Source organism: Eriocheir sinensis, unplaced genomic scaffold (genome assembly GCF_024679095.1).
Source record: "Eriocheir sinensis breed Jianghai 21 unplaced genomic scaffold, ASM2467909v1 Scaffold189, whole genome shotgun sequence".
Classification (NCBI taxonomy): Eukaryota; Metazoa; Arthropoda; class Malacostraca; order Decapoda; family Varunidae; genus Eriocheir; species Eriocheir sinensis.
In genome coordinates this window covers 314,645-458,823 of record NW_026111283.1, presented here as the reverse complement: position 1 = coordinate 458,823, position 144,179 = coordinate 314,645, and positions in this window count along the sequence as shown.

Genomic DNA, 144,179 nt, shown 5'->3' with positions numbered 1-144,179 from the left:
GAATAATGTAAAATCGTATCAAAATAAATACACAGAATATTAATAAAACAATGTAAATTTGTATGAAAATAAAGATGCAAAATACCCATTAAATAACGCATTTTTTTAAAAAATATATATACCAAAATACACATGAAAAAATTAATTTGTATCAAAATAAATATACAAAATACACATACAATAAGGTAAATCTGTATTGAAATAGATATGCAAAATACATATAAAACAATGTAAATTTGTTTCAGAATATATATACGAATACACATAAAATAACGTAGATTTGTATAAAATATATATATACAAAATACACATAAAATGAAGTAAATACGTATAAGAAAATGTATACAAAATACACATAAAATAATGTAAATTCTTATCAAAATAAATAAACAAAATACCAATAAAAGAATGTGTATTTGTATAAATATAAATATACAAAATACACATAAAATAACGTAAATTTGTATAAAACTATACAAAAATACACAGAAGTAATTAAACTCGTATGAAAATAGATATACAAAATACAGATAAAATAAGCTAAATTTGAATTGAAATGTATATACAAAATACAATATTTTATGTGTATATTTGTATTTGTATTTAGGTTATTTTATGTGTATTTTGTATATATATTTTCATCCAAAATTACATTATTTTATTGGTATTTTCTTAATTTAATTCGATACGAATTTAGATTATTTCATAGGTATTTTCTATACATATTTTTATACTCATTTACATTATCTAATGTGTGTTTTGTATATATATTTTTATGCAAATTTATTTTATGTTCATTTTTGTACATATATTTTTATAGAAATTTGCGTTATTTTATGTATATAGTTTTATATAAATTTAAGTTATTTTATGTGCATTTTGTATATTTATATTTATACAAATACACATTCTTTTATTGGTATATTGTTTATTTACATTTATACGAATTTACATTATTTTATGTATTTTGTATACATTTTTTATACGTATTTACTTAATTTTATGTGTATTTTTTATATGTATTTTTATAGAAATCTACGTTATTTTATGTGTATTCGTATATATATTTTGAAACAAATTTACATTATTTTATATGTATTTTGCATATCTATTTCAAAACAAATTTACCTCATTGTTTGAGCATTTTGTATATTTATTTTAATACAAATTGAAATATTTTATGTGTATTTTGGTATCAATAATTTTATAAAAAAACGTAAATTTGAATAATAAAATGTACAAAACACAAATAGAATAATGTAAAATCGTATCAAAAAAAATACACAGAATATTAATAAAATAATGTAAATTTGTATGAAAATAAAGAAGCAAAATACCCGTAAAATAACGCTTTTTTTTTATTTATAAAAATATATATACCAAAATACACATCAAAAAATTAAATTTGTATTAAAATAAATATACAAAAAACACATACAATAAGGTAAATTTGTATTGAAATAGATATGCAAAATACATATAAAACAATGTAAATTTGTTTCAAAATATATATACGAATACACATAAAATAACGTAGATTTCTATAAAAATATATATACAAAATACACATAAAATGAAGTAAATACGTATCAAAATAAATAAACAAATTACCAATAAAAGAATGTGTATTTGTATAAATATAAATATATAAAATTCACATAAAATAACGTAAATTTATATAAAACTATATACAAAAATACACAGAAGTAATTAAATTTGTATGAAAATATATACAAAATACACACAAAATAAGCTAAATTTGAATTGAAATATATATACAAAATACACATATTTTGCATATCTATTTTCAAACAAATTTAAATTATTTTTATGCATTTTTGTATATATTTATTCTTGTTATACATAGAATAATGTAAAATCGTATCAAAATAAGTACACAGAATATCAATCAAACAATTTAAATTTGTATGAAAATAAAGATGCAAAATACTCCTAAGCTAAAGCATTTTTTTTTCTAAATACATATACAAAAATACTCATAGAATAATTAAATTTGTATTAAAATTAATATACAAAATGCACACATACAATAAGGTAAATTTGTATTGAAAAAAAACGCAAAATACAAATAAAACAGTGTAAATTTGTTTCAAAATATATATACGAATACACATAAAATAAAGTAGATTTCTATAGAAATATATATACAAAATACACATGAAATTATGTAAATACGTATAAAAATATATATACAAAATACATATTAAGTAATGTAAATTCGTGTCAAAATATATAAACAAAATATCATGAAAAGAATGTGTATTTGTATGAAAATAAATAATAGATAATAAATTTGTATGAAATATATATGCAAGATACACATTAAATAATGTAAATATGTATAAAAATATATATATACAAAAAACAAATAGAATAATGTAAAATCGTATCAAAATAAATACACCGAATATTAATAAAATAATGTAAATTTGTATGAAAATAGAGATGCAAAATTCCCATCAAATAGCGCATTTCTTATAAAAATATATATACCAAAATACACATAAAATATTTAAATTTGTATTGAAATAAATATACAAAATGCACATACAATAAGGATATATACAAAATACACATGAAATGATGTAAATACGTTTAAAAATATATATATACAAAATACACATTAAATACTGTAAACTCGCGTCAAAATAAATAAACATAATATCAATAAAAGAATGTGAATTTGTATGAAAATAGATATACAAAATACACATAAAATAACCTAGCTTTGTATCAAACTATATACAAAAATACACAAAAATATTTTAAATTTGTATGAAAATAAATATACAAAATACACATCAAATTAGGTAAATTTGTATTGAAATACATATACAAAATACACATAAAATAATGTAAATTTGAATTAAAAGACATAAACAAATACACTTAAAATAATGTAAATTTGTATAAAAAAATATATACAAAACACAAATAGAATAATGTAAAATCGTATCAAAATAAATACACAGAATATTAATAAAATAATGTAAATTTGTATGAAAATAAAGAGGCAAAATACCCATAAAATAACGCTTTTTTTTATAAAAATATATATACCAAAATACACATAAAAAAATTAAATCTGTATTAAAATAAATATATAAAAAACACATACAATAAGGTAAATTTGTATTGAAATAGATATGCAAAATACATATAAAACAATGTAAAGTTGTATCAAAATATATATACGAATACACATAAAATAACGTAGATTTCTTTAAAAATATATATACAAAATACACATAAAATGAAGTAAATACGTATAAAAAAATGTATACAAAATACACATAAAATAATGTAAATTCGTATCAAAAAAAAAAATACCAATAAAAGAATGTGTATTTGTATAAATATAAATATACAAAATACACATAAAATAACGTAAATTTATATAAAACTATATACAAAAATACACAGAAGTATTTTAATTTGTATGAAAATAGATATACAAAATAAGGTAAATTCGTTTCAAAATCAATAAACAAAATTCAGATAAAAGAACGTATATTTGTAGAAAAAATAAAATACAAAATACACATAAAATAACGAAAATTTGTATGAAAATATATAAAAAAATAAACAAAAATAATTTCAATTTGTATGAAAATATATATTCAAAATACACATGTATTTTGTATATCTATTTTCACACAAATTTAATTACTTTTGTGTATTTTTGCATACGAATATAGATTATTTCATAGGTATTTTGTATACATATTTTTATACTCATTTACATTATCTAATGTGTGTTTTGTATATATATTTTTATGCAAATTTATCTAATGTTCATTTTTGTACATATATTTTTATAGAAATTTGCGTTATTTTATGTATATAGTTTTATATAAATTTACGTTATTTTATTTGCATTTTGTATATTTATATTTATACAATTCACATTCTTTTATTAGTATTTTGTTTATTTATTTTGATACGAGTTTACATTATTTTATGTGTATTTTGTATACCTTTTTTTATACGTATTTACTCCATTTTATGTGTATTTTGTATATTTATTTTCATAGAAATCTATACTATTTTATGTGTATTCGTATATATATTTTGAAAAAAATTTACATGGTTTTATATGTATTTTGCATATCTATTTCAATACAAATTTACCTTATTGTATGTGCATTTTGTATATTTATTTTAATACAAATTCAAATATTTTATGTGTGTCTTGGTATACATATTTTTATAAAAAATGCGTTATTTTATGGGTATTTTGCATCTTAATTTTCATACAAACTTACATTATTTAATTAATATTCTGTGTATTTACTTTGATACGATTTTATATTGTTCTATTTGTGTTTTGTATATATATTTTTATACATATTTACATTATTTAATGTGTATTTTTTATATATATTTTGTATAAATTTACGTTATTTTAATTGTATTTGTTTATATATTTTCATTCAAATTTACATTATTTTATGTGTATTTTGTAAATGTATTTCAATACAAATTTACCTAATTTTAAGTGTATTTTGTATATTTATTTTCATACAAATTAAAATTATTTTTGTGTATTTTTGTATATAGTTTTATACAAATTTAGGTGATTTTATGTATATATTGTATATCTATTTTCATACAAATACACATTCTTTTATTGATATTTTGTTTATTTATTTTCACGCGAATTTACATTATTTAATGTGTATTTTATATATATTTTTTTATACGTGTTTACATCATTTGATGTGTATTTTGTATATATATTTCTATAGAAATCTACGTTGATTTATGAGTAGTCGTATATAGATTTTGAAATAAATTTACACTGTTTTATGTGTATTTTGCATATTTTTTCAATACAAATTTACCTTATTGTATATGCATTTTGTATATTAATTTTCATACAAATTTAATTATGCTATGTGTATTTTTGTATATGTATTTTAAAAAAATATGCTTTATATGATGGGTATTTTGCATTTTTATTTTCATACAAATTTACATTATTTTATTTATATTCTGTTTATTTTTTTTGAAACAATTTTACATTATTCTATGTGTAATTTGTATATCTATTTTTATACGTATTTACTTAATTTTATGTGTATTTTGTATATATATTTTTATAGAAATCTACGTTATTTTATGTGTATTCGTATATATATATTGAAACAAATTTACATTGTTTTATATGTATTTTTGCATATCTCTTTCAATACAAGTTTACCTTATTGTATGTGCATTTTGTATATTTATTTCAATACAAATTTAAATATTTTATGTGTATTTTGTTATATATATATTTTTATAAGAAATGCGCTATTTGATGGGAATTTTGCATCTTTATTTTCATACAAATTTACACTATTTTATTAAAATTCGGTGTATTTATTTTGTTACGATTTCACATTATTCTAATTGTTTTTTGTATATATATTTTTTTATACATATTTACATTATTTAATGTGTATCTTGCATATATATTTTATACAAATTTATTATCTATTATTTATTTTCATGCAAATACACATTCTTTTCATGATATTTTGTTTATTTATTTTGACACGAATTTACCTAGATATATATTTTGTATATATATTTTTATACGTATTTACATAATTTCATGTGTATTTTGTATATATATTTCTATAGAAATTTACGTTATTTTATGTGTATTCGTATATATATTTTGAAACAAATTAACTTTGTTTTATATGTATTTTTGAATATCTCTTTCAATACATATTTACCTTTCTGTATATGCATTTTGTATATTTATTTCAATACAAATTTAAATATTTTATGTTTATTTTGGTATATATATTTTTATAAATAAAAAAATGCGTTATTTTATGGGTATTTTGCCTCTTTATTTTCATACAAATTTACATTATTTTATTAATATTCTGTGTATTTATTTTGATACGATTTTACATTATTCTATTTGTGTTTTGTATATATTTTTTTTTACAAATTTACGTTATTTTAAGTGTATTTGTTTATGTATTTTTATTCAAATTTACATTATTTTATGTGTATTTTGTATATGTCTTTCCATACAAATTTACCTAATTTTATGAGTATTTTGTATATTTATTTTCATACAAATTTAAAATATTTTTGTGTATTTTTGTATATAGTTTGATACAAATTTAGGTTATTTTATGTGTATTTTGTACATCTATTTTCATACAAATACTCATTCTTTTATTGATATTTTGTATATTTATTTTGACGCGAATTTTATGTGAATTTGTTTTCATTTCATACAAATTGACATTATTTTATGTGTATTTTGTACATGTATTTAAATACAAATTTATCTAATTATATGTGTATTTTGTATATCTATTTTCATACAAATTGAAACTTATTTTTTTGTTTTTTTGTATATATTTTTATTCAAATTTTCGTAATCTTATAAAAATATATATACCAAAATACACATAAAATATTTAAATTTGCATTGAAATAAATATACAAAATGCACATACAATAAGTTAAATTTGTATTGAAAGAGATATGCAAAAATACACATAAAACAATGTAAATTTGTTTCAAAATATATATACGAATACAAATAAAAAAACGTAGATTTCTATAAAAATATATATACAAAATACACATAAAATTAAGTAAATACGTATAAAAAAATGTATACAAAATACACATAAAATAATGTAAATTCGAATTAAAATAAATAAACAAAATACCAATAAAAGAATGTGCATTTGGATAAATATAAATATACAAAATACACATACAAAATATACATAAAATAAGGTAGATTTGTAAAAAAATATATGTACAAAATACACATAAAATAATGTAAATTTATATAAAAATATATATACAAATACACATAAAATACCATGAATTTGTATAAAAATATATATTCAAAATAAATATTAAATAATGTAAGAGCGTATAAAAATATATATACAAAGTACATATAAAATAATGTAAATTCGTATCAATATAAATCAACAAAACACCAATAAAATAATATATATTTGAATGAAAATAAATTTACAAAATACACATAACATAACTAAAATTTGTATTAAAATATATACAAAAATACATAGAAATAATTTGAGTTTGTATGAAAATAGATATACAAAATACACATAAAACTAGGTAAATTTCTTTTGAAATGTATATAGAAAATAACAATAATTTTACAGCTAAGGAGACAGCTCAAGGGCGCAAAGAAAAAAAAAGAAAAAAAGGCCCGCTACTCACTGCTCCTGAACAGAGGTTAAAGGAGTGTCCAAAATCAGAGGTTAATTTCGGGAGGAGAGGTGTCCTGATACCCTCCTCTTGAAAGAGTTCAAGTCGTAGGCAGGAGGAAATACAGATGAAGGAAGATTGTTCCAGAGTTTACCAGCGTGAGGGATGAAAGAGTGAAGATGCTGGTTAACTCTTGCATAAGGGGTTTGGACAGTATAGGGATGAGCATGAGTAGAAAGTCGAGTGCAGCGGGGCCGCGGGAGGGGGGGAGGCATGCAGTCAGCAAGTTCAGAAGAGCAGTCAGCGTGGAAATATCGATAGAATATAGAAAGAGAGGCAACATTGCGGCGGAATTTAAGAGGTAGAAGACTATCAGTATGAGGAGGAGAGCTGATGAGACGAAGAGCCTTAGCCTCCACTCTGTCCAGAAGAGCTGTATGAGTGGAGCCCCCCCACACATGAGATGCATACTCCATACGAGGGCGGACAAGGCCCCTGTATATGGACAGCAACTGTGCAGGGGAGAAGAACTGGCGGAGACGGTACAGAACGCCCAGCCTCGAGGAAGCTGATTTAGTAAGAGATGAGATATGAAGTTTCCAGTTGAGATTTTGAGTTAAGGATAGACCGAGGATGTTTAGTGTTGAGGAAGGTGATAGCTGGGTGTTGTCAAAGAATAGGGGATAGTTGTTTGGAGGTCTGAGGCTAAGCGTTCTGCAGCCTCCAGCCTTGAGTCGTTAAGTTCCTGAAGGGTGGGTCTTCTATTAAAAGAAGTTGAATAATGCAGAGTGGAATCATCGGCGTAGGAATGGATAGGACAGTTTGTTTTGGAAAGAAGATCATCAATGAACAACAGAAAAAGAGTGGGAGATAGGACAGAACCCTGTGGGACACTACTGTTAATAGATTTAGTGGAAGAACAGTGACCGTCTACCACGGCAGAAATAGAACGGTCAGAAAGGAAACTGGAGATAAAGGTACAGAAAGAAGGATAGAAACCGTAGGAGGGTAGTTTAGAAAGCAAAGATTTGTGCCAGACCCTATCAAAAGCTTTTGATATGTCCAGCGCAATAGCAAAAGTTTCACCGAAACGGCTAAGAGAGGATGACCAAGAGTCAGTTAAGAAGGCTAGGAGATTACCAGTAGAACGCCCCTTGCGGAACCCATACTGGCGATCAGATAGAAGGTCAGAAGTGGAAAGGTGCTTTTGAATCTTCCGGTTAAGGATTGATTCAAAAGCTTTAGATAGACAAGAAAGTAAAGCAATAGGACGGTAGTTTGAGGGATTGGAGCGGTCACCCTTCTTAGGTACAGGCTGTATGAAGGCATACTTCCAGCAAGAAGGAAAGGTAGATGTTGACAGGCAGAGGCGAAAGAGTTTGACCAGGCAGGGTGACAGCACGGATGCACACTTTTTAAGGACACTAGGAGGCACTCCATCAGTTCCATAAGCCTTCTGAGGATTGAGGCCAGAGAGGGCATATAAAACATCATTTGAAGAATCTTTATAACAGGCATAAAGGAGTCAGAGGGGGATGAGTGGGAATATTCACAGAATCGTCCAGAGTGGAGCTTTTAGAAAAATTTTGAGAGAAGAGTTCAGCCTTAGAGATAGATGAGACGGCAGTGTTGCCGTCAGGACTGAGGAGTGGAGGGAAAGATGAAGAAGTGAAGTTGGAGGAGATGTTTTTGTCTAGATGCCAGAAGTCACGGGAAGAGTTAGAGAAAGCAAGGTTTTGACATTTTCTATTAATGAAAGAATTTTGGGTTAGTCGGAGAATAGATTTGGCACGGTTTCGGGCAGAAATGTAAAGTTCATAATTAGCATTAGTTTGAAGGCTCAGGTACCTTTTGTGAGCTACCTCTCTATCATTGACAGCACGAGAACAAGCATGATTAAACCAAGGCTTTTTAGCGTGAGGAGTAGAGAAAGAACGAGGAATGTATGCCTCCATTCCAGAGACAATCACCTCTGTGATGCGCTGAGCACACACAGAGGGGTCTCTATCCTGGAAGCAATAATCATTCCACGGGAAATCGGAAAAGTACATCCTCAGGTCGTCCCACCGAGCTGAAGCAAAATGCCAGAAGCATCGCCTCTTCGGTGGGTCAGAGGTGTACAGGAGCGATAGGACAGGATGCAGAAATAAGATTGTGATCGGAGGAGCCCAACGGAGAACAGTTTGACAGAATAAGCAGAAGGGTTTGAGGTAAGGAAGAGGTCTAGAATGTTGGGCCGATCTCCAAGACGGTCGGGAATACGTGTAGGGTGCTGGACCAACTGCTCTAGGTCGTTGAGGATAGCAAAGTTGTAGGCTTGTTCACCAGGATGGTCAGTGAAAGAGGATGAAAGCCAAAGCTGGTGGTGAACATTGAAATCTCCTAGGATGGAGATTTCAGCGAAGGGAGAGTGGGTCAAGATGTGCTACACTTTAGAATTCAAATAGTCAAAGAATTTTACATAGTTGGTAGAGTTAGGTGAGAGATAAACAGCACAGATGTATTTAGTAATAGAATGACAGTGAAGTCTTAACCAGATGGTGGAAAATTCAGAAGAGTCAAGGTTGTGGGCACGAGAGCAAGTGATGTCGTTGCGCACGTAGGCGCAACATCCAGCTTTGGATTGAAATTTAGGATAGAGATAGTAGGAGGGAACATAGTAGAGATTGCTGTCAGTAGCCTCAGAAACCTGTGTTTCGGTAAGGAGGAGAAGGTGAGGTTTAGAGGAGGAGAGATGATGTTCCACAGAATGAAAATTAGAGCGAAGACCGCGAATGTTGCAGAAATTGAGAAGAAAGAGGTTCGAGGAGTTATCAAGACACCTCTCGGGTCGGCAGCCAGAAATATATACAAAATACACATAGAATAATGTCAATTCGTATCAAAATGAATGAGCAGAATATCAATAAAATAATGTAAATTTGTATGAAAATAAAGATGCAAAATACTAAAAAATAAAGCATATGTTTATAAAAAAACAGATACAAAAATACACATCGAATAATTAAATTTGTATTAAAATTAATATACAAAATGCGTATATAATAAGGTAAATTTGTATTGAAAAAATATGCAACATACACGTTTACTCATACAAATTTATATTATTTTATTGGTATTTTGTTTATTTATTTTGATACGAATTACATGATTATATGTGTATTTTGTACATATTTTTTTATACGTATTTACATTATTTAATGTGTATTTTGTTTAGATATTTTCTTACAAATTTACGTTATTATATGTGTATTTCTATAAATATTTTGATACAGATTTTCTTTATTTCATGTATTTTGTATATATATTTCAATTTAAATTTAGCTTATTTTGTGTGTATTTTGTATATATTTTCATACAAATTTAATTACTTCTGTGTATTTTTGTATATAGTTTTATATAAATCTACGTTATTTTATGTGTATTTTGTATATTTATATTTATACAAATACACATTCTTTTATTGGTATTTTGTTTATTTATTTTGATACGAATTTACATTATTTTATGAGTATTTTATATACATTTTTTTATACGTATTTACTTCATTTTATGTGTATTTTGTATATATATTTTTATAGAAATCTACGTTATTTTATGTAAATTTGTATGAAAATATATAAACAAATACATATAAAATAACGTAAATTTGGATAAAATATATATACAAAATATACATTAAATATTTTAAATATGTATAAAAATATATTATATTATATATTTTTTTATTGATATTTGCGTTATTTATGTGTATTTTGTATATGTTTTCTCATAGAAATTTACATTATTTTATTGGTATTTTGTCTATTTATTTTTATACGAATTACATGATTATTTGTGTATTTTGTACCTTTTTTTTATACGTATTTACATTATTTAATGTGTATTTCGTTTATATATTTTTATACAAATTTACGTTATTATATGTGTATTTCTATAAGTATTTTGATACAAATTTACATTATTTTATGTATTTTGTATATATATCTCAATTCAAATTTAGCTTATTTTATGTGTATTTTGTATATCTATTTATTTTAATTCAAAATCAAATATTTTATGTTATTTCGTATATATATTTTTTATAAAAAATGCGTTATTTTATGGGTATTTTGCATCTTAATTTTCATACAAATTTACATTATTTTATTAATATTTTCTGTATTTATTTTGATACGATTTTACATTATTTTATTTGTGTTTTGTATATATTTTTTTATACATATTTACATTATTTAATGTGTTTTTTGTATATATATTTGATACAAATTTACGTTATTTTAAGTATATATGTTTATATATTTTCATTCAAATTTACATTATTTTATGTGTATTTTGTATATGTATTTCAATACAAATTTACCTAATCTTATATGTTTTTTGTATATTTATTTTCATACAAGTTTAAATTATTTTTGTGTATTTTTGTTTATAGTTTTATACAAATTTAGGTTATTTTATGTGTATTTTGTATATCTATTTTCATACAAATAAACATTCTATTCATGATATTTTGTTTATTTATTTTGACACGAATTAACATTATTTAATGTGTATTTTGTATATCTATTTTTATACGTATTTACATTATTTCAAGTGTATTTTGTATATATATTTCTATAGAAATCTGCGTTATTTTATGTGTATTCGTATATATATTATGAAAAAAATTTACATTGTTTTATGTGTATTTTGCATATTTTTTAAATACAAATTTACCTTATTGTATGTGCATTTTGTATATTAATTTTAATACAAATTTGATTAATCTATGTGTATTTTTGTATATGTATTTTTATAAAAATATGCTTTATTTTATGGGTATTTTCCATCTTTATTTTCATACAAATTTACATTATTTTATTGATATTCTGTGTATTTATTTTGATATGATTTTACATTATTATATTTGTATTTTGTATATATATTTTATATAAAATGTATTTGTTTTCATTTCATACAAATCTACATTATTTTATGTGTTTTTTGTACATGTATTTAAATACAAATTTAACGAGTTATATGTGTATTTTGTATATCTATTTTGTATGTATATTTTCATAGAAATTTACTCTATTTTATGAGTATTCGTATATATATTTTGATACAAATTTACATTATTAATGTTTATTTTGCATATCTATTTCAATACAAATTTACTTTATTGTACGTGCATTTTGTATATTTATTTTAATACAAATTTAATTATTTTATATGTATTTTTGTATATATATTTTTATGCAAATATGCGTTATTATATGGATATTTAGCATCTTTATTTTCATACAAATTTACATTATTTTATTGATATTCACTTTATTTATTTTGATACGATTTCACATTATTCTATGTGTTTTTTGTATATATTTTTTTATATATATACTTACATTATTTAATGTTCATTTTGTATATATATTTTATCCAAATTTACATTATTGTATGTGTATTTGTTTATATATTTACATACATATATACATTATTTTATGTGTTTTTTGTATATATATTTTTCTACGTATTTAAATTATTTTATGTGTATTTTGTATATACATTTTCATAAAAAAATTACGTTATTTTATTGTGTGTATAAGTATATATTTTGATACAAATTTTATACAAATTCATGTTATTTAATGTGTATTTGTATATACTATATTTTCATACAAATTTATATTATTTTATGTGTATTTTTTCATATATTTCATTACAAATTTACCTTATTTTATGTTTATTTTGTATATTTATTTCATTGAATTTTAAATTATTTTATGTGTATATTTGTATTTGTATTTAGGTTATTTTATGTGTATTTTGTATATATATTTTCATCCAAAATTACATTATTTTATTGGTATTTCTTAATTTAATTCGATACGAATATAGATTATTTCATAGGTATTTTGTATACATATTTTTATACTCATTTACATTATCTAATGTGTGTTTTGTATATATATTTTTATGCAAATTTATCTAATGTTCATTTTTGTACATATATTTTTATAGAAATTTGCGTTATTTTATGTATATAGTTTTATATAAATTTACGTTATTTTATGTGCATTTTGTATATTTATATTTATACAAATACACATTCTTTTATTGGTATATTGTTTATTTACATTTATACGAATTTACATTATTTTATGTGTATTTTGTATACATTTTTTTATACGTATTTACTTAATTTTATGTGTATTTTGTATATGTATTTTTATAGAAATCTACGTTATTTTATGTGTATTCGTATATATATTTTGAAACAAATTTACATTATTTTATATGTATTTTGCATATATATTTCAATACAAATTTACCTTATTGTATGTGCATTTTGTATATTTATATTAATACAAGATCAAATATTTTATGTGTATTTTGGTATCAATAAGTTTTTAAAAAATGCGTTATTTTATAGGTATTTTGCATCTTAATTTTCATTTTATATGTACTTTGTATATATATTTTTATACGCTCTTACATTATTTAATATTTATTTTGAATATATATTTTTATACAAATTCATGATATTTTATGTGTATTTGTATATATATTTTCATATAAATTTACATTATTGTATGTGTATTTTGTACATATATTTTATTACAAATCTACCTTATTTATGTTTATTTTGTATGTGTATTTTGTATATTTATATTTATCCAAATGCACATTCTTTTTTTGGTATTTTGTTTATTTATTTTAATTCGAGTTTACATTATTTTATGTGTATTTTGTATACATTTTTTTATACGTATTTACTTAATTTTATGTGTATTTTGTATATATATTTTTATAGAAATCTACGTTTTTTTATTTGTATTCGCATATATATTTTGAAACAAATTTACATTGTTTTATATATATTTTTGCATATCTCTTTCAATACAAATTTACCTTATTGTATGTACATTTTATATATTTATTTCAATGCAAATTTAAATATCTTATGTGTATTTTGGTATATATATTTTTATAAGAAATGCGCTATTTTATGGGAATTTTGCATCTTTATTTTCATACAAATTTACATTATTTTATTAATATTCGGTGTATTTATTTTGATACGATGTTACATTATTCTATTTGTTTTTTGTATATACTTTTTTATACATATTTACATTATTTAATGTGTATCTTGCATATATATTTTATACAAATTTATTATCTATTATCTATTTTCATACAAATGCACATTCTTTTCATGATATTTTGCTTATTTATTTTGACACGAATTTACATTATTTGATATGTATTTTGTATATATATTTTTATACGTATTTACATAATTTCATATGTATTTTGTATATATATTTCTATAGAAATCTACTTTATTTTATGTGTATTCGTATATTATTTTGAAACAAATTTACATTGTTTTATATGTATTTTTGAATATCTCTTTCAATACAAATTTACCTTACTGTATATGCATTTTGTATATTTATTTTATTACAAATTTAAATATTTTATGTGTATATTGGTAAATATATTTTTATAAAAAATGCGATAATTTTTGGGAATTTTGCATCTTTATTTTCATGCAAATTTACATTATTTTATTGATATTCTGTGTATTTATTTTGATACGATTTTACATTATTCTATTTGTTTTTTGTATATATATTTTTTATACACATTTACATTATTTAATGTGTATCTTGCATATATATTTTATACAAATTTACGTTATTTTAAGTGTATTTGCTTATATATTTTCATTCAAATTTACATTATTTGATATGTATTTTATATATGTATTTCAATACAAATTTACCTAATTTTATGTGTATTTTGTATATTTCTTTTCAAACAAATTCAAATTATTTTTGTATATTTTTTTATATAGTTTTATACAAATTAAGGTTATTTTATGTACGCATTTACATTATTTAGTGTGTGTTTTGTATATATATATTTTTGCAAATTTACTTTATTTTATGTGCATTTTTGTACATATATTTTTATAGAAATTTGCGTTATTTGTATATGTTTTCTCATACAAATTTACATTATTTTATTGCTATTTTGTTTATTTATTTTGATACGAATTACATGATTATATGTGTATTTTGTACATATTTTTTATACGTATTTACATTACTTAATGTGTATTTTGTTTATATATTTTTAAACAAATCTACGTTATTATATGTATTTGTATAAATATTTTGAAACAGATTTACATTATTTTATGTATTTTGTATGCACATTTCAATTCAAATTTAGCTTATTTTAGCTGTATTTTGTATATATATTTTCATACAAATTTAATTACTTCTGTGTATTTTTGTATATTGTTTTATACAAATTTAAGATATTTTATGTGTATTTTGTATATATATATTTATACAAATACACATTCTTTTACTGGTATTTTGTTTATTTATTTTGATACGATTTTATATATATTTTGTATTCATTTTTTTATACGTATTTACTTCATTTTATGTGTATTTTGAATATTAATAAAAAAATGTAAATTTGTATGAAAATAAAGAGGCAAAATACCCATAAAATAACGCATTTTTTTTTTTTTTTATAAAAATATATATACCAAAATACACATAAAAAAATTAAATTTGAATTAAAATAAATATATAAAAAACACATACAATAAGGTAAATTTGTATTGAAATAGATATGCAAAATACATATAAAACAATGTAAATTTGTTTCAAAATATATATACGAATACACATAAAATAACGTAGATTTCTATAAAAATATATATACAAAATACACATAAAATGAAGTAAATACGTATAAGAAAATGTATACAAAATGGCCATAAAATAATGTAAATTCGTATCAAAATAAATATACAAAATACCAATAAAAGAATGTGTATTTGTATAAATATAAATATACAAAATACACATAAAATAACGTAAATTTATATAAAACTATATACAAAAATATACAGAAGTATTTTAATTTGTATGAAAATAGATATACAAAATAAGGTAAATTCGTTTCAAATTCAATAAACAAAATTCAGATAAAAGAACGTATATTTGTAGAAAAAATAAATATACAAAATACACATAAAATAACGAAAATTTGTATGAAAATATATAAAAAAATAAACAAAAATAATTTCAATTTGTATGAAAATAAATATACAAAATACACATGTATTTTGTATATCTTTTTTCACACAAATTTAATTACTTTTGTGTATTTTTGCATATAGTTTTATATAAGTTTACGTTATTTTATTTGTATTTTGTATATTTATATTTATACAATACACATTCTTTTATTAGTATTTTGTTTATTTATTTTGATACGAGTTTACATTATTTTATGTGTATTTTGTATACCTTTTTTTACACGTATTTACTTCATTTTATGTGTATTTTGTATATTTATTTTCATAGAAATCTACGTTATTTTATGTGTATTCGCATATATTTTTAAAAAAATGTACATGGTTTTTTATGTATTTTGCATATCTATTTCAATACAAATTTACCTTATTGTATGTGCATTTTGTATATTTATTTTAATACAAATTCAAATATTTTATGTGTGTCTTGGTATAAATATTTTTTTTTAAAAATGCGTTATTTTATGGGTATTTTGCATCTTAATTTTCATACAAATTTACATTATTTTATTAATATTCTGTGTATTTATTTTGATACGATTTTATATTATTCTATTTGTGTTTTGTATATATTTTTTTATACATATTTACATTATTTAATGTGTATTTTTTATATATATTTTATACAAATTTACGTTATTTTAAGTGTATTTGTTTATATATTTTCATTCAAATTTACATTATTTTATGTGTATTATGTAAATGTATTTCAATACAAATTTACCTAATTTTATGTGTATTTTGTATATTTATTTTCATACAATTTAAAGTTATTTTTGTGTATTTTTGTATATAGTTTTATACAAATTTAGATGATTTTATGTGTATATTGTATATCTATTTTCAAACAAACACACATTCTTTTATTGATATTTTGTTTATTTATTTTGACGCGAATTTACATTATTTAATGTGTATTTTATATATATATATATATATATATATATATATATATATATATATATATATATATATATATTTTATACGTGTTTACATCATTTGATGTGTATTTTGTATATATATTTCTATAGAAATCTACGTTGATTTATGAGTATTCGAATATAGATTTTGAAATAAATTTACACTGTTTTATGTGTATTTTGCATATTTTTTCAATACAAATTTACCTTATTGTATATGCATTTTGTATATTAATTTTAATACAAATTTAATTATGCTATGTGTATTTTTGTATATGTATTTTTATAAAAATATGCTTTATTTTATGGGTATTTTCCATTTTTATTTTCATACAAATTTACATTATTTTATTTATATTCTGTTTATTTTTTTTTAAACAATTTTACATTATTCTATGTGTATTTTGTATATCTATTTTTATACGTATTTACTTAATTTTATGTGTATTTTGTATATATATTTTTATAGAAATCTACGTTATTTTATGTGTATTCGTATATATATTTTGAAACAAATTTACATTGTTTTATATGTATTTTAGCATATCTCTTTCAATACAAGTTTACCTTATTGTATGTGCATTTTGTATATTTATTTCAATACAAATTTAAATATTTTATGTGTATTTTGGTATATATATTTTTATAAGAAATGCGCTATTTGATGGGAATTTTGCAACTTTATTTTCATACAAATTTACATTATTTTATTAATATTCGGTATATTTATTTTGATACGATTTCACATTATTCTATTTGTTTTTTGTATATATTTTTTTATACATATTTACATTATTTAATGTGTATCTTGCATATATATTTCATACAAATTTATTATCTTTTATTTATTTTCATACAAATACACATTCTTCTCATGATATTTTGTTTAAATATTTTGACACGAATTTACCTAGATATGTATTTTGTATATATATATTTTTATACGTATTTACATAATTTCATGTGTATTTTGTATATATATTTCTATAGAAATCTACGTTATTTTATGTGTATTCGTATATACATTTTGAAACAAATTTACTTTGTTTTATATGTATTTTTTAATATCTCTTTCAATACATATTTACCTTACTGTATATGCATTTTGTATATTTATTTCAATACAAATTTAAATATTTTATGTGTATTTTGGTATATATATTTTTATAAAAAATGCGCTATTTTATGGGAATTTTGCATCTTTCTTTTCTTACAAATTTACATTATTTTATTGATATTCTGTGTATTTATATTGATAGAATTTTACATTATTCTATTTCTTTTTTGTATATATTTTTTTATACACATTTAAATTATTTAATGTCTATCTTGCATATATATTTTTTACAAATTTACGTTATTTTAAGTGTATTTGTTTATATATTTTCATTCAAATTTACATTATTCTATGTGTATTTTGTATATGTATTTCATTACAAATTTACCTAATTTTATGTGTATTTTGTATATTTCTTTTCATACAAATTTTAAATATTTTTGTGTATTTTTGTATATAGTTTAATACAAGTTTAGGTTATTTTATGTACGCATTTACATTATTTAATGTGTGTTTTGTATATATATTTTTATGCAAATTTACTTTATTTTATGTGCATTTTTGGACATATATTTTTTTTGAAATTTGCGTTAATTTATGTGTATTTGTATATGTTTTCTCATACAAATTTTGATAGGAATGAAAATAGATATACAAAATATACATAAAATAAACTAAATTTGTATTGAAATATATATACAAAATACATAAAATAATGTAAATTTGTATCAAAATATCTTAACAGATGCGCATAAAATAACGTAAATTTGTTTTAAAATATACAAAATACACATTAAATAATGTAAATATGTATAAAAAAATATATACAAAACACAAATAGAATAATGTAAAATCGTATCAAAATAAATACACAGAATATTAATAAAACAAAGTAAATTTGTATGAAAATAAAGATGCAAAATACCCATTAAATAACGCATTTTTAAAAAAAAATATATATACCAAAATACACATGAAAAAATTAACTTGTATTAAAATAAATATACAAAATACACATACAATAAGGTAAATCTGTATTGAAATATATATGCAAAATACATATAAAACAATGTAAATTTGTTTCAAAATATATATACGAATACACATAAATAAAATAGATTTATAAAATATATATACAAAATACACATAAAATGAAGTAAATACGTATAAGAAAATGTATACAAAATACACATAAAATAATGTAGATTCGTATCAAAATAAATAAACAAAATACCAATAAAAGAATGTGTATTTGTATAAATATAAATATACAAAATACACATAAAATAACGTAAATTTGTATAAAACTAAAAAAAAATACACAGAAGTAATTAAATTCGTATGAAAATAGATATACAAAATACAGATAAAATTAACTAAATTTGAATTGAAATGTATATACAAAAATACTTAATAATAGTTTGAGTTTGTATGAAAATAGATATTCAAAATACACATAAAACTAGGTAAATTTCTTTTGAAATATATATACAAAATACTCATAAAATATTGTAAATATGTGTCAAAATATAAAAACAAATACACATAAAATAACTTAAAATAACGTAAATATGTATCAAATATATATACAAAAAACACATTAAATAATGTAATTATGTATAAAAAAATATATACAAAACACAAATAAAATAATGTAAAATCGTATCAAAATAAATACAGAAAATATTAATAAAATAATGTAAATTTGTATGAAAATTAAGATTCAAAATACCCATAAAATAACGCATTTTTTATAAAAATATATATACGAAAAAACATAAAATATTTGATTTTGTATTAAAATAAATAGATATACAAAATACTCATAAAATAAGCTAAATTTGAATTGATATATATATACAAAATACATAAAATAATGTAAATTTGTATCAAAATACTTATACACTTATACAAATACACATATAATAAGGTAAATTTGTATAAAAATATATAAACAAAATACACATTAAATAATGTAAATACGTATAAAAAAAATGTACAAAATACAGAAATAATCATGTAATTCGTATCAAAATAAATAGACAAAATACCAATAAAATAATGTAAATTTCTATGAGAAAACATATACAAAATACACATAATTAACGCAAATATCAATAAAAATATATATAATATAATATATTTTTATACATATTTAAATATTTAATGTATATTTTGTATATATTTTGATCCAAATTTACGTTATTTTATGTATTTGTTTATATATTTTCATACAAATTTACATTATTTTATGTGAGTTTTGTATATGTATTTCAATACAAATTTGCCTAACTTTATGTGTATTTTGCATATCTATTTTCAAACAAATTTAAATAATTTTTGTGTATTTTTGTATATATTTTTATACAAATTTTAGTTATTTTATTTGTTTTTGTATATATATTTTCTTACAAATATACATTCTTTTATTGGAATTTTGTGTATTTAATTTTTTACGAATTTACATTATTTTATGTGTATTTTGTATATATATTTTTCTACGTATTTAAATTATTTTATGTGTATTTTATATATACATTTTCATAAAAATTTACGTTATTTTATTGTGTGTATTCGTATATATTTTGAAACAAATTTTATACAAATTTATGTTATTTTATGTGTATTTGTATATATATTTTCATACAAATTTATATTATTTCATGTGTATTCTTACATATATTTTATTACAAATTTACCTTATTTTATGTTTATTTTGTATATTTATTTCATTCAATTTTAAATTATTTAATGTGTATATTTGTATTTGTATTTAGGTTATTTTATGTGTGTTTTCTATATATATTTTCATCCAAAATTACATTATTTTATTGTTATTTTCTTAATTTAACTCGATACGAATTTAGATTATTTCATAGGTATTTTGTATACATATTTTTATACTCATTTACATTATCTAATGTGTGTTTTGTATATATTTTTTTATGCAAACTAATTTTATGTGCATTTTTGTACATATATTTTTATAGAAACTTAAAACGTTATTTTATGTGTATTCTGTATATGTTTTCTCATACAAATTTACATTATTTATTTAGATTTTTGTATATTTATTTTGATACGAATGACTTGATTATTTGTGTATTTTGTAAATATTTTTTTTATACGTATTTACATTACTTAATGTGTATTTTGTTTATATATTTTTTTTACAAATTTACGTTATTATATGTGTATTTGTTAAAAATATTTTGAAACGAATTTACTTTATTTTATGTATTTTGTATATATATTTCAATTCAAATTTAGCTTATTTTGTGTGTATTTTGTATATCTATTTTCATACAAATTTAATTACTTCTGTGTATTTTTGTATATAGTTTTATACAAATTTACGTTATTTTATGTGCATTTTGTATATTTATATTTATACAAATACACATTCTCTTATTGGTATTTTGTTTATTTATATTTATACGAATTTACATTATTTTATGTGTATTTTGTATACATTTTTGATTCGTATTTACTTAATTTTATTTGTATTTTGTATATATATATATATATATATATATATATATATATATATATATATATATATATATATATATATATATATATATATATATTTATAGAAATCTACGTTATTTTATGTGTATTCGTATATATATTTTGAAACAAATTTACATTGTTTTATATGTATTTTGCATATCTATTTCAATACAAATTTACCTTATTGTATGTGCATTTTGTATATTTATTTTAATACAAATTCAAATATTTTATGTGTATTTTGGTATATATAATTTTATAAAAAATGCGTTATTTTATAGGTATTTTGCATCTTAGTTTTCATACAAATGTACATTATTTTATTAATATTCTGTGTATATATTTTGATACGATTTTATATTATACTATTTGTGTTTTGTATATATTTTTTATACATATTTTCATTATTTAATGTGTATTTTTTATATATATTTTATACAAATTAACGTTATTTTAAGTGTATTTGTTTATATAATTTCATTCAAATTTACATTATTTTAAGTGTATTTTGTATATGTATTTAAATACAAATTTACCTAATTTTATGTGTATTTTGTATATTTATTTTCATACAAATTTAAATTATTTTTTTTTTTTTTGGAATATACATATAGAGTAAATTTCTATTAAAATATATATTCAAAATACATATAAAATTATGTAAATAAGTATAAAAATATATATATCAAATACACCTAAAAAAATGAAAATTCGTATCAAAATAAATAAACAAAATTCCGATAAAAGAACGTATATTTGTAGGAAAATAAATATACAAAATACACATAAAATTACGAAAATTTGAAAAAAATATATACATAAAAAATATTAAATTATATTTCTATTTGTATGAAAATAGATATACAAAATACACATATAATTAGTTAAATTTGTATTTAAATACATGTACAAAATACACATAAAATAATGTAAATTTTTACGTTCTTTTATCGGAATTTTGTTTATTGATTTTGATACGAATTTTCATTATTTTAGGTGTATTTGATATATATATATATATATATATATATATATATATATATATATATATATATATATATATATATATATATATATATATATATATATATATATATATATATATATATATATATATATATATATATATATATATATATATATATATATATATATATATATATATTATATATATAATTATTTATATATTTTTTATATATATTTATATACATATATATTATATATATTTTTTTGATACAAATTTACATTATTTATATGTATTTTGTGTATTTCATATCTATTTCAATATAAGTTTTCTTTATTGTATATGCCTTTTGTATATTTATTTTGATACAAATTTAATTATTTTATGTGTATTTTTGTATATATATTTTTAAACAAATATGCGTTATTATATGGGTATTTTGCATCTTTATTTTCATACAAATTTACATTATTTTATTGATAGTCTGTTTATTTATTTTGATACGATTTTACGTTATTCTGTGTATTTTGTATACATATTTTTAGACATATTTACATTATTTAATGTATATTTTGTACATATATTTTATGGAAATTTACGTTATCTTATGTGTATTTGTTTATATAGTTTCATACAAATTTACATTATTTTATGTGTATTTTGTATATGTATTTCAATAAAAAATTGCCTAATTTCATGTGTATTTTGCATATCTATTTTCAAACAAATTTAAATTATTTTTGTGTATTTTTGTATATATTTTTATACAAATTTTTGTTATTTTATTTGTATTTTGTATATATATTTTCCTACAAATATACATTCTTTTAGAGGAAATTTTGTTTATTTATTTTGATACGAATTTACATTATTTTATGTATTTTGTATATATATTTTTCTATGTATTTACATTATTTAATGTGTATTTTGTATATATATTTTCATATATGTACATATAAAATAATACAAATTTAATTATTCTATGTGTATTTTTGTATATGTATTTTCATAAAAAAATGCTTTATTTTATGAGTATTTTGCATCTTTATTTTCATACAAATTTACATTATTTTATTGATATTGTGTATTTATTTTGATACGATTTTACATTATTCTATGTATATTTTGTATATATATTTCATACAAATGAACGTTATTTTATGTGAATTTGTTTTCATTTCATACAAATTTACATTATTTTATGTGTATTTTGTACATGTATTTAAATGCAAATTTAACTAATTATATGTGTATTAAATATATCTATTTTCATACAAATCGAAATTAATTTTGTGTATTTTAGTATATATTTTTATTCAAATTTTCGTAATTTTATGTGTATTTTGTATATTTATTTTCCTACAAATATACGTTCTTTTATCGGAATTTTGTTTATTTATTTTGATACGAATTTTCATTATTTTAGGTGTATTTGATATATATATTTTTATACTTATTTACATAATTTTATATGTATTTTGAATATATATTTTCAAAGAAATTTACTCTATATGTATATACAAAAAAACACAAAAATAATTTAAATTTGTATGAAAATAAATATACAAAATACACATAAAATTAGGTAAATTTGTAATAAAATACATATACAAAATACACTTAAAATAATGTAAATTTGAATGAAATTATATAAACAAATACACTTAAAATAACGTTAATTTGTATAAAATATATATATATAAAAATACACATTAAATAATGAAAATATGTATAAAAATATATATACAAAACACAAATAGTATAATATAAAATCGTATCAAAATATATACACAGAATATTAATAAAATAATGTACATTTGTATGAAAACTAAGATGCAAAATACCTATAAAATAACGCATTTTTATAAAATTATATATACCAAAATACACATAAAATATTTGAATTTGTATTAAAATAAATATACAAAATGCACATACAATAAGGTAAATTTGTATTGAAATAGATATATATATATATATATAATATATAATATATAATATATATATATATATATATATATATATATATATATATATATATATATATATATATATATATATATATATATATATATATATATATATATATATATATATATCGAAAATACAAAAAAAATTAAGTAAATACGAATCCAAAATGTATACAAAATACACATAAAATAATGTAAATTCGTATAAATTTATCTATACAAAATACCAATAAGAATGTATTTGTATAAATATAAATATACAAAATGCACATAAAATAACGTAAATTTGTATAAAACTATATAAAAAATACACAGAAGTATTTAAATTTGTATGAAAATAGATATACAAAATACACACAAAATAAGCTAAATTTGAATTGAAATATATATACAAAATACATAAAATAAAGTAAATTCGTTTCAAAATATTTTTAACAAATATACATATAATAACGTAAATTTGTAAAAAATATATAAACAAAATACACATTAAGTAATGTAAATACGTATAAAAAATATTTACAAAATACACAAATAATCAAGTCATTCGTATCAAAATAAATAAACAAAAAACTAATTAAATAATGTAAATTTGTATGAGAAAACATATACAAAATACACATAAAATAACGTTTTAAGTTTCTATAAAAATATATGTACAAAAATGCACATAAAAATTTACATTATTTTATATGTATTTTGTACATGTATTTAAAGACAAATTTAACTAATTATATGTGTATTTTGTATATCTATTTTCAAACAAATTGAAATTATTTTTGTTTTTTTTGTATAAATTTTTATACAAATTTTCGTTATTTTATGTATATTTTGTATATTTATTTTCCTACAATTATACGTTCTTTCATCGGAATTTTGTTTATTTATTTTGATACGAATTTACTTTATTTTAGGTGTATTTGGTATATATATTTTTTACTATTTACATAAGTTTATGTGTATTTTGTATGTATATTTTCATAGAAATTTACTCTATTTTATGTGTATTCGTATATATATTTTGATACAAATTTACATTATTGATGTGTATTTTACATATCTATTTCAATACAAATTTACTTTATTTTATATTTATTTCAATATAAATTTAATTATTTCATGTGTATTTTTGTATATATATTTTTATGCAAATATGCGTTATTATATGGGTATTTTGCATCTTTATTTTCATACAAATTTACATTATTTAATTGATATTCTCTTTATTTATTTTGATACGATTTAACATTATTCTATGTGTATTTTGTATATATATTTTTATACATATTTACATTATTTAATGTATATTTTGTATATATATTTTATTCAAATTTACGTTATTTTATGTGTATTTGTTTATATATTTTCATACAAATTTACATAGTTTTATACAAATTTACGTTATTTTATGTGTATTTTGTATATGTATTTTCATACAAATACACATTCTTTTATTGATATTTTGTTTATTTATTTTGACACGAATTTACATTATTTAATGTCTATTTTGTATATATATTTTTATACGTATTTACAGCATCTCAAGTGCATTTTGTATATATATTTCTATAGAAATCTACGTTATTTTATGTGTATTCGTATATATATTTTGAAACAAATTTACATTGTCTTATGTGTATTTTGCATATTTAAAAAAAATAATTACCTTATTGTATGTGCATTTTGTATATTACTTTTAATACAAATTTAATTATTGAATGTGTATTTTTGTATATATATTTTTATAAAAATATGCTTAATTTTATGGGTATTTTGCACCTTTATTTTCATACAAATTTACGTTATTTTATTGATATTCTGTGTATTTATTTTGATACGATTTTACATTATTCTATGTGTATTTTTTATATATATTTTATACAAATGTACGTTATTTTATGTGTATTTGTTTTAATTTCTTACAAATTTACATTATTTTATGTGTATTTTGTACATGTATTTAAAGACAAATTTAACTAATTATATGTGTATTTTGAATATCTATTTTCATACAAATTGAAATTATTTTTGTTTATTTTTGTATATATTTTCATACAAATTCTCGTTATTTTATGTGTATTTTGTATATTTATTTTTCTACAAATATACGTTCTTTTATCTGAATTTTGTTTATTGAGTTTGATACGAGTTTACCTTATTTTGTATATCTATTTTCATACAAATTTAATTACTTCTGTGTATTTTTGTATATAGTTTTATATAAATTTACGTTATTTTATGTGTATTTTGTATATTTATATTTATACAAATACACATTCTTTTATTGGTATTTTTTTTATTTTTTTATACGAATTTACATTATTTTATGTGTATTTTGTATACATTTTTTTATACGTATTTACTTCATTTTATGTGTATTTTGTATATATATTTTTATAGAAATCTACGTTATTTTATGTGTATTCGTATACATATTTTAAAACAAATTTACATTGTTTTATATGTATTTTGCATATCTATTTCAATACAAATTTACCTTATTGTATGTGTTTTTTATATATTTATTTTAATACAAATTTAATTTTTTTATGTGTATTTTGGTATACATATTTTTATAAATAAAAAAAATGCGTTATTTTATGGGTATTTTGCCTCTTTATTTTCATACAAATTTACATTATTTTATTAATATTCTGTGTATTTATTTTGATACGATTTTACATTATTCTATTTGTGTTTTGTATATATTTTTTTACACAAATTTACGTTATTTTAAGTGTATTTATTTATGTATTTTCATTCAAATTTACATTATTTTATGTGTATTTTGTATATGTATTTCAATACAAATTTACCTAATTTTATGTGTATTTTGTATATTTATTTTCATACAAATTTAAAATATTTTTGTGTATTTTTGTATATAGTTTGATACAAATTTAGGTTATTTTATGTGTATTTTGAATATCTATTTTCATACAAATACACATTCTTTTATTGATATTTTGATTATTTATTTTGACGCGAATTTATATTATTTAATGTGTATTTTGTATATATATTTTTATACGTATTTACATCATTTCATGTGTATTTTGTATATATATTCCTATAGAAATCAACGTTATTTTATGTGTATTCGTATATATATTTTGAAACAAATTTACACTGTTTTATGTGTATTTTGCGTATTTTTTCAATACAAATTTACCTTATTGTATGTGCATTTTGTATATTAATTTTAATACAAATTTAATTATTCTATGTGTATTTTTGTATATGTATTTTTTTTTTTAAATATGCTTTATTTTATGGGTATTTTGCATCTTTGTTTTCATACAAATTTAAATTATTTTATTGATATTCTGTGTACTTATTTTGATACGGTTTTACATTATTCTATGTGTATTTTGTATATATATTTTATACAAATGTACGTTATTTTATGTGTATTTGTTTTCATTTCATACAAATTTACATAATTTTATGTGTATTTTGTACATGTATTAAAATACAAATTTAACTAATTATATGTGTATTACAAATACACATTCTTTTATTGGTATTTTGTTTATTTATTTTGATACGAATTTATATTATTTTATGTGTATTTTGTATGCATTTTTTATACGTATTTACTTCATTTTATGTGTATTTTGTATATATATTTTTATAGAAATCTACGTTATTTTATGTGTATTCGTATATATATTTTGAAACAAATTTACATTGTTTTATATGTATTTTGCATATCTATTTCAATACAAATTTACCTTATTGTATGGGTTTTTTATATATTTATTTTAATACAAATTTAATTTTTTTATGTGTATTTTGGTATATATATTTTTATAAATAAAAAAATGCGTTATTTTATCGGTATTTTGCCTCTTTATTTTCATACAAATTTACATTATTTTATTAATATTCTGTGTATTTATTTTGATACGATTTTACATTATTCTATTTGTGTTTTGTATATATTTTTTATACAAATTTACGTTATTTTAAGTGTATTTGTTTATGTATTTTCATTCAAATTTACATTATTTTATGTGTATTTTGTATATGTATTTCAATACAAATTTACCTAATTTTATGTGTATTTTGTATATTTATTTTCATACAAATTTAAAATATTTTTGTGTATTTTTGTATATAGTTTGATGCAAATTTAGGTTATTTTATGTGTATTTTGTATATCTATTTTCATACAAATACACTTTCTTTTATTGATATTTTGTTTATTTATTTTGACGCGAATTTACATTATTTAATGTGTATTTTGTATATATATTTTATACGTATTTACATCATCTCATGTGTATTTTGTATATATATTCCTATAGAAATCAACGTTATTTTATGTGTATTCGTATATATTTTCTGAAACAAATTTACACTGTTTTATGTGTATTTTGCGTATTTTTTCAATACAAATTAACCTTATTGTATATGCATTTTGTATATTAATTTTAATACAAATTTAATTATTCTATGTGTATTTTTGTATATGTATTTAAAAAAAAATGCTTTATTTTATGGGTATTTTGCATCTTTATTTTCATACAAATTTAAATTATTTTATTGATATTCTGTGTACTTATTTTGATACGATTTTACATTATTCTATGTGTATTTAGTATATATATTTTATACAAATGTACGTTATTTTATGTGTATTTGTTTTCATTTCATACAAATTTACATAATTTTACGTGTATTTTGTACATGTATTTAAATACAAATTTAACTAATTATATGTGTATTTTGTATATCTATTTTCATACAAATTGATATTATTTTTTTTTGTATATATTTTTATACAAATTTTCGTTATTTTATGTGTATTTTCGGTATTTATTTTCCTACAAATATACGTTTTTTATCGGAATTTTGTTTATTTATTTTGATACAAATTTTGATACAAATACACATTAAATAACATGAATTTGTATAAAATTTGTATCAAAATATATACTTATACACACAATAAAATAACGTAATTTTTTTATGAAAATGTATATACAAAATACACATAAAATAATTTAAATACGTAGAAAAATATATATACAAAAAACACATAAAATAGTGTAAATTTGTATGAAAATATATAAACAAATACACATAAAATAATGTAAATTTGGATAAAATATATATACAAAATGAACATTAAATATTGTAAATATGTATAAAAAAAATATATACAAAATACACATAGAATAATGTTAAATCGTATCAAAATAAATAAAGAGAATATCAATAAAATAATGTAAATTTGTATGAAAATAAAGATGAAAAATATCCATATAATAACGCATATTTGCATAAAAATATATATACAAAAATACATATAAAATAATTAAATTTGTATTAAAATAAATATACAAAATGCACATACAATAAAGTAAATTTGTATTGAAATAGATATGCAAAATACACATCAATAATGTAAATTTGTATCAAAATATATATACGAATACTCATAAAATAGAGTAAATTTCTATTAAAATATACATACAAAATAGATATACAAAATACACATATAACTAGTTAAATTTGTATTTAAATACATGTACAAAAAACACATAAAATAATGTTATTTTGTATGAAATGAAAACAAATACATTTTATATAAAATATATATACAAAATAAACATAGAATAATGTAAAATCATATCAAAATAAATACACAGAATATCAAAAAAATAATGTAAATTTGTATGAAAATAAAGATGCAAAATACCCATAAAATAAAGCATATTTTTATAAAAATACATATACAAAAATACATATAGATTAATCAAATTTATATTAAAATTAATATACAAAATGCACATACAATATGGTAAATTTGTATTGAAAAAATATGCAAAATTCACATAAAACAATGTAAATTTGTTTTGTACATATTTTTTTATACGTATTTACATTATTTAATGTGTATTTTGTTTATATATTTTCATAAAAATTTACGTTATTATATGTGTATTTGTATAAATATTTTGATACAAATTTACTTTATTTCATGTATTTTGTATATATATTTCAATTCAAATTTAGCTTATTTTGTGTGTATTTTGTATATATTTTCATACAAATTTAATTATTTCTGTGTATTTTTGTATATAGTTTTATATAAATTTACGTTATTTTATGTGTATTTTGTATATTTATATTTATACAAATACACATTCTTTTATTGGTATTTTGTTTATTTATTTTGATACGAATTTACATTATTTTATGTGTATTTTGTATACATTTTTTTATACGTATTTACTTCATTTTGTGTGTATTTTGTATATATATTTTTATAGAAATCTACGTTATTTTATGTGTATTAGTATATATATTTTGAAACAAATTTACATTGTTTTATATGTATTTTGCATATCTATTTCAATACAAATTTACTTTATTGTATGTGTTTTTTGTATATTTATTTTAATACAAATTTAATTTTTTGATGTGTATTTTGGTAAATATATTTTTATAAACAAAAAAATGCGTTATTTTATGGGTATTTTGCTTCTTTATTTTCATACAAATTTACATTATTTTATTAATATTCTGTGTATTTATTTTGATACGATTTTATATTATTCTATTTGTGTTTTATACATATTTTTTTTATACAAATTTACGTTATTTTAAGTGTATTTACTTATGTATTTTCATTCAAATTTACATTATTTTATGTGTATTTTGTGTATGTATTTCAATACAAATTTACCTAATTTTATGTGTATTTTGTATATTTATTTTCATACAAATTTAAAATATTTTTGTGTATTTTTGTATATAGTTTGATACAAATTTAGGTTATTTTATGTGTATTTTGTATATCTATTTTCATACAAATACACATTCTTTTATTGATATTTTGTTTATTTATTTTGACGCGAATTTACATTATTTAATGTGTATTTTGTATATATATTTTTATACGTATTTACATCATTTCATGTGTATTTTGTATAGTTTTAAACAAATTTATATTATTTAATGTGTATTTTGTATATAAATATTTATACAAATACACATTCTTTTATTGGTATTTTGTTTATTTATTTTGATACTAATTTACATTATTTTATGTGTGTTTTGTATACATTTTTTATACGTATTTACTTAATTTTATGTGTGTTTTGTATATATATTTTTATAGCAATCTACCTTATTTCATGTGTATTCGTATATCTATTTTGAAACAAATTTACATTGTTTATATGTATAATTAAATTTGTATTAAAATTAATATACAAAATGCGTATATAATTAGGTAAATTTGTATTGAAAAAATATGCAACATACACGTTTACTCATACAAATTTATATTATTTTATTGGTATTTTGTTTATTTATTTTGATACGAATTTCATGATTATATGTGTATTTTGTACATATTTTTTTATACGTATTTACATTATTTAATGTGTATTTTGTTTATATATTTTCATACAAATTTATGTTATTATATGTGTATTTGTATAAATATTTTGATACAAATTTACTTTATTTCATGTATTTTTTATATATATTTCAATTCAAATTTAGCTTATTTTTTGTGTATTTTGTATATATTTTCATACAAATTTAATTACTTCTGTGTATTTTTGTATATAGTTTTATATAAATTTACGTTATTTTATGTGTATTTTGTATATATATATTTAAACAAATACACATTCTTTTATTGGTATTTTGTAGATTTATTTTGATACGAATTTACATTATTTTATGTGTATTTTGTATACATTTTTTTTATACGTATTTACTTCATTTTATTTGTATTTTGTATATATATTTTTATACAAAATACAGCTAAAATAAGCTAAATTTGAATTGAAATGTACATACAAAATACATAAAATAATGTAAATCTGTATCAAAATATTTATACAAATACATATAATAACGTAGATTTGTTTAAAAATATATAAACAAAATACACATTAAGTAATGTAAATACGTATAAAAAATATGTACAAAATACACATATAATCATGTAATTCGTATCAAAATAAATAAACAAAATAGCAATAAAATAATATAAAATTTGTATGAGAAAACATATTTCTATAAAAATATATGTACAAAAATGCACATAAAATAAAGTAAATTTGCAAAAAAATATATATACAAAACACACACTAAATAATGTAAATGCGTACATAAAATAACCTAAATTTGTATAAAACTATATACAAAAATACACAAAAATAATTTAAATTTGTTTGAAAAGAAATATACAAAATACACATAAAATTAGGTAAATTTGTATTGAAATACATACCATACAAAATACACATCAAATAATGTAAATTTGAAAGAAAATATATAAACAAATACACTTAAAATAACGTAAATTTTTTTAAAATATATATGCAAGATACACATTAAATAATGTAAATGTGTATAAACAATATATATACAAAAAACAAATAGAATAATGTAAAATCGTATCAAAATAAATACACAGAATATCAATAAAATAATGTAAATTTGTATAAAAATAAAGATGCAAAATTCCCAAAAATTATCGCATTTTTTATAAAAATATATTTACCAAAATACACATAAAATATTTAAATTTGTATTAAAATAAATATACAAAATGCATATACAGAAAGGTAAATTTGTATTGAAAGAGATATTCAAAAATACATATAAAACAATGTAAATTTGTTTCAAAATATATATACGAATACACATAAAATAAAGTAGATTTCTATAGAAATATATATACAAAATACATATGAAATAATGTAAATACGTATAAAAATATATATACAAAACACATATCAAATAATATAAATTCGTGTCAAAATAAATAAACAATATATCATGAAAATAATGTGTATTTGTATGAAAATAGATAATAGATAATAAATTTGTATAAAATATATATGCAAGATACACATTAAATAATGTACATATGTATAAAAAAAGTATATACAAAAAACAAATAGAATAATGTAACATCGTATCAAAATAAATACACCAAATATTAATAAAATAATGTAAATTTGTATGAAAATAAAGATGCAAAATTCCCATAAAATAGCGCATTTCTTATAAAAATATATATACCAAAATACACATAAAATATTTAAATTTGCATTGAAATAAATATACAAAATGCACATACAATAAGGTAAATTTTTATTAAAATATATACAAAAATACATAGAAATAATTTGAGTTTGTTTGAAAATAGATATACAAAATACACACAAAACTAGGTAAATTTCTTTTGAAATGTATATACAAAATTCCCATAAAATATTGTAAATTTATGGCAAAATATATAAACAAATACACATAAAATAACGTAAATTTGTATGAAAAATACATACAAAATACACATAGAATAATGTCAATTCGTATCAAAATGAATGAGCAGAATATCAATAAAATAATGTAAATTTGTATGAAAATAAAGATGCAAAATGCCCATAAAATAAAGCATATTTTTATAAAAATACATATAGAAAACTACACATAGAATAATTAAATTTGTATTAAAATTAATATACAAAATGCATATACAATAAATTTAAATTTGATTATATTAAATGAAATAAATATACAAAATAAACATAAAATAAGGTAAATTTGTAATAAAATATATGTAAGAATACACATAAAATAATATAAATTTGTATGAAAATATATATACAAATTCACATAAAATAACATGAATTTGTATAAAATTTGTTTTAAAATATATACGAATACACACAATAAAATAACGTAAATTTTTATGAAAATGTATATATAAAATAAACATAAAATAATTTAAATACGTAGAAAAATATATATACAAAATACACATAAAATAATGTAAATTCGTAAAAAATTAAATACACAAAATTTAAATAAAAAAATGTATATTTGTAGGAAAATATATATACAAAACACAAATAAAATAACTAAAATTTGTATAAAAATATATACAAAAATACACAAAAATAATTTAAATTTGTTTGAAAATAGATATGCAAAATACACATAAAGCTAGGCAAATTTGTATTGAAATACATATACAAAACTCACATAAAATAATGTAAATTTGTATGAAAATATATAAACAAATACATATAAAATAACGTAAATTTGGATAAAATATATATACAAAATATACATTAAATATTTTAAATATGTAAAAAATATATTATATTATATATATTTTTATTGATATTTGCGTTATTTATGTGTATTTTGTATATGTTTTCTCATAGAAATTTACATTATTTTATTGGTATTTTGTCTATTTATTTTGATACGAATTACATGATTATTTGTATATTTTGTACATTTTTTTTTACGTTTTTACATTATTTAATGTGTATTTTGTTTATATATTTTTATACAAATTTACGTTATTATATGTGTATTTGTATAAGTATTTTGATACAAATTTACATTATTTTATGTATTTTGTATATATATTTCAATTCAAATTTTGCTTATTTTATGTGTATTTTGTATATCTATTTATTTTAATACAAAATGAAATATTTTATGTTTTTTCGTATATATTTTTTTATAAAAAATGCGTTATTTTATGGGTATTTTGCATCTTAATTTTCATACAAATTTACATTATTTTATTAATATTTTCTGTATTTATTTTGATACGATTTTACATTATTTTATTTGTGTTTTGTATATATTTTTTTATACATATTTGTATTATTTAATGTGTTTTTTGTATATATATTTCATACAAATTTACGTTATTTTAAGTCTATATGTTTATATATTTTCATTCAAATTTACATTATTTTATGTGTATTTTGTATATGTATTTCAATACAAATTTACCTAATTTTATATGTTTTTTGTATATTTATTTTCATACCAGTTTAAATTATTTTTGTGTATTTTTGTATATAGTTTTATACAAATTTAGGTTATTTTATGTGTATTTTGTATATCTATTTTCATACAAATACACATTCTTTTCATGATATTTTGTTTATTTATTTTGACACGAATTAACATTATTTAATGTGTATTTTGTATATATATTTTTATACGTATTTACATTATTTCAAGTGTATTTTGTATATATATTTCTATAGAAATCTGCGTTATTTTATGTGTATTCGTATATATATTTTGAAACAAATTTACATTGTTTAATGTGTATTTTGCATATTTTTTTAATACAAATTTACCTTATTGTATGTGCATTTTGTATATTAATTTTAATACAAATTTGATTAATCTATGTGTATTTTTGTATATGTATTTTTATAAAAATATGCTTTATTTTATGGGTATTTTGCATCTTTATTTTCATACAAATTTACATTATTTTATTGATATTCTGTGTATTTATTTTGATATGATTTTACATTATTCTATGTGTATTTTGTATACATAGTTTATATAAAATGTATTTGTTTTCATTTCATACAAATCTACATTATTTTATGTGTTTTTTGTACATGTATTTAAATACAAATTTAACTAGTTATATGTGTATTTTGTATATCTATTTTGTATGTATATTTTCATAGAAATTTACTCTATTTTATGAGTATTCGTATATATATTTTGATACAAATTTACATTATTAATGTGTATTTTGCATATATATTTCAATACAAATTCACTTTATTGTACGTGCATTTTGTATATTTATTTTAATACAAATTTAATTTATTTTATATGTATTTTTGTATATATATTTTTATGCAAATATGCGTTATTATATGGATATTTTGCATCTTTATTTTCATACAAATTTACATTATTTTATTGATATTCTCTTTATTTATTTTGATACGATTTAACATTATTCTATGAGTTTTTTGTATATATTTTTTTATATATATATTTACATTATATAATGTTCATTTTGTATATATATTTTATCCAAATTTATATTATTTTATGTGTATTTGTTTATATATTTTCATACATATTTACATTATTTTATGTTTTTTTTGTATATATATTTTTCTACGTATTTAAATTATTTTATGTGTATTTTGTATATACATTTTCATAAAAAAATTACGTTATTTTATTGTGTGTATAAGTATATATTTTGATACAAATTTTATACAAATTCATGTTATTTAATGTGTATTTGTATATATATTTTCATACAAATTTATATTATTTTATGTGTATTTTTTCATATATTTCATTACAAATTTACCTTATTTTATGTTTATTTTGTATATTTATTTAATTCAGTTTTAAATTATTTTATGTGTATATTTGTATTTGTATTTAGGTTATTTTATGTGTATTTTGTATATATATTTTCATCCAGAATTACATTATTTTATTGGTATATCATAATTTAATTCGATACGAATTTAGATTATTTCATAGGTATTTTGTATACATATTTTTATACTCATTTACATTATCTAATGTGTGTTTTGTATATATATTTTTATGCAAATTTATCTAATGTTCATTTTTCTACATATATTTTTATAGAAATTTGCGTTATTTTATGTATATAGTTTTATATAAATTTACGTTATTTTATGTGCATTTTGTTTATTTATATTTATACAAATACACATTCTTTTATTGGTATATTGTGTATTTACATTTATACGAATTTACATTATTTTATGTGTATTTTGTATACATTTTTTTATACGTATTTACTTAATTTTATGTGTATTTTGTTTATGTATTTTTATAGAAATCTACGTTATTTTAGGTGTATTCGTATATATATTTTGAAACAAATTTACATTATTTTATATGTATTTTGCATATCTATTTCAATACAAATTTACCTTATTGAATGTGCATTTTATATATTTATTTTAAGACAAGTTCAAATATTTTATGTGTATTTTGGTATCAATAATTAAAAAAAAATGCCTTATTTTATAGGTATTTTGCATCTTAATTTTCATTTTATATGTACTTTGTATATATATTATTATACGCTCTTACATTATTTATATTTATTTTGAATATATATTTTTATACAAATTCATGGTATTTTACATTATTCTATTTGTTTTTTGTATATATTTTTTATACACATTTACATTATTTAATGTGTATCTTGCATATATATTTTATACAAATTTACGTTATTTTAAGTGTATTTGTTTATATATTTTCATTCAAATTTACATTATTTGATGTGTATTTTGTATATGTATTTCAATACAAATTTACCTAATTTTATGTGTATTTTGTATATTTATTTTCATACAAATTTAAATTATTTTTGTGTATTTTTGTATATAGTTTTATACAAACTTAGGTTATTTTATGAGTATTTTGTATATCTATTTTCATACAAATACACATTCTTTTATTGATATTTTGTTTATTTATTTTGACGAGAATTTAAATTATTTAATGTGTATTTTGTATATATATATATATATTTTTATACGTATTTACATCATTTCATGTGTATTTTGTATATATATTTCAATAGAAATCTACGTCATTTTATGTGTATTCGTATATAGATTTTTAAACAAATTTACACTTTTATGTGCATTTTGTATATTTTTTCAATACAAATTTACCTTATTGTACGTGCATTTTGTATATTAATTTTAATACAAATTTAATTATTCTATGTGTATTTTTGTATATGTATTTTTTTAAAAATATGTTTTATTTTATGAGTATTTTGTATCTTTATATTCATACAAAATTACATTATTTTATTGATATTCTGTTTGTTTATTTGGATACGATTTTACATTATTCTGTGTATATTTTGTATATCTATTTTATACAAATGTACGTTATTTTATGTGAATTTGTTTTCATTTCATACAAATTTACATTATTTTATGTGTATTTTGTACATATATTTAAATACAAATTTAACTAATTATATGTGTATTTTGTATATCTATTTTCACACAAATTGAAATTTTTTTTTTGTTTTTTTGTATATATTTTTTCAAATTTTCGTAATTTTATGTGTATTTTGTATATTTATTTTCCTACAAATATACGTTGTTTTATCGGTATTTTGTTTATTTATTTTGATACGAATTTTCATTTTTTTAGGTGTATTTGATATATATATTTTTATACTTATTTTCATAATTTTATATGTATTTTGAATATATATTTTCATAGAAATTTACTCTATATGTTTATACAAAAAAACACAAAAATAATTTAAATTTGTATGAAAATAAATATACAAAATACACATAAAATTAGGTAAATTTGTATTGAAATACATATACAAAATACACTTAAAATAATGTAAATTTGAATGAAATTATATAAACAAATACACTTAAAATAACGTTAATTTGTATAAAATATATATATAAAATACACATTAAATAATGAAAATATGTATAAAAAAATATATACAAAACACAAATAGTATAATATATATATATATATATATATATATATATATATATATATATATATATATATATATATATATATATATATATATATATATATATATATATTATATATATACAAAAAATACATAAAATGAAGTAAATACGTATAAAAAAATGTATACAAAATACACATAAAATAATGTAAATTCGTATCAAAATAAATAAACAAAATACCAATAAAAGAATGTGTATTTGTATAAATATAAATATACAAAATATACATAAAATAACGTAAATTTATATAAAACTATATACAAAAATACACAGAAGTAATTAAATTTGTATGAAAATATATACAAAATACACACTAAATAAGCTAAATTTGAATTGAAATATATATACAAAATATATGAAATAAAGTAAATTTGTATCAAAATATTTATACAAATACACATATAATAACGTAAATTTGTATGAAAATATATAAACAAAATACACATTAAATAATGTAAATACGATTAAAAAAATATGTACAAAATACACATTTAATCATGTAATTCGTATCAAAAAAAATAAACAAAATACCAATAAAATAATATAAATTTGTATGAGTAAACGTGTATGTTGCATATTTTTTCAATACAAATTTACCTTATTATATACGCATTTTGTATATTAATTTTAATAAAAATTTAATTATTCGATGTGTATTTTTGTATCTGTATTTTTATAAACATATCCTTTATTTTTTGGGTATTTTGCATCTTTTTCATACAAATTTACATTATTTTATTGATATTCTGCTCATTCATTTTGATACGAATTGACATTATTCTATGTGTATTTTGTATATATTTTTCATACAAATTTACGTTATTTTATGTGTATTTGTTTAGATATTTTGACACAAATTTACAATATTTTAAGGGTATTTTGTAAATACATTTCAAAATAAATTTACCTAGTTTTATATGTATTTTGTATATCTATTTTCATACAAAATCAAATTATTTCTATGTATTTTTGTATATATTTTAATACATATTTTAGTTATGTTATGTGTATTTTGTAAATTTATTTTCATTCAAATATATATTATTTTATTGGTGTTTTGTTGATTTATATTGATACGAATTTACATTATTTTATATGTACTTTGTATATATATTTTTATACGCTTTTACATTATTTAATATTTATTTTGAATATATATTTTTATACAAATTCATGGTATTTTATGTGTATTTGTATATATATTTTCATATAAATTTACATTATTTTATGTGTATTTTGTACATATATTTTATTACAAATCTACCTTATTTTATGTTTATTTTGAATGTGTATTTTGTATATTTATATTTATCCAAATACACATTCTTTTATTGGTATTTTGTTTATTTATTTTAATTCGAATTTTCATTATTTTATGTGTATTTTGTATACATTTTTTTTATACGTATTTACTAAATTTTATGTGCATTTTGTATATATATTTTTATAGAAATCTACGTTTTTTTATTTGTATTCGTATATATATTTTGAAACAAATTTACATTGTTTTATATGTATTTTTGCATATCTTGTTCAATACAAATTTACCTTATTGTATGTGCATTTTGTATATTTATTTCAATGCAAATTTAAATTTTTTATGTGTATTTTGGTATATATATTTTTATAAGATTACGAAAATTTGAATAAATATATATACAAAAAAACAAAAAAATAAATTTCATTAATAGATATACAAAATACACATATAATTAGTTAAATTTGTATTTAAATACATGTGCAAAATACACATAAAATAATGTAAGTTTGTATGAAATGAAAACAAATTCACATAAAATAACGTACATTTGTATAAAATAGATATACAAAATAATTTTATGTGTATTTTGTATATTTATTTTCATACAAATTTAAATTATTTTTGTGTATTTTTGTATATAGTTTTATACAAACTTAGGTTATTTTATGAATATTTTGTATATCTATTTTCATACAAATACACATTCTTTTATTGATATTTTGTTTATTTATTTTGACGAGAATTTAAATTATTTAATGTGTATTTTGTATATATATTTTTATACGTATTTACATCATTTCATGTGTATTTTGTATATATATTTCTATAGAAATCTACGTTATATTATGTGTATTCGTATATAGATTTTTAAACAAATTTACACTTTAATGTGTATTTTGCATATTTTTTCAATACAAATATACCTTATTGTATATGCATTTTGTATATTAATTTTAATACAAATTTAATTATTCTATGTGTATTTTTGTACATGTATTTTTTTAAAAATATGCTTTATTATATGGGTATTTTGCATCTTTATTTTCATACAAATTTACGTTGTTTTATTGATATTCTGCTCATTAATTTTGATACGATTTGACATTATTCTATGTGTATTTTGTATATATTTTTCATAGAAGTTTACGTTATTTTTTGTGTATTTGTTTATATATTTTGACACAAATTTACAATATTTTATGGGTATTTTGTATATATATCTCAAAAGAAATTTACCTAGTTTTATGTGTATTTTGAATATCTATTTTCATACAAACTCAAATTATTTCTATGTATTTTTGTATATATTTCAATACAAATTTTATTTATGTTATGTGTATTTTGTAAATCTATTTTCATTCAAATATATATTATTTTATTGGTATTTTGTTGATTTATATTGATACGAATTTACATTATTTTATATGTATTTTTTATATATATTTTTATACGCATTTACATTATTTAATATTTATTTTGAATATATAATTTTATACAAATTCATGGTATTTTATGTGTATTTGTATATATATTTTCATATAAATTTACATTATTTTATGTGTATTTTGTACATATGTTTCATTACAAATTTACCTTATTTTATGTGTATTTTGTATGTGTATTTTGTACATTTATATTTATACAAATACACATTCTTTTATTGTTTTTTTGTTTATTTATTTTGTTTCGAATTTATATTATTTTATGTGTATTTTGTTTACATTTTTTTATACGTATTTACCTAATTTTATGTGTATTTTGTATATATATTTTTATAGAAATCTACGTTATTTTATGTGTATTTGTATATATATTTTGAAACAAATTTACATTGTTTTTTATGTATTTTTGCATATCTCTTTCAAAAGAAGTTTACCTTATTGTATGTGCATTTTGTATATTTATTTCAATACAAATTTAAATATTTTATGTGTATTTTGGTATATATATTTTTATAAGAAATGCGCTATTTGATGGGAATTTTGCATCTTTATTTTCATACAAATTTACATTATTTTCTTAATATTCGGTGTATTTATTTTGATACGATTTTACATTATTCTATTTGTTTTTTGTATAAATTTTTTTTATACATATTTACATTATTTAATGTGTATCATGCATATATATTTCATACAAATTTATTATCTATTATTTATTTTCATACAAATACACATTTTTTTCATGATATTTTGTTTATTTATTTTGACACGAATTTACATTACTTAATATGTATTTTATATATATATTTTTATACGTATTTACATAATTTCATGTATATTTTGTATATATATTTCTATAGAAATCTACGTTATTTTATGTGTATTCGTATATATATTTTGAAACAAATTTACAGTTTTATTTGTATTTTGCGTTTTTTTTCAATACAAATTTACCTTATTATATGTGTGCATTTTGTATATTAATTTTAATACAAATTTAATTATTCTATGTGTATTTTTGTATATGTATTTTTAGAAAAAAAAATGCTTTATCTTATGGGTATTTTGCATCTTTATATCCATACAAATTTAAATTATTTTATTGATATTCTGTGTACTTATTTTGATACGATTTTACATTATTCTATGTATAACAAAAATAAATACAGAATACACAAAAGTAGATATGCAAAATACATATAAGCAATGTAAATTTGTTTCAAAATATATATACGAATACACATGAAATAAGGTAGATTTCTATAAAAATATATATACAAAATACACATAAAATTAAGTAAATACGTATGAAAAATGTATTCAAAATACACATAAAATAATGTAAATTAGTATCAAAATAAATAAACAAAATACCAATAAAAGAATGTGTATTTGTATAAATATATATACAAAATACACATTAAATGATATAAGATTGTTTAAAACTATACAAAATACACATGAAATGATGTAAATACGTATAAAAATATATATACAAAATACACATTAAATAATGTAAATTCGCGTCAAAATAAATATACAAAATATAAATAAAAGAATGTGTATTTGTATGAAAATAGATATACAAAATACACATAAAATAACCTAAATTTGTATCAAACTATATACAAAAATACACAAAAATATTTTAAATTTGTATGAAAATAAATATACAAAATTCACATAAAATTAGGTAGATTTTTATTGAAATACATACACAAAATACACATAAAATAATGTAAATTTGAATGAAAATACATAAACCAATACACTTAAAATAACGTAAATTTGTATAAAAAAAATATGTACAAAACACAAATAGAATAATGTAAAATCGTATCAAAATAAATACTCAGAATATTAATAAAATAATGTAAATTTGTATGAAAATAAAGAAGCAAAATACCCATAAAATAACGCATTTTTTATTTTATTTATAAAAATATATATACCAAAATACACATCAAAAAATTAAATTTGTGTTAAAATAAATATACAAAAAACACATACAATAAGGTAAATTTGTATTGAAATAGATATGCAAAATACATATAAAACAATGTAAATTTGTTTCAAAATATATATACGAATAAACATAAAATAACGTAGATTTCTATAAAAATATATAGACAAAATACACATAAAATGAGGTAAATACGTATAAAAAAATGTATACAAAATACACATAAAATAATGTAAATTCGTATCAAAATAAATAAACAAAATACCAATAAAAGAATGTGTATTTGTATAAATATAAATATACAAAATACACATAAAATAACGTAAATTTATATAAAACTATATACAAAAATACACAGAAGTAGTTAAATTTGTATGAAAATATATACAAAATACACACAAAAATAGCTAAATTTGAATTGAAATATATATACAAAATATATGAAATAAAGTAAATTTGTATCAAAATATTTATACAAATACACATATAATAACGTAAATTTGTATGAAAATATATAAACAAAATACACATTAAATAATGTAAATACGTATAAAAAAATATGTACTAAATACACATATAATCATGTAATTCGTATCAAAATAAATAAACAAAATACCAATGAAATAATATAAATTTGTATGAGTAAACGTGTATGTTCCATATTTTTTCAATACAAATTTACCTTATTATATACGCATTTTGTATATTAATTTTAATACAAATTTAATTATTCGATGTGTATTTTTGTATCTGTATTTTTATAAACATATGCTTTATTTTTTGTTCATTTTGCATCTTTATTTTCATACAAATTTACATTATTTTATAGATATTTTGCTCATTCATTTTGATACGAATTGACATTATTCTATGTGTATTTTGTATATATTTTTCATACAAATTTACGTTATTTTATGTGTATTTGTTTATATATTTTGACACAAATTTAGAATATTTTATGGGTATTTTGTATATACATTTCAAAAGAAATTTACCTAGTTTTATGTGTATTTTGTATATCTATTTTCATACAAACTCAAATTATTTCTATGTATTTTTGTTTGTGTTTTAATGCAAATTTTAGTAATGTTATGTATATTTTGTAAATTTATTTTCATTCAAATATATATTATTTTATTGGTGTTTTGTTGATTTATATTGATACGAATTTACATTATTTTATATGTACTTTGTATATATATCTTTATACGCTTTTACATTATTTAATATTTATTTTGAATATATATTTTTATACAAATTCATGGTATTTTATGTGTATTTGTATATATATTTTCATGTAAATTGACATTATTTTATGTGTATTTTGTACATATATTTTATTACAAATCTACCTTATTTTATGTCTATTTTGTATGTGTATTTTGTATATTTATATTTATCCAAATACACATTCTTTTATTGGTATTTTGTTTATTTATTTTAACTCGAATTCACATTATTTCATGTGTATTTTGTATACATTTTTTTATACGTATTTACTTAATTTTATGTATTTTGTATATATTTTTTTAAACACATTTACATTATTTAATGTGTATCTTGCATATATATTTTATACAAATTGACGTTATTTTAAGTGTATTTGTTTATATATTTTCGTTCAAATTTACATTATTTGATGTGTATTTTGTATATGTATTTTAATACAAATTTACCTAATTTTATGTGTATTTTGTATATTTCTTTTCATACAAATTTAAATTATTTTTGTGTATTTTTGTATATAGTTTTATACAAATTTTGGTTATTTTATATGCGCATTTACATTATTTAATGTGTGTTTTGTATATATATTTTTATGCAAATTTATTTTATTTTATGTGCATTTTAGTACATATTTTTTTTTTTAAATTTGCGTTATTTGTATATGTTTTCTCATACAAATTTACATTATTTTATTGCTATTTTGTTTATTTATTTTGATACGAGCTACATGATTATATGTATTTTTTGTACATATCTTTTATACGTATTTACATTACTTAATGTGTATTTTGTTTATATATTTTTAAGCAAATCTACGTTATTATATGTATTTGTATAAATATTTTGATACAAATTTACATTATTTTATGTATTTTGTATATACATTTCAATTCAAATTTAGCTTATTTTAGCAGAATAATGTATAAATATTTTTATAAAAATATAATTAATTATGTGTATATTTGTATATAGATTTATACAAAATTACGATATTTTTTGTGTATTTTGTATATTTATATTTATACAAATACACATTCTTTTACTGGTATTTTGTTTATTTATTTTTAAACGATTTTTATGTGTATTTTGTATTCATTTTTTTATACGTATTTACTTCATTTTATGTGTATTTTGTATATATTTTTATAGAAATCTACGTTATTTTTTGTGTATTCGTATATATATTTTGAAACAAATTTACATTGTTTTATATGTATTTTTGAATATCTCTTTCAATACAAATTTACCTTACCATGTATAACAAAATACACATAAAAAAATTTAATTTGTATTAAAATAAATATATAAAAAACACATACAATAAGGTAAATTTGTATTGAAATAGATATGCAAAATACATATAAAACAATGTAAATTTGTTTCAAAATATATATACGAATACACATTAAATAACGTAGATTTCTATAAAAATATATATACAAAATACACATAAAATGAAGTAAATACGTATAAAAAATGTGTACAAAATACACATAAAATAATGTAAATTCGCATCATAATAAATATACAAAATACCAATAAAAGAATGTGTATTTGTATAAATATAAATATACAAAATACACATAAAATAACGTATATTTATATAAAACTATATACAAAAATACACAGAAGTATTTTAATTTGTTGGAAAATAGATATACAAAATAAGGTAAATTCGTTTCAAATTCAGTGAACAAAATTCAGCTAAAAGAACGTATATTTGTAGAAAAAATAAATATACAAAATACACATAAAATAACGAAAATTTGTATGAAAATATATAAAAAAATAAACAAAAATAATTTCAATTTGTATGAAAATAAATAAAACTCGGTTAATTTGTATTGAAATACATATACAAAATACACATAAAATAATGTAAATTTGAAAGAAAATATATAAACAAATACACATATAATAACGTAAATTTGTATGAAATATATATACAAAATACACATTAAATAATGTAAATATGTATAAAAAAAATATATACAAAACACAAATAGAATAATATAAAATCGTATCAAAATATATACACAGAATATTAATAAAATAATACAAATTTGTATGAAAATTAAGATGCAAAATACCTATGAAATAATGCATTTTTTATAAAATTATTGATACCAAAATACACATAAAATATTTCAATTTGTATTAAAATAAATATACAAAATGCACATACAATAAGGTAAATTTGTATTGAAATAGATATGCAAAATACATATCAAATAATGTAAATTTGTTTCATAATATATATACGAATACACATAAAATAACGTAGATTTCTATAAAAATACATATGCAAAATACACATAAAATTAAGTAAATACGTATAAAAAAATGTATACAAGATACACATAAAATAATGTAAATTCGTATAAATGTAAATAAACAATATACCAATAAAAGAATGTGTATTTGTATAAATATAAATATACAAAATGCACATAAAATAACGTAAATTTATAGAAAACTATATACATAAAATAACGCAAATTTCTATAAAAATATATGCACAAAAATGAACATAAAATAAATTTGCATAAAAATATATATACAAAACACACATTAGATAATGTAAATGAGTATAAAAATATGTATAGAAAATACCTATGAAATAATCTAAATTCGTATCGAATTAAATTAAGAAAATACCAATAAAATAATGTAATTTTGGATGAAAATATATATTCAAAATACAAATAAAATAACCTAAATACAAATACAAATATACACAAAAAATATTGTATTTTGTATATACATTTTAATTCAAATTTAGCTTATTTTATCTGTATTTTGTATATCTATTTTCATACGAATTTAATTACTTCTGTGTATTTTTGTATTAGTTTTATACAAATTTACGTTATTTTATGTGTATTTTGTATATTTATATTTATACAAATACACATTCTTTTATTGGTATTTTGTTTATTTATTTTGATACGAATTTACATTATATTATGTGTATTTTGTATACATTTTCTTATACGTATTTCCTTCATTTTATGTGTATTTTGTATATATATTTTTTTACAAATCTACGTTATTTTATGTGTATTCGTATATATATTTTGAAACAAATTTACATTGTTTTATATGTATTTTGCATATCTATTTCACTACAGATTTACCTTATAGTATGTGTATTTTGTATATTTATTTTAATACAAATTCATTTTTTCATGTGTATTTTGGTATATATATTTTTATAAAAAATGCGTTATTTAATGGGTATTTTGCATCTTCATTTTCATACAAATTTATATTGTTTTATTAATATTCTGTGTATTTATTTTGATACGATTTTACATTATTCTATCTGTTTTTGTATATATTTATACATATTTACATTATTTAATGTGTATTTTCTATATTTTAAAACAAATTTACGTTATTTTATGCGCATCTGTTAAAATATTTTGATACAAATTTACATTATTTTATGTACTTTGTATATATATTTCTATACAAATTTAGTTTATTTTATGTATATTTTGTATATCTATTTTCATTCGTATCAAAATAAATAAGCAAAATAGCAATAAAATAATGTAAATTTGTATAAGAAAACATACAAATACACATTAAATAACGCAAATTTCTAAAAAAATATATGTACAAAAATGCACATAAAATAAAGTAAATTTGCATAAAAATACATATACAAAACACACATTAAATAATGTAAATGCGTACATAAAATAAGCTAAATTTGTATAAAACTATATACAAAAATACACAAAAATAATTAAAATTTGTATGAAAAGAAATATACAAAATACACATAAAATTAGGTAAATTTGTATTGAAATACATATACAAAATACACATAAAATAATGTAAATTTGAATGAAAATATATAAACAAATACACTTAAAATAACGTAAATTTGTATAAAATATATATGCATGATACACATTAAATAATGTAAATGTGTATAAAAAATATATATACGGAAATAAGATAGAATAATGTAAAATCCTATCAATATAAATACACAGAATATCAATAAAATAATGTAAATTTGTATGAAAAGAAAGATGCAAAATTCCCATAAAATAGCGCATTTTTTATGAAAATATATATAACAAAATACACATAAAATATTTAAATTTTTATTGAAATAAATATGCAAAATGCATATCCAGTAAGGTAAATATGTATTGAAAGAGATACTCAAAAATACATATCAAACAAAGTAAATTTGTTTCAAAATATATATACGAATACACATAAAATAACGTAGATTTCTATAGAAATATATATACAAAATACACATGAAATTATGTAAATACGTATAAAAATATATATACAAAATACATATCTTGGTGAATTCGTGTCAAAATAAATAAACAAAATATCATGAAAAGAATGTGTATTTGTATGAAAATAAATAATTGATAATAAATTTGTATAAAATATATATGCAAGATACACATTAAATAATGTAAATATGTATCAAAAAATTTTTTAGAAAAAACAAATAGAATAATGTGAAATCGTATGAAAATAAATACACCGAATATTAATAAAATAATGTAAATTTGTATGAAAATAAAGATGCAAAATTCGCATCAAATAGCGCATTTCTTATAAAAATATATATACCAAAATACACATGAAATATTTAAATTTGTATTGAAATAAATATACACAAAAAATATCGTAAATTTGTATAAAACTATATACAAAAATACACAGAAGTAATTAAATTTGTATGAAAATATATATACAAAATACAGCTAAAAAAAGCTAAATTTGAATTGAAATGTACATACAAAATACATAAAATAATGTAAATCTGTATCAAAATATTTATACAAATACATATAATAACTTAGATTTGTTTAAAAATATATAAACAAAATACACATTAAGTAATGTAAATACGTATAAAAAATATGTACAAAATACACATATAATCATGTAATTCGTATCACAATAAATAAACAAAATAGCAATAAAATAATGTAAATTTGTATGAGAAAACATATACAAATAACGCAAATTTCTATAAAAATATATGTACAAAAATGCACATAAAATAAAGTAAATTTGCATAAAAATACATATACAAAACAAACATTAAATAATGTAAATGCGTTCAGAAAATAACCTAAATTTGTATAAAACTATATACAAAAATACACAAAAATATTTAAAATTTGTATGAAAAAAAAATATACAAAATACACATAAAATTAGGTAAATTTGTATTGAAATACATATACAAAATACACATAAAATAATGTAAATTTGAATGAAAATATATAAACAAATACACTTAAAATAACGTAAATTTGTATAAAATATATATGCATGATACACATTAAATAATGTAAATGTGTATAAAAAATATATATACAAAAAAGAGATAGAATAATGTAAAATCCTATCAATATAAATACACAGAATATCAATAAAATAATGTAAATTTGTATGAAAAGAAAGATGCAAAATTCCCATAAAATAGCGCATTTTTTATAAAAATATATATAACAAAATACACATAAAATATTTAAATTTTTATTGAAATAAATATACAAAATGCATATACAGTAAGGTAAATATGTATTGAAAGAGATATTCAAAAATACATATCAAACAAAGTAAATTTGTTTCAAAATATATATACGAATACACATAAAATAACGTAGATTTCTATAGAAATATATATACAAAATACACATGAAATTATGTAAATACGTATAAAAATATATATACAAAATACGTATCTTGGTAAATTTGTGTCAAAATAAATAAACAAAATATCATGAAAAGAATGTGTATTTGTATGAAAATAAATAATAGATAATAAATTTGTATGAAATATATATGCAAGATACACATTAAATAATGTAAATATGTATAAAAAAAATATATAGAAAAACAAATAGAATAATGTGAAATCGTATCAAAATAAATACACCGAATATTAATAAAATAATGTAAATTTGTATGAAAATAAAGATGCAAAATTCGCATCAAATAGCGCATTTCTTATAAAAATATATATACCAAAATACACATAAAATATTTAAATTTGTATTGAAATAAATATACAAAATGCACATACAATAAGGTAAACTTGTATTGAAAGAGATATGCAAAAATACATATAAAACAATGTAAATTTGTTTCAAAATACGAATCCACATAAAATAACGTAGATTTCTATATAAATATATATACAAAATACACATAAAATTAGGTAAATACGTATAAAAATATATATACAAAATACACATAGAATAATGTAAAATTGTTTAAAAAAATAAACAGAATATAAATAAAATAATGTAGATTTGTATGAAAATAAAAATGCAAAATACCCATAAAATAAAGTATATTTTTATAAAAATACATATACACAAATACACTTAGCATAATTAAATTTGTATTAAAATTAATATACAGAATGCATATACAATAAGGTAAATATGTATTAAAAAAATATGCAAAATACACATAAAACAGTGTAAATTTATTTCAAAATCTATATACGAATACTCATAAATCAACGTAGATTTCTATAGAAATATATATACAAAATACACATCAAATGATATAAACACGTATAAAAAAATATATATAAAATACACATTAAATAATGTAAATTCGCGTCAAAATAAATAAACAAAATATCAATAAAAGAATGTGTATTTGTATGAAAATAGATATACAATATACACATAAAATCACCTAAATTTGTATAAAACTATATACAAAAATACACAAAAATAATTTTAATTTGTATGAAAATAAATATACAAAATACACATAAAATTAGGTAAATTTGTATTGAAATACATTTACAAAATACACATAAAATAATGTAAATTTCAATGAAAATATATAAACAAATACACTTAAAAAAAACGTAAATTTGTATAAAATATATATAAAAAATACACATTAAATAATGTAAATATGTATAAAAATATATATATACAAAACACAAATAAAATAATATAACATCGTATCAAAATAAATACACAGAATATTAATAAAATAATGTAAATTTCTATGAAAATTAAGATGCAAAATACCCATAAAATAACGCATTTTTTTATAAAAATATATATACCAAGACATACATAAAATATTTGAATTTGTATCAAAATAAATATACAAAATGCACATACAATAAGTTAAATTTGTATTGAAATAGATATGCAAAATACATATACAACCATGTAAATTTTTTTCAAAATATATATACGAATACATATAAAATAACGTAGATTTCTATAAAAATATATACAAAATACACATAAAATGAAGTAAATACGTATAAAAATATGAATACAAAATACACATAAAAATCGTATCAAAATAAATAAACAAAATACCAGTAAAAGAATGTGTATTTGTATAATTATAAATATACAAAATACACAAAAAATATCGTAAATTTGTATAAAACTATATACAAAAATACACAGAAGTAATTAAATTTGTATGAAAATATATATACAAAATACAGCTAAAATAAGCTAAATTTGAATTGAAATGTACATACAAAATACATAAAATAATGTAAATCTGTATCAAAATATTGATACAAATACATATAATAACGTAGATTTGTTTAAAAATATATAAACAAAATACACATTAAGTAATGTAAATAAGTATAAAAAATATGTACAAAATACACATATAATCATGTAATTCGTATCAAAATAAATAAACAAAATAGCAATAAAATAATGTAAATTTGTATGAGAAAACATATACAAATAACGCAAATTTCTATAAAAATATATGTACAAAAATGCACATAAAATAAAGTAAATTTGCAGAAAAATATATATACAAAACACACACTAAATAATGTAAATCCGTACATAAAACAACCATAATTTGTATAAAACTATATACAAAAATACACAAAAATAATTTAAATTTGTTTGAAAAGAAATATACAAAATACACATAAAATTAGGTAAATTTGTAATGAAATACATATACAAAATACACATCAAATAATGTAAATTTGATTTAAAATATATAAACAAATGCACTTAAAATAACGTAAATTTGTATAAAATATATATGCAAGATACACTTTAAATTATGTAAATGTGTATAAAAAAATATATACAAAAAACAAATAGAATAATGTAAAATCGTATCAAAATATAACATAACTAAAATTTGTATTAAAATATATAAAAAAATACATTGAAATAATTTGAGTTTGTATGAAAATAGATATATAAAATACACATAAAACTAGGTAAATTTCTTTTGAAATATATATACAAAATAGCCATAAAATATTGTAAATTTGTGTCAAAATATATAAACAAATACACATAAAATAAGGTAAATTTGTATGAAAAATATATACAAAATACACATAGAATAATGTCAATTCGTATCAATATGAATGAGCAGAATATCAATAAAATAATGTAAATTTGTATGAAAATAAAGATGCAAAATACCCAAAAAATAAAGCATATGTTTATAAAAATACAGATACAAAAATACACATCGAATAATTAAATTTGTATTAAAATTAATATACAAAATGCGTATATAATAATGTAAATTTGTATTGAAAAAATATACAACATACACGTTTACTCATACAAATTTATTTTATTTTATTGGTATTTTGTTTATTTATTTTGATACGAATTACATGATTATATGTGTATTTTGTACATATTTTTTATACGTATTTACATTATTTAATGTGTATTTTGTTTATATATTTTTATACGAATTTACGTTATTATATGTGTATTTGTATAAATATTTTGATACAAATTTACTTTATTTCATGTATTTTGTATATATATTTCAATTCAAATTTAGCTTATTTTGTGTGTATTTTGTATATATTTTCATACAAATTTAATTACTTCTGTGTATTTTTGTATATAGTTTAATATAAATTTACGTTATTTTATGTGTATTTTGTATATTTATATTTATACAAATACACATTCTTTTATTGGTATTTTGTTTATTTATTTTGATACGAATTTACATTATTTTATGTTTATTTCATATACTTTTTTTATACGTATTTACTTCATTTTATGTGTATTTTGTATATATATATTATACTATTTGTGCTTTGTATATATTTTTTTATACATATTTTCATTATTTGATGTGTATTTTTTATATATATTTTATACAAATTAACGTTATTTTAAGTGTATTTGTTTATATATTTTCATTCAAATTTACATTATTTTAAGTGCATTTTGTATATGTATTTCAATACAAATTTACCTAATTTTATGTGTATTTTGTATATTTATTTTTTTATACAAATTTAAATTATTTTTGTGTTTTTTGGTATAAACATATAGAGTAATTTCTATGAAAATATATATTCAAAATACATATGAAATTATGTAAATAAGTATAAAAATATATATATCAAATACACCTAGAAAAATGAAAATTCGTATCAAAATAAATAAAAAAAATTCCGATAAAAGAACGTATATTTGTAGGAAAATAAATATACAAAATACACATAAAATTACGAAAATTTGAATAAAAATATATACAAAAAAACAAAAAAATAAGTTTCAATTTGTATGAAAATAGATATACAAAATACACATATAATTAGTTAAATTTGCATTTAAATACATGTACAAAATACACATAAAATAATGTAAATTTGTATGAAATGAAAACAAATTCACATAAAATAACGTACATTTGTATAAAATAGATATACAAAATATACATAGAATAATGTAAAATCGTATCAAAATAAATACACAGAATATCAATAAAATAAAATAAAGCATATTTTTATAAAAATACATATACAAAAATACACATAGAATAACTAAATTTGTATTAAAATTAATATACAAAATGCACGTACAATAAGGTAAATTTGTATTGAAAAAATATACAAAATGCACATAAAAGTGTAAATTTGTTTAAAAATCTATATACGAATACACATAAAATAACGTAGATTTCTATAGAAATATATATACAAAATACACATGAAATGATGTAAATACGTATAAAAATATATATATACAAAATACACATTAAATAATTTAAATTCTCGTCAAAATAAATAAACAAATTATCAATAAAAGAATGTGTATTTGTATGAAAATAGATATACAAAATACTCATAAAATAACCTAAGTTTGTATAAAACTATATACAAAAATACACAAAAATAATTTAAATTTGTATGAAAATAAATATACAAAATACACATAAAATTACGTAAATTTGTATTGAAATATATATACAAAATACACATTAAATAATGGAAATTTGAATGAAAATATATAAACATATACACTTAAAATAACGTAAATTTGTATCAAATATATATACAAAATACACATTAAATAATGTAAATATGTATAAAAAAATATATACAAAACACAAATAGAATAATGTAAAATCGTATCAAAATAAATACACAGAATATTAATAAAATAATGTAAATTTGTATGAAAATAAAGATGCAAAATAGCCATTAAAAAACGCATTTTTTATAAAAATATATATACCAAAATACACATAAAATATTAAAATTTGTATTAAAATAAATATAAAAAATGCACATACTATAAGGTAAATTTATATTGAAATAGATATGCAAAATACATATAAAACAATGTAAATTTGTTTCAAAATATATATACGAATACACATAAAATAACGTAGATTTCTATAAAAATATATACAAAATACACATAAAATGAAGTAAAAACGTATTAAAAAATGAATACAAAATACACATAAAAATCGTATCAAAATAAATAAACAAAATACCAGTAAAAGAATGTGTATTTGTATAAATATAAATATACAAAATACACATAAAATATCGTAAATTAGTATAAAACTATATAGAAAAACAAAAAGAAGTAATTAAATTTGTATGAAAATATATATTCAAAATACAGCTAAAATAAGCTAACTTTGAATTGAAATGTACCTACAAAATACATAAAATAATGTAAATCTGTATCAAAATATTTATACAAATACATATAATAACGTAGATTTGTTTAAAAATATATAAACAAAATACACATTAAGTAATGTAAATACGTATAAAAAATATGTTCAAAATACACATATAATCATGTAATTCGTATCAAAATAAATAAACAAAATAGCAATAAAATAATGTAAATTTGTATGAGAAAACATATACAAATAACGCAAATTTCTATAAAAAATATATGTACAAAAATGCACATAAAATTAAGTAAATTTGCATAAAAAATATATATACAAAACACACACTAAATAATGTAAATGCGTACATAAAATAACCTAAATTTGTATAAAACTATATACAAAAATATACAAAAAATAGTTTGAAATTGTTTAAAAAGAAATATACAAAATACACATAAAATTAGGTAAATTTGTATTGAAATACATATACAAAATACCCATTAATAATGTAAATTTGAGTGAAAATATATAAACAAATACACTTAAAATAACGTAAATTTGTATAAAATATATATGCAAGATCCACATTAAATAATGTAAATGTGTATAAAAAAATATATACAAAAAACAAATAGAATAATGTAAAATCGTATCAAAATAAATACACAGAATATCAATAAAATAATGTAAATTTGTATGAAAATAAAGATGCAAAATTCCCAGAAATTTTCGCATTTTTTATAAAAATATATATACCAAAATACACATAAAATATTTAAATTTGTATTGAAATAAATATACAAAATGCATATACAGTAAGGTAAATTTGTATTGAAAGAGATATTCAAAAATACATATAAAACAATGTAAATTTGTTTCAAATTATATATACGAATATACATAAAATAAAGTAGATTTCTATAGAAATAAATATACAAAATACATATGAAATTATATAAATACGTATAAAAATATATATACAAAATACATATCAAATAATGTAAATTCGTGTCAAAATAAATAAACAAAATATCATGAAAAGAATGTGTATTTGTATGAAAATAGATAATACATAATAAATTTGTATAAATACATATGCAAGTTTACACATTAAATAATGTAAATATGTATAAAAAAGTATATACAAAAAACAAATAGAATAATGTAAAATCGTATCAAAATAAATACGCCGAATATTAATAAAATAATGTAAATTTGTATAAAAATAAAGATGCAAAATACTTATAAAATAGCGCATTTCTTATAAAAATATATATACCAAAATACACATTAAATATTTAAATTTGTATTGAGATACATATACAAAATGCACATACAATAAGGTAAATTTGTATTGAAAGAGATATGCAAAGATATATATAAAACAATGTAAATTTGTTTCAAAATATATATACAAATACTAATGAAAAACGTAGATTTCTATAAAAATATATATACAAAATACACATAAAATTAAGTAAATACGTATAAAAAAATGTATACAAAATACACATAAAATAATATAAATTCGAATTAAAATAAATAAACAAAATACCAATAAAAGAATGTGTATTTGGATAAATATAAATATACAAAATACACATACAAAATAAACATAAAATAAGGTAGATTTATAAAAAAATATATGTACAAAATACACATAAAATAATGTAAATTCATATGAAAATATATATACAAATACACATAATACCATGAATTTGTATAGAAATATATATTCAAACTAAATATTAAATAATGTAAAAGCGTATAAATATAAAATAAAATAAATTCGTATCAATATAAATCAACAAAACACCAATAAAATAATATATATTTGAATGAAAATAAATTTACAAAATACACATAACATAACTAAAATTTGTATTAAAATATATACAAAAATACATAGAAATAATTTGAGTTTGTATGAAAATAGATATACAAAATACACATAAAACTAGGTAAATTTCTTTTGAAATGTATATACAAAATACCCATAAAATATTGTAAATTTGTGTCAAAATATATAAACAAATACACATAAAATAACGTAAATTTGTATGAAAAATATATACAAAATACACATAGAATAATGTCAATTCGTATCAAAATGAATGAGCAGAATATCAATAAAATAATGTAAATTTGTATGAAAATAAAGATGCAAAATACCCAAAAAATAAAGCATATGCTTATAAAAATACAGATACAAAAATACACATCGAATAATTAAATTTGTATTAAAATTAATATACAAAATGCGTATATAATAAGGTAAATTTGTATTGAAAAAATATGCAACATACACGTTTTCTCATACAAATTTATATTATTTTATTGGTATTTTGTTTATTTATTTTGATACGAATTACATGATTATATATGTATTTTGTACATATTTTTTTATACGTATTTACATTATTTAATGTGTATTTTGTTTATATATTTTCATACAAATTTACGTTATTATATGTGTATTTGTATAAATATTTTGATATAAATTTACTTTATTTGATGTATTTTGTATATATATTTCAATCCAAATTTAGCTTATTTTGTGTGTATTTTGTATATATTTTCATACAAATTTAATTACTTCTGTGTATTTTTGTATATAGTTTTATATAAATTTACGTTATTTTATGTGTATTTTGTATATTTATATTTATACAAATACACATTCTTTTATTGGTATTTTGTATGAAAATAAAGATGCAAAATACCCATAAAATAAAGCATATTTTTTTTAAAAATACATATACAAAAATACACATAGAATAATTAAATTTGTATTAAAATTAATATACAAAATGCACATACAATAAGGTAAATTTGTATTGAAAAATACACATAAAACAGTGTAAATTTGTTTCAAAATATATATACGAATACACATAAAATAACGTTGATTTCTATAGGAATATATATACAAAATACACATGAAATGATGTAAATACGTATAAAAATATATATACAAAATACACATTAAATACTGTAAATTCGCGTCAAAATAAATAAACAAAATATCTATAAAAGAATGTGTATTTGTATGAAAATAGATATACAAAATACACATAAAATAACCTAAATTTGTATCAAACTATATACAAAAATACACAAAAATATTTTAAATTTGTATGAAAATAAATATACAAAATACACATAAAATTAGGTAAATTTGTATTGAAATACATATACAAAATACACATAAAATAATGTAAATTTGAATGAAAAGACATAAACAAATACACTTAAAATAACGTAAATTTGTATAAAAAAATATATACAAAACACAAATAGAATAATGTAAAATCGTATCAAAATAAATACACAGAATATTAACAAAATAATGTAAATTTGTATGAAAATAAAGAGGCAAAATACCCATAAAATAACGCATTTTTTTTTATTTATAAAAATATATATACCAAAATACACTTAAATAAATTAAATTTGAATTAAAATAAATATATAAAAAACACATACAATAAAGTAAATTTGTATTGAAATAGATATGCAAAATACATATAAAACAATGTAAATTTGTTTCAAAATATATATACGAATACACATAAAATAACGTAGATTTCTATAAAAATATATATACAAAATACACATAAAATGAAGTAAATACGTATAAAAAATGTATACAAAATATTAATAAAATAATGTAAACTCGTATCAAAATAAATATACAAAATACCAATAAAAGAATGTGTATTTGTATAAATATAAATATACAAAATACACATAAAATAACGTAAATTTATATAAAACTATATACAAAAATACACAGAAGTATTTTAATTTGTATGTAAATAGATATACAAAATAAGGTAAATTCGTTTCAAATTCAATAAACAAAATTCAGATAAAAGGACGTATATTTGTAGAAAAAATAAATATACAAAATACACATAAAATAACGAAAATTTGTATGAAAATATATAAAAAAATAAACAAAAATAATTTCAATTTGTATGAAAATAAATATACAAAATACACATGTATTTTGTATATCTATTTTCACACAAATTTAATTACTTTTGTGTATTTTTGCAAATAGTTTTATATAAATTTACGTTATTGTATTTTGTATATTTATATTTATACAATACACATTCTTTTATTAGTATTTTGTTTATTTATTTTGATACGAGTTTACATTATTTTATGTGTATTTTGTATACCTTTTTTTTATACGTATTTACTTCATTTTATGTGTATTTTGTATATCTATTTTCATAGAAATCTACGTTATTTTATGTGTATTCGTATATATATTTTGAAAAAAATTTACATGGTTTTATATATATTTTGCATATCTATTTCAATACAAATTTACCTTATTGTATGGACATTTTGTATATTTATTTTAATACAAATTCAAATATTTTATGTGTGTCTTGGTATAAATATTTTTATAAAAATGCTTTTATGGATATTTTGCATCTTAATTTTCATACAAATTTACATTATTTTATTAATATTCTCTGTATATATTTTGATACGATTTTACATATAATCATGTAATTCGTATCAAACTAAATAAACAAAATATTAATAAAATAAAGTAAATTTGTATGAGAAAACATATACAAATACATATAAAATAACGCTAATTTCTATAAAAATATATGTCCAAAAATGAACGTAAAATAAAGTAACTTTGGATAAAAAATATATATACAAAACGCACATTAAATAATGTAAATGCGTACATAAAATAACCTAAATTTGTATAAAACTATATTCAAAAATACAGAAAAATAATTTAAATTTGTATGAAAAGAAATATACAAAATACACATAAAATTATGTTAATTTGTATGGAAATACATATACAAAATACACATAAAATAATGTAAATTTGAAAGAAAATATATAAACAAATACACATATAATAACGTAAATTTGTATGAAATATTTATTCAAAATACACATTAAATAATGTAAATATGTATAAAAAAATATATACAAAACACAAATAGAATAATGTAAAATCGTATCAAAATATATACACAGAATATTAATAAAATAATGTAAATTTGTATGAAAATTAAGATGCAAAATACCTATAAAATAACGCATTTTTTTTTAATTATTGATACCAAAATACACATAAAATATTTCAATTTGTATTAAAATAAATATACAAAATGCACATACAATAAGGTAAATTTGTATTAAAATAGATATGCAAAATACATATAAAATAATGTAAATTTGTTTCAAAATATATATACGAATACACATAAAAAACGTAGATTTCTATAAAAATACATATACAAAATACACATAATATTAAGTAAATACGAATAAAAAAATGTATACAAAATACACGTAAAATAATGTAAATTCGTATAAATGTAAATAAACAATATACCATTAAAAGAATGTGTATTTGTATAAATATAAATATACAAAATGCACATAAAATAACGTAAATTTATATAAAACTATATACATAAAATAACGCAAATTTCTATAAAAATATATGTACAAAAATGAACATAAAATAAATTTGCATAAAAATATATATACAAAACACACTTTAGATGATATAAATGAGTATAAAAATATGTATACAAAATACCTATGAAATAATCTAAATTCGTATCGAATTAAATTAAGAAAATACCAATAAAATAATGTAATTTTGGATGAAAATATATATACAAAATACACATAAAATAACCTAAATACAAATACAATTATACACATAAAATAATTTAAAATTGAATTAAATAAATATACAAAATAAACATAAAATAAGGTAACCTAAAGATAACCTAAAATAACCTAAATACAAATACAAAAATACACATTAAATAATTTAAAATTGAATGAAATAAATATACAAAATAAACATAAAATAAGGTAAATTTGTAATAAAATATATGTAAGAATACACATAAAATAATATAAATTTGTATGAAAATATATATACAAATACACATAAAATAACATGAATTTGTATAAAATTTGTTTCAAAATATATACGAATACACACAATAAAATAACGTAAATTTTTATGAAAATATATATATATAAAATACACATAAAATAATTTAAATACGTAGAAAAATATATATACAAAATACACATAAAATAATGTAAATTCGTAAAAAATTAAAAACACAAAATTCCAATAAAAGAATGTATATTTGTAGGAAAATATATATACAAAAAACAAATAAAATAACTAAAATTTGTATAAAAATATATACAAAAATACACAAAAATAATTTAAATTTGTTTGAAAATAGATATGCAAAATACACATAAATTTAGGCAAATTTATTTTGAAATACATATACAAAACTCACATAAAATAATGTAAATTTGTATGAAAATATATAAACAAATACATATAAAATAACGTAAATTTGGATAATATATATATACAAAATATACATTAAATATTTTAAATATGTATAAAAATATATTATATTATATATATTTTTATTGATATTTGCGTTATTTATGTGTATTTTGTATATGTTTTCTCATATAAATTTACATTATTTTATTGGTATTTTGTCTATTTATTTTGATACGAATTACATGATTATTTGTGTATTTTGTACTTTTATTTTATACGTATTTACTTTATTTAATGTGTATTTTGTTTATATATTTTTATACAAATTTACGTTATTATATGTGTATTTGTATAAGTATTTTGATACAAATTTACATTATTTTATGTATTTTGTATATATATTTCAATTCAAATTTAGCTTATTTTATGTGTATTTTGTATATCTATTTATTTTAATACAAAATCAAATATTTTATGTTTTTTCGTATATATATTTTTATAAAAAATGCGTTATTTTATGGGTATTTTGCATCTTAATTTTCATACAAATTTACATTATTTTATTAATATTTTCTGTGTTTATTTTGATACGATTTTACATTATTTTATTTGTGTTTTGTATATATTTTTTTATACATATTTACATTATTAAATGTATTTTTTGTATATATATATGATACATATTTACGTTATTTTAAGTTATTTTATGTGTATTTGTTTATATATTTTGACACAAATTTACAATATTTTATGGGTATTTTGTATATTTATTTCAAAAGAAATTTACCTAGTTTTATGTGTATTTTGAATATCTATTTTCATACAAACTCAAATTATTTATATGTATTTTTGTATATATTTCAATACAAATTTTAGTTATGTTATGTGTATTTTGTAAATCTATTTTCGTTCAAATATATATTTTATTGGTATTTTGTTGATTTATATTGATACGAATTTACATTATTTTATATGTACTTTTTATATATATTTTTATACGCATTTACATTTGTATTATTTAATATTTATTTTGAATATTTAATTTTATACAAATTCATGGTATTTTATGTGTATTTGTATATATATTTTCATATAAATTTACATTATTTTATGTGTATTTTGTACATATATTTCAATATAAATTTACCTTATTTTATGTTTATTTTGTATGTGTATTTTGTACATTTATATTTATACAAATACACATTCTTTTATTGGTATTTTGTTTATTTATTTTGTTTCGAATTTACATTATTTTATGTGTATTTTGTTTACATTTTTTAATACGTATTTACTTAATTTTATGTGTATTTTGTATATATATTTTTATAGAAATCTACGTTATTTTATGTGTATTCGTATATATATTTTGAAACAAATTTACATTGTTTTATATGTATTTTTGCATATCTCTTAAATAGAAGTTTACCTTATTGTATGTGCATTTTGTATATTTATTTCAATACAAATTTAAATATTTTATGTGTATTTTGGTATATATATTTTTATAAGAAATGCGCTATTTGATGGGAATTTTGCATCTTTATTTTCATACAAATTTACATTATTTTATTAATATTCGGTGTATTTATTTTGATACGATTTTACATTATTCTATTTGTTTTTTGTATATATTTTTTTTATACATGTTTACATTATTTAATGTGTATCTTGCATATATATTTCATACAAATTTATTATCTATTATTTATTTTCATTCATTCATTACATGATATTTTGTTTATTAATTTTGACACGAATTTACATTACTTAATATGTATTTTATATATATATTTTTATACGTATTTACATCATTTCATGTGTATTTTACATATATATTTCTATAGAAATCTACGTTATTTTATGTGTATTCGTATATATATTTTGAAACAAATTTACACTGTTTTATTTGTATTTTGCGTTTTTTTTAATACAAATTTACCTTATTGTATGTGTGCATTTTGTATATTAATTTTAATACAAATTTAATTATTCTATGTGTATTTTTGTATATGTATTTTTAAAAAAAAAAAATGCTTTATCTTATTTTCAATACATTTGCATCATTTTTTTCATACAAATTTAAATTATTTTATTGATATTCTGTGTACTTATTTTGATACGATTTTACATTATTCTATGTATAACAAAAATAAATACGGAATACACAAAAATAGATATGCAAAATACATATAAACAATGTAAATTTGTTTGAAAATATATATACGATTACACATGAAATAAGGTAGATTTATATAAAAATATATATACAAAATACACATAAAATGAAGTAAATACGTATAAAAAATGTATACAAAATACACATAAAATAATGTAAATTAGTATCAAAATAAATAAACAAAATACATATATATATATATATATATATATATATATATATATATATATATATATATATATATATATATATATATATATATATATATATATATATAAACAAAATACACATTAAATAATTTAATTTTGTTTAAACTATACAAAATACACATGAAATGATGTAAATACGTATAAAATATATATACAAAATACACATTAAATAATGTAATTTCGCGTCAAAATAAATAAACAAAATGTCAATAAAAGAATGTATTTTATGAAAATAGATACACAAAATACACATAAAATAACCTAAATTTGTATCAAACTATATACAAAATACACAAAATATTTTAAATTTGTATGAAAATAAATATACAAAATACACATAAAATTAGGTAAATTTGTATGAAATACAGACACAAATACACATAAAATAATGTAAATTTGAATGAGAATACATAAAATAAACTTAAAATAACGTAAATTTGTATAAAAAATATGTACAAAACACAAATAGAATAATGTAAAATCGTATAAAAAAAAAAACAGAATATTAATAAAATAAAGTAAATTTGTATGAAAATAAAGAAGCAAAATACCCATAAAATAACGCATTTTTTATATAAAAATATATTTACCAAAATACACATCAAAAAATTAAATTTGTATTAAAATAAATATACAAAATACAAATACGATAAGGTAAATTTGTATTGAAATAGATATGCAAAATACATATAAAAAAAATTGTAAATTTCTTTCAAAATATATATAGTACACATAAAATAACGTAGATTTCTATAAAATATATACAAAATACACATAAAATGAAGTAAATACGTATAAAAATGTATACAAAAAACATAAAATAATGTAAATTCGTATCAAAATAAATAAACAAAATACCAATAAAAGAATGTGTATTTGAATAAATATAAATATACAAAATACACATAAAATAACGTAAATTTATATAAAACTATATACAAAAATACACAGAAGTAATTAAATTTGTATGAAAATATATACAAAATACACACAAAATAAGCTAAATTTGAATTGAAATATATATACAAAATACATGAAATAAAGTAAATTTCTATCAAAATATTTATACAAATACACATATAATAACGTAAATTTGTATGAAAATATATAAACAAAATACACATTAAATAATGTAAATACGTATAAAAAAATTTGTACAAAATACACATATAATCATGTAATTCGTATCAAAATAAATAAACAAAATACCAATAAAATAATATAAATTTGTATGAGTAAACGTTTATGTTGCATATTTTTTCAATACAAATTTACCTTATTATATACGCATTTTGTATATTAATTTTTATACAAATTTAATTATTCGATGTGTATTTTTGTATCTATTTTTTTAACATATGCTTTATTTTTTGGGCATTTTGCATCTTTATTTTCATACAAATATACATTATTTTATTGATATTCTGCTCATTAATTTTGATAGAAATTGACATTATTCTATGTGTATTTTGTATATATTTTTCATACAAATTTACGTTATTTTATGTGTATTTGTTTATATATTTTGACACAAATTTACAATATTTTATGGGTATTTTGTATATACATTTCAAAAGAAATTTACCTAGTTTTATGTGTATTTTGTATATCTATTTTCATACAAACTCAAATTATTTTTATGTATTTTTGTATATATTTTAATACAAATTTTAGTTATGTTATGTGTATTTTGTAAATTTATTTTCATTCAAATATATATTATTTTATTGGTGTTTTGTTGATTTATATTGATACGAATTTACATTATTTTATATATATATATATATATATATATATATATATATATATATATATATATATATATATATATATATATATATATATATATATATATATATATATATATATATATATATATATTTTTTTTTTTAAACGCTTTTACATTATTTAATATTTATTTTGAATATATATTTTTATACAAATTCATGGTATTTTATGTGTATTTGTATATATATTTTCATATAAATTTACATTATTTTATGTGTATTTTGTACATATATTTTATTACAAATCTACCTTATTTTATGTTTATTTTGTATGTGTATTTTGTATATTTATATTTATCCAAATACACATTCTTTTATTGGTATTTTGTTTATTTATTTTAATTCGAATTTACATTATTTTATGTGTATTTTGTATACATTTTTTTATACGTATTTACTTAATTTTATGTGTATTTTGTATATATATTTTTAAAGAAAACTACGTTTTTTTATTTGTATTCGTATATATATTTTGAAACAAATTTACATTGTTTTATATGTATTTTTGTATATCTCTTTCAATACAAATTTACCTTATTGTATGTGCGTTTTGTATATTTATTTCAATGCAAATTTAAATATTTTATGTGTATTTTTGTATATATATTTTTATAAGAAATGCGCTATTTTATGGGAATTTTGCATATTTATTTTCATACAAATTTACATTATTTTATTAATATTCGGTGTATTTATATTGATACGATGTTACATTATTCTATTTGTTTTTTGTATATACTTTTTTATACATATTTACATTATTTAATGTGTATCTTGCATATATATTTTATACAAATTTATTATCTATTATCTATTTTCATACAAATACACATTTTTTTCATGATATTTTGTTTATTTATTTTGGCACGAATTTCCATTATTTGATATGTATTTTGCATATATATTTTTATACGTATTTACATAATTTCATATGTATTTTGTATATATATTTCTATAGAAATCTACTTTATTTTATGTGTATTCGTATAAATATTTTGAAACAAATTTACATTGTTTTATATGTATTTTTGAATATCTCTTTCAATACAAATTTACCTTACTGTATATGCATTTTGTATATTTATTTCAATACAAATTTAAATATTTTATGTGTATTTTGTAAATATATTTTTATAAAAAATGCGATAATTTTTGGGAATTTTGCATCTTTATTTTCATACAAATTTACATTATTTTATTGATATTCTGTGTATTTATTTTGATACGATTTTACATTATTTTATTTGTTTTTTGTATATATTTTTTTATACACATTTACATTATTTAATGTGTATCTTGCATATATATTTGATACAAATTTACGTTATTTTAAGTGTATTTGTTTATATATTTTCATTAAAATTTACATTATTTGATATGTATTTTGTATATGTATTTCAATACAAATTTACCTAATTTTGTGTATTTTGTATATTTTTCAAACAAATTTAAATTATTTTTTTGTATTTTTGTATATAGTTTTATACAAATTTAGGTTATTTTATGTACGGATTTACATTATTTTGTGTGTGTTTTGTAAATATATTTTTATGCAAATTTACTTTATTTTATGTGCATTTTTGTACATATATTTTTATAGAAATTTGCGTTATTTGTATATGTTTTCTCATACAAATTTACATTATTTTATTGCTATTTTGTTTATTTATTTTGATACGAATTACATTATTATATATGTATTTTGTACATATTTTTTATACGTATTTACATTACTTAATGTGTATTTTGTTTATATATTTTTAAACAAATCTACGTTATTATATGTATTTGTATAAATATTTTGATACAGATTTACATTATTTTATGTATTTTGTATGTACATTTCAATTCAAATTTAGCTTATTTTAGCTGTATTTTGTATATATATTTTCATACAAATTTAATTACTTCTGTGTATTTTTTTATATAGTTTTATACAAATTTACGATATTTTTTGTGTATTTTGTATATTTATAATTATACAAATTCACATTCTTTTACTGGTATTTTGTTTATTTATTTTGATACGATTTTCATGTGTATTTTGTATTCATTTTTTTATACGTATTTACTTCATTTTATATGTATTTTGTATATATTTTTACAGAAATCTACGTTATTTTATGTGTATTCGTATATATATTTTGAAACAAATTTACATTGTTTTATATGTATTTTTGAATATCTCTTTCAATACAAATTTACCTTACCATATATACCAAAATACACATAAAAAAATTAAATTTGTATTAAAATAAATATATATAAAACGCATACAATAAGGTAAATTTGTATTGAAATAGATATGCAAAATACATATAAAACAATGTAAATTTGTTTCAAAATATATATACGAATACACATAAAATAACGTAGATTTCTATAAAAATATATATACAAAATACACATAAAATGAAGTAAACACGTATAAAAAAATGTATACAAAATACACATAAAATAATGTAAATTCGTATCAAAATAAAAAAACAAAATACCAATAAAAGAATATATATCTGTATAAATATAAATATACAAAATACACATAAAATAACGTAAATTTATATAAAACTATATACAAAAATACACAGAAGTAATTAAATTCGTATGAAAATAGATATACAAAATACAGATAAAATAAGCTAAATCTGAATTGAAATATAGATACAAAACACATGAAAAAAAGTAAATTTGTATCAAAATATTTATAGAAATACACATATAATAACGTAAATTTGTATGAAAATATATAAACAAAATACACATTAAATAATGTAAATACGTATAAGAAAATATGTACAAAATACACATATAATCATGTAGTTCGTATCAAAATAAATAAACAAAATACGAATAAAATAATATAAATTTGTATGAGTAAACGTGTATGTTGCATATTTTTTCAATACAAATTTACCTTATTATATACGCATTTTGTATATTAATTTTAATACAAATTTAATTATTCGATGTGTATTTTTGTATCTGTATTTTTATAAGCATATGCTTTATTTTTTTAGCATTTTGCATCTTTATTTTCATACAAATTTACATTATTTTATTGATATTCTGCTCATTCATTTTGATACGAATTGACATTATTCTATGTGTATTTTGTATATATTTTTCATACAAATTAACGTTATTTTATGTGTATTTGTTTATATATTTTGACACAAATTTACAATATTTTATGGGTATTTTGTATATACATTTAAAAAGAAATTTACCTAGTTTTATGTGTATTTTGTATATCTATTTTCATACAAACTCAAATTATTTCTATGTATTTTTGTATATATTTTAATACAAATTTTAGTTATGTTATGTGTATTTTGTAAATTTATTTTCATTCAAATATATATTATTTTATTGGTGTTTTGTTGACTTATATATATATATATATATATATATATATATATATATATATATATATATATATATATATATATATATATATATATATATATATATATATATATATATATATATATATATATATATATATATATATATATATATACTATTAAAGATTATTTTATATGTACTTTGTATATATATTTTTATACGCTTTTACATTATTTAATATTTATTTTGAATATATATTTTTATACAAATTCATGGTATTTTATGTGTATTTGTATATATATTTTCATATAAATTTACATTATTTTATGTGTATTTTGAACATATATTTCATTACAAATCTACCTTATTTTATGTTTATTTTGTATGTGTATTTTGTATATTTATATTTATCCAAATTCACATTCTTTTATTGGTATTTTGTTTATTTATTTTAACTCGATTTTACATTATTTTATGTGTATTTTGTATACTTTTTTTTATACGTATTTACTTAATTTTATGTGTATTTTGTATATATATTTTTATAGAAATCTACGTTTTTTTATTTGTATTCGTATATATATTTTGAAACAAATTTACATTGTTTTATATGTATTTTTTCATATCTCTTTCAATACAAATTTACCTTATTGTATGTGCATTTTGTATATTTATTTCAATGCAAATTTAAATATTTTATGTGTATTTTGGTATATATATTTTAATAAGAAATGCGCTATTATATGGGAGTTTTGCATCTTTATTTTCATACAAATTTACATTATTTTATTAATATTCAGTGTATTTATTTTGATACGATGTTACATTATTCTATTTGTTTTTTGTATATACTTTTTTATACATATTTACATTATTTAATGTGTATCTTGCATATATATTTTATACAAATTTATTATCTATTATCTATTTTCATACAAATACACATTCTTTTCATGATATTTTGTTTATTTATTTTGACACGAATTTACATTATTTGATATGTATTTTGTATATATATTTTTATACGTATTTACATAATTTCATATGTATTTTGTATATATATTTCTATAGAAATCTACTTTATTTTATGTGTATTCGTATATATATTTTGAAACAAATTTACATTGTTTTATATGTATTTTTGAATATCTCTTTCAATACAAATTTACCTTACTGTATATGCATTTTGTATATTTATTTCAATACAAATTTAATTATTTTATGTGTATTTTGGTAAATTTATTTTTATAAAAAATGCGATAATTTTTGGGAATTTTGCATCTTTATTTTCATACAAATTTACATTATTTTATTGATATTCTGTGTACTTATTTTGAAACGATTTTACATTTTCTATTTGTTTTTTCTATATATATTTTTTTATACACATTTACATTATTTAATGTGTATCTTGCATATATATTATATACAAATTTACGTTATTTTAAGTGTATTTGTTTACATATTTTCATTCAAATTTACATTATTTGATGTGTATTTTGTATATGTATTTCAATACAAATTTACCTAATTTTATGTGTATTTTGTATATTTCTTTTCAAACAAATTTAAATTATTTTTGTGTATTTTTGTATATAGTTTTATACAAATTTAGGTTATTTTATGTACTCATTTACATTATTTAGTGTGTGTTTTGTATTTTTATGCAAATTTACTTTATTTTATGTGCATTTTTGTACATATATTTTTTATAGAAATTTGCGTTATTTGTATATGTTTTCTCATACAAATTTACATTATTTTATTGCTATTTTGTTTATTTATTTTGATACGAATTACATGATTATATGTGAATTTTGTACATATTTTTTATACGTATTTACATTACTTAATGTGTATTTTGTTTATATATTTTTAAACAAATCTACGTTATTATATGTATTTGTATAAATATTTTGATACAGATTTACATTATTTTATGTATTTTTTATGTACATTTCAATTCAAATTTAGCTTATTTTAGCTGTATTTTGTATATATATTTTCATACAAATTTAATTACTTCTGTGTATTTTTGTATATAGTTTTATACAAATTTACGATATTTTTTGTGTATTTTATATTTATATATATTTTATACAAATACCCACATATTTTGATACACATTCTTTTACTGGTATTTTGTTTTTTTATTTTGATACGATTTTTATGTGTATTTTGTATTCATTTTTTTATACGTATTTACTTCATTTTATGTGTATTTTGTATTTATATATATACGAATTTACATTATTTTATATGTACTTTGTATATATATTTTTATACGCTTTTACATTATTTAATATTTATTTTCAATATATATTTTTATACAAATTCATGGTATTTTATGTGTATTTGTATATATATTTTCATATAAATTTACATTATTTTATGTGTATTTTGTACATATATTTTATTACAAATCTACCTTATTTTATGTTTATTTTGTATGAGTATTTTGTATATTTATATTTATCCAAATACACATTCTTTTATTGGTATTTTGTTTATTTATTTTAACTCGAATTTACATTATTTTATGTGTATTTTGTATACATTTTTTTATACGTATTTACTTAATTTTATGTGTATTTTGTATATATATTTTTATAGAAATCTACGTTTTTTTATTTGTATTCGTATATATATTTTGAAACAAATTAACATTGTTTTATATGTATTTTTGCATATCTCTTTCAATACAAATTTACCTTATTGTATGTGCATTTTTTATATTTATTTCAATGGAAATTTAAATATTTTATGTGTATTTTGGAATATATATTTTTATAAAAAATGCGCTATTTTATGGGAATTTTGCATCTTTATTTTCATACAAATTTACATTATTCTATTATTATTCGGTGTATTTATTTTGATACGATGTTACATTATTCTATTTGTTTTTTGTATATACTTTTTATACATATTTACATTATTTAATGTGTATCATGCATATATATTTTATACAAATTTATTATCTATTATCTATTTTCATAAGCATTCTTTTTCATGATATTTTGTTTATTTATTTTGACACGAATTTACATTATTTGATATGTATTTTGTATATATATTTTTATACGTATTTACATAATTTCATATGTATTTTGTATATATATTTCTATAGAAATCTACTTTATTTTATGTGCATTCGTATATATGTTTTGAAACAAATTTACATTGTTCTATATGTATTTTTGAATATCTCTTTCAATATAAATTTAACTTACTGTATATGCATTTTGTATATTTATTTCAATACAAATTTAAATATTTTATGTGTTTTTGGTAAATATATTTTATAAAATTTACGGAATTTTTGGGAATTTTGTATCTTTTTCATACAAATTTACATTATTTTATTGATATTCTGTGTATTTTTTTGAAACGATTTTACATTATTCTATTTGTTTTTGTATATATTTTTTATACATATTTACATTATTTAATGTGTATTTTGCATATATATTTTATAGAAATTTGTTATTTTAAGTGTATTTGTATATATTTTCATTCAGATTTACATTATTTGATATGTATTTTGTATGTATTTCAATTCAAATTTAGCTTATTTTAGCTGTATTTTGTATATATTTTCTCAAACAAATTTAATTATTTTTGTGTATTTTGTATATAGTTTTATACAAATTTACGATATTTTATGTGTATTTTGTATATTTATATTTATACAAATACATTATTTTACTAGTATTTTCTTATTTATTTTGATACGATTTTTATGTGTATTTTGTATTCATTTTTTTATATTTACTTCATTTTATGTATTTTGTATATATTTTATAGAAATCTACGTTATTTTATGTGTATTCGTATATATATTTTGAAACAAATTTACATTGTTTTATATGTATTTTTAAATATCTCTTTCAATACAAATTTACCTTACCATATATACAAAAAATACACATAAAAAAATTAAATTTGTATTAAAATAAATATATAAAAAACACATACAATAAGGTAAATTTGTATTGAAATAGATATGCAAAATACATATAAAACAATGTAAATTTGTTTCAAAATATATATACGAATACACATATAATAACGTAGATTTCTATAAAAATATATATACAAAATACACAAAATGAAGTAAATACGTATAAAAAAATGTATACAAAATACACATAAAATAATGTAAATTAGCAACAAAATAAATATACAAAATATCAATAAAAGAATGTGTATTTGTATAAATATAAATATACAAAATACACATAAAATAACGTAAATTTATATAAAACTATATTCAAAATTACACAGAAGTAATTAAATTTGTATGAAAATATATACAAAATACACACAAAATAAGCTAAATTTGAATTGAAATACATATATAAAATACATGAAATAAAGTAGATTTGTATCAAAATATTTATACAAATAAACATATAATAACGTAAATTTGTACGAAAATATATAAACAAAATACACATTAAATAATGTAAATACGTATAAAAAAATATGTACAAAATACACATATAATCATGTAATTCGTATCAAAATAAATAAAAAAATACCAATAAAATAATATAAATTTGTATGAGTAAACGTGTATGTTGCATATATTTTCAATACAAATTTACCTTATTATATACGCATTTTGTATATTAATTTTAATGCAAATTTAGTTATACATATAAACTATATAAATTTGTTTCAAAATATATATACGAATACACATGAAATAAGGTAGATTTCTATAAAAATATATATACAAAATACACATAAAATTAAGTAAATACGTATAAAAAATGTATACAAAATACTCATAAAATAATGTAAATTAGTATCAAAATAAATAAACAAAATACCAATAAAAGAATGTGTATTTGTATAAATATATATATACAAAATACACATTAAATAATATAAATTTGTTTAAAACTATACAAAATACACATGAAATGATGTAAATACGTATAAAAATATATATACAAAATACACATTAAATAATGTAAATTCGCGTCAAAATAAATAAACAAAATATCATTTAAAGAATGTGTATTTGTATGAAAATAGATATACAAAATACACATAAAATAACCTAAATTTGTATCAAACTATATACAAAAATACACAAAAATATTTTAAATTTGTATGAAAATAAATATACAAAATACACATAAAATTAGGTAAATTTGTATTGAAATACATATACAGAATACACTTAAAATAACGTAAAATTTGTATAAAAAAATATATACAAAACACAAATAGAATAATGTAAAATCGTATCAAAATAAATACGCAGAATATTAATAAAATAATGTAAATTTGTATGAAAATAAAAAGGCAAAATACCCATAAAATAACGCATTTTTTTTATTTTTAAAAATATATATACCAAAATACACAAAAAAATTAAATTTGAATTAAAATATATAAAAAACCCATACAATAAGGTAAATTTGTGTTGAAATAGATATGCAAAATACATATAAAACAATGTAAATTTGTTTCAAAATATATATAGGAATACACATAAAATAACGTAGATTTCTATAAAAATATATATACAAAATATACATAAAATGAATTAGATACATATAAAAAAATGTATACAAAATACACATAAAATAATGTAAATTCGTATCAAAATAAATATACAAAATACCAATAAAAGAATGTGTATTTGTATTAATATAAATATACAAAATACACATAAAATAACGTAAATTTATATAAAACTATATACAAAAATACAGAGAAGTATTTTAATTTGTATGAAAATAGATATACAAAATAAGGTAAATTCGTTTCAAATTCAATAAACAAAATTCAGATAAAAGAACGTATATTTGTAGAAAAAATAATTATACAAAATACACATAAAATAACGAAAATTTGTATGAAAATATATAAAAAAATAAACAAAAATAATTTCAATTTGTATGAAAATAAATATACAAAATACACATGTATTTTGTATATCTATTTTCACACAAATTTAATTACTTTTGTGTATTTTTGCATATAGTTTTATATAAATTTACGTTTTTTTATTTGTATTTTGTATATATATACAATACATATATTTTTTTAGAAATTTGCGTTAATTTATGTGTATTTGTATATGTTTTCTCATACAAATTTACATTATTGTATTGCTATTTTGTTTATTTATTTTGATACGAATGAAAATAGAAATACAAAATATACATAAAATAAACTAAATTTGTATTGAAATATATATACAAAATACATAAAATAATGTAGATTTGTATCAAAATATTTTAACAGATGCGCATAAAATAACGTAAATTTGTTTTAAAATATACAAAATAGACATTAAATAATGTAAATATGTATAAAAAAATATATACAAAAAACGAATAGAATAATGTAAAATCGTATCAAAATAAATACACAGAATATTAATAAAACAATGTAAATTTGTATGAAAATAAAGATGCAAAATACCCATTAAATAACGCTTTTTTTTTTTAAATATATATACCAAAATACACTTGAAAAAATAAGTTTGTATTAAAATAAATATACAAAATACACATACAATAACGTAAATCTGTATTGAAATAGATATGCAAAATACATATAAAACAATGTAAATTTGTTTTAAAATATATATACGAATGCACATAAAATAACGTAGATTTCTATAAAAGTATATATACAAAATACACATAAAATGAAGTAAATACGTATAATAAAATGTATACAAAATACACATAAAATAATGTAAATTCGTATCAAAATAAATAAACAAAATACCAATAAAAGAATGTGTATTTGTATATATATAAATATACAAAATACACATAAAATAACGTAAATTTGTATAAAACTATATACAAAAATACACAGAAGTAATTAAATTCGTATGAAAATGGATATACAAAATACAGATAAAATAAGCTAAATTTGAATTGAAATGTATATACAAAATACAATATTTTATGTGTATATTTGTATTTGTATTTAGGTTATTTTATGTGTATTTTGTATATATATTTTCATTCAAAATTACATTATTTTACTGGTATTTTCTTAATTTAATTCGATACGAATTTAGATTATTTCATAGGTATTTTCTATACATATTTTTATACTCATTTACATTATCTAATGTGTGTTTTGTATATATATTTTTATGCAAATTTATTTCATGTTCAATTTTGTACATATATTTTTATAGAAATTTGTGTTATTTTATGTATATAGTTTTATATAAATTTACGTTACTTTATGTGCATTTTGTATATTTATATTTATACAAATACACATTCTTTTATTGGTATATTGTTTATTTACATTTATACGAATTTACATTATTTTATGTGTATTTTGTATACATTTTTTTATATGTATTTACTTAATTTTATGTGTATTTTGTATATGTATTTTTATAGAAATCTACGTTATTTTATGTGTATTCGTATATATATTTTGAAACAAATTTACATTATTTTATATGTATTATGCATATCTATTTCAATACAAATTTACCTTATTGTATGTGCATTTTGTATATTTATTTTAATACAAATTGAAATATTTTATGTGCATTTTGGTATCAATAATTTTATAAAAAATGCGTTATTTTATAGGTATTTTGCATCTTAATTTTCATACAAATTTGCATTATTTTATTAATATTCTGTGTATATATTTTGATACGATTTTACATTATTCTATTTGTGTTTTGTATATATTTTTTTATACATATTTACATTATTTAATGTGTATTTTATACATATATTTCATACAAATTTACTTTATTATATGTGTATTTGTTTATATATTTTCTTTCAAATTTACATTATTTTATGTGTATTTTGTATATGTATTTCAATACAAATTAACCTAATTTTATTTATTTTCATACAAATTGAAATTATTTTTGTTTATTTTTTTATATATTTTCATACAAATTTTCGTTATTTTATGTGTATTTTGTATATTTATTTTTTCTACAAATATACGTTCTTTTATCTGAATTTTGTTTATTGAATTTGAAACGAATTTACCTTTTTTTTGTAAATCTATTTTCATACAAATTAAAATACTTCAGTGTATTTTTGTATATAGTTTTATATAAATTTGCGTTACTTTATGTGTATTTTGTATATTTATATTTATACAAATACACATTCTTTTATTGGTATTTTGTATATTTATTTTGGTGCGAATTTATATTATTTTGTGTATTTTGTATAATTTTTTTTATACGTATTTACTTCATTTTATATGTATTTTGTATATATATTTTTATAGAAATCTACGTTATTTTATGTGTATTCGTATATATATATTGAAACAAATTTACATTGTTTTATATGTATTTTGCATATCTATTTCACTACAAATTTACCTTATTGTATGTGTTTTTTATATATTTATTTTAATACAAATTTAATTTTTTTGTGTATTTTGGTATATATGGTAAGGTAAATTTGTATTGAAAGAGATATTCAAAAATACCTAAAAAACAATGTAAATTTGTTTAAAAATATATATACGAATACACATAAAATAACGTAGATTTCTATAAAAATATATACAACATTCACATAAAATGAAGTAAATACGTATAAAAAAATGAATACAAAATACACATAAAAATCGTATCAAAATAAATAAACAAAATACCAGTAAAAGAATGTGTATTTGTAGATTTCTATGGAAATATATATACAAAATACATATGAAATTATGTAAATACGTATAAAAATATATATACAAAATACATATCAAATAATGTAAATTCATGTCAAAATAAATAAACAAAATATCATGAAAAGAATGTGTATTTGTATGAAAATAGATAATAGATAATAAATTTGTATAAAATATATATGCAAGATACACATCAAATTATGTAAATATGTATAAAAAAGTATATACAAAAAACAAATAGATTAATGTAACATCGTATCAAAATAAATACACCGAATATTAATAAAATAATGTAAATTTGTATGAAAATAAAGATGCAAAATTCCCATAAAATAGCGCATTTCTTATAAAAATATATATACCAAAATACACATAAAATACTTAGATTTGCATTGAAATAAATATACATAATGCACATACAATAAGGTAAATTTGTATTGAAAGAGATATGCAAAAATACATATAAAACAATGTAAATTTGTTTCAAAATATATATACGAATGCAAAAATAAAAAAACGTAGATTTCTATAAAAATATATATACAAAATACACATAAAATTAAGTAAATACGTATAAAAAAATGTATACAAAATACACATAAAATAATGTAAATTCGAATTAAAATAAATAAACAAAATACCAATAAAAGATTGTGTATTTGGATAAATATAAATATACAAAATACACATACAAAATAAACATAAAATAAGGTAGATTTGTAAAAAAATATATGTACAAAATACACATAAAATAATGTAAATTTATATGAAAATATATATACAAATAAACATAAAATACCATGAATTTGTATAAAAACATATATTCAAAATAAATATTAAATAATGTAAAAGCGTATAAAAATATATATACAAAGTACATATAAAATAATGTAAATTCGTATATATATAAATCAACAAAACACCAATAAAATAATATATATTTGAATGAAAATAAATTTACAAAATACACATAACATAACTAAATTTTTTATTAAAATATATACAAAAATACATAGAAATAATTTGAGTTTGTATGAAAATAGATATACAAAATACAAATAAAACTAGGTAAATTTCTTTTGAAATGTATATACAAAATACCCATAAAATATTGTAAATTTGTGTCAAAATATATAAACAAATACACAAAATAACGTAAATTTGTATGAAAAATATATACAAAATACACATAGAATAATGTCAATTCGTATCAAAATGAATGAGCAGAATATCAATAAAATAATGTAAATTTGTATGAAAATAAAGATGCAAAATACCCAAAAAATAAAGCATATGCTTATAAAAATACAGACACAAAAATATACATCGAATAATTAAATTTGAATTAAAATTAATATACAAAATGCGTATATAATAAGGTAAATTTGTATTGAAAAAATATGCAACATACACGTTTACTCATACAAATTTATATTATTTTATTGGTATTTTGTTTATTTATTTTGATACGAATTACATGATTATATGTGTATTTTGTACATATTTTTTTTATACGTATTTACATTATTTAATGTGTATTTTGTTTATATATTTTCATACAAATTTACGTTATTATATATGTATTTGTATAAATATTTTGACAGAAATTTACTTTATTTCATGTATTTTGTATATATATTTCAATTCAAATTTAGCTTATTTTGTGTGTATTTTGTATATATTTTCATACAAATTTAATTACTTCTGTGTATTTTCGTATATAGTTTTATATAAATTTACGTTATTTTATGTGTATTTTGTATATTTATATTTATACAAATACACATTCTTTTATTGATATTTTGTTTATTTATTTTGACGCGAATTTTATGTGAATTTGTTTTCATTTCATACAAATTTACATTATTTTATGTGTATTTTGTACATGTATTTAAATACAAATTTAACTAATTATATGTGTATTGTGTATATCTATTTTCATACAAATTGAAATTAATTTTTTGTTTTTTTGTATATATTTTTATTCAAATTTTCGTAATGTTAGAAAAGTATATATACCAAAATACACATGAAATATTTAAATTTGCATTGAAATAAATATACAAAATGCACATACAATTAGGTAAATTTATATTGAAAGGGATATGCAAAAATACATGTAAAACAATGTAAATTTGTTTCAAAATATATACGAATACAAATAAAAAAGCGTAGATTTCTATAAAAATATATATACAAAATACACATAAATTAAGTAAATTCGTAAAAAAAATGTATGCAAAATACACATAAAATAATGTAAATTCGAATTAAAATAAATAAACAAAATACCAATAAAAGAATGTGTATTTGGATAAATATAAATATACAAAATACACATACAAAATAAACATAAAATAAGGTAGATTTGTAAAAAAATATATGTACAAAATACACATAAAATAATGTAAATTTATATGAAAATATATATACAAATACACATAAAATACCATGAATTTGTATAAAAATATATATTCAAAATAAATATTAAATAATGTAAAAGCGTATAAAATATATGTATACAAAGTACATATAAAATAATGTAAACTCGAATCAATATAAATCAACAAACACCAATAAAATAATATATATTTGAATGAAAATAAATTTACAAAATACACATAACATAACTAAAATTTGTATTAAAATATATACAAAAATACATAGAAATAATTTGAGTTTGTATGAAAATAGATATACAAAATACACATAAAACTAGGTAAATTTCTTTTGAAATGTATATACAAAATACCCATAAAATATTGTAAATTTGTGTCAAAATATATAAACAAATACACATAAAATAACGTAAATTTGTATGAAAAATATATACAAAATACACATAGAATAATGTCAATTCGTATCAAAATGAATGAGCAGAATATCAATAAAATAATGTAAATTTGTATGAAAATAAAGATGCAAAATACCCAAAAAATAAAGCATATGTTTATAAAAATACAGATACAAAAATACACATCGAATAACTAAATTTGTACTAAAATTAATATACAAAATGCGTATATAATAAGGTAAATTTGTATTGAAAAAATATGCAACATACAGGTTTACTCATACAAATTTATATTATTTTATTGGTATTTTGTTTATTTATTTTTATACGAATTACATGATTATATGTGTATTTTGTACATATTTTTTATACGTATTTACATTATTTAATGTGTATTTTGTTTATATATTTTCATACAAATTTACATTATTATATGTGTATTTGTATAAATATTTTGATACAAATTTACTTTATTTCATGTATTTTGTATATATATTTCGATTCAAATTTAGCTTATTTTGTGTGTATTTTGTATATATTTTCATACAAATTTAATTACTTCTGTGTATTTTTGTATATAGTTTTATATAAATTTTCGTTATTTTATGTGTTTTTTGTATATTTATATTTATACAAATACACATTCTTTTATTGGTATTTTGTTTATTTATTTTGATACGAATTTACATTATTTGATGTGTATTTTGTATACATTTTTTTATACGTATTTACTTCATTTTATGTGTATTTTGTATATATATTTTTATAGAAATCTACGTTATTTTATGTGTATTCGTATATATATTTTGAAACAAATTTACATTGTTTTATATGTATTTTGCATATCTATTTCAATACAAATTTACCTTATTGTATGTGTTTTTTGTATATTTATTTTAATACAAATTTTATTTTTTTATGTGTATTTTGGTATATATATTTTCATAAATAAAAAAAATGCGTTATTTTATGGGTATTTTGCTTCTTTATTTTCATACAAATTTACATTATTTTATTAATATTATGTGTATTTATTTTGATACGATTTTACATTATTCTATTTGTGTTTTGTACATATTTTTTTATACAAATTTACGTTATTTTAAGTGTATTTGTTTATGTTTTTTCATTCAAATTTACATTATTTTATGTGTATTTGTGTATGTATTTCAATACAAATTTACCTAATTTTATGTGTATTTTGTATATTTATTTTCATACAAATTTAAAATATTTTTGTTTATTTTTGTATATAGTTTGATACAAATTTAGGTTATTTTATGTGTATTTTGTATATCTATTTTCATACAAATACACATTCTTTTATTGATATTTTGTTTATTTATTTTGACGCGAATTTACATTATTTAATGTGTATTTTGTATATATTTTTTTATACGTATTTACATCATTTCATGTGTATTTTGTATAGTTTTAAACAAATTAATATTATTTAATATGTATTTTGTATATATATATATATATATATATATATATATATATATATATATATATATATATATATATATATATATATATATATATATATATATATATCTATATATATATATATATATATATATATATATATACACATTCTTTTATTGGTATTTTGTTTATTTATTTTGATACTAATTTACATTATTTTATGTGTATTTTGTATACATTTTTTATACGTATTTACTTAATTTTATGTGTATTTTGTATATATATTTTTATAGAAATCTACCTTATTTCATGTGTATTCGTATATATATTTTGAAACAAATTTACATTGTTTATATGTATTTTGCATATCTATTTTTGTGTATTCTGTATTTATTTTTGTTATACATAGAATAATGTAAAATCGTATCAAAATAAATACACAGAATATCAATAAAATAATTTAAATTTGAATGAAAATAAAGATGCAAAATACCCATAAGATAAAGCATTTTTTTTTTTTAAAATACATATACAAAAATACACATAGAATAATTAAATTTGTATTAAAATTAATATACAAAATGCACACATACAATAAGGTAAATTTGTATTGAAAAAAACGCAAAATACAAATAAAACAGTGTAAATTTGTTTCAAAATATATATACGAATACACATAAAATAACGTAGATTTCTATAGAAATATGTATACAAAATACACATGAAATAAAGTAAATACGTATAAAAATATATATATAAAATACATATTAAGTAATGTAAATTCGTGTCAAAATAAATAAACAAAATATCATGAAAAGAATGTGTATTTGTATGAAAATAAATAATAGATAATAAATTTGTATGAAATATATATCCAAGATACACATTAAATAATGTAAATATGTATAAAAAAAATATATACAAAAAACAAATAGAATAATGTAAAATCGTATCAAAATAAATACACCGAATATTAATAAAATAATGTAGATTTGTATGAAAATAAAGATGCAAAATTCCCATCAAATAGCGCATTTCTTATAAAAATATATATACCAAAATACACATAAAATATTTAAATTTGTATTGAAATAAATATACAAAATGCACATACAATAAGGTAAACTTCTATTGAAAGAGATATGAAAAAATACATATAAAACAATGTAAATTTGTTTCAAAATATATATCCGAATACACATAAAATAACGTAGATTTCTATAAAAATATATAATCAAAATACACATAAAATTAGATAAATACGTATAAAAAAATGTAAACAAAATACACTTAAAAATAATATAAATTCGAAACAAAATAAATAAACAAAATACCAATAAAAGAATGTGTATTTGTTCTGTGTATTTTTGCATATAGTTTTATACAAATTTATGATATTTTATGTGTATTTTGTATATTTATATTTATACAAATACACATTTTTTTACTGGTATTTTGTTTATTTATTTTGATACGATTTTTATGTGTATTTTGTATTCATTTTTTTATACGTATTTACTTCATTTTATGTGTATTTTGTATATATTTTTATAGAAATCAACGTTATTTTATGAGTATTCGTATATATATTTTGAAACATATTTACATTGTTTTATATGTATTTTGCATATCTATTTCAATACAATTTTATCTTACAGTGTGTGCAATTTTTATATTTATTTTAATACAAATTTTAATATTTTATGTATATTTTGGTTTATATTTTTTTATAAAAAATGCGTTATTTTATAGCTATTTTGCATCTTTATTTTTATACAAATTTACATTATTTTATTAATATTCTGTGTATTTATTTTGATACGATTTTACATTATTCCATTTGTGTTTTGTATATATTTTTTTATACATATTTACATTATATAATTAGTATTTTGTATATATATTTGATACAAATTTACGTTATTTTAAGTGTATATGTTTATATATTTTCATTCAAATTTCCATTATTTTATGTGTATTTTGTATATGTATTTCAATACAAATTTACCTAATTTTATGTGTATTTTGGGTATTTATTTTCATACAAATTTAAATTATTTTTGTGTATTTTTGTATATAGTTTTATACAAACTTAGGCTATTTTATGAGTATTTTGTATATCTATTTTCATACAAATACACATTCTTTTATTGATATTTTGTTTATTCATTTTGACGAGAATTTAAATTATTTAATGTGTATTTTGTATATATATTTTTATACGTATTTACATCATTTCTTGTGTATTTTGTATATATATTTCTATAGAAATCTACGTTATATTATTTGTATTCGTATATAGATTTTTAAACAAATTTACACTTTTATGTGTAATTTGCATATTTTTTCAATACAAATATACCTTATTGTATATGCATTTTGTATATTAACTTTAATACAATATTTTTGTATATGTATTTTTATAAAAATATGCTTTATTTTATGGGTATTTTGCATCTTTATTATCATACAAATTTACGTTATTTTATTGATATTCTGCTCATTCATTTTGATACGACTTGACATTATTCTATGTGTTTTTTGTATATATTTTTCATACAAATTTACGTTATTCTATGTGTATTTGTTTATATATTTTGACACAAATTTACAATATTTTATGGGTATTTTGTATATATATTTCAAAATAAATTTACCTAGTTTTATGTGTATTTTGAATATCTATTTTCATACAAACTCAAATTATTTTTATGTATTTTTGTATATATTTCAATACAAATTTTAGTTATGTTATGTGTATTTTGTAAATCTATTTTCATTCAAATATATATTATTTTATTGGTATTTTGTTGATTTATATTGATACGAATTTACATTATTTTATATGTACTTTTTACATATATCTTTATACGCATTTACATTATTTAATATTTATTTTGAATATATAATTCTATACAAATTCATGGTATTTTATATGTATTTGTATATATATTTTCATATAAATTTACATTATTTTATGAGTATTTTGTACATATATTTCATTACAAATTTACCTTATTTTTTGTTTATTTTGTATGTGTATTTTGTACATTTATATTTATACAAATACACTTTCTTTTATTGGTATTTTGTTTATTTATTTTGTTTCGAATTTACATTATTTTATGTGTATTTTGTTTACATTTTTTATACGTATATACTTAATTTTATGTGTATTTTGTATATATATTTTTATAGACATCTACGTTATTTTATGTATATTCGTATATATATTTTGAAACAAATTTACATTGTTTTATATGTATTTTTGCATATCTCTTTCAAAAGAAGTTTACCTTATTGTATGTGCATTTTGTATATTTATTTCAATACAAATTTAAATATTTTATGTGTATTTTGGTATATATATATTTATAGGAAATGCGCTATTTCATGGGAATTTTGCATCTTTATTTTCATACAAATTTACATTATTTTATTAATATTCGGTGTATTTATTTTGATACAATTTTACATTATTCTATGTTTTTTGCATATATATTTTTGTGTATTTTTGTATATAGTTTTATACAAATTTAGGTTATTTTATGTACGCATTTACATTATTTAATGTGTGTTTTGTATATATATTTTTATGCAAATTTACTTTATTTTATGTGCTTTTTTGTACATATATTTTTTTAGAAATTTGCGTTATTTTATGTGTATTTATATATGTTTTCTCATACAAATTTACATTATTTTATTGCTATTTTGTTTATTTATTTTGATACGAATGAAAATAGATATACAAAATATACATAAAATAAACTAAATTTGTATTGAAATATATATACAAAATACATAAAATAATGTAAATTTGTATCAAAATATTTTAACAGATACGCATAAAATAACGTAAATTTGTTTTAATATATACAAAAAAACACATTAAATAAAGTAAATATGTATAAAAAAATATATACAAAACACAAATAGAATATTGTAAAATCGTATCAAAATAAATACACAGAATATTAATAAAACAATGTAAATTTGTATGAAAATAAAGATGCAAAATACTTATTAAATAACGCATTTTTTATAAAAATATGTATACCAAAATACACATGAAAAAAATAATTTGTATTAAAATAAATATACAAAATACACATACAATAAGGTAAATCTGTATTGAAATATATATGCGAAATACATATAAAACAATGTAAATTTGTTTCAAAATATATATACGAATATAAATAAAATAACGTAGATTTGTATAAAAATATATATATATACAAAATACACATAAAATGAAGTAAATATGTATAAGAAAATGTATACAAAATACACATAAAATAATGTTAATTCGTATCAAAATAAATAAACAAAATACCAATAAAAGAATGTGTATTTGTATAAATATAAATATACAAAATACACATAAAATAACGTAAATTTGTATAAAACTATATACAAAAATACACAGAAGTAATTAAATTCGTATGCAAATAGATATACAAAATACAGATAAAACAAGCTAAATTTGAATTGAAATGTATATACAAAATACATAAAATAATTTAGATTTTAATCAAAATATTTATAAAAATACCCATAAAATAACGCATTTTTTTTATTTATAAAAATATATATACCAAAATACAAATCAAAAAATTAAATTTGTATTAAAATAAATATACAAAAATACATATAAAACAATGTAAATTTGTTTCAAAATATATATACGAATACACATAAAATAACGTAGATTTCTATAAAAATATATATACAAAATACACATAAAATGAAGTAAATACGTATAAAAAAAATGTATACAAAATACACATAAAATAATGTAAATTCGTATCAAAATAAATATACAAAATACCAATAAAAGAATGTGTATTTGTATAAATATAAATATACAAAATACTCATAAAATAACGTAAATTTATATAAAACTATATACAAAAATACACAGAAGTATTTTAATTTGTATGAAAATAGATATACAAAATAAGGTAAACTCGTTTCAAATTCAATAAACAAAATTCAGATAAAAGAACGTATATTTGTAGAAAAAATAAATATACAAAATACACATTAAATAACGAAAATTTGTATGAAAATATATAAAAAAATAAACAAAAATAATTTCAATTTGTATGAAAATAAATATACAAAATACACATGTATTTTGTATATCTATTTTCACACAAATTTAATTACTTTTGTGTATTTTTGCATATAGTTTTATATAAATTTACGTTATTTTATTTTGTATATATATATATATATATATATATATATATATATATATATATATATATATATATATATATATATATATATATATATATATATATATATATATATATATATATATATATATATATATATATATATATATATATATATATATATATATATATATATATATATATATATATATATATATATATATATATATATATATATATATATAAATATATATATATATACATATTTTTTATTAGTATTTTGTTTATTTATTTTAATACGAGTTTCCATTATTATTATGTATTTTATACCTTTTTATACGTATTTACTTCATTTTATGTGTATTTTGTATATTTATCTTCATAGAAATCTACGTTATTTTATGTGTATTCGTATATATATTTTGAAAAAAATTTACATGGTTTTATATGTATTTTGCATATCTATTTCAATACAAATTTACTTTATTGTATGTGCATTTTGTATATTTATTTTAATATAAATTCAAATATTTTATGTGTGTCTTGGTATAAATATTTTTATAAAAAATGCGTTATTTTATGGGTATTTTGCATCTTAATTTTCATACAAATTTACATTATTTTATTAATATTCTGTGTATTTATTTTGATACGATTTTATATTATTCTATTTGTGTTTTGTATATATTTTTTTTATACATATTTACATTATTTAATGAGTATTTTTTATATATATTTTATACAAATTTACGTTATTTTAAGTGTATTTGTTTATATATTTTCATTCAAATTTACTTTATTTTATGTGTATTTTGTAGATGTATTTCAATACAAATTTACCTAATTTTATGTGTATTTTGTATATTTATTTTCATACAAATTAAAATTATTTTTGTGTATTTTTGTATATAGTTTTATACAAATTTAGGTGATTTTATGTGTATATTGTATATCATTTTTCATACAAATACACATTCTTTTATTGATATTTTGTTTATTTATTTTGACGCGAATTTACATTATTTAATGTGTATTTTATATATATATATATATATATATATATATATATATATATATATATATATATATATATATATATATATATATATATATATATATATATATATATATATATATATATATATATATATATATATATATATATTTATACGTGTTTACATCATTTGATGTGTATTTTGTATATATATTTCTATAGAAATCTACGTTGATTTATGAGTATTCGTATATAGATTTTGAAATAAATTTACACTGTCTTATGTGTATTTTGCATATTTTTTCAAAACAAATTTACCTTATTGTATATGCATTTTGTATATTAATTTTAATACAAATTTAATTATGCTATGTGTATTTTTGCATATGTATTTTTATAAAAATATGCTTTATTTTATGGGTAATTTGCATTTTTATTTTCATACAAATTTACATTATTTTATTTATATTCTGTTTATTTTTTTTTGAAACAATTTTACATTATTCTATGTGTATTTTGTATATCTATTTTTATACGTGTTTACTTAATTTTATGTGTATTTTGTATATATATTTTTATAGAAATCTACGTTATTTTATGTGTATTCGTATATATATTTTGAAACAAATTTACATTGTTTTATATGTATTTTTGCATATCTCTTTCAATACAAATTTATCTTATTGTATGTTCATTTTGTATATTTATTTCAATACAAATTTAAATATTTTATGTGTATTTTGGTATATATATTTTTATAAGAAATGCGCTATTTGATGGGAATTTTGCATCTTTATTTTCATACAAATTTACATTAATTTATTAATATTCGGTGTATTTATTTTGATACGATTTCACATTATTCTATTTGTTTTTTGTATATATATTTTTTTATACATATTTACATTATTTAATGTGTATCTTGCATATATATTTCATACAAATATATTATCTATTATTTATTTTCATACAAATACACATACACATTCTTTTCATGATATTTTGTTTATTTATTTTGACACGAATTAACATTATTTAATGTGTATTTTGTATATATATTTTTATACGTATTTACATTATTTCAAGTGTATTTTGTATATATATTTCTATAGAAATCTGCGTTATTTTATGTGTATTCGTATATATATTTTGAAACAAATTTACATTGTTTTATGTGTATTTTGCATATTTTTTTAATACAAATTTACCTTATTGTATGTGCATTTTGTATATTAATTTTAATACAAATTTGATTAATCTATGTGTATTTTTGTATATGTATTTTTATAAAAATATGCTTTATTTTATGGGTATTTTTGCATCTTTATTTTCATACAAATTTACATTATTTTATTGATATTCTGTGTATTTATTTTGATATGATTTTACATTATTCTATGTGTATTTTGTATATATATTTTATATAAAATGTATTTGTTTTCATTTCATACAAATCTACATTATTTTATGTGTTTTTTGTACATGTATTTAAATACAAATTTAACTAGTTATATGTGTATTTTGTATTTCTATTTTCATACAAATTGAAATTTATTTTTTTGTTTTTTTGTATATATTTTTATTCAAATTTTCGTAATTTTATGTGTATTTTGTATATTTATTTTCCTACATATATACGTTCTTTTATCGGAATTTTGTTTATTTATTTTGATACGAATTTTTTTTTTTTAGGTGTATATGATATATATATTTTTATACTTATTTACATAATTTTATATGTATTTTGAATATATATTATCATAGAAATTTACTCCATATGTTTATACAAAAAAACACAAAAATAATTTAAATTTGTATGAAAATAAATATACAAAATACACATAAAATTAGGTAAATTTGTATTTAAATACATATACAAAATACACTTAAAATAATGTAAATTTGAATGAAATTATATAAACAAATACACTTAAAATAACGTTAATTTGTATAAAATATATATAAAAAATACACATTAAATAATGAAAATATGTATAAAAAAATATACAAAACACAAATAGTATAATATAAAATCGTATCAAAATATGTACACAGAATATTAATAAAATAATGTACATTTGCATGAAAACTAAGATGCAAAATACCTATAAAATAACGCTTTTTTTTTTAATTATATATACCAAAATACACATAAAATATTTGAATTTGTATTAAAATAAATATACAAAATGCAAATACAATAAGGTAAATTTGTATTGAAATAGATATGCAAAATACATATAAAACAATGCAAATTTGTTTCAAAATATATATACGAATACACATAAAATAACGTAGATTTCTATAAAAATATATATACAAAATACAAATAAAATTAAGTTAATACGAATCAAAAATGTATACAAAATACACATAAAATAATGTAAATTCGTATAAATATAAATAAACAAAATACCAATAAGAGTGTGTATTTGTATAAATATAAATATACAAAATGCACATAAAATAACGTAAATTTGTATAAAACTATATACAAAAATACACAGAAGTAATTAAATTTGTATGAAAATAGATATACAATATACACACAAAATAAGCTAAATGTGAATTGAAATATATATACAAAATACATAAAATAAAGTAAATTCGTTTCAAAATATTTTTAACAAATATACATATAATAACGTAAATTTGTAAAAAAATATATAAACAAAATATACATTAAGTAATGTAAACACGTATAAAAAAATATTTACAAAATACACAAATAATCAAGTCATTCGTATCAAAATAAATAAACAAAAAACTAATTAAATAATGTAAATTTGTATGAGAAAACATATACAAAATACACATAAAATAACGTTTTAAGTTTCTATAAAAATATATGTACAAAAATGCACATCAAATTAGTTTGCATAAAAAAATATATACAAAACACACATTAGATAATGTAAATGAGTATAAAAATATGTATACAAAATACCTATGAAATAATCTAAATTCGTATCGAGTTAAATTAAGAAAATAACAATAAAATAATGTAATTTTGGATGAAATATATATAGAAAACACTTAAAATAACCTAACTACAACCACAAATATACACATTAAATAATTTAAAATTGAATGAAATAAATATACAAAATAAACATAAAATAAGGAAAATTTGTAATAAAATATATGTAAGAATACACATAAAATAATATCAATTTGTATGAAAATATATATACAAATACACATAAAATAACATAAATTTGTATAGAATTTGTTTCAAAATATATAAGAATACACACAATAAAATAACGTAAATTTTTATGAAAATGTATATATAAAATACACATAAAATAATTTCAATACGTAGAAAAATATATATACAAAATACACATAAAATAATGTAAATTCGTAAAAAATTAAATACACAAAATTCCAATAAAAGAATGTATATTTGTAGGAAAACATATATACAAAAAACAAATAAAATAACTAAAATTTGTATAAAAATATATATAAAAATACACAAAAATAATTCAAATTTGTTTGAAAATAGATATGCAAAATACACATAAAGTTAGGCAAATTTGTATTGAAATACATATACAAAACTCACATAAAATAATGTAAATTTGTATGAAAATATATAAACAAATACATATAAAATAACGTAGATTTGGATAAAATATATATACAAAATATACATTAAATATTTTAAATATGTATAAAAATATATTATATTATATATATTTTTATTGATATTTGCGTTATTTATGTGTATTTTGTAATGTATATACAAACTACCCATAAAATATTGTAAATTTGTATCAAAATATATAAACAAATACACATAAAATAACGTAAATTTGTATGAAAAATATATACAAAATACATAGAATAATGTCAATTCGTATGAAAATGAATGAGCAGAATATCAATAAAATAATGAAAATTTGTATGAAAATAAAGATGCAAAATGCCCAAAAAATAAAGCATATGTTTATAAAAATACAGATACAAAAATACACATCGAATAATTAAATTTGTATTAAAATTAATATACAAAATGCGTATATAATAAGGTAAATTTGCATTGAAAAAATATGCAACATACATGTTTACTCATACAAATTTATATTATTTTTTTGGTATTTTGTTTATTTATTTTGATACGAATTACATGATTATATTTGTATTTTGTACATATTTTTTTATACGTATTTACATTATTTAATGTGTATTTTGTTTATATATTTTCATACAAATTTACGTTATTATATGTGTATTTGTATAAATATATTGATACAAATTTACTTTATTTCATGTATTTTGTATATATATTTCAATTCAAATTTAGCTTATTTTGTGTGTATTTTCTATATATTTTCATACAAATTTAATTACTTCTGTGTATTTTTGTATATAGTTTTATATAAATTTTATTTATATGTGTATTTTGTATATTTATATTTATACAAATACACATTCTTTTATTGGTATTTTGTTTATTTATTTTGATACGAATTTACATTATTTTATTTGTATTTTGTATACATTTTTTATACGTATTTACTTCATTTTATGTGTATTTTATATATATATTTTTATAGAAATCTACTTTATTTTATGTGTATTCGTATATATATTTTGAAACAAATTTACATTGTTTTATATGTATTTTGCATATCTATTTCAATACAAATTTACCTTATTGTATATGTTTTTTGTATATTTATTTTAATACAAATTTAATTTTTTGATGTGTATTTTGTTATATATATTTTTATAAATAAAAAAAATGCGTTATTTTATGGGTATTTTGCTTCTTTATTTTCATACAAATTTACGTTATTTTATTAATATTCTGTGTATTTATTTTGATACGATTTTACATTACTCTATTTGTGTTTTGACCATATTTTTTTTATACAAATTTACGTTATTTTAAGAGTATTTATTAAAGTATTTTCATTCAAATTTACATTATTTTATGTGTATTTTGTATATGTATTTCAATACAAATTTACCAAATTTTTTGTGTATTTTGTATATATATCTTCATACAAATTTAAATTATTTTTTGTGTGTTTTTTTATATAGTTTTATATAAATTTAGGTTATTTTATGTGTATTTTGTATATCTATTTTCATACAAATACACATTCTTTTATTGATATTTTGTTTATTTATTTTGACATGAGTTTACATTATTTAATGCGTATTTTGTATATATATTTTTATACGTATTTACATCATTTCATGTGTATTTTGTATAGTTTTAAACAAATTTATATTATTTAATGAGTATTTTGTATATATATATTTATACAAATACACATTCTTTTATTGGTATTTTGTTTATTTATTTTGATACTAATTTACATTATTTTATGTGTATTTTGTATACATTTTTTATACGTATTTACTTAATTTTATGTGTATTTTGTATATATATTTTTATAGAAATCTACCTTATTTCATGTGTATTCGTATATATATTTTGAAACAAATTTACATTGTTTATATGTATTTTGCATATCTATTTTTGTGTATTCTGTATTTATTTTTGTTATACATAGAATAATGTAAAATCGTATCAAAATAAGTACACAGAATATCAATAAAATATTTTAAATTTGTATGAAAATAAAGATGCAAAATACCCATAAGATAAAGCATAGTTTTTTCTAAAAATACATATACAAAAATACACATAATAATTAAATTTGTATTAAAAGTAATATACAAAATGCACACATACAATAAGGTAAATTTGTATTGAAAAAAACGCAAAATACAAATAAAACAGTGTAAATTTGTTTCAAAATATATATACGAATACATAAAATAACGTAGATTTCTATAGAAATATATATACAAAATACACATGTAATTATGTAAATACGTATAAAAATATATATATATATATATATATATATATATATATATATATATATATATATATATATATATATATATATATATATATATATATATATATATATATATATATATATATATATATATATATATATATATATATATATATATATATATATATATATATATATATATATATATATATATATATATATATATATATATATATATATATATATATATATATTCAAAATAAATAAACAAAATATCATGAAAAGAATGTATTTGTATGAAAATACATAATAGATAATAAATTTGTATGAAATATATATGCAAGATACACATTAAATAATGTAAATATGTATAAAAAAAATATATACAAAAAAAAAATAGAATAATGTAAAATCGTATCAAAATAAATACACCGAATATTAATAAAATAATGTAAATTTGTATGAAAATAAAGATGCAAAATTCCCATCAAATAGCGCATTTCTTATAAAAATATATATACCAAAATACACATAAAATATTTAAATTTGTATTGAAATAAATATACAAAATGCACAATAAGGTAAACTTCTATTGAAAGAGATATGCAAAAATACATATAAAACAATGTAAATTTGTTTCAAAATATATATGCGAATACACATAAAATAACGTAGATTTCTCTAAAAATATATATACAAAATACACATAAAATTAGGTAAATACGTATAAAAAAATGTAAACAAAATACACATAAAATAATATAATTTCGAAACAAAATAAATAAACAAAATACCAATAAAAGAATGTGTATTTGTTCTGTGTATTTTTGTATATAGTTTTATACAAATTTACGATATTTTATGTGTATTTTGTATATATATTTATACAAATACATTCTTTTACTGGTATTTTGTTTATTTATTTTGATACGATTTTTATGTGTATTTTGTATTAATTTTTTTATACGTATTTACTTCATTTTATGTGTATTTTGTATATATTTTTATAGAAATCAACGTTATTTTATGTGTATTCGTATATATATTTTGAAACAAATTTACATTGTTTTATATGTATTTTGCATATCTATTTCAATACAAATTTACCTTACAGTATGTGTATTTTTTATATTTATTTTAATAGAAATTTTAATATTTTATGTGTATTTTGGTATAAATTTTTTTTTTAAAAATGCGTTATTTTATGCCTATTTTGCATCTTTATTTTCATACAAATTTACATTATTTAATTAATATTCTGTGTATTTATTTTGATACGATTTTACATTATTCTATTTGTGTTTTGTATATATTTTTTTTTACATATTAACATTATTTAATTAGTATTTTGTACATATATTTCATACAAATTTACGTTATTTTAAGTGTATATGTTTATATATTTTCATTCAAACTTCCATTATTTTATGTGTATTTTGTATATATATTTCAATACAAATTTACCTAATTTTATGTGTATTTTGTATATTTATTTTCATACAAATTTAAATTATTTTTGTGTATTTTTGTACAAAATACAGATACAAAATAAACATAAAATAAGGTAAATTTGTAATGAATTATATGTACAAAATACACATAAAATAATGTAAATTTATATGAAAATATATATACAGATACACATAAAATACCATGAATTTGTATAAAATTATATATTCAAAATAAATATTAAATGATGTAAATGCGTATAAAAATATATATACAAAGTACATATAAAATAATGTAAACTCGAATCAATATAAATCAACAAAATACCAATAAAATAATATATATTTGAATGAAAATAGATTTACAAAATACACATAACCAAACTAAAATTTGTATTGAAATATATACAAAAATACATATAAATAATTTGAGTTAGTATGAAAATAGATATTCAAAATACACATTAAACTAGGTAAATTTCTTTTGAAATATATATACAAAATACCCATAAAATATTGTAAATTTGTGTCAAAATATATAAACAAATACACATAAAATAACGTAAATTTGTATGAAAAATATATACAAAATACATATAGAATAATGTCAAATCATATCAAAATGAATGAGCAGAATATCAATAAAATAACGTAAATTTGTATGAAAATAAAGATGCAAAATACCCATAAAATAAAGCATATTTTTATAAAACTACATATAGAAAAATACACATAGAATAATTAAATTTGTATTAAAATTAATATACAAAATGCATATACAATAAATATAAATTAGATTATATTAAATGAAATAAATATACAAAATAAACATAAAATAAGGTAAATTTGTAATAAAATATATGTAAGAATACACATAAAATAATATAACTTTGTATGAAAATATATATACAAATACACATAAAATAACATGAATTTGTATAAAATTTGATTCAAAATATATACGAATACACACAATAAAATAACGTAAATTTTTATGAAAATGTATATATGAAATACACATAAAATAATTTATATACGTAGAAAAATATATATACAAAATTCACATAAAATAATGTAAATTTAAAAAAAAATAAATACACAAAATTCCAATAAAAGAATGTATATTTGTAGGAAAATATTTATACAAAACACAAATAAAATAACTAAAATTTGTATAAAAATATATACAAAAATACACAATAATAATTTAAATTTGTTTGAAAATAGATATGCAAAATACACATAAAGCTAGGCAAATTTGTATTGAAATACATATACAAAACTCACATAAAATAATGTAAATTTGTATGAAAATATATAAACAAATGCATATAGAATAACGTAAATTTGGATAAAATATATATACAAAATATACATTAAATATTTTAAATAAATATAAAAATATATTATATTATATATATTTTTATTGATATTATGCGTTATTTATGTGTGTTTTGTATATGTTTTCTCATAAAAATTTTCATTATTGTATTGGTATTTTGTCTATTTATTTTGATACGAATTACATGATTATTTGTGTATTTTGTACATTTTTTTTATACGTATTTACATTATTTATTTAATATTTTGTTTATATATTTCTATACAAATTTACGTTATTATATGTGTATTTGTATAAGTATTTTGATACAAATTTACTTTATTTTATGTATTTTGTATATATATTTCAATTCAAATTTAGCTTATTTTATGTGTATTTTGTATATCTTTTTAATTTAATACAAAATCAAATATTTTATGTTTTTTCGTATATATATTTAAAAAAAAATGCGTTATTTTATGGGTATTTTGCATCTTAATTTTCATACAAATTTACATTATTTTATTAATATTTTCTGTATTTATTTTGATACGATTTTACATTATTTTATTTGTGTTTTGTATATATTTTTTAAACATATTTACATTATTTAAAGTGTTTTTTGTATATATATTTTTTACAAATTTTCATTATTTTAAGTCTATATGTTTATTTATTTTCATTCAAATTTACATTATTTTATGTGTATTTTGTATATGTATTTCTATACAAATTTACCTAATTTTATATGTTTTTTGTATATTTATTTTCATACAAGTTTAAATTATTTTTGTGTATTTTTGTATATAGTTTTATAGAAATTTTGGTTATTTTATTTGTATTTTGTATATCTATTTTCATACAAATACACATTCTTTTCATGATATTTTGTTTATTTATTTTGATACGAATTAACATTATTTAATGTGTATTTTGTATATATATTTTTATACGTATTTACATTATTTCAAGTGTATTTTGTATATATATTTCTATAGAAATCTGCGTTATTTTATGTGTATTCGTATATATATTTTGAAACAAATTTACATTGTTTTATGTGTATTTTGCATATTTTTTTAATACAAATTTACCTTATTGTATGTGTATTTTGTATATTAATTTTAATACAAATTTGATTAATCTATGTGTATTTTTGTATATGTATTTTTATAAAAATATGCTTTATTTTATGGGTATTTTGCATCTTTATTTTCATACAAATTTACATTATTTTATTGATATTCTGTGTATTTATTTTGATATGATTTTACATTATTCTATGTGTATTTTGTATATATATTTTATATAAAATGTATTTGTTTTCATTTTATACAAATCTACATTATTTTATGTGTTTTTTGTACATGTATTTAAATACAAATTTAACTAGTTATATGTGTATTTCTTATATCTATTTTGTATGTATATTTTCATAGAAATTTACTCTATTTTATGAGTATTCGTATATATATTTTGATACAAATTTACATTATTAATGTGTATTTTGCATATCTATTTCAATACAAAATTACTTCATTGTACGTGCATTTTGTATATTTATTTTAATACAAATTTAATTATTTTATATGTATTTTTGTATATATATTTTTATGCAAATATGCGTTATTATATGGATATTTTGCATCTTTATTTTCATACAAATTTACATTATTTTATTGATATTCTCTTTGTCTATTTTGATACGATTTAACATTATTTTATGTGTTTTTTGTATATATTTTTTTATATATATATATTTACATTATTTAATGTTAAATTTGTATATATATTTTATCCAAATTTACATTATTTTATGTGTATTTGTTTATATATTTTCATACAAATTTACATTATTTTATGTGTTTTTTGTATTTATATTTTTCTACGTATTTAAATTATTTTATGTGTTTTTTATATACATTTTCATAAAAAAATTACGTTATTTTATTGTGTGTATAAGTATATATTTTGATACAAATTTTATACAAATTCATGTTATTTAATGTGTATTTGTATATATATTTTCATACAAATTTATATTATTTTATGTGTATTTTTTCATATATTTCATTACAAATTTACCTTATTTTATGTTTATTTTGTATATTTATTTCATTCAATTTTAAATTAGTTTATGTGTATATTTGTATTTGTATTTAGGTTATTTTATGTGTATTTTGTATATATATTTTCATCCAAAATTACATTATTTTATTGGCATTTCTTAATTTAATTCGATACGAATTTAGATTATTTCATAGGTATTTTGTATACATATTTTTATACTCATTTACATTATCTAATGTGTGTTTTATTTATATTTTTTATGCAAATTTATCTAATGTTCATTTTTGTACATATATTTTTATAGAAATTTGCGTTTTTTTATGTATATAGTTTTAAATAAATTTACGTTATTTTATGTGCATTTTGTATATTTATATTTATACAAATACACATTCTTTTATTGGTATATTGTTTATATACATTTATACGAATTTACATTATTTTATGTGTATTTTGTATACATTTTTTTATACGTATTTACTTAATTTTATGTGTATTTTGTATATGTATTTTTATAGAAATCTACGTTATTTTATGTGTATTCGTATATATATTTTGAAACAAATTTACATTATTTTATATGTATTTTGCATATCTATTTCAATACAAATTTACCTTATTGTAAGTGCATTTTGTATATTTATTTTAATACAAGTTCAAATATTTTATGTGTATTTTGGTATCAATAATTTTATAAAAAATGCGTTATTTTATAGGTATTTTGCATCTTAATTTTCATTTTATATGTACTTTGTATATATATTTTTATACGCTCTTACATTATTTAATATTTATTTTGAATATATATTTTTATACAAATTCATGGTATTTTATGTGTATTTGTATATATATTTTCATATAAATTTACATTATTGTATGTGTATTTTGTACATATATTTTATTACAAATCTACCTTATTTGATGTTTATTTTGTATGTGTATTTTGTATATTTATATTTATCCAAATACATATTCTTTTGTTGGTAATTTGTTTATTTATTTTAATTCGAATTTACATTATTTTATGTGTATTTTGTATACATTTTTTTATACGTATTTACTTAATTTTATGTGTATTTTGTATATATATTTTTATAGAAATCTACGTTTTTTTATTTGTATTCGTATATATATTTTGAAACAAATTTACATTGTTTTATATGTATTTTTGCATATCTCTTTCAATACAAATTTACATTATTGTATGTGCATTTTTGTATATTTATTTCAATGCAAATTTAAATATTTTATGTATTTTGGTATATATATTTTTATAAGAAATGCGCTATTTTATGGGAATTTTGCATCTTTATTTTCATACAAATTTATATTATTTTATTAATATTCGGTGTATTTATTTTGATACGATGTTACATTATTCTATTTGTTTTTTGTATTTACCTTTTTATACATATTTACATTATTTAATGTGTATCTTGCATATATTTTATACAAATTTATTATCTATTATCTATTTTCATACAAATACACATTCTTTTCATGATATTTTGTTTATTTATTTTGACACGAATTTACATTATTTGATATGTATTTTGTATATATATTTTTATACGTATTTACATAATTTCATATGTATTTTGTATATATATTTCTATAGAAATCTACTTTATTTTATGTGTAATCGTATATATATTTTGAAACAAATTTACATTGTTTTATATGTATTTTTGAATATCTCTTTCAATACAAATTTACCTTACTGTATATGCATTTTGTATGTTTATTTCAATACAAATTTAAATATTTTATGTGTATTTTGGTAAATATATTTTTATAAAAAATGCGATAATTTTTGGGTATTTTGCATCTTTATTTTCATGCAAATTTACATTATTTTATTGATATTCTGTGTATTTATTTTGATACGATTTTACATTATTCTATTTGTTTTTTGTATATATTTTGTATACACATTTACATTATTTAATGTGTATCTTGCATATATTTTTTATACAAATTTACGTTATTTTAAGTGTATTTGTTTATATATTTTCATTCAAATTTACATTATTTGATGTGTATTTTGTATATGTATTTCAATACAAATTTACCTAATTTTATGTGTATTTTGTATATTTCTTTTCAAACAAATTTAAATTATTTTTGTGTATTTTTTGTAAATAGTTTTATACAAATTTAGGTTATTTTATGTACGGATTTACTTTATTTAGTGTGTGTTTTGTATATATTTTTTTGCAAATTTAATTTTTTTTGTGCATTTTTGTACATATATTTTTATAAAAATTTGCGTTATTTGTATATGTTTTCTCATACAAATTTACATTATTTTATTTATTTATTTTGATACGAATTACATGATTATATGTGTATTTTGTACATATTTTTTATACGTATTTACATTACTTAATGTGCATATTGTTTATATATTTTTAAACAAATCTTCGTTTTATATGTATTTGTATAAATATTTTGATACAGATATACATTATTTTATGAATTTTGTATGTACATTTCAAATCAAATTTAGCTTATTTTAGCTGTATTTTGTATATATTTTTTCATACAAATTTAATTACTTCTGTGTATATAGTTTTATACAAATTTACGATATTTTCGTGTATTTTGTATATTTATAATTATACAAATACACATTCTTTTACTGGTATTTTGTTTATTTATTTTGATACGATTTTTATGTGTATCTTGCATTCATTTTTTTATACGTATTTACTTCATTTTATGTGTATTTTGAATATTAATAAAATAATGTAAATTTGTATGAAAATAAAGAGGCAAAATACCCATAAAATAACGCTTTTTTATTTTATTTATAAAAATATATGTACCAAAATACATATAAAAAAATTAAATTTGAATTAAAATGAATATATAAAAAACACATACAATAAGGTAAATTTGTATTGAAATAGATATGCAAAATACATATAAAACAATGTAAATTTGTTTCAAAATATATATACGAATACACATAAAATAACGCAGATTTCTAAAAAAATATATATACAAAATACACATAAAATGAAGTAAATACGTATAAAAAAATGTATACAAAATACACATAAAATAATGTAAATTCGTATCAAAAAAATATACAAAATACCAATAAAAGAATGTGTATTTGTATAAATATAAATATACAAAATACACATAAAATAACGTAAATTTATACAAAATTATATACAAAAATACACAGATGTATTTTAATTTGTATGAAAATAGATATACAAAATAAAGTAAATTCGTTTCAAATTCAATAAACAAAATTCAGATAAAAGAACGTATATTTGTAGAAAAAATAAATATACAAAAAACACATAAAATAACGAAAGTTTGTATGAAAATATATAAAAAAATAAACAAAAATAATTTCAATTTGAATGAAAATAAATATACAAAATACACATGTATTTTGTATATCTATTTTCACACAAATTTAATTACTTTTGTGTATTTTTGCATATAGTTTTATATAAATTTACGTTATTTTATTTGTATTTTGTATATTTATATTTATACAATACACATTCTTTTATTAGTATTTTGTTTATTTATTTTGATACGAGTTTACATTATTTTATGTGTATTTTGTATACCTTTTTTTATACGTATTTACTTCATTTTATGTGTATTTTGAATATTTATTTTCATAGAAATCTACGTTATTTTATGTCTACTCGTATATATTTTTTGAAAAAAATTTACATCGTTTTATATGTATTTTGCATATCTATTTAAATACAAATTTACCTTATTGTATGTGCATTTTGTATATTTATTTTAATACAAATTCAAATATTTTATGTGTGTCTTGGTATAAATATTTTTATAAAAAATGAGTTATTTTATGGGTATTTTGCATCTTAATTTTCATACAAATTTACATTATTTTATTAATATTCTGTGTATTTATTTTGATACGATTTTATATTATTTTATTTGTGTTTTGTATATATTTTTTTATACATATTTACATTAATTTATGTGTATTTTTTATATATATTTTATACAAATTTACGTTATTTTAAGTGTATTTGTTTATATATTTTCATTCATATTTACATTATTTTATGTGTATTTTGTAAATGTATTTCAATACAAATTTACCTAATTTTATGTGTATTTTGTATATTTATTTTCATACAATTTAAAATTATTTTTGTGTATTTTTGTATATAGTTTTATACAAATTTAGGTGATTTTATGTGTATATTGTATATCTATTTTCATACAAATACACATTCTTTTATTGATATTTTGTTTATTTATTTTGACGCGAATTTACATTATTTAATGTGTATTTTATATATATATTTTTATACGTGTTTACATCATTTGATGTGTATTTTGTATATATATTTCTATAGAAATCTACGTTGATTTATGAGTACTCGTATATAGATTTTGAAATAAATTTACACTGTTTTATGTGTATTTTGCATATTTTTTCAATACAAATTTACCTTATTGTATATGCATTTTATATATTAATTTTAATACAAATTTAATTATGCTATGTGTATTTTTATATATGTATTTTTATAAAAATATGCTTTATTTTATGGGTATTTTGTATTTTTATTTTCATACAAATTTACATTATTTTATTTATATTCTGTTAATTTTTTTTAAACAATTTTACATTATTCCATGTGTATTTTGTATATCTATTTTTATACGTATTTACTTAATTTTATGTGTATTTTGTATATATTTTTTATAGAAATCTACGTTATTTTATGTGTATTCGTATATATATTTTGAAACAAATTTACATTGTTTTATATGTATTTTTGCATATCTCTTTCAATACAAGTTTACCTTATTGTATGTGCATTTTGTATATTTATTTCATTACAAATTTAAATATTTTATGTGTATTTTGGTATATATATTTTTATAAGAAATGCGCTATTTGATGGGAATTTTGCATCTTTATTTTCATACAAATTTACATTATTTTATTAATATTCGGTGTATTTATTTTGATACGATTTCACATTATTCTATTTGTTTTTTGAGTATATTTTTTTTATACATATTTACATTATTTAATGTGTATCTTGCATATATATTTCATACAAATTTATTATCTATTATTATTTTCATACAAATACACATTCTTTTCATGATATTTTGTTTATTTATTTTGACACGAATTTACCTAGATATGTATTTTGTATATATATTTTTATACGTATTTACATAATTTCATGTGTATTTTGTATATATATTTCTATAGAAATCTACGTTATTTTATGTGTATTCGTATATATATTTTGAAACAAATTTACTTTGTTTTATATGTATTTTTGAATATCTCTTTCAATACATATTTACCTTACTGTATATGCATTTTATATATTTATTTCTATACAAATTTAAATATTTTATGTGTATTTTTGTATATATATTTTTATAAAAAATGCGCTATTTTATGGGAATTTTGCATATTTCTTTTCATACAAATTTACATTATTTTATTGATATTCTGTGTATTTATATTGATAGGATTTTACATTATTCTATTTCTTTTTGTATTTTTTTTTATACACATTTACATTATTTAATGTGTATCTTGCATATATATTTTATTCAAATTTACGTTATTTTAAGTGTATTTGTTTATATATTTTCATTCAAATTTACATTATTCTATGTGTATTTTGTATATGTATTTCACTACAAATTTACCTAATTTTATGTGTATTTTGTATATTTCTTTTCATACAAATTTTAAATATTTTTGTGTATTTTTGTATATAGTTTTATACAAATTTAGGCTATTTTATGTACGCATTTACATTATTTAATGTGTGTTTTGTATATATATTTTTAAGCAAATCTACTTTATGTGCATTTTTGTACATATACTTTTTTAGAAATTTACGTTAATTTATGTGTATTTGTATATGTTTTCTCTTACAATTTACATTATTTTATTGCTATTTTGTTTATTTATTTTGATACGAATGAAAATAGATATACAAAATATACATAAAATAAACTAAATTTGTATTGAAATATATATACAAAATACATAAAATAATGTAAATTTGTATCAAAATATTTTAACAGATGCGCATAAAATAACGTAAATTTGTTTTAAAATATACAAAATACACATTAAATAATGTAAATATGTATAAAAAAATATATACAAAACACAAATAGAATAATGTAAAATCGTATCAAAATAAATACACATAATATTAATAAAACAATGTAAATTTGTATGAAAATAAAGATGCAAAATACCCATTAAATAACGCATTTTTAAAAAAAATATATATACCAAAATACACATGCAAAAATTAATTTGTATTATAATAAATATACATACATACAATAAGGTAAATCTGTATTGAAATAGATATGCAAAATACATATAAAACAATGTAAATTTGTTTCAAAATATATATACGAATACACATAAAATAACGTAGATTTGTATAAAAATATATATACAAAATACACATAAAATGAAGTAAATACGTATAAGTAAATGTATACAAAATACACATAAAATAATGTAAATTCGTATCAAAATAAATAAACAAAATACCAATAAAAGAATGTGTATTTGTATAAATATACAAAACACACATAAAATAACATAAATTTGTATAAAACTATACAAAAATACACAGATGTAATTAAATTCGTATGAAAATAGATATACAGAATACAGATAAAATAAACTAAATTTGAATTGAAATGTATATACAAAATACAATATTTTATGTGTATATTTGTATTTGTATTTAGGTTATTTTATGTGTATTTTGTATATATATTTTCATCCAAAATTACATTATTTTATTGGTATTTTCATAATTTAATTCGATACGAATTTAGATTATTTCATAGGTATTTTCTATACATATTTTTATACTCATTTACATTATCTAATGTGTGTTTTGTATATATATTTTTATGCAAATTTATTTTATGTTCATTTTTGTACATATATTTTTATAGAAATTTGCGTTATTTTATGTATATAGTTTTATATAAATTTACGTTATTTTATGTGCATTTTGTATATTTATATTTATACAAATACACTTTCTTTTATTGGTATATTGTTTATTTACATTTATACGAATTTACATTATTTTATGTGTATTTTGTATACATTTTTTATACGTATTTACTTAATTTTATGTGTATTTTGTATATGTATTTTTATAGAAATCTACGTTATTTTATGTGTATTCGTATATATATATTTTGAAACAAATTTACATTATTTTATATGTATTTTGCATATCTATTTCAATACAAATTTACCTTATTGTATGTGCATTTTGTATAATTATTTTAATACAAATTGAAATATTTTACGTGTATTTTGGTATCAACAATTTAAAAAAAAATGCGTTATTTTATAGGTATTTTGCATCTTAATTTTCATACAAATTTACATTATTTTATTAATATTCTGTGTATATATTTTGATACGATTTTATATATAATTATGTAATTCGTGTCAAACTAAATAAACAAAATATCAATAAAATAAAGTAAATTTGTATGAGAAAACATATACAAATACATATAAAATAACGCTAATTTCTATAAAAATATATGTCCAAAAATGAACGTAAAATAAAGTAACTTTGGATAAAAATATATATACAAAACACACATTAAATAATGTAAATGCGTACATAAAATAGCTTAAATTTGTATAAAACTATATACAAAAATACACAAAAATAATTTAAATTTGTATGAAAAGAAATATACAAAATACACATAAAATTATGTTAATTTGTATTGAAATACATATACAAAATACACATAAATTAATGTAAATTTGAAAGAAAATATATAAACAAATACACATATAATAACGTAAATTTGTATGAAATATATATTCAAAATACACATTAAATAATGTAAATATGTATAAAAAAATATATACAAAACACAAATAGAATAATGTAAAATCGTATCAAAATATATACACAGAATATTAATAAAATAATGTAAATTTGTATGAAAATTAAGATGCAAAATACCTATAAAATAACGCATTTTTTATAAAATTATTGATACCAAAATACACATAAAATATTTGAATTTGTATTAAAATAAATATACAAAATGCACATACAATAAGGTAAATTTGTATTGAAATAGATATGCAAAATACATATAAAATAATGTAATTTTGTTTCAAAATATATATACGAATACACATAAAAAACGTAGATTTCTATACAAATACATATACAAATACGAATAAAAAAATACGAATAAAAAAATGTATACAAAGTACACATAAAATAATGTAAATTCGTATAAATGTAAATAAACAATATACCATTAAAAGAATGTGTATTTGTATAAATATAAATATACAAAATGCACATAAAATAACGTAAATTTATATAAAACTATATTCATAAAATAACGCAAATTTCTATAAAATATATGTAAAAAATGAACATAAAATAAATTTCCATAAAAATATATATACAATAAACACTTTAGATAATGTAAATGAGTATAAAAATATGTATACAAAATACCTATGAAATAATCTAAATTCGTATCGAATTAAATTAAGAAAATACCAATAAAATAATGTAATTTTGGATGAAAATATATATACAAAATACACATAAAATAACCTAAATACAAATACAATTATACACATAAAATAATTTAAAATTGAATGAAATAAATATACAAAATAAACATAAAATAAGGTAACCTAAAGATAACCTAAGATAACCTAAATACAAATACAAAAATACACATTAAATAATTTAAAATTGAATGAAATAAATATACAAAATAAACATAAAATAAGGTAAATTTGTAATAAAATATATGTAAGAATACACATAAAATAATATAAATTTGTATGAAAATATATACAAATACACATAAAATAACATGAATTTGTATAAAATTTGTTTCAAAATATATACGAATACACACAATAAAATAACGTAAATTTTTATGAGAATGTATATATAAAATACACATAAAAAATTTAAATACGTAGAAAAATATATATACAAAATACACATAAAATAATGTAAATTCGTAAAAAATTAAATACACAAAATTCCAATAAAAGAATGTATATTTGTAGGAAAATATATATACAAAAAACAAATAAAATAACTAAAATTTGTATAAAAATATATACAAAAATACACAAAAATAATTTAAATTTGTTTGAAAATAGATATGCAAAATACACATAAAGTTAGGCAAATTTGTATTGAAATACATATACAAAACTCACATAAAATAATGTAAATTTGTATGAAAATATATAAACAAATACATATAAAATAACGTAAATTTGGATAATATATATACAAAATATACATTAAATATTTTAAATATGTATAAAAATATATTATATTATATATATTTTTATTGATATTTGCGTTATTTATGTGTATTTTGTATATGTTTTCTCATAGAAATTTACATTATTTTATTGGTATTTTGTCTATTTATTTTGATACGAATTACATGATTATTTGTGTATTTTGTACATTTTTTATACGTATTTACATTATTTATTCAATATTTTGTTTATATATTTTTATACAAATTTACGTTATTATATGTGTATTTGTATAAGTATTTTGATACAAATTTACATTATTTTATGTTATTTGTATATATATTTCAATTCAAATTTAGCTTATTTTATGTGTATTTTGTATATCTATTTATTTTAATACAAAATCAAATATTTTATGTTTTTTGGTATATATATTTTTATAAAAAATGCGTTATTTTATGGGTATTTTGCATCTTAATTTTCATACAAATTTACATAATTTTATTAATATTGTCTGTGTTTATTTTGATACGATTTTACTTTATTTTATTTGTGTTTTGTATATATTTTTTTATACATATTTACATTATTTAATGTGTTTTTTGCATATATATTTGATACATATTTACGTTATTTTAAATTATTTTATGTGTATTTGTTTATATATTTTGACACAAATTTACAATATTTTATGGGTATTTTGTATATATATTTCAAAAGAAATTTACCTAGTTTTATGTGTATTTTGAATATCTATTTTCATACAAACTCAAATTATTTATATGTATTTTTGTATATATTTCAATACAAATTTTAGTTATGTTATGTGTATTTTGTAAATCTATTTTCATTCAAATATATATTATTTTATTGGTATTTTGTTGATTTATATTGATACGAATTTACATTATTTTATATGTTCTTTTTATATATATTTTTATACGCATTTACATTATTTAATATTTATTTTGAATATATAATTTTATACAAATTCATGGTATTTTATGTGTATTTGTATATATATTTTCATATAAATTTACAATATTTTATGTGTATTTTGTACATATATTTCATTACAAATTTACCTTATTTTATGTTTATTTTGTATTTGTATTTTGTACATTTATATTTACACAAATATACATTCTTTTATTGGTATTTTGTTTATTTATTTTGTTTCGAATTTACATTATTTTATGTGTATTTTGTTTACATTTTTTTATACGTATTTACTTAATTTTATGTGTATTTTGTATATATATTTTTATAGAAATCTACGTTATTTTATGTGTATTCATATATATATTTTGAAACAAATTTACATTGTTTTATATGTATTTTTGCATATCTCTTTCAATAGAAGTTTACCTTATTGTATGTGCATTTTGTATATTTATTTCAATACAAATTTAAATATTTTATGTATATTTTGGTATATATATTTTTATAAGAAATGCACTATTTGATGGGAATTTTGCATCTTTATTTTCATACAAATTTACATTATTTTATTAATATTCGGTGTATATATTTTATGCCTATTTACATTATTTAATGTGTATTTTGTTTATATATTTTTATACAAATTTACGTTATTATATGTGTATTTGAATATATATTTTGATACAAATTTGCATTATTTTATGTATTTTCTATATATATTTCAATTCTAATTTAGATTATTTTATGTGTCTTTTGTATATCTATTTTCATACAAATTTAATTATTTTTGTTTATTTTTGTATATTGTTTTATACAATTTTACGTTATTTTATGTGTATTTTGTATATTTATATTTATACAAGTACACATTCTTTTATTGGCATTTTGTTTATTTATTTTGATACGAATTACATGATTATATGTGTATTTTGTACACATTTTTTTATACGTATTTACATTATTGTGTGTATTTTGTTTATATATTTTCTTACAAATTTACGTTATTATATGTATATTTGTATAAATATTTTTATACAAATTTACTTTTTTTCATGTATTTTGTATATATATTTCAATTCAAATTTAGCATATTTTGTATGTATTTTGTATATATTTTCATACAAATTTAATTACTTCTGAGTATTTTTGTATTTAGTTTTATATAAATTTACGTTATTTTGTGTATTTTGTATATTTATATTTATACAAATACACATTCTTTTACTGGTATTTTGTTTATTTATTTTGATACGAATTTACATTATTTTATGTGTATTTTGTATACATTTTCTTATACGTATTTACTTCATTTTATGTGAATTTTGTTTATATATTTTTATAGAAATCTACGTTATTTTATGTGTATTCGTATATATATTTTGAAAGAAATTTACATTGTTTTATATGTATTTGGATATTTGTATAAATATAAATATACAAAATGCACATAAAATAAGGTAAATTTATATAAAACAATATACAAAGATACACAGAAGTAATTAAATTTGCATGAAAATAGATATACAAAATACACACAAAGTAAGCTTAATTTGAAATATATGTACAAAATACATAAAATAAAGTAAATTTGAATCAAAATATTTTTACAAATACACATATAATTACGTAAATTTTATATAAAAATATATAAACAAAATACACATTAAATAATGTATTTACGTATAAAAAAATATATACAAAATACACATATAATCATGTAATTCGTATCAAAATAAATAAACAAAATACCAATAAAATAATAAATTTGTATTTGTATTTGTAAATTTGTATTGAAATATATACAAAAATACATATAAATAATTTGAGTTTGTATGAAAATAGATATTCAAAATACACATAAAACTAGGTAAATTTCTTTTGAAATATATATACAAAATACCCATAAAATATTGTAAATTTGTGTCAAAATATATAAACAAATACACATAAAATAACTTAAAATAACGTAAATATGTATCAAATATATATACAAAAAACACATTAAATAATGTAATTATGTATAAAAAAATATATACAAAACACAAATAAAATAATGTAAAATCGTATCAAAATAAATACAGAAAATATTAATAAAATAATGTAAATTTGTATGAAAATTAAGATGCAAAATACCCATAAAATAACGCATTTTTTATAAAAATATATATACGAAAAAACAAAAAATATTTGATTTTGTATTAAAATAAATAGATATAGAAAATACACATAAAATAAGCTAAATTTGAATTGAAATATATATACAAAATACATAAAATAATGTAAATTTGTATCAAAATACTTATACAAATACACATATAATAACGTAAATTTGTATAAAAATATATAAACAAAATACACATTAAATAATGTAAATACGTATAAAAAAAATGAACAAAATACACAAATAATCATGTAATTCGTATCAAAATAAAAAGACAAAATACCAATAAAATAATGTAAATTTCTATGAGAAAACATATACAAAATACACATAAATAACGCAAATATCAATAAAAATATATAATATAATATATTTTTATACATATTTAAAATATTTAATGTATATTTTGTATATATATTTTATCCAAATTTACGTTATTTTATATGTATTTGTTTATATATTTTCATACAAATTTACATTATTTTATGTGAGTTTTGTATATGTATTTCAATACAAATTTGCCTAACTTTATGTGTATTTTGCATATCTATTTTCAAACAAATTTAAATTATTTTTGTGTATTTTTGTATATATTTTTATACAAATTTTAGTTATTTTATTTGTTTTTTGTATATATATTTTCCTACAAATATACATTCTTTTATTGGAATTTTGTGTATTTAATTTTTTACGAATTTACATTATTTTATGTGTATTTTGTATATATATTTTCTACGTATTTAAATTATTTTATGTGTATTTTATATATACATTTTCATAAAAATTTACGTTATTTTATTGTGTGTATTCGTATATATTTTGAAACAAATTTTATACAAATTTATGTTATTTTATGTGTATTTGTATATATATTTTCATACAAATTTATATTATTTCATGTGTATTCTTACATATATTTTATTACAAATTTACCTTATTTTATGTTTATTTTGTATATTTATTTCATTCAATTTTAAATTATTTAATGTGTATATTTGTATTTGTATTTAGGTTATTTTATGTGTGTTTTCTATTTATATTTTCATCCAAAACTACATTATTTTATTGTTATTTTCTTAATTTAACTCGATACGAATTTAGATTATTTCATAGGTATTTTGTATACATATTTTTATACTCATTTACATTATCTAATGTGTGTTTTGTATATATTTTTTATGCAAACTAATTTTATGTGCATTTTTGTACATATATTTTTATAGAAACTTAAAACGTTATTTTATGTGTATTTTGTATATGTTTTCTCATACAAATTTACATTATTTAATTAGTTTTTTGTTTATTTATTTTGATACGAATGACTTGATTATTTGTTTATTTTGTAAATATTTTTTTATACGTATTTACATTACTTAATGTGTATTTTGTTTATATATTTTTTTACAAATTTACGTTATTATATGTGTATTTATTAAAAATATTTTGAAACGAATTTACTTTATTTTATGTATTTTGTATATATATTTCAATTCAAATTTAGCTTATTTTGTGTGTATTTTGTATATCTATTTTCATACAAATTTAATTACTTCTGTGTATTTTTGTATATAGTTTTATACAAATTTACGTTATTTTATGTGCATTTTGTATATTTATATTTATACAAATACACATTCTCTTATTGGTATTTTGTTTATTTATATTTATACGAATTTACATTATTTTATGTGTATTTTGTATACATTTTTGATTCGTATTTACTTAATTTTTTTTGTATTTTGTATATATATATTTATAGAAATCTACGTTATTTTATGTGTATTCGTATATATATTTTGAAACAAATTTACATTGTTTTATATGTATTTTGCATATCTATTTCAATACAAATTTACCTTATTGTATATGCATTTTGTATATTTATTTTAATACAAATTCAAATATTTTATGTGTATTTTGGTATATATAATTTTATAAAAAAATGCTTTATTTTATAGGTATTTTGCATCCTAGTTTTCATACAAATTTACATTATTTTATTAATATTCTGTGAATATATTTTGATACGATTTTATATTATACTATTTGTGTTTTGTATATATTTTTTTATACATATTTTCATTATTTAATGTGTATTTTCATATATATTTTATACAAATTAACGTTATTTTAAGTGTATTTGTTTATATAATTTCATTCAAATTTACATTATTTTAAGTGTATTTTGTATATGTATTTAAATACAAATTTACCTGATTTTATGTGTATTTTGTATATTTATTTTCATACAAATTTAAATTATTTTTGTGTTTTTTTGTATATACATATAAAGTAAATTTCTATGAAAATATACATTCAAAATACATATAAAATTATGTAAATAAGTATAAAAATATATATATCAAAAACACCTAAAAAAATGAAAATTCGTATCAAAATAAATAAACAAAATTCCGATAAAAGAACGTATATTTGTAGGAAAGTAAATATACAAAATACACATAAAATTACGAAAATTTGAATAAAAATGTACACACACAAAAAAAAAATATCAATTTGTATGAAAATAGATATACAAAATACAAATATAATTAGTTAAATTTGTATTTAAATACATGTACAAATTACACATAAAATAATGTAAATTTGTACGTTATTTTATCGGAATTTAGTTTATTGATTTTGATACGAATTTTCATTATTTTAGGTGTATTTGATATATATATATTTTTATACTTATTTACATAATTTTATATGTATTTTTAATACATATTTTCATAGAAATTTACTCTATTTTATGTGTATTCGTATATATATTTTGATACAAATTTACATTATTTATGTGTATTTCGCATATCTATTTCAATACAAATTTTCTTTATTGTATGTGCCTTTTGTATATTTATTTTGATACAAATTTAATTATTTTATGTGTATTTTTGTATATATATTTTTAAACATATATGCGTTATTATATGGGTATTTTGCATCTTTATTTTCATACAAATTTAGATTATTTTATTGATAGTCTGTTTATTTATTTTGATACGATTTTACGTTATTCTGTGTATTTTGTATACATATTTTTTGACATATTTACATTATTTAATGTATATTTTGTACATATATTTTATGGAAATTTACGTTATCTTATGTGTATTTGTTTATATAGTTTCATACAAATTTACATTATTTTATGTGTATTTTGTATATGTATTTCAATAAAAAATTGCCTAATTTCACGTGTATTTTGCATATCTATTTTCAAACAAATTTAAATTATTTTTGTGTATTTTTGTATATATTTTTATACAAAATTTTGTTATTTTATTTGTATTTTGTATATATATTTTCCTACAAATATACATTCTTTTAGAGGAAATTTTGTTTATTTATTTTGATACGAGTTTATATTATTTTATGTGTATTTTGTATATATATTTTTCTAGGTATTTACATTATTTAATGTGTATTTTGTATATATATTTTCATATATGTACATATAAGATAATACAAATTTAATTATTCTATGTGTATTTTTGTATATGTATTTTCATAAAAAAATGCTTTATTTTATGAGTATTTTGCATCTTTATTTTCATACAAATTTACATTATTTTATTGATATTGTGTATTTATTTTGATACGATTTTACATTATTCTAAGTATATTTTGTATATATATTTCATACAAATGAACGTTATTTTATGTGAATTTGTTTTCATTTCATACAAATTTACTTTATTTTATGTGTATTTTGTACATGTATTTAAATGCAAATTTAACTAATTATATGAGTATTATGTATATCTATTTTCATACAAATCGAAATTAATTTTGTGTATTTTATTATATATTTTTATTCAAATTTTCGTAATTTTATGTGTATTTTGTATATTTATTTTCATACAAATATACGTTCTTTTATCGGAATTTTGTTTATTTATTTTGATACGAATTTTCATTATTTTAGGTGTATTTGATATATATATTTTTATTCTTATTTACATAATTTTATATGTATTTTGAATATATATTTTCATAGAAATTTACTCTATATGTATATACAAAAAAACACAAAAATAATTTAAATTTGTATGAAAATAAATATACAAAATACACATAAAATTAGGTAGATTTGTAATAAAATACATATACAAAATACACTTAAAATAATTTAAATTTGAATGAAATTATATAAACAAATACACTTAAAATAACGTTAATTTGTATAAAATATATATATAAAAATACACATTAAATAATGAAAATATGTATAAAAAAATATATACAAAACACAAATAGTATAATATAAAATCGTATCAAAATATATACACAGAATATTAATAAAATAATGTACATTTGTATGAAAACTAAGATGCAAAATACCTATAAAATAACGCATTTTTTATAAAATTATATATACCAAAATACACATAAAATATTTGAATTTGTATTAAAATAAATATACAAAATGCACATACAATAAGGTAAATTTGTATTGAAATAGATATGCAAAATACATATAAAACAATGTAAATTTGTTTCCAAATATATATACGAATACACATAAAATAACGTAGATTTCTATAAATATATATATACAAATTACAAATAAAATTAAGTAAATACGAATCAAAAATGTATACAAAATACACATAAAATAATGTAAATTCGTATAAATATAAATAAACAAAATACCAATAAGAGAATGTGTATTTGTATAAATATAAATATACAAAATGCACATAAAATAACGTAATTCTGTATAAAACTATATACAAAAATACACAGAAGTATTTAAATTTGTATGAAAATAGATATACAAAATACACACAAAATAAGCTAAATTTGAATTGAAATATATATACAAAATACATAAAATAAAGTAAATTCGTTGCAAAATATTTTTAACAAATATACATATAATAACGTAAATTTGTAAAAAAATATATAAACAAAATACACATTAAGTAATGTAAATACGTATAAAAAAATATTTACAAAATACACAGATAATCAAGTCATTCGTATCAAAATAAATAAAGAAAAAACTAATTAAATAATGTAAATTTGTATGAGAAAACATATACAAAATACACATAAAATAACATTTTAAGTTTCTATAAAAATATATGTACAAAAATGCACATAAAAATTTACATTATTTTATATTTATTTTGTACATGTATTTAAAGACAAATTTAACTAATTATATGTGTATTTTGTATATCTATTTTCAAACAAATTGAAATTATATATTTTTTTGTATAAATTTTTATACAAATTTTCGTTATTTTATGTATATTTTGTATATTTATTTTCCTACAATTATACGTTCTTTCATCGGAATTTTGTTTATTTATTTTGATACGAATTTACTTTATTTAGGTGTATTTGGTATATATTTTTTTTACTATTTACATAAGTTTATGTGTATTTTGTATGTATATTTTCATAGAAATTTACTCTATTTTATGTGTATTCGTATATATATTTTGATACAAATTTACATTATTGATGTGTATTTTACATATCTATTTCAATACAAATTTACTTTATTTTATATTTATTTCAATATAAATTTAATTATTTGATGTGTATTTTTGTATATATATTTTTACGCAAATATGCGTTATTATATGGGTATTTTGCATCTTTATTTTCATACAAATTTACATTATTTAATTAATATTCTCTTTATTTATTTTGATACGATTTAACATTATTCTATGTGTATTTTGTATATATATTTTTATACATATTTACATTATTTAATGTATATTTTGTATATATATTTTATTCAAATTTACGTTATTTTATGTGTATTTGTTTATATATTTTCATACAAATTTACATAGTTTTATACAAATTTACGTTATTTTATGTGTATTTTGTATATGTATTTTCATACAAATACACATTCTTTTATTGATATTTTGTTTATTTATTTTCACACGAACTTACATTATTTAATGTCTATTTTGTATATATATTTTTATACGTATTTACAGCATCTCAAGTGCATTTTGTATATATATTTCTATAGAAATCTACGTTATTTTATGTGTATTCGTATATATATTTTGAAACAAATTTACATTGTCCTATGTGTATTTTGCATATTTAAAAAAAAATAATTACCTTATTGTAAGTGCATTTTGTATATTACTTTTAATACAAATTTAATTATTGAATGTGTATTTTTTTATATATATATATTTTTTTAAATATGCTTAATTTTATGGGTATTTTGCACCTTTATTTTCATACAAATTTACGTTATTTTATTGATATTCTGTGTATTTATTTTGATACGATTTTACATTATTCTATGTGTATTTTTAATATATATTTTATACAAATGTACGTTATTTTATGTGTATTTGTTTTAATTTCTTACAAATTTACATTATATATATATATATATATATATATATATATATATATATATATATATATATATATATATATATATATATATATATATATATATATATATATATATATATATATATATATATATATATATATATATATATATATTTAACTAATTATATGTGTATTACAAATACACATTCTTTTATTGGTATTTTGTTTATTTATTTTGATACGAATTTATATTATTTTATGTGTATTTTGTATGCATTTTTTTATACGTATTTACTTCATTTTATGTGTATTTTGTATATATATTTTTATAGAAATCTACGTTATTTTATGTGTATTCGTATATATATTTTGAAACAAATTTACATTGTTTTATATGTATTTTGCATATCTATTTCAATACAAATTTACCTTATTGTATGGGTTTTTTATATATTTATTTTAATACAAATTTAATTTTTTTGTGTATTTTGGTATATATATTTTTATAAATAAAAAAAATGCGTTATTTTATCGGTATTTTGCCTCTTTATTTTCATACAAATTTACATTATTTTATTAATATTCTGTGTATTTATTTTGATACGATTTTACATTATTCTATTTGTGTTTTGTATATATTTTTTTATACAAATTTACGTTATTTTAAGTGTATTTGTTTATGTATTTTCATTCAAATTCACATTATTTTATGTGTATTTTGTATATGTATTTCAATACAAATTTACCTAATTTTATGTGTATTTTGTATATTTATTTTCATACAAATTTAAAATATTTTTGTGTATTTTTGTATATAGTTTGATGCAAATTTAGGTTATTTTATGTGTATTTTGTATATCTATTTTCATACAAATACACTTTCTTTTATTGATATTTTGTTTATTTATTTTGACGCGAATTTACATTATTTAATGTGTATTTTGTATATATATTTTTATACGTATTTACATCATCTCATGTGTATTTTGTATATATATTCCTATAGAAATCAACGTTATTTTATGTGTATTCGTATATATTTTCTGAAAAAAATTTACACTGTTTTATGTGTATTTTGCGTATTTTTTCAATACAAATTAACCTTATTGTATATGCATTTTGTCTATTAATTTTAATACAAATTTAATTATTCTATGTGTATTTTTGTATATGTATTTAAAAAAAAAAAATGCTTTATTTTATGGGTATTTTTCATCTTTATTTTCATACAAATTTAAATTATTTTATTGATATTCTGTGTACTTATTTTGATACGATTTTACATTATTCTATGTGTATTTAGTATATATATTTTATACAAATGTACGTTATTTTATGTGTATTTGTTTTCATTTCATACAAATTTACATAATTTTACGTGTATTTTGTACATGTATTTAAATACAAATTTAACTAATTATATGTGTATTTTGTATATCTATTTTCAAACAAATTGATATTATTTTTTTTTGTATATATTTTTATACAAATTTTCTTTATTTTATGTGTATTTTCGTTATTTATTTTCCTACAAATATACGTTTTTTATCGGAATTTTGTTTATCTATTTTGATACAAATTTTGATACAAATACACATTAAATAACATGTATTTGTATAAAATTTGTATCAAATATATACTTATACACTCAATAAAATAACGTAATTTTTTTATGAAAATGTATATACAAAATACACATAAAATAATTTAAATACGTAGAAAAATATATATACAAAAAACACATAAAAAAGTGTAAATTTGTATGAAAATATATAAACAAATACACATAAAATAATGTAAATTTGGATAAAATATATATACAAAATGAACATTAAATATTGTAAATATGTATAAAAAAAATATATACAAAATACACATAGAATAATGTTAAATCGTATCAAAATAAATAAAGAGAATATCAATAAAATAATGTAAATTTGTATGAAAATAAAGATGCAAAATATCCATATAATAACGCATATTTGCATAAAAATATATATACAAAAATACATATAAAATAATTAAATTTGTATTAAAATAAATATACAAAATGCACATACAATAAGGTAAATTTGTATTGAAATAGATATGCAAAATACACATCAATATAATGTAAATTTGTATCAAAATATATATAAAAATTTGATACACTAAATAAAAATATAACTAGTTAAATTTGTATTTAAATACATGTACAAAAAACACAGAAAATAATGTAGATTTGTATGAAATGAAAACAAATATATTTTACATAAAATATATCTACAAAATACACATAGAATAATGTAAAATCATATCAAAATAAATACACAGAATATCAAAATAATAATGTAAATTTGTATGAAAATAAAGATGCAAAATACCCATAAAATAAAACATATTTTTATAAAAATACATATACAAAAATACATATAGATTAATCAAATTTGTATTAAAATTAATACAAAATGCACATACAATAAGGTAAATTTGTATTGAAAAAATATGCAAAATACACATAAAACAATGTAAATTTGTTTTGTACATATTTTTTTATACGTATTTACATTATTTAATGAATATTTTGTTTATATATTTTGATACAAATTTACGTTATTATATGTGTATTTGTATAAATATTTTGATACAAATTTACTTTATTTCATGTATTTTGTATATATATTTCAATTCAAATTTAGCTTATTTTGTGTGTATTTTGTATATATTTTCATACAAATTTAATTACTTCTGTGTATTTTTGTATATAGTTTTATATAAATTTACGTTATTTTATGTGTATTTTGTATATTTATATTTATACAAATACACATTCTTTTATTGGTATTTAGTTTATTTATTTTGATACGAATTTACATTATTTTATTTGTATTTTGTATACATTTTTTTATACGTATTTACTTCATTTTATGTGTATTTTGTATATATATTTTTATAGAAATCTACGTTATTTTATGTGTATTCGTATATATATTTTGAAAAAAATTTATATTGTTTTATATGTATTTTGCATATCTATTTCAATACAAATTTACCTTATTCTATGTGTTTTTTGTATTTTTATTTTAATACAAATTTAATTTTTTGATGTGTATTTTGGTAAATATATTTTTATAAATAAAAAAAATGCGTTATTTTATGGGTATTTTGCTTCATTATTTTCATACAAATTTACATTATTTTATTAATATTCTGTGTATTTATTTTGATACGATTTTACATTATTCTATTTGTGTTTTGTACATATTTTTTTATACAAATTTACGTTATTTTAAGTATATTTGTTTATGTATTTTCATTCAAATTTACATTATTTTATGTGTATTTTGTGTATGTATTTCAATACAAATTTACCTAATTTTATGTGTATTTTGTATATTTATTTTCATACAAATTTAAAATATTTTTGTGTATTTACAAATGTATTACAAAGTGTATTACAAATTTAGGGTATTTTATGTTTATTTTGTATATCTATTTTCATACAAATACACATTCTTTTATTGATATTTTGTTTATTTATTTTGACGCGAATTTACATTATTTAATGTGTATTTTGTATATATATTCTTATACGTATTTACATCATTTCATGTGTATTTTGTAGAGTTTTAAACAAATTTATATTATTTAATGTGTATTTTGTATATATATATTTATACAAATACACATTCTTTTATGTTGGTATTTTGTTTATTTATTTTGATACTAATTTACATTATTTTATGTGTATTTTGTATACATTTTTTATACGTATTTACTTAATTTTATGTGTATTTTGTATATATATTTTTATAGAAATCTACTTTATTTCATGTGTATTCGTATATATATTTTGAAACAAATTTACATTGTTTATATGTATAATTAAATTTGTATTAAAATTAATATACAAAATGCGTATATAATAAGGTAAATTTGTATTGAAAAAATATGCAACATACACGTTTACTCATACAAATTTATATTATTTTATTGGTATTTTGTTTATTTATTTTGATACGAATTACATGATTATATGTGTATTTTGTACATATTTTTTTATACGTATTTACATTATTTAATGTGTATTTTGTTTATATATATTTTCATACAAATTTACGTTATTATGTGTGTATATGTATAAATATTTTGATACAAATTTACTTTTTTTCATGTATTTTGTATATATATTTCAATTCAAATTTAGCTTATTTTGTGTGTATTTTGTATATATTTTCATACAAATTTAGATACTTCTGTATATTTTTGTATTTTGATATGATTTTACATTATTCTATGTGTATTTTGTATATATATTTTATATAAAATTTATTTGTTTTCATTTCATACAAATCTACATTATTTTATGTGTTTTTTGTACATGTATTTAAATACAAATTTAACTAGTTATATGTGTATTTTGTATATCTATTTTGTATGTATATTTTCATAGAAATTTACTCTATTTTATGAGTATTCGTATATATATTTTGATACAAATTTACATTATTAATGTGTATTTTGCATATCTATTTCAATACAAATTTACTTTATTATACGTGCATTTTGTATATTTATTTTAATAGAAATTTAATTATTTTATTTGTATTTTTGTATATATATTTTTATGCAAATATGCGTTATTATATGAATATTTTGCATCTTTATTTTCATACAAATTTACATTATTTTATTGATATTCTCTTTATTTATTTTGATACGATTTAACATTATTCTATGTGTTTTTTGTATATATTTTTTTATATATATATTTACATTATTTAATGTTCATTTTGTATATGTATTTTATCAAAATTTACATTATTTTATGTGTATTTGTTTATATATTTTCATACATATTTACATTATTTTATGTGTTTTTTGTATATATATTTTTCTACGTATTTAAATTATTTTATGTGTATTTTGTATATACATTTTCATAAAAAATTACGTTATTTTATTGTGTGTATAAGTATATATTTTGATACAAATTTTATACAAATTCATGTTATTTAATGTGTATTTGTATATATATTTTCATACAAATTTATATTATTTCATGTGTATTTTTTCATATATTTCATTACAAATTTACCTTATTTTATGTTTATTTTGTATATTTATTTCATTCAATTTTAAATTATTTTATGTGTATATTTGTATTTGTATTTAGGTTATTTTATGATTATTTTGTATATATATTTTCATCCAAAATTTCATTATTTTATTGGAATTTCTTAATTTAATTCGATACGAGTTTAGATTATTTCATAGGTATTTTGTATACATATTTTTATACTCATTTACATTATCTAATGTGTGTTTTGTATATATATTTTTATGCAAATTTATTTAATGTTCATTTTTGTACATATATTTTTATAGAAAATTGCGTTATTTTATGTATATAGTTTTATATAAATCTACGTTATTTTATGTGTATTTTGTATATTTATATTTATACAAATACACATTCTTTTATTGGTATATTGTTTATTTACATTTATACGAATTTACATTATTTTATGTGTATTTTGTATCCTTTCTTTTTATACGTAATTACTTAATTATGTGTGTATTTTGTATATGTATTTTTATAGAAACCTACGTTATTTTATGTGTATTCGTATATATATTTTGAAACAAATTTACATTATTTTATATGTGTTTTGCATATCTATTTCAATACAAATTTACCTTATTGTATGTGCATTTTGTATATTTATTTTAAAACAAGTTCAAATATTTTATATGTATTTTGGTATCAATAATTTTATAAAATATGCGTTATTTTATAGGTATTTTGCATCTTAATTTTCATTTTATATGTACTTTGTATATAAATTTTTATACGCTCTTACATTATTTAATATTTATTTTGAGTATACAAATTCATGGTATTTTATGTGTATTTGTATACATATTTTCATATAAATTTACATTATTGTATGTAGATTTTATTACAAATCTACCTTATTTTATGTTTATTTTGTATGTGTATTTTGTATATTTATATTTATCCAAAAACACATTCTTTTATTGGTATTCTGTTTATTTATTTTAATTCGAATTTACATTATTTTATGTGTATTTTGTATACATTTTTTTATATGTATTTGCTTAATTTATGTGTATTTTGTAAATATATTTTTATAGAAATCTACGTTTTTTTATTTGTATTCGTATATATTTTGAAACAAGTTTACATTGTTTTATATGTATTTTTGCATATCTCTTTCAATACAAATTTACCTTATTGTATGTGCATTTTGTATATTTATTTCAATACAAATTTAAAAATTTTATGTGTATTTTGGTATATATATATTTATAAGAAATGCGCTATTTTATAGGAATTTTGTATCTTTATTTTCTTACAAATTTACATTATTTTATTAATATTTGGTGTATTTATTTTGATACGACTTTACATTATTCTATTTGTTTTTTGTATATACTTTTTTATACATATTTACATTATTTAATGTGTATCTTGCATATGTATTTTATACAAATTTATTATCTATTATCTATTTTCATACAAATACACATTCTTTTCATGATATTTTGTTTATTTATTTTGACACGAATTTACATTATTTGATATGTATTTTGTATATATAATTTTATACGTATTTACATAATTTCATATGTATTTTGTATATATATATTTAATAGATATTCAAAATACACTAAAAATAACCTAAATTTGTATCAAACTATATACAAAAATACACAAAAATATTTAAAATTTGTATGAAAATAAATATACAAAATACACATAAAATTAGGTAAATTTGAATGGAAATACATATACAAAATTCACATAAAATAATGTAAATTTGAATGAAAATACATAAACAAATACACTTAAAATAACGTAAATTTGTATAAAAAAATATATACAAAACTCAAATAGAATAATGTAAAATCGTATCAAAATAAAAACACAGAATATTAATAAAATAATGTAAATTTGTATGAAATTAAAGAGGCAAAATACCCATAAAATAACGCATTTTTTTTATTTATAAAAATATATATACCAAAATACACATAAAAAAATTAGATTTGTATTAAAATAAATATATAAAAAACACATACAATAAGTTAAATTTGTATTGAAATAGATATGGAAAATACATATAAAGCAATGTAAATTTGTTTCAAAATATGTATACGAATACACATAAAATAACGTATATCTCTATAAAAATATATATACAAAATACACATAAAATTAAGTAAATACGTATAAAAAAATGTACAAAATATACAAAACATACATAAAATAAATAAACTAAATAAACAAAATATCAATAAAAGAATGTGTATTTGTATGAAAATATATATACAAAATACACATAAAATAACCTGAATTTGTATCAAACTATATACAAAAATACACAGAAGTAATAAATTTGTATGAAAATATATACAAAATACACACAAAATAAGCTAAATTTGAATTGAAATATATATACAAAATACATGAAATAAAGTAAATTTGTATCAAAATATTTATTCAAATACACATATAATAACGTAAATTTGTATGAAAATACATAAACAAAATACACATTAAATAATGTAAATACGTATAAAACAATGTGTACAAAATACACATATAAACATGTGTTTCGTATCAAAATAAATAAACAAAATACCAATAAAATAATATAAATTTGTATGAGTAAACGTGTATGTTGCATATTTTTTCATTACAAATTTATCTTATTATATACGCATTTTGTATATTAATTTTAATACAAATTTAATTATTCGATGTGTATTTTTGTATCTGTATTTTTATAAACATATGCTGTATTTTTTGGGTATTTTGCATCTTTATTTTCATACAAATTTACATTATTTTATTGATATTCTGCTCATTCATTTTGATACGAATTGACATTATTCTATGTGTATTTTGTATATTCTTTTCATACAAATTTACGTTATTTTATGTGTATTTGTTTATATATTTTGACACAAATTTACAATATTTTATGGCTATTTTGTATATACATTTCAAAAGAAATTTACCTAGTTTTATGTATATTTTGTATATCTATTTTCAATTTTAGTTATGTTATGTGTATTTTGTAAATTTATTTTCATTTAAATATATATTATTTTATTGGTGTTTAGTTGATTTATATTGATACGAATTTACATTATTTTATATGTACTTTGTATATATATTTCTATACGCTTTTACATTATTTAATATTTATTTTGAATATATATTTTTATACAAATTCATGGTATTTTATGTGTATTTGTATATATATTTTCATATAAATTTACATTATTTTATGTGTATGTTTTACATATATTTTATTACAAATCTACCTTATTTTATGTTTATTTTGTATATGTATTTTGTATATTTATATTTATCCAAATACACATTCTTTTATTGGTATTTTGTTTATTTATTTTAAATCGAATTTACATTATTTTATGTGTATTTTGTATACATTTTTTTATACGTATTTACTTAATTTTATGAGTATTTTGTATATATATTTTTATAGAAATCTACGTTTTTTTATTTGTATTCGTATATATATTTGAAATAAATTTACATTGTTTTATATGTATTTTTTCATATCTCTTTCAATACAAATTTACCTTATTGAATGTGCATTTTGTATATTTATTTCAATACAAATTTAAATATTTTATGTGTATTTTGGTATATATAGTTTTATAAGAAATGCGCTATTTTATGGGAATTTTGCATCTTTATTTTCATACAAATTTACATTATTTTATTAATATTCGGTGTATTTATTTTGATACGATTTTACATTATTCTATTTGTTTTTTGTATATACTTTTTTATACATATTTACATTATTTAATGTGTATCTTGCATATATATTTTATACAAATTTATTATCTATTATCTATTTTCATACAAATACACATTCTTTTCATGATATTTTGTTTATTTATTTTGACACGAATTTACATTATTTGATATGTATTTTGTATATATATTTTTATACGTATTTACATAATTTCATATGTATTTTGTATATATATTTCTATAGAAATCTACTTTATTTTATGTGAATTCATATATATGTTTTGAAACAAATTTACATTGTTTTATATGTATTTTTGAATATCTTTTTTAATACAAATTTACCTTACTGTATATGCATTTTGTATATTTATTTCAATACAAATTTAAATATTTTATGTGTATTTTGGTATATATATTTTTATAAAAAATGGGATAATTTTTGGGAATTTTGCATCTTTATTGTCATACAAATTTACATTATTTTATTGATATTCTGTGTATTTATTTTGATACGATTTTACATTATTCTATTTGTTTTTTGTATATATTTTTTTATACACATTTACATTATTTAATGTGTATCTTGCATATATATTTTATGCAAATTTACGTTATTTTAAGTGTATTTCTTTATATATTTTCATTCAAATTTACATTTATTTTAATTCGAAATTACATTATTTTATGTGTATTTATGTGTATTTATGTGTATTTACCTTATTGTATGTGCATTTTGTATATTTATTTCAATGCAAATTTAAATATTTTATGTGTATTTTGGTATATATTTTTTTATAAGCAATGCGCTATTTTATGGGAATTTTGCATCTTTATTTTCATACAAATTTACATTATTTTATTAATATTCGGTGTATTTATTTTGATACGATGTTACATTATTCTATTTGTTTTTTGTATATATTTTTTATACATATTTACATTGTTTAATGTGTATCTTGCATATATATTTTATACAAATTTATTATCTATTATCTATTTTCATACAAATACACATTCTTTTCATGATATTTTGTTTATTTATTTTGACACGAATTTACATTATTTGATATGTATTTTGTATATATATTTTTATACGTATTTACATAATTTCATATGTATTTTGTATATATATTTCTATAGAAATCTACTTTATTTTATATGTATTCGTATATATATTTTGAAACAAATTTACATTGTTTTATATGGATTTTTGAATATCTCTTTTAATACAAATTTACCTTACTGTATATGCATTTTGTATATTTATTTCAATACAAATTTAAATATTTTATGTGTATTTTGGTATATATATTTTAAAAAAAAATGCGATAATTTTTGGGATTATTGCATCTTTATTTTCATACAAATTTACATTATTTTATTGATATTCTGTGTATTTATTTTGATACGATTTTACATTATTCTATTTGTTTTTTGTATATATCTTTTTATAAACATTTACATTATTTAATGTGTATCTTGCATATATATTTTATACAAATTTAAGTTATTTTAAGTGTATTTGTTTATATATTTTCATTCAAATTTACATTTATTTTAATTAGAAATTATATTATTTTATGTGTATTTTGTATACATTTTTTTATACGTATTTACCTAATTTTATGTGTATTTTGTATATATATTTTTATAGAAATCTACGTTTTTTTATTTGTATTCGTATATATATTTTGAAACAAATTTACATTGTTTTATAGTATTTTTGCATATCTCTTTTAATACAAATTTACCTTATTGTATGTGCATTTTGTATATTTATTTCAATACAAATTTAAATATTTTATGTGTATTTTGGTATATATATTTTTATAAGAAATGCGCTATTTTATGGTAATTTTGCAGCTTTATTTTCATACAAATTTACATTATTTTATTAATATTCGGTGTATTTATTTTGATACGATTTTACATTATTATATTTGTTTTTTATAATACTTTTTTATACATATTTACATTATATAATGTGTATCTTGCCTATATATTTTATACAAATTTATTATCTATTATCTATTTTCATACAAATACACATTCTTTTCATGATATTTTGTTTATTTATTTTGACACGAATTTACATTATTTGATATGTATTTTGTATATATATTTTTGTACGTATTTACATAATTTCATATGTATTTTGTATATATATTTCTATAGAAATCTACCTTATTTTATGTGTATTCGTATACATATTTTAATACAAATTTACATTGTTTTATATGTATTTTTGAATATCTCTTTTAATACAAATTTACCTTACTGTATATGCATTTTGTATATTTATTTCAATACAAATTTAAATATTTTATGTGTATTTTGGTATATATATTTTTATAAAAAATGCGATAATTTTTGGGAATTTTGCACCTTTATTTTCATACAAATTTACATTATTTTATTGATATTCTGTGTATTTATTTTGATACGATTTTACATTATTCTATTTGTTTTTTGTATATATTTTTTTATACACATTTACATTATTTAATGTGTATCTTGCATATATATTTTATACAAATTTACGTTATTTTAAGTGTATTTGTTGATATATTTTCATTCAAAATTACATTATTTGATGTGTATTTTGTATATGTATTTCAATACAAATTTACATAATTTTATGTGTATTTTGTATATTTCTTTTCAAACAAATTAAAATTATTTTTTTGTATTTTTGTATATAGTTTTGTACAAGTTTAGGTTAATTTATGTACGCATTTACATTATTTAGTGTGTGGTTTGTATATATATTTTTTTGCAAATTTACTTTATTTTATGTGCATTTTTGTACATATATTTTTATAGAAATTTGCGTTATTTGTATATGTTTTCTCATACAAATTTACATTATTTTATTGCTATTTTGTTTATTTATTTTGATACGAATTACATGATTATATGTGTATTTTGTACATATTTTTTATACGTATTTACATTACTTAATGTGTATTTTGTTTATATATTTTTAAACAAATCTACGTTATTATATGTATTTGTATAAATATTTTGATACAGATTTACATTATTTTATGTATTTTGTATGAAAATTTAATTCAAATTTAGCTTATTTTACCTGTATTTTGTATATATATTTTCATACAAATTTAATTACTTCTGTGTATTTTTGTATATAGTTTTATACAAATTTACAATATTTTTTGTGTATTTTGTATATTTATATTTATACAAACACACATTCTTTTACTGGTATTTTGTTTATTTATTTTGATACGATTTTTATGTATATTTTGTATTCATTTTTTTTATACGTATTTACTTCATTTTATGTGTATTTTGTATAATAATAAGATAATGTAAATTTGTATGAAAATAAAGAGGCAAAATACCCATAAAATAACGCATTTTTTTTTATTTATAAAAATATATATAGCAAAATACACACAAAAAAATTAAATTTGAATTAAAATAAATATATAAAAAACACATACAATAAGGTAAATTTGTATTGAAATAGATATGCAAAATACATATAAAACAATGTAAATTTGTTTCAAAATATATATACGAATACACATAAAATAACGTAGATTTCTATAAAAATATATATACAAAATACACATAAAATAAAGTAAATACGTATAAAAAAAATGTATACAAAATACACATAAAATAATGTAAATTCGTATCAAAATAAATATACAAAATACCAATAAAAGAATGTGTATTTGTATAAATATAAATATACAAAATACACATAAAATAACTTAAATTTATATAAAACTATATACAAAAATACACACAAGTATTTTAATTTGTATGAAAATAGATATACAAAATAAGGTAAATTCGTTTCAAATTCAATAAACAAAATTTAGATAAAAGAACGTATATTTGTAGAAAAAATAAATATACAAAATACAAATAAAATAACGAAAATATGTATGAAAATATATAAAAAAATAAACAAAAATAATTTCAATTTGTATGAAAATAAATATACAAAATACATATGTATTTTGTATATCTATTTTCACACAAATTTAATTACTTCTGTGTATTTTTGCATATAGTTGTATATAAATTTACGTTATTTTATTTGTATTTTTTTATATTTATATTTATACAATACACATTTTTTATTAGTATTTTGTTTATTTATTTTGATACGAGTTTACATTATTTTATGGTTATTTTGTATACCTTTTTTTATACGTATTTACTTCATTTTAGGTGTATTTTGTATATTTATTTTCATAGAAATCTACGTTATTTTATGTGTATTCGTATATATTTTGAAAAAAATTTACATGGTTTTATATGTATTTTGCATATCTATTTCAATACAAATTTACTTTATTGTATGTGCATTTTGTATATTTATTTTAATACAAATTCAAATATTTTATATGTGTCTTGGTATAAATATTTTTATAAAAAATGCATTATTTTATGGGTATTTTGCATCTTAATTTTCATACAAATTTACATTATTTTATTAATATTCTGTGTATATATTTTGATACGATTTTACATATAATCATGTAATTCGTATTAAACTAAATAAACAAAATATCAATAAAATAAAGTAAATATGAATGAGAAAACATATACAAATACATATAAAATAACGCTAATTTCTATAAAAATATATGTCCAAAAATGAACGTAAAATAAGGTAACTTTGGATAAAAATATATATACAAAACACACATTTAATAATGTAGATGCGTACATAAAATAACCTAAATTTGTATAAAACTATATTCAAAAATACACAAAAATAATTTAAATTTGTATGAAAAGAAATATACAAAATACACATAAAATTATGTTAATTTGTATTGAAATACATATACAAAATACACATAAAATAATGTAAATTTGAAAGAAAATATATGAACAAATACACATATAATAACGTAAATTTGTATGAAATATATATTCAAAATACACATTAAATAATGTAAATATGTATAAAAAAAATATATACAAAACACAAATAGAATAATGTAAAATCGTATCAAAATATATACACAGAATATTAATAAAATAATGTAAATTTGTATGAAAATTAAGATGCAAAATACCTATAAAATAACGCATTTTTTATAAAATTATTGATACCAAAATACACATAAAATCTTTGAATTTGTATTAAAATAAATATACAAAATGCACATACAATAAGGTAAATTTGTATTAAAATAGATATGCAAAATACATATAAAATAATGTAAATTTGTTTCAAAATATATATACGAATACACATAAAAAACGTAGATTTCTATAAAAATACATATACAAAATACACATAATATTAAGTAAATACGAATAAAAAAATGTATACAAAATACACATAAAATAATGTAAATTCGTATAAATGTAAATAAACAATATACCATTAAAAGAATGTGTATTTGTATAAATATAAATATACAAAATGCACATAAAATAACGTAAATTTATTTAAAACTATATACATAAAATAACGCAAATTTCTATAAAAATATATGTACAAAAATGAACATCAAATAAATTTGCATAATAATATATATACAAAATTCACTTTAGATAATGTAAATGAGTATAAAAATATGTATACAAAATACCTATGAAATAATCTAAATTCGTATCGAATTAAATTAAGAAAATACCAATAAAATATTGTAATTTTGGATGAAAATATATATACAAAATACACATAAAATAACCTAAATACAAATACAAATATACACATAAAATATTGTATTTTGTATATACATTTCAATTCAAATTTAGATTATTTTTTCTGTATTTTGTATATCTATTTTCATACGAATTTAATTACTTCTGTGTATTTTTGTATATAGTTTTATACAAATTTACGTTATTTTATGTGTATTTTGTATATCTATATTTATACAAATACACATTCTTTTATTGGTATTTTGTTTATTTATTTTGATACGAATTTACATTATTTTAAGTGTATTTTGTATACATTTTCTTATACGTATTTACTTCATTTTATATGTATTTTGTATATATATTTTTATTCAAATCTACGTTCTTTTATGTGTATTCGTATATATATTTTGAAACAAATTTACATTGTTTTATATGTATTTTGCATATCTATTTCAATACAGATTTACCTTATTGTATGTGTATTTTGTATATTTAATTTAATACAAATTAATTTTTTCATGTGTATTTTGGTATATATATTTTTATAAAAAATGCATTATTTAATGGGCATTTTGCATCTTTATTTTCATACAAATTTACATTGTTTTATTAATATTCTGTGTATTTATTTTGATACGATTTTACATTATTCTATTTGTGTTTTGTATATATTTATTTATACATATTTACATTATTTAATGTGTATTTTGTATATTCTAAAACAAATTTACGTTATTTTATGCGCATTTGTTAAAATATTTTGATACAAATTTACATTATTTTATGTATTTTGTATATATATTTCAATACAAATTTAGTTTATTTAATGTATATTTTGTATATCTATTTTCATTCGTATCAAAATAAATAAACAAAATAGCAATAAAATAATGTAAATTTGTATGAGAAAACATATACAAATACATATAAATTAACGCAAATTTCTAAAAAAATATATCTACAAAAATGCACATAAAATAAAATAAATTTGCTTAAAATATATATATAAAACACACATTAAATAATGTAAATGCGTACATAAAATAACCTAAATTTGTATAAAACTATATACAAAAATACACAAAAATATTTAAAATTTGTATGAAAAGAAATATACAAAATACACATAAAATTAGGTAAATTTGTATTGAAATACATATACAAAATACACATAGAATAATGAAAATTTGAATGAAAATATAAAAACAAATACACTTAAAATAACGTAAATTAAATAATGTAAATGTGTATAAAAATATATATACAAAAAAGAAATAGAATAATGTAAAATCCTATCAATATAAATACTCATAATATCAATAAAATAATGTAAATTTGTATGAAAAGAAAGATGCAAAATTCCCATAAAATAGCGCATTTTTTATAAAAATATATATACCAAAAAACACGTAAAATATTTAAATTTGTATTGAAATAAATATACAAAATGCATATACAGTAAGGTAAATATGTATTGAAAGAGATTTTCAAAAATACATATAAAACAAAGTAAATTTGTTTCAAAATATATATACGAATACACATAAAATAAAGTAGATTTCTATAGAAATATATATACAAAATACATATGAAATTATGTAAATACGTATAAAAATATATATATATAATACATATCAAATAATGTAAATTCGTGTCAAAATAAATAAACAAAATATCATGAAAAGAATGTGTATTTGTATGAAAATAGATAATAGATAATAAATTTGTATAAAATATATATGCAAGATACACATTAAATAATGTAAATATGTATAAAAAAATATATACAAAAAACAAATAGAATAATGTAACATCGTATCAAAATAAATATACCGAATATTAATAAAATAATGTAAATTTGTATGAAAATAAAGATGCAAAATTCCCATAAAATAGCTCATTTCTTATAAAAATATATATAACAAAATACACATAAAATATTTAAATTTGCATTGAAATAAATATACAAAATGCACATACAATAAGGTAAATTTGTATTGAAAGATATATGCAAAAATACATATAAAACAATGTAAATTTGTTTAAAAATATATATACGAATACAAATAAAAAAACGTAGATTTCTATAAAAATATATATACAAAATACACATAAAATTAAGTAAATACGTATAAAAAAATGTATACAAAATACACATAAAATAATGTAAATTCGAATTAAAATAAATAAACAAAATACCAATAAAAGAATGTGTATTTGGATAAATATAAATATACAAAATACACAAACAAAATAAACATAAAATAAGACACACATAAAATATTTGAATTTGTATTAAAATAAATATACAAAATGCACATACAATAAGGTAAATTTGTATTGAAATAGATATTCAAAATACATATAAAACCATGTAAATTTTTTTCAAAATATGTATACGAATACACATAAAATAACGTAGATTTCTATGAAAATAAATATACAAAATACACATAAAATGAAGTAAATACCTATAAAAAAAGGTATACAGAAAACACATAAAATAATGTAAACTCGTATCAAAATAAAAAAACAAAATACTAATAAAAGAATGTGTATTGTATAAATATAAATATACAAAATACAAATAAAATAACGTAAATTTATATAAAACTATATTCAAAAATGCAGAAAAGTAATTAAATTTGTGTGAAAATAGATATACAAAATATATGTGTATTTTGTATATTGTATAAAACTATATACAAAAATACATAAAAATAATTTAAATTTGTATGAAAAGAAATATACAAAATACACGTAAAATTAGGTATATTTGTATTGAAATACATATACAAAATACACATCAAATAATGTAAATTTGAATGAAAATATATAAACAACACACTTAATACACAGAATATCAATAAAATAATGTAAATTTGTATGAAAATAAGATGCAAAATTCCCAAAAAATATCGCATTTTTTATAAAAAATATATATACCAAAATACACATAAAATATTTAAATTTGTATTGAAATAAATATACAAAATGCATATACAGTAAGGTAATTATGTATTGAAAGAGATATTCAAAAATACATATAAAACAATGTAAATTTGTTTCAAAATATATATACGAATACACATAAAATAACGTAGATTTCTATAAAAATATATACAAAATACACACTAAATGAAGTAAATACGTATAAAAAAATGAATACAAAATACACATAAAAATCGTATCAAAATAAATAAACAAAATACCAGTAAAAGAATGTGTATTTGAATAAATATAAATATACAAAATACACAAAAAATATCGTAAATTTGTATAAAACTATATACAAAAATACACAGAAGTAATTAAATTTGTATGAAAATATATATACAAAATACAGCTAAAATAGGCTAAATTTGAATTGAAATGTACATACAAAATACATAAAATAATGTAAATCTGTATCAAAATATTTATACAAATACATATAATAACGTAGATTTGTTTAAAAATATATAAACAAAATACACATTAAGTAATGTAAATACGTATAAAAAATATGTACAAAATACACATATAATCATGTAATTCGTATCAAAATAAATAAACAAAATAGCAATAAAATAATGTAAATTTGTATGAGAAAACATAACAAATAACGCAAATTTCTATAAAAATATATACAAAAATGCACATAAAATAAAGTAAATTTGCATAAAAATATATATACAAAACACACACTAAATAATGTAAATGTGTACATAAAATAACCAAAATTTGTATAAAATTATGTACAAAAATATACACATATAATTTAAATTTGTTTGAAAAGAAATATACAAAATACACATAAAATTAGGTAAATTTGTATTGAAATCCGTATACAAAATACACATCAAATAATGTAAATTTGAATGAAAATATATAAACAAATACACTTAAAATAACGTAAATTTGTATAAAATATATATGCAAGATACACATTAAATAATGTAAATGTGTATAAAAAAATATATACAAAAAATAAATAGAATAATGTAAAATCGTATCAAAATAAATACACAGAATATCAATAAAATAATGTAAATTTGTATGAAAATAAAGATGCAAAATTCCCAAAAATTATCGCATTTTTTATAAAAATATATATACCAAAATACACATAAAATATTTAAATTTGTATTTAAATAAATATACAAAATGCACATACAGTAACGTAAATTTGTATTGAAAGAGATATTCAAAAATACATATAAAAAAATGTAAATTTGTTTCAAAATATATATACGAATACATATAAAATAAAGTAGATTTCTATAGAAATATATATACAAAATACATATGATATTATGAAAATACGTATAAAAATAAATATAAAAAATACATATCAAATAATGTAAATTGGGTCAAAATAAATAAACAAAATATCATGAAAAGAATGTGTATTTGTATGAAAATAGATAATAGATAATAAATTTGTATGAAATATATATGCAAGATACACATTAAATAATGTAAATATGTATATAAAAGTATATACAAAAAACAAATAGAATTATGTAACATCGTATCAAAATAAATACACCGAATATTAATAAAATAATGTAAATTTGTATGAAAATAGAGATGCAAAATTCCCATCAAATAGCGCATTTCTTATAAAAATATATATACCAAAATACACATAAAATATTTAGATTTGTATTGAAATAAATATACAAAATGCACATACAATAATATAAATTTGAATTGAAAGAGATATGCAAAAATACATATAAAACAATAAAAATTTGTTTCAAAATATATATACGAATACAAATAAAAAAACGTAGATTTCTATAAAAATATATATACAAAATACACATAAAATTAAGTAAATACGTATAAAAAAATGAATACAAAATACACATAAAATAATGTAAATTCGAATTAAAATAAATAAACAAAATACCAATAAAAGAATGTGTATTTGGATAAATATAAATATACAAAATACACATACAAAATAAACATAAAATAAGGTATAGTTGTAATAAAAATATGTACAAAATACACATAAAATAATGTAAATTTATATGAAAATATATAAAAAAAATACACATAAAATACCATGAATTTGTATAAAAATATATATATAAAAAAATAAATATTAAATAATGTAAAAGCGTATAAAAATATATATACAAAGTACATATAAAATAATGTAAATTCGTATCAATATAAATCAACAAAACACCAATAAAATAATATATATTTGAATGAAAATAAATTTACAAAATTCACATAACATAACTAAAATTTGTATTAAAATATATACAAAAATACATAGAAATAATTTGAGTTTATATGAAAATAGATATACAAAATACATATAAAACTAGGTAAATTTCTTTTGAAATGTATATACAAAAATATAAAATTTGTGTCAAAATATATAAACAAATACACATAAAATAACGTAAATTTGTATGAAAAATATATACAAAAAACACATAGAATAATCTCAATTCGTATCAAAATGAATGAGCAGAATATCAATAAAATAATGTAAATTTGTATGAAAATAAAGATGCAAAATACCCAAAAAATAAAGCATATGTTTATAAAAATACAGATACAAAAATACACATCGAATAATTAAATTTGTATTAAAATTAATATACAAAATGCGTATATAATAAGGTAAATTATATTATTTTATTGGTATTTTGTTTATTTATTTTGATACGAATTACATGATTATATGTGTATTTTGTACATATTTTTTTTTATACGTATTTACATTATTTAATGTGTATTTTGTTTATATATTTTCATACAAATTTACGTTATTATATGTGTATTTGTATAAATATTTTGATACAAATTTACTTTATTTCATGTATTTTGTATATATATTTCAATTCAAATTTAGCTTATTTTGTGTGTATTTTGTATATATTTTCATACAAATTTAATTACTTCTGTGTATTTTTGTATATAGTTTTATATAAATTTACGTTATTTTATGTGTATTTTGTATATTTATATTTATACAAATACACATTCTTTTATTGGTATTTTGTTTATTTATTTTGATACGAATTTACATTATTATATGTGTATTTTGTATACATTTTTTTATACGTATTTACTTCATTTTATGTGTATTTTGTATATATATCTTTATAGAAATCTACGTTATTTTATGGGTATTCGTATATATATTTTGAAACAAATTTACATTGTTTTATATGTATTTTGCATATCTATTTCAATACAAATTTACCTTATTGTATATGTTTTTTGTATATTTATTTAAATACAAATTTATTTTTTTGATGTGTATTTTGGTATATATATTTTTATAAATAAAAAAATGCGTTATTTTATGGGTATTTTGCTTCTTTATTTTCATAAAAATTTACATTATTTTATTAATATTCTGTGTATTTATTTTGATACGATTTTACATTATTCTATTTGTGTTTTGTACATATTTTTTTATACAAATTTACGTTATTTTAAGTGTATTTGTTTATGTATTTTCATTCAAATTTACATTATTTTATGTGTATTTTGTGTATGTATTTCAATACAAATTTACCTAATTTTATGTGTATTTTGTATATTTATTTTCATACAAATTTAAAATATTTTTGTGTATTTTTGTATATAGTTTGATACAAATTTAGGTTATTTTGTGTATTTTGTATATCTATTTTCATACAAATACACATTCTTTTATTGATATTTTGTTTATTTATTTTGACGCGAATTTACATTATTTAATGTGTATTTTGTATATATATTTTTATACGTATTTACATCATTTCATGTGTATTTTGTATATATATTTAATTATTTTGGGTATTCGTATATATTTTGAAACAAATTTACATTGTTTTATATGTATTTATATATATATATATATATATATATATTATATATATATATATATATATATATATAAATACAAATATATTTTTATGATATATATTTTGGTATATATATTTATATAAATAAAAAATGCGTTATTTTATGGGTATTTTGCTTCTTTATTTTCATAAAATTTACACTATTTTATTAATTTTCTGTGTATTTATTTTGATACGATTTTACATTATTCTATTTGTGTTTTGTACATATTTTTTTATACAAATTTACGTTATTTTAAGTGTATTTGTTTATGTATTTTCATTCAAATTTACATTATTTTATGTGTATTTTGTGTATGTATTTCAATAAATTTACCTAATTTATGTATTTTGTATATTTATCAAATTTAAAATATTTTTGTGTATTTTTGTATATAGTTTGATACAAATTTAGGTTATTTTATGTATTTTGTATATCTATTTTCATACAAATACACATTCTTTTATTGATATTTTGTTTATTTATTTTGACGCAATTTACATTATTTAATGTATTTTGTATATATATTTTTATACGTATTTACATCATTTCATGTGTATTTTGTATAGTTTTAATTTTTTAATATTTAATGTATTTTGTATATATATATATATATATATATATATATATATATATATATATATATATATATATATATATATATATATATATATATATATATATATATATATTTATACAAATACACATTCTTTTATTGGTATTTTGTTTATTTATTTTGATACTAATTTACATTATTTTATGTGTATTTTGTATATATTTTTTATACGTATTTACTTAATTTTATGTGTATTTTGTATATATATTTTTATAGAAATCTACCTTATTTCATGTGTATTCGTATAGATATTTTGAAACAAATTTACATTGTTTATATGTATTTTGCATATCTATTTTTGTGTATTCTGTATATATTATTGTTATACATAGAATAATGTAGAATCGTATCAAAATAAGTACACAGAATATCATTAAAATAATTTAAATTTGTATGAAAATAAAGATGCAAAATACCCATAAGATAAAGCATATATTAAAAAAAAATACATATACAAAAATACACATAGAATAATTAAATTTGTATTAAAATTAATATACAAAATGCAAACATACCATAAAGTAAATTTGTATTGAAAAAAAAACGCAAAATACAAATAAAAGTGTAAATTTGTTTCAAAATATATATACGAATACACATAAAATAACGTAGATTTCTATAGAAATATATATACAAAATACACATGAAATTATGTAAATACGTATAAAAATATATATAAAAAATACATATTAAGTAATGTAAATTCGTGTCAAAATAAATAAACAAAATATCATGAAAAGAATGTGTATTTGAATGAAAATAAATAATAGATAATAAATTTGTATGAAATATATATGCAAGATACACATTAAATAATGTAAATATGTATAAAAAAAATATATACAAAAAACAAATAGAATAATGTCAAATCGTATCAAAATAAATACACCGAATATTAATAAAATAATGTAAATTTGTATGAAAATAATGATTCAAAATTCCCATCAAATAGCGCATTTCTTATAAAAATATATATACCAAAATACACATAAAATATTTAAATTTGTATTGAAATAAATATACAAAATGCACATACAATAAGGTAAACTTCCATTGAAAGAGATATGCAAAAATACATATAAAACAATGTAAATTTGTTTCAAAATATATATACGAATACACATAAAATAACGTAGATTTCTATAAAAATATATATACAAAATACACATAAAATTAGGTAAATACTTATAAAAAAATGTAAACAGAATACACATAAAATATTATAAATTGGAAACAAAATAAACAAACAAAATACAAATAAAAGAATATGTATTTGTTCTGTGTATTTTTGTATATAGTTTTATACAAATTTACGATATTTTATGTGTATTTTGTATATTTATATTTAAACAAATACACATTCTTTTACTGGTATTTTGTTTATTTATTTTGATACGATTTTTATGTGTATTTTGTATTCATTTTTTTATACGTATTTACTTCATTTTATGTGTATTTTGTATATATTTTTATAGAAATCAATGTTATTTTATGTGTATTCGTATATATATTTTGAAACAAATTTACATTGTTTTATATGTATTTTGCATATCTATTTCAATATAAATTTACCTTACAGTATGTGCATTTTTTATATTTATTTTAATACAAATTTTAATATTTGATGTGTATTTTGGTATATATATTTTTATAAAAAATGCGTTATTTTATGGCTATTTTGCATCTTTATTTTCATACAAATTTACATTATTTAATTAATATTCTGTGTATTTATTTTGATACGATTTTACATTATTCTATTTGTGTTTTGTATATATTTTTTTATACATATTTACATTATTTAATTAGTATTTTATATATATATATTTGATACAAATTTACGTTATTTTAAGTGTATATGTTTATATATTTTCATTCAAATTTCCATTATTTTATGTGTATTTTGTATATGTATTTCAATACAAATTTACCTAATTTTATGTGTATTTTGTATATTTATTTTCATACAAATTTAAATTATTTTTGTGTATTTTTGTATATAGTTTTATACAAATTTAGGTTATTTTATGTGTATTTTGTATATCTATTTTCATACAAATACACATTCTTTTATTGATATTTTGTTTATTTATTTTGACGCGAATTTTATGTAAATTTGTTTTCATTTCATACAAATTAACATTATTTTATGTGTATTTTCTACATGTATTTAAATACAAACTTAAATAATTATATGTGTATTTTGTATATCTATTTTCATACAAAATGAAATTTATTTTTTTGTTTTTTTGTATATATTTTTATTAAAATTTTCGTAATCTTATAAAAATATATATACCAAAATACACATAAAATATTTAAATTTGCATTGAAATAAATAGACAAAATGCACATACAATAAGGTAAATTTGTATTGAAAGAGATATGCAAAAATACATATAAAACAATGTAAAAATTGTTTCAAAATATATATACGAATACAAATAAAAAAACGTAGATTTCTATAAAAATATATATACAAAATACACATAAAATTAAGTAAATACGTATAAAAAAATGTATACAAAATACACATAAAATAATGTAAATTCGAATTAAAATAAATATACAAAATTCCAATAAAAGAATGTGTATTTGGATAAATATAAATATACAAAATACACACAAAATAAACATAAAATGAGGTAGATTTGTAATAAAATATATGTACAAAATACACATACAATAATGTAAATTTATATGAAAATAGATATACAAAATACACATCAAATAATGTAAATTTGAATGAAAATATATAAACAAACACACCTAATACACAGAATATCAATAAAATAATGTAAATTTGTATGAAAATAAGATGCAAAATTCACAAAAAAATATCGCATTTTTTATAAAAAAATATATATACCAAAATACACATAAAATATTTAAATTTGTATTGAAATAAATATACAAAATTCATATACAGTAAGGTAAATATGTATTGAAAGAGATATTCAAAAATACATATAAAACAATGTAAATTTGTTTCAAAATATATATACGAATACACATAAAATAACGTAGATTTCTATAAAAATATATACAAAATACACACAAAATGAAATAAATACGTATAAAAAAATGAATACAAAATACACGTAAAAATCGTATCAAAATAAATAAACAAAATACCAGTAAAATAATGTGTATTTGAATAAATATAAATATACAAAATACACAAAAAATATCGTAAATTTGTATAAAACTATATACAAAAATACACAGAAGTAATTAAATTTGTATGAAAATATATATACAAAATACAGCTAAAATAAGCTAAATTTGAATTGAAATGTACATACAAAATACATAAAATAATGTAAATCTGTATCAAAATATTTATACAAATACATATAATAACGTAGATTTGTTTAAAAATATATAAACAAAATACACATTAAGTAATGTAAATACGTATAAAAAATATGTACAAAATACACATATAATCATGTAATTCGTATCAAAATAAATAAACAAAATAGCAATAAAATAATGTAAATTTGTATGAGAAAACATATACAAATAACGCAAATTTCTATAAAAATATATACAAAAATGCACATAAAATAAAGTAAATTTGCATAAAAATATATATACAAAACACACACTAAATAATGTAAATGCGTACATAAAATAACCTAAATTTGTATAAAATTATGTACAAAAATATACACATATAATTTAAATTTGTTTGAAAAGAAATATACAAAATACACATAAAATTAGGTAAATTTGTATTGAAATCCATATACAAAATACACATCAAATAATGTAAATTTAAATGAAAATATATAAACAAATACACTTAAAATAACGTAAATTTGTATAAAATATATATGCAAGATACACATTAAATAATGTAAATGTGTATAAAAAAATATATACAAAAATAAATAGAATAATGTAAAATCGTATCAAAATAAATACACAGAATATCAATAAAATAATGTAAATTTGTATGAAAATAAAGATGCAAAATTCCCAAAAATTATCGCATTTTTTATA